We start from the raw sequence: 144,179 nt of genomic DNA, 5'->3' as shown, positions 1-144,179 counted from the left end.
TGAGTTAATGCATTGATTGCATTTGCATGTGCGAAGGTGATACATAGGTTGCATTCTGTAACATGGATGCATTGTTTGCATTCGTTGATGCATTGGCTGCATTTTGTTATGATGATGATGGATCCTGTCAATATGTCTGCATTCTGTTAAGTTAATGCATTGTTGGCATGCTGTAAAATTGAGGAATAGCTTGTGTTCTGTTAAACTGCAAAAGAGTACAGATTAACATAAAACCATATAAAACAAAGGGCACTTTAAAAATGAAAAGTATGTTTTTTACATTTTATGTTAATGAATTTCACAGATTCATATTTGAACTGGAATGTTGAAATTTTATTCTTCATTTTTTTTTTTAGGATTCTCCTTTTATATATAAATATATATTAGATATTATATATTAGAGAGCCCAATGGTTCTTGAGGTCAGAAAAGTAATAAAAATGTGTATTGACTGTTGTCTGTGGTATACTTTTTAATTATAGTAAGTGATTACATATGTGTTTTCACTGGAAGTAGTTTAAAAGAAGAATCCTCTGCTTGAAATTTCGCCAATTCAGGTAGTTTTCCACAAAAAGATGCAGAAAAAATACAGTTTTGAAGAGGGGATTAAAGAGGAGTTATGGAAGTCAAACTTATGAGACAAGATGGCATGATGAAACTGAAAGGGCCAGATTTGCTTACTCTCAGGTAGATGGTGTGGTTCAAGCATCTGTGCCGATCTCGCTGGCCCAGACGCATCTGCAGCGAGCGGTGGTGCTGATGTGAGTCGAGGAACAGAACCCGCTTCACGGCACCTCGCTGCTTTAGTGAGTCTAACTGCAGCTCCATGTTCAGAGCTGAGAGAAATTTGAGGTTTCTTATTAATATTGTATATGTAGTTAGTGTAGAAATAAAGGCAGAATCATCAACAAACTGTGTTTATGATAATCTGTATTCTATTATATTCAATTCTGGAACCAAATATGTTATAATCCACTGTCTCTTATAATATTAATAAGCGTAGATAAACAGTGGGGGAAAGTTTTGAACACATCAACATTTTTTTCATTAAATATATTTCCAATGAGGCTATTCACAATGAAATTTTCACCAGACATCAGTATTAACTCAAGAAATCTGGAAATTTAAAGAATTCACAACATTAAAGTCCATAAATAAAGTTATGTGTAATAAAGTGGAATGACACAGGAAAAAAGTATTGAACACACTAAGAAAAAGCAGTTCTCCAAGGCAAGGTAAGGCAAGGAACCAGATGAAATTCTTTATATTTCCGGATTTCTTTAGTTAATACTGATGTCTGGTGAAAATTAAATAATAATTAATATATCATATATCATTTGCTTTCACTCGCATGTATTCAATGAAAAATGTTTGAAAAAGAACAAACCTAAACAAGGTCTCAAATGTAACGGAAATTATTTTTTTCATAGCATATGTGCCATATTTTCCAGATAACAAACCAATAACCCATTATAGAAACAACCAAATGAACATATTTTGATGTAAAGTGCTTTTAAATTCCTTTTAATTAACTGAATTGTAAGTCACAGCAGCTGCTAGAGACAAAAAATACTCTTTTGTAATCAGAAATATAAGGTATACACCAGTAATGATTTACCAAATTTGACTTACCAACGCTGTCTGGGATTCCAATACCAGAGACTTTAGCACAGACGTCCACTCTCAGACTGAAAGAGAGCATAAGCAGACATGGATAAGACTGCATTTGTGTTAAATGTGAGATCCCTAATTATGACAATTACAATTCCATGGCCTCCATAAGCATGATATAAAATAAAGAACTTGCCGAATAATAGGATGTGCTGGATCAAGCTGCTGAATGATGATGATGGAAGAAATATTGTTCAATATTGATGGGATGCAAATTGGGATTAATTACTTTTATGTAATGTTATGACATTTGACAACAAACAAATAAATAAATGCCATTGGTTTCTCACAGAAAACTCTACACTTTCTATCCCCCAATTTTTTTCAGGGTTAAAGATAAGTGCTTGTATGTGAAGGCAGTAGTCTAAATGTTATTAAAAACCCTGTCTCGGACATTCATACTCAAGAAAAATCTGGCATCCTTGGAGGAGTGAACTAGGTGATTTGCATAATCTTAAAGGGGTGCCCAGAAAATCAACTGCGGCAGTCGTATAAACCAATTCTGAATACATATAACTTTCCCTCTCATAAATATTAATGTGACTTATGGACAAAGTCGCAGACTTTGAATACGACCCTTTGTTAGTTCCTAATAGTCTTTTAATAACTGTCCTCTATGTGAGCTCCATGAGACTAACATCCTATTCCACTTTCATTAATCACTTCCTCTTCCTGCCCTGGGTACATGATGATACTCTTGGTAATCGAGTACTAGTTCAGAAATCCCGAAAGTTTAAAGGTTAAACTAGTTATTGTTGGCCAAAGCCATTTCACTCCACTGCCATGATATATGACTACTGGCAAAACACACATACGTAGGTCAAATACTTGGTTAAATTGTAAAAACCACCCTAATAATGTTTCTTCAACCATTAGTATGGTTTAAGTGTGTGCTCCCAATTCGCTTATGTAATACTAACTCTTACATGGTGAAATTTGCTTGTGAAAAATAATCATCCATCGCATCCACCAATTCAGCCAAATGTACCATTTCAATTTCTAAGAACGTTTTGAAGTGGTTTGTTTTTCATGCCGTAAGATTGTTCTGCAGCCTGTACTGTACCTTCATTCCTTTATTATATTAATTTGCAACAACCACCATGCACATATGTTATCATGTCTGATATCGACACGGGAAGGCTCCATCCTCTGAGCCGCACAATTAATTTGGAGGAATTTAAAAATGGTGGCGCTATGAGAAATTACCTAGGGCCTCATGCAATTCATCCCCTGCCCCCTTCACTCTTTATTTCCTGTTTTTGTTTTCTTTGACTTTTCAAATGACCAGTTTTTCCTGTAGAAAAACATTAACTCAGTGATGCTGCAGACCGAGTGATCAGAGGTAACGAAGGCTATTCTATTAAATGAGTTATCTGAGGTGATGAAGGCTGTGGAATTAATCCTGTGATCTGAGTAAAGAATGCTATGACGCTAACTGAGAAATATGATGTAATAAAGGCTGTGGTGCTAACCAAATATTTTAAGGTAATGAATGCTCTGATGCTAACAAAGTTATGGTGCAAAAGGCTTTTGAGGTAACAAAAGCTATGGTGTTGACTGAGCTGATGAAATGAAAGCTATGCTGCTAACAGAGTGATCTGAGGTGCTAAAGGCTATGCTGCTAACCAAGTTATCGGAGGTAATGAAGGCTATGCTGCTAACTGAGTGATCTGAATTAAAAAGAAAAAAGACTATGCTGCTAAACGAGTGAGGTAATGAAGGTTATACTGCTAACTGAGTGGCCTGAGGTAATAAAAAAAAATAAAATAAAATGAAATAAAATAAAAAAAAACAAAGCCAATGTCACTAAAGGTAATGAAGGCTATACTGCTAACTGGGTGGTCTGAGGTAAAAAAAAAAAAAAAAAAACCTATGCTGATAAACAAGTTATTGAGGTAATGAAGGCTATGCTGCTAACTGAGTGATCTGAAGTAAAAAAGGGAAAAAAGGCTATGCTGCTAACTGATTGATATGAGTTAAAGGATATGGTGCTAAGTGAGATAACAAGGCTAGCAAAATCATTGAGAGATTATCATGATCTACATTTTTGGGCTCATGGCTAGGGAAATCTATACAGATATTGTTGTGCAGTGAATTTTACATGTTTTTTCTAGTTTTCTAGAACTATAGCAAAGAAGTAAATGTTCACATATTTGAGGTCAATTATTAGGGAAAATTGTTTCAAAATCTCCAACCTGTGTGCATTTCCACCTGAACTTTGTGTTTATGTCTGAATCTGTCTGTGTTCCTGCATTGCAAGAATCATAGGGCCGTAATAACTGAACTGTTTAACATAATCAGTAATAGTTTTTCAGCTTGTACAGTGTGTTCTGGGACGTGTGGCAACCACACACACACACACACACACACACACATTCTCACACCTCCCATCTCCACTTACGTGTGAGTGTGCGTATTTCTAAAAAATCTGAATGATATTCAAGTCTGCAATTTCACTTACAAATTCCTAATTCCATCCAAACGGGCCGAATGCGTGCGATTCTGAAATAGCTCACAGTCACGCACATTCAACCCTCGGACCGAGCGTGTAAGTTTTAATTATCCGTAACCACCTGGTGTTGTGCTCCATGTATGAATATGAATATGCATTACCCACAAGACTGCATTTGAGTCTCCGTGGACACCAACAAGACAGTGGTTTCCAAGCACTGACTGAAATCATGGCGACCCTGCCATGACCTCTCTGCTACGGTCACGTGTGTAATGCTATGAGCAAAATCACATGCGTGCATTTGTGTGTGTGTGTGTGTGTGTGTGTGTGTGTGGGTTGGGACAGCATATATTTGTTCAGCAAAGGAAAGAACCCTGCTGAATAACTTCATGATGTTTCTCTGTCAGCCTCGTTAAGAACGCTCCTCATGAGGATGGTAATTACCACACACACACGAACACACACCAGCGCCCGGGGGACGACCCCTGACCTGTGCGTTGACCCTGTAGGAACTCTTCCTTACTTGCAGTCTATCCACCAGCTACAATTACCGCATACAACTCCGACTTAATAGCATCCGGTGTGTGTGTAGGTGTGTGAGTGTGTGTGTGTGTGTGTGTGTGTGTGTGTGAGTGTGTGTGTGTCAGTCCAGTCTGTACAGTACTTTTTCAAATGCCTTAGGCAAAGGCTGGACTATTACTGTGCTATCAGTGCTTAGACATGGCGTCCTGAACTCTTCACACACACACACACACACACACACACACACACATACACACACACACACACACACACACACACACACAGCAGGGTTTGATTCCACAGATGAAGATGAAACAAAACCATAAACATGAAAGGAAACAGGAACACTGGAGCTTTACATTTTACAGGTCTGGTGTCTCAAAAAAAAAGAAGAAAATCTAAATTGGACTGAGATAAAATAAAATTATACATAATAATAAATAATCTGACTTTTCCCCAATTTTGAACTAAAGCCTGTTTTCTTGCTGATGGAAAGATGTGCACAAAACGTGCCCTACATGACGGCCATATGTTTAAATAATGTGTTTAATTTTAAGCCTATACTTAATACATCACTCACAAAACAGGCCACGCCCACCGGCACAAAAAAAAAAACAATCAAAATGGCTGCAATTAATACATATGGTCCTCTCTCTGCACAGTCTGCACATTTGTTTTAATAGGCTACTCTCTTGTTATTACAGTATTCCACACCTTAGTTGTCTGTTTTCCCAAATCTTCTACTGCTTTATACCCAGTGTGAGTGGGTGTGAGTGTGTGTGTGTGGGTGCCAGACCTAACAGACACACACCCCAAGCATCAAAGAAATCCACAGCGATTCACAAAGAGGGAAAACAAAAAGGCTGCATATAAATGTGGGTTTGTGTGTAACGTTCTGTGTTTAAGCAGAACGTTCAGTTTCCTTACACAATCAGTGTCACCACTCAACCAGAACAGCTGCATTCATGTGGACGTAGAAAACCCCCTAACCTCCCTCGGTGTATATCCCAGAAAAAAGCACACACACACACACACACAGTACAGTAATATAGTAAACCTTAGGGGAATCTATCTAGGATCTAGCTGGTCTTGGTGAGACACTTACCAGGGAACCATGGTATTAGAGGTGGGCATGAGGCAGGTCTTGTTCTCCGGGTTGAGGATTTTGGGAGTTAGGATGAGCTGAGCGTCCACTGTAACCACAGGTCTTGCTCTGAAGACATTGACATCCACATGAAAACAGATCCAAAGCAAAGCAAACATTACTGCTTGAAGATGTTTTTTCCCCACATATGAACTCATACATATACATTTTAACATTATAAAATTAGATTGATGGCAAATTGACAAAAATGCATTTGGGAAATCAGGTGTTCCTGGAATTTTAATGGGCACCATGTATATACATTAGGCAAGCAACCGATTATGTCTACATCTGAATGAACAGAAAATGTGTTCTAAATGGAGAAAACATACAGCCTCGGATTCTTCTGAGATGCTTTTCTGCTCAATACGGTTTTAAAGAGTTAGCATAGCCTTCCTGTCAGATCAGACCAGTCTGGCCATTCATCTCTGTCTCTGAGCTCTCTCATCAAAAAGGTGTTTCCCCATGGAGACGCTACCCCCCCCCCCCCTTTTGTAAAGTATACCATCAAGTGTAACACAACAAAAAAAATACATTACATGATTACATTACAAAAATTACATGTATCAGTTTCTGACACGCAGTCTTTTTCTGTACCTGAATCTCTCTTTTTTTAAAGGGCTTATAATGTTTGTCAGTTCTACAACACCATTATGTTGTACCGTGTGTAAGACAGCGTATAAAAAAATGATTCATGTGTGAAGACAAATCGAAGACTCCTGGTTGCCTACGAAATGTAACACCAAGCCAAATCCTAGTGACACATCATATGAATTCATATTACTGTGAGTAAATAAGCAAAAACAAAATAAGCTGAAACTTTTCAGTCCCTCCAGGATTACATGATTTTGAACGCAAAATAAAGCAAACTCTTCAATATCGGAGGAGCTTGCGATTTTTCAAAATTACTGCAGATTTTCCGCAGATTTGGGCCAAGACGTGTCATGTGACGTCATCACATACATACATTCAGCCAAATCCATCTTCGATTCACATGCGTAGAATATGATTATAGATAAAAGCTCTCATTTACCAACAAACCTTACTACGAAAGACCACGCAAAACAATTTCGTCCAATTGCAATTTCGCCAATTCAAGTAGTTTTCTGCAAAAAAGCATAAAATCTCCACAAGTCGCATCGCAAATTTTGAAACAAGCCGCAGCAAAATCAAGCATTTTTGGCCAGAATAATCCCCAAAAAATTCTGCAAAATCCTGAACGGACTGACTTTTTATCTGTTTACAGTTGCGTTTAATGTTGTGGAACGTCCATGAAACCAGTTAGTTCCTGTTGTCGCTTACGTTATGGCAGGTGTAGGCTTTCATTGTCGTTTTAAATCGCTCGCCGTCTACACTGGTGTTTTCAAACGTTTTCCAAATAATTGCTCGTCCACACTGAAAAGTCTGAAAACGCTTACATCCCTATACTGCGCAGGCGTAAAAACGTTTCCGTCAGGTGTTTATTTACTTTCCGTCTCTTTGAATTGATGCGGCTCTGTCGAGGAAAAGCTGAAAAAATGCATTCTGAAGGTTGTACAAAGTGACATTAATCTTTAATAACGCTTTCAAACTGGATAGCAGGCACAACAACCGCAGAACAACTTCATCCCAAAATCGTCCCAAACCATCGTCCCAAAGTCAATGGGATTTTTTAAAATGTTTTTTTTTTTTGTTAAATGCCTGAAATAAGCTCTGTGGTGAACACAACCTCAAGATATATTCACGTTTTATCCTACAACATAAAACACATCAGTAATACCCCACTCGCGATTCTGTTAAGCTTTTACGTTTCTTAAAAAAGACGGTTGCTATCAAGTGCCTAAATGGGACTACAGAGGTTGTCGGGGACATTAAACATCATCACGTCGAACAGGAAAACTCCTCTACTATAGCCTCGGTGTGTTTCTACTCACGCTCTTGCAAAACTTTCAAACTTGTAGATTGGTCAATTTCTAGTATTTTCCAATTGCAGTGTTTTTTCAAATTGTAGTGCTATAAAACGTAGCGGTGGTGACGTTGAAGTTAACTTTTTACTTGTGGCGATTGTACTTAGGCTTGAAAAATCATAAAAGTTGTGTTCATTTGTGAAGATTATCTTGATGAATAAGAATCATAAACTTTTGTGGGTCACAGGGCTTATTTTCTGTAATAATCCAAAAGCCCATGGAAAAATCCTGTTGGTTTTTTGTCAAGGGAACTGGGGTGATGCTAACTTCAGGGTTGGCCTATTAGACAAAAAAAAAAAAGTTATCATGCTAGGGAGAAAACTGAAAGACTTCCATCCTAAAAGTTACAGCTATACCCCTGACTGTTAAAAAGTGCTGGTAAACTCTCCCTTTCTGTATTTCTCTCTGTATGGAGGCTTGCACTCAGCACTGGGTTGGTATGGTCTGCACTTATATAGCACTTTTTTTTAACCTTAGTGGTTCCAAAGTGCACTCACACAAACTCATACACCAATGGTAGCAGAGCTGCCATGCAAGGCGCTAACTGGCCATTTTGAGCAACTTGGGGTTCAGTGTCTTGCCCAAGAACACTTCGGTATGTGGAGTAATGTGGGCTGGGAATCGAACCGCCAACCCTACGATTAGTGGACAACCCGCTCTACCACCTGAACCACAGCCACCCCTTGATAACATTACCTTATGCAAACTAACTGGAATCCAGGCCTGCTCATCGTTTTAACACTTAAAGTGTGACACACCAGACCAGTGTGTGTGCAAAAACGTGTGATTTCGGACATGTTATTGAGTATGTGTGTGGCTTTGTGGCAGGAAGTGAGCAGGGAAACAAAATCAAAGAAAAAGAAGCCACAGGATTCAAAGGCTGTATTCAACTACGACCACTAAAGGTTTTCTCAGTAGAACGTAAACAAACAAACAAACAAACAAACAAACAAAACAAAATTGGTCATCTGGTCACATATGTGGTAGTGCTGCATCATTAAACACACACACCATTACACACACTGACACACACCGAGGTCAACAGCGAAGCCCTGATCTCTAAACTGTTCTTTCCAATGAAAAACACTCTGACTGCTGAGCCACTCACACTGATGAGAAGAACATGTGGAAGTGTTTGTGTAATGATGCTGAGTGTGTATGTGTATGTGTGTATGAGTGTGTGTGTGAGAGAGAGAGAGAGAGAGTGTGTATGTAAGAGAGAGAGAGAGAGAGAGTGAGAGAGAGGGATATGGAATGTGTGTATGGAGTTGAAGGCATGTTACTGCACTACATCAACTCTCCTTGGTCAAATAGGATTACATATGTTGTGTGTGTGTGTGTGTGTGTTTGTGTGTGTGTCTTACCTGTACACCCCGACTTTGTCAGCTCCAAAAGCACCAACAATTAGATCTACAACGACAAAGAGACAAAGTGTAAAAGGTGGAAGTAGAAGATTTTTTTTGTAGAAAGACAGACAAAATGCACGTGTGTGTAAATGTGTGTGTGTGTGTGTGTAAGCGTGTGTGTGTGTGAGAGAGAGAAAGAGAGGGGACAGTGTGTCAGCTTCAAAGCATGCCGCAGCTGGGAGTGATTTGAAGCTCTCCAGCAGTCTCCATCACACACAGACGTCTCACATTTTACTCGTATCAACACACACACACACACACACACACACACACACACACACACACACACATACACACACACAGAGACACACAGAGAGACACACACACACAGACACACGTCCAAAGAACTAAAAATATCCCATGGTTTCCGCTTAAGACACTGACACACATCAAAAACAAAGACAATCAAATAGCTGTCTGACTTCTCTGATCCAAATAACACACACACACACACACACACACACACACACACACACACACACAATACAAAGCTAGATGAATGAATTATATATCATATTTTCCTGGTCAGGATCACGACGGATCCCAAGCCTATCCCGGGAATACTGGGTCTCGAGGCCGGGATACACCCCGAATGGGTCACCAGTCCATTACAGGCCACACATTCATACCCTCATCCACACCTAGATGTAATTTTAGCGATGCCGATCTCCATACCAACATGCTTTTGGGAGGAAGGGAAGAAACCGGAGAACCTGGAGGAAACCTACGCGAATGTTGGGAGTTCATGTGAAACTCCACACAGACTGTAACATGAATTCAGGATCCAGCCTTGAGGTAATGCCGTGCCACTGCCCACACATCTTTACACAATATGAAGAGATCTATCACTTCTAATACTAAATGTTTGTTTTGATACTACTACCCCCGAATAACAAAGGTCACTTCTTAAATTCCCGAAGATTTCAATATTGAGTGAACACAATACAACTTTAGGATTCCAACCACTGAAATCGTGTCTTTTGAGTTCAGCTTACTACAAACACACACACACACACACACACACACACACACACATGAAGTTGTTAACACTTAGTAGTAGCACCTAAAAAAACTAGTCACAAACCTAAAATTCTGATAAACACTCACGTTTTAAAATGTATTTAAAATGCATTCTAATAGATTTACATTACTTTGCATTAGCTCTGTTAGCAGACTAGCAGTGTAAGCTAACTGCACTAGCTATGTACACACTTACAAGAGGCACCATCATATGCCTATATATCTTTATATATCTTCTTCTAGTTAAACACGAATTAAATAATGTACTTATCAGAGTGAAAGCTGGTTGTTTGATTTACATGTTACATGCCAGGCTTTGGATTTGTTTTGTTAACAGATTAGCAGCGCAAGCTAACCGTACCAGTATAAAAAAAAACACTCTAGAGACACCAGTCATCTCTGCTGCTTCCTTCCAAGGTTTAATTTTCTTCGTAATATCTTTATATACATTTAATGAGAGGTTGTATATGACAGAATAAGAAGAAAACATGATTCTAAGTTTTTCTTCCATTTTTTTTCCAAGTCAAGCAGTACATAGAAACTAATTGCAGGTAGGAACTAAAGTTGTGAGAGCGGGGGTGAAAAAATGTTGTACCACATGAGCCATATGTTTGGTTAGAGGAATCATTTGAGCCAATCATTTGGATTTGTCACTTTACCGCTATGAGAATGTCTCAACTCACGTGCCACTTGTCTGAAGCTGAAGTGCTGTTGTAGCTCTGTCTTGTGCACATACATAGAAAATGAACAGTTACCTGCCACATTGTTGTTCACTAGAGTGAACGCAGGGTTACACACACAGAAAAAAACCCACATCCTATGAATATGCAAATTAGAAATGCCTCCTACCCTACACCCTACATTCACCCCACCCTGTTCCCATGGTAAACTATTATAATACCAGAACAGATTTTCATACTGGATGCTGACAGGCGCTTACATGTTATGATGCAATACAACTTGATGTTCAATAACACAGTTGAGGTCATATGTCTACATAAGCCTCTGAAAAATGTTCATACTTAAAAATAAATAAGAGGGATCATAAAAATTGCATTTAGTGTTTTTTTTTTAGTTCTTCCATGAATTTCACATAACATACAGTCGACAAGTCACGATAATACCTGAATTTACACAAATGAACCAGTTCAAAAGTGTACATACCGAATGTTGTTATCTGGATGATCAACGATCATTTAGTGATAGTTGTTCATGGGAGTAATGGAATACATGTAACGTAATCAGGAAACATAAAAACTGCTAACTCTAATCCAAAAAACAAAGGAATCAGATTACAGGTACATTTTGTAAAACCAAAGAAATTTATCTTTTGACATAACACAATATAGACAGCTGCTTGATTATAGTTCTAGTTCTCTCTTAACAGTCACGGCTCACATGAGCAACCTCCTGGTGCATGCGCAAATAACTTTTGCAATAAAGTTAATTTGGTAGAAATGAACACAAATTGTTCTTTGAAATGCTTTTGTTAGGGTGACCATACGTCCTCTTTTTCCCAGACATGTCCTCTTTTTCGGCCCTTAAAAATGTCCGGGATTCGGCTTTAGTTTCATTATGATGTGCTTATGGTCTAATACTGCATCATGTGTGCGCGTATTTGCATTGCTTTAACCCCCCACTGTAATTCCCGCCTTCTCGCACACAAATTGGTCATTTATAAAAGGCTTACAGCAACTATTGGCCAAATTCCTGCCTCTTAACCATTAGCCTACTCTCAGGGAACACGCGTAGGTGAAGTGCTGTTGTGTATGGCGTCGAACAGTTGCTTAACAATAGCAGCAAATGACAGCTGTCCTGAGTCGAAACAATGCCTATGACCATATAAGGTCATTTTTAATTTCATGTTATCACATTGGTTTGTATTACATGGCCATTCAAATGTGTAAATGATGGCAGAAGGTACACTCATGGCATCTGATATTTTATTTTATTTCATGGACATTCAAAAGTATGTAGTAAAAAAATTTAAGTGTGGGCAGAGTGAAACCAATTTTATTTATATATATTTATGTGATGCTAATAGTGTGACTTTTTCAGTGTGTTAAAGTCTGCATTCATAGTAACACAGCTTTGAACGCTTTGGTTTTCCAGCATCTTCTCCATATTTGACTCCTTTCGAACAGTCGCTATTTATGTCGAGATCCATCTTTTCACAATTGAGGGACTCAGAAACTATTGCAGAAGGTGCAAACAATCACTGATGCTCAAGAAGGCAACACGATACATTAAGGGCCAGGGGGATGTAAACTTTTGAACAGGATGATAGGTGTGTAAATTGTAACTAAAAAACATCTTCTGTCCTGTCCTAAAATGCCCCTGTCTAAAACCAGTAACAAATTTATTTTTCTCACACTATGACCTGTTGGTTCACTCGATTCCCCTGAAATCATTATAAACAACACATTTTATAACACTTGTGATTGTAAATGAAACTAACAATAGCATATATTTATCATAGAAATGTCATTAGTTATTATACAGTAGTTTCTGCAGATGCAAATTTAAACAGGCACGTGCACACACACATGCACACACACACACATGTACACACACCTGAGTAGAACAGTCTGCTGTTATTGGCAGCTCTCTTTTCTTCTAGTGACAGCTGTTTTAGCTATAACTGTCAATCATCTCTCCACACATTTTATAAAATTACTATTCAAACAAACTCGACCCATCATTAAACATCATTATATACTGATTTATAATCATCTATAAACCGCATTATGAGGATCCTGGAATGAGAGACTATCAATCACTACTTGCATTTGCAATTAAATCTAATTTAAAACTTCTATGCTACTCAGAGTGGTGTGGAAATACCTACGAACTGATGAAACTAACATTTGTAGAACCAAAATCCAACTCTTAGGCTTTTGTGTGTTCAGTTACTCAGTGATCTGGCGAAAATAATTTAATTCCGAGTGAGAGCTTTGACTGGAATGTTGTTTTTTTCCTGTGTGGGTTAATATGCAGTGATGTACGGATTGCTCCTGGAGGGCCTCTAGTAGTTGTCCAGAATCTGCGGCTTACAGGCAGGAATGTTCTAGCACACTTCCAGAAACCCTAATAAGTGGTGGGAGAGTTTTCTGATTCTCTGCTGATTCCAAAACTCTAAGAGGCTCCGCAACCAGGAATTTACATTTGGGTCATCCTGGAAAAGTGCCCGTCTAAAACCAACCCAAGAGACAAGGTTTGGTGATGTTGTGATAGAAAACACCTCAGAGTTCTGAAACATTTCAGTGCGAGATACATACATACACACACTCAGAAAGGAAGGATCTTTCTTTTGCTTCAGTCTATAGAAGCGCTGGACAACAGAGAGTGAGATGGACTTATTTAACCAAATGCAATCTGACATCTGGCTATATAATTTCAATGTTCAACTTAATCAGATGGGCTCTGAAATGTGCTGTGTTAGTGTACTGAGCGTGTGACTACACTGTGACATACTCTAAATATTAAGGTCAAAACCCTCTGGCTAGACCAAACTAGTATGGCGGATTTGAAAGAATCAATAGAATCAAAAGCAAAAGACCTTGGCTTGGTTTAACCCTTTATTCATGACAAGTTTTTTTTTTTTTTTTACTTGAATAAGTGTACAGTACTGTGAGAAAGTATTTGTCCCATACTGACTTCTTCTGTTTTTGGGTATATCTCATACTAAATTGTTTCAGAAATAAATAAATAAAAATCTAATATAAAACAAAGGCAACCGGAGTAAACACAAATACAGTTATTAAATTATGATGTTATTTATTGAAGCAAAAAAGGTTATCCAATACCAACTGGGCCTGCGTGAAAATGTATTTGCCCCCATAGTTACTAATTCCTCAAATCTATGAAACTGTGTTCATAACGGGGTTCATCTGGACTAGACGCAATCAGGCCTGATTACTGCAAACCCTGTTCAATCAAATCAACACTTAAATATAACTTTTTCAACAGCATGAAGTTGGTTAAAAGGTCTTATCGAGTAACACACTATGGCAAAGTTGAAAGAAATTCCAGAAATGATGATGAAGAAGGTGATTGAAATACATCAGTCTGGGAAGGGTTACAAAGCTATTTCAAAGGCTCTGGGACTCCAAAGAACCACAGTTAGAGCCATTATCTGCAAATGGAAAAACTCGGCACAGTAGTGAACTTTCCCAGAAGAGGCCAACCTTCCAAAATTCCTCCAAGAGCACAGCAACTACTCATCCAGCAAGTCACAAAAGAGCCAAGGACAACATCAAAGGACCTACAAAGGTCACTGTTCATGACTTCACTATCAGAAAGACACTGGGCATAAGTGGCATTCATGGAAGAGTGGCGAGGCGAAAACCACTGCTAACCCAGAAGAACATTAAGGCTCGTCTGAATTTTGCCAAAACACACCTTGATGATCCTCAAACCTCTTGGGAGAATGTTCTGTGGATTGATGAGTCAGAAGTGGAATTGTCTGGAAGACAGGGGTCCCGTTACATCTGGTGTAACCCAAACACAGAATTCCACAAAAAGATCATTATACCTACAGTCAAGCATGGTGGTGGAAGTGTGATGGTGTAGGGATGCTCTGCTGTTTCAGGGCCTGGGCAACTTGCAATAAATGAGGGAAACATGAATCCTGCTTTCTACCAGAAAATACTTTTTCACAGCACTGTAATTAATTCGCTTCCCTGTGAAGTTTTTGCACTGAATTTAATTAGGTATTAATTGTATAGCACTTTTAAAAGTTTACATTGTAGGAAACCAGCTTTCCAGAAATCCTAAGATTCCCAGTGATAAAGCCAAATACAACAGTAGCAAGAAAAAAAACTCCCTGCAACAAAATCAGGAAGATTTTTTTAGTTACAGTAAAAGTGACCAGAGCAAAGCAACGTTAAGCACTGCACCATTCTGTGAAGCCCTAGAGTCTGTTGTGTGTGAAAATCCCAGGAGATCAGCAGTTACAGAAATACTCAAACCAGCCCATCTGAGATGACATTTTTCTTCACTCTGATGAATGCAGTAAATTACATAAATCTGCATGATTTTATGCATAGAACTGCTGCCACATGATTGGCTGATTAGATAATTGCACAAACGTGTAGGTGTGCAGGTGTTCCTAATAAAGTGCTCAGTCAGTGTATGTTCTCTTCCTTTTGCTATGTTTTAATTCTCATTGCAGTACAAATGTTTTAAAAAAAATCTCTATATATCTAATATTTTGAGCATTTGTGTTCAATAAGTGTCAGCTAAAAAGCTGAGCTTGTGCTGATGTCCTATACACTGGTCACTTCATAGCAGTGTAAAATAACCCCAAGCTGCGGTCAAAAGTAAGACTTTATGCTCAAACGGCCACTTTCAGGCCACGCTTAGCCTCGGGTCTCACAGGGTTAACCGAAGCTAACGTCTGTTAAAGCTATCTCAAACACACAGTTTTGTCCTGCCAGAGAAATATCTGAACAAAGCCAACAACTGCAATTCCCACTTACACCTCCAACCTTGCATTCCTCATCTCTCATTTCATCCATCAATCCATCCTTCCATCCATCTGTCCATCCATTTCCTTCAAAGCAATCAGAAACGATCTCCCTGTAGACGTTTTTGAAAGGACTGAGTGATGCTGGGTTTGATTGAAGCTAAATGCAGAGTTGGTTTGGACTGCTTAGGGCCTGTGCTATGTCATGTAACTATCTGTGTCGTTATGTGTTTTTTTTAATACAACTATAGCTAACCAAAGAGATTTATTGTGGCCTCCCAAAGTCCACCTTTTGCCAAGACTCATACAGAAATCCCAGTTGTAGCATCAAGTACATGTGCATACTGAGTTCTCATAGGCAATATGAAGTTTTTGATACAAAGAGTATGAATCAATCAATATGAAGCCAGATTCTATAAGTAGCCTTTAATGGTTTGGACCTTCACCCATCACCTCCTGTGAGAGATCAGAGTAAATATCTGTGTTCATATGCAAAGATTTTCACAAATGAATTCATTCTGACTGTAGATTCCCAACGAAATTTTTTAACCACACTGCTTTTACTTCCAACAGAGAAAAACATCAACGACGTGTGATTTTTAAACAGACAGCATGAAGACGGGTTTGTGAATGCAGAAACGTTGCTGAGCATTTCATACAGTATTTGCAGAACATTCTAGAACAAGGATGCCTTGGTTGTTGAAAATAAAATAAAATAAAATAAAATCCTGACATTATTTATTAGTACATTGCCTTTAGTCATCTTCTAATGTTAGAAATACTACAAGTCATTGTTTGGGAATAACTCCACAGCAAATAATGTTTTTCCACCATTTTCCATGCTAAAGGTCTGGTGAATATTAAACATTCGATATAGATGTAAATGATCACGAAAACGTTATTCGGATTGAGCAGATAATGTGTTCTAAACAGAATTTTTTTATCCCTACAACTAGGCAAAAAATAGGAGTAGGAGGTTTTTACTTTCATGCAAGTGAATGGTCAATGGAAAGCAAGATCACATTCATTAACATGAACATTATATCTACAGCAGTGAACAATCCATCTACAGCACTCATTCATTCATCCTTAGTAACTGCCTGGTCAGTTACAACCTGGTCAGGTTGCAGTGATTTACATTAAGCTACTAGTTTGTTTATATTTTGGAAAATAGAACTAAATATTTATTTATTTGTGACTGGCTATTTGACATGTCATGTCAGGTAACCTTTGCTCTTTGGTTTTAACTCTGAATTTACTCCTAAACTGGTCCAGACAAAACTCACCCTTGAACTTCATCTTGAGTTTATGCGCATTTAACCACAAAAATACAAACGCACATGTGGGCAATGCATGTGAGAATCTGACTGATGTTACACAAGCACAGTGCCCTCAACTACTATTGGCACCCTCGGTAAATATGAACAAAGAAGGCTGTGAAAAAAATTGTCTTTATTGTTTAAACTTTTGATATCTTCTTCAAAAAATACACAAAAATACTCCACTCTCATAGATATCAAACAATTGCAAACACAAGACAGAGTAATCCAAAAAAATATCTTTGATAATATAGGTATGCCACAATTATTGACACCCCTATGAATTCATATGAGAAAAATATATTTGAAGTATATTCCCAGTGATACTGGAACTTCAAATGGGATCGGGTTCTGTAGTCAGAAGAAACCAAAATAGAGTTTTTTGGCAATAAACACCAGAGGTGGTTTTGTTGCACCCAGAGAGGTAGCCATATGGAAAAGTACCTCATGTCAACAGTTAAATATGTTAGTGGCTCTTTAATGTTTTGAGGACCTGGACATTTTGTTAGGATACATGGCATCACGGACTCTATCAAATATCAAGCTCACGTTCAAGTGGCTTTATTATAATTTCAACCATATACAGCTGGTACAGTACACAGTGAAATGAAACAACAGTCTTCCAGGACCATGGTGCTACATAAAACAACACACTAACCACATGAGATGACACAAAACTAAATAATATCTACAACATTTTTTTTTTCTACATAAAGTGCACATGCAAACAGATATTAAATACAAACCTAACTGCCTCTGCCAGAAACCTTAAAATGGGCCTGTGGTTTGGATCTTCCAGCAGGACAGTGATCCAAAACATACCTCAAAATCAACACAAAAATGGTTCACTGACCACAAAATCAAGGTCCTGACATGGCCATCCCAGTCCCCTGACTTGAGCCCCATAGAAAACCTGTGGGGTGAACTGAAGAGGAGAGTCCACCAGCATGGACCTTGAAATTTGAAGGATCTGGAGAGATTCTGTATGGAGGAACGGTCTCAGATCCCTTTCCATCTATTCTCCAACCTCATCAGGCATTATATATATATATATATTTGATAAACCTCTTTGATATCCATGAGAGCAGAGTATTTTTGTGATTTTTTTAAAACAAAAGATCAAAAGGTTAATCAATAAAGACAATTTTTCACAGCCTTCTTTGCTCATATTTACCAAGGGTGCCAGTATTAGTGGAGGACACCGTATATTACACTGACACACATGCAGTCCAGTCAAACACACGCATCATCAATAATAACCATCAAAGGCTAATCAGAGACCTGGTCTTTACCTTAATCAGAGATAAAAGTGTGTATGCTTTCAAGGTTGTGATATCATGACTTCACTTGATAGAGAAATCTGCTTTTCTTCTTAGTCTGTTTTTCAAGGATCTGCTGTGTGTCATATCACCCTGCCAGACTTGTGTGTGTGTGTGTGTGCTCTGAAACCCCAGACATCTGAAAATCCCAAATTAACAAAGGTATTGTTTTATCTGTAAAGTTACCAACATCAAGTTACGAAAATCTTAATGAGAACCACTTTGAAATAAAGCTCACTAACTCCTGAACAAATACTGATTACAAAATCTGCACCGCACATGCACTGGCACCGTCCGCCATGTTGAAGAGAACATATGTCCTTTACCTCAATAGTAAGACTAGCCCAATGGACATGTGTTATAATCATAAAGTTGTTTCACCAGTTCTCAAAAGACTGAGACATTCAAAGTGAATTACTGAAAATCTTCATAGATGCTAAGCTAAAGCTTTGAAGAGGGAAATTTCTTTCTGGTGTCAGAACCTTTTAATAAATTGTATATATGTGGCAGCCTGGGAAACCTTTCACATGGTCAGTTATAAAACTACAGACTTTCCTGAACTGAAATAAGTTTCTGTTTTGTACATACCTCAATCACAATTAAAGTTCTAGCATTTTATCCAGGTTCTCTGGTTTCCTCCCACTGTCCAAAAAACATGCAGGTAGGTGGACTTGCTATGCTAACTTGTCCATAGGTGTGAATGAAGAGGTGGTCTAGCTCCCTTTTTTGTTTAAAAATGCTTTTAATGCTTTAATTTTGCTGCTGGTGTCTGAATATGTTCAAACGCGTGACATAGCCATTGTGTAAAACATTATCCACAACAAACTCTTCACACTGGTAGCAAACTAGCTTTTGCCTGCCCGGTGCTATATACAAATAAGTGCAAATACTGTCCAAACACTGAAATATTATTCGGTCATTTGTAATTTGTAATGTAGACACTCAAAATAAAAATCCGATTTAGGAAAACAATCAACAGGTTTTAAGAACTTATGCTGTAATCTTGCACAAAAATGGTAAAGATATAATAAGTGATTGCTACATAATGTTATTAGAATTCTGCTAACACAAAGTTTTACAATTAATGGCACCCTTTTAGTCAATACATTGTGCTAGCTCCCTTTGCCAAGATAACAGCTCTGGGTGCCAATAATTGTTGCACACCTATATTTAACAAAGGTATATATATTTTTTGATAATTGATGATAATTGATGATTTGTTTGCAATTGTTTGATATCCTTGAGAGCAGAGTATTTTTGTGAATTTTTTTTTAACAAAAGCTCAAAAAGTTCAACAATAAAGACAATTTTTTTTACAGCCTTCTTTGCTCATATTTACCAAGGGTGCCAATATTAGTGGAGGACACTGTACATAAACAAAAGGGTCGTTCAGCTGTAGCTTAGCTATTTTAAATCATCAGTAGCTTGTAGCTTAGCTAGTAGCTTCCCCAACACCAATTATATTCAATGCCTCAGTTATGGAACCTTCTTGAAACCCTGTACTATATATAGAACTGATTTTAGGTGGCCATTCAGTCATCTATACATCCATTTTCCATATCTCTTATCATACACAGGGTTACGGGGAAGCCTGGCGGCTATCCTAGGGAACTGGGACAATTTGGAAATGCATATCAGCCTACAACATGTCTTTGGACTGGGGGAGGAAACTGGAGTACCTGGAGGAAACTCATGAAGCATGGGGAGAACATGCAACACAGGGTGGAGATGGGAATCAAACCCCCAATGCTGGAGGTGCAAGGCAAACATGCTAACCACTAAGCCACCATGCCCTCCACCACTCAGTCATATATATAAAATTTAACTGTAATAATGTTCCTATTCTACTTCAGAAGAGTTAAACAGTGCAATAAATGGTTGACAGAAATGTAAAAAGATAACTGTTCTTGGGAACTGCAGTCATGGACCAAGAATGAGTCCTAGTCTAGTCTCTTGGATGTGGGATTGTTGTAGCTCTGTGTTTATAAAGCATTTGCACTACAGCATGTTATGACTGTAGCCCACTGCGTACATCTATAGAATGACACTATTTACAACCGGGTGAATCTGCCATGGTGAATATGTTTCTCGTTTATTCAGCAGTTTCCTACTTTTTTTTCAAGCATTCCTTATCCATATCCGTGGGCACTTTTTGGAAGAAAGCCACACCCATGATGAAATCATTTACATCCTTTCCGCATATGATGGTCTACAACATGGAAGGCAAATCATTAAGCCCATATACGCTTAGACAACAAGGGTTTCTCAAGGATCCTTTGGATAGTTAAGGGTTCTTTGCTTCGTAAATGCTCTTGTAAAATAACAGAACCCTATTGTAGGGTGCTTTATGGGTTCCCCAAGAAGGACAAACTGAATGGAAGACTGAGACTTACACACCATTTTGGTGCACAAAAAGTATGGATGGAAAGCACTTACAACTCATACTGTACCACAGACATGAGTTCTAAAGCCAGAAGCTAAGACTCGATACGATCCCATCTCATCTAAGATAAACAAAATGGCTTTAAAGTGTGGCTTCCAGCTATGTCAGTATATTGAACTCTAACGAACACTAATCAATACGTTAGGAATAATTTGAGAGGAAAAAGGCTTAAATGGTTGCATCTGGAGTCCCCTTTATGAACCCCCTATTCTATATATAAACATATAAAAGAGCCTGTATAAAATGAGAGTGGCAGTCGAAGTAAACAAACTATTACCCAGTTCAGTTTTTGATTAAATCCACCCAAAGCATTATTGCATCGCTTCCTCTAGTAGATCGGGTGGAAAAAGCTCTAAATGAAACACTCGTACTGAGGGTGGTCTTATTTTAAAAGTACAGCTGAAGTGGATTATGATAGCACAGTTCCAAACCTGGTGTAAATGAACTTCACACACTCCTATGTGACACTGCACTGAGATGTGTGTTACTGGGCAACAGAAGAAATGAAACACTTCCTGCTACAGAGAAAACTATACGGCCGGAACGCTGGCTAATGTTACAGCTCAATCAGCATTTAGGTTCGGGTTTAGCAAGAAACATCTGTCTTAATTGTAGCGTCAAAAGACCACACATACACGCTTTTGCACACACACACACAAACACACACACACGCAATTTCCTTTTCGAATGAAATGCTTGGTCTCGTACACTGTTGACGTAGCGGAGTTCTGGAAAGTTAATCTGCCACCTAACTTATTAACGTCTTTAAGTCACACGTCCAAGTACAAACACAGCACACAGCAGTCTATTCATTCTTAAATCTTTCTACAGTTTATAAAATATCACATCAGTTTGACAAGCACAATGTGACTGTTCCACAATATTAACTTTGATTTATACAGAAGTCAAGCTAATTCAAAGTTATACATCATTATACTGCTTCCTATTTTCCCCCCACAACTAAAGAGTTTTATACGGTGTGTTTCCACTAAGGTTTCTGGAACTTTCCGGGAACTAAAATGTTTCAGTCCTGGATAAGATGTACATAAATTTATTACCCAGCCCACCAGGCAAGTGAAAGCTCTAATGTGTTGCCCAGTCCCGTGTTTTGGTTTTCTGGCAACCCAATTGACTAGGATAAAAAGTGGTAACTAACATAATAATATAGCAATGTTAGCATAATAATGTAGCAAAGTATCATAATAATGTAGCAATGTATGGCAAGCTAGTTAGCTAGTTAATTGCAATAATACAGACTAAAATATGGGTATGTTCATCCAGTCATGTTGTTTCTGCCATTGACAAAAAAAAAATCAGCAAGTTGTAAGCCATCATTCTGGCTGTGAGCTGTGTTGTTCTGTCATCGCATTGTATAATTACACTGATCAGCCATAACATTTAAACCACTGACAGGTGAAGTGAATAACATTGATTATCTTGTTACAGTGGAACCTATCAAAGGGTGGGATATATTAGGCAGCAAGTGAACAGTCAGTTCTCGAAGTTGATGTGTTGGAAGCAGGAAAAATGGGCAAGTGTAAGGATCTGAGCGACTTTGACAAGGACCAGGTTGTGATGGTTAGACAACTGAGTCAGAGCATCTCCAAAATGGCAGGTCTTGTGGGGTGTTCCTGGTATGCAGTGGTTAGTACCTACCAAAACTGGTCCAAGGAAGGACAACTGGTGAACTGGTGACAGGGTTAAGGGTGGCCAAGGCTCACTGATGTGCGTTGGGATTGAAAAGGCTAGCCTATCTGGTCCGATCCCACAGAAGAGATACTATAGCACAAACTGCTGAAAAAAATTAATGCTGCTATGATAGAAAGGTGTCAGAACACACGGTGCATCACAGCTTGCTGCGTGTGGGGCTGCGTAGCTGCAGACCAGACATAGTGCCCATGCTGACCCCTGTCCAGATCAGTCACATGGAAAAAGTACGTACACCCCTAAATTTATCACACCTTCAAATCCATAAAATTAGAATCAGGTGTTCAAGATTGGATGCCAGTGATTAGAACTTGCTTAGGGAGTGCAGGTGTTATTTAAAACTCTCACATCTAGTGTCTGGTGTTCGCTTTTTTATTGAGGTGTGTGGTGTCATCATGCCAAGATCTAAAGAGTTCTGTAAGGCCTTCAGAAAAAAGGTTGTGGATGCCTATGAGTCTGGCAAGAGATTTAAAAAGATTTCTAAATTATTTGAAATACATCATTCCACTGTAAGGAAAATAATCTACAAATGGTGCAGATCTCAAACTGGCTGTCCCAGCAAATTCAGCCCAAGAGCAGACCGTCTGATGCAAAAATAAGTGCAAGAACCCCAAAATTTCATCACAGGATCTGCTAGTAAGTCTTGCAACTGTTGGTGTCATATATACAGTATATATATATATATATATATATATATATATATATATATATATATATATATATATATATATAATTCTTTTAGAAAGCTCCACTACAATACATAGTTTTTGATCCACAGAAAAGTACCTCATCTTAAATGAGTATTTGGTGATTATTAATAGCCCATCTAGATTTTGTCTTTTGGATGACATAGAAACAAATACTACTTTGATCTTATGATTTGATTTAAGATGTAAAACTTAATTACAGCCCAAAACATATACTTAGGGACCAAAAATAAAGTTTTTATGCACCAATTTAATTCAGGCCAGGCTCAGGAATGGATAATCATGGATGTCGGAGCTCACTGCGATTGCCCAGAAATTAAATTTGGTCCTGGGTTACCTGGTGAGCTCCTGATAAGGGTTCTGATTTACAAATTACAGCACTAGAGCTGATTACACAATTCAAGGGGTCATAGTTTCTCTCTCTCTCTCTCTCTCTCTCTCTCTCTCTCTCTCACACACACACACACACACACACACAAACAAACATGCATGCAATGACAAAAAAAGTATGCTATTGTTCTGGATAGATACTCTGAAGGCTAAAACAAGAAGACAACTATAAGAACAACAAAATCAAAACCACATCCGCAATTCAAACTAAAGCACTTGGTGAAAAATTGAGACAGCCTTATTCATCCCTAAAAACACCTACAGATGTTTTTAAATCAAACTGGTTTCCCTCTGCCTTGCTCTCGGTCTTACTGAACTTGCTTTTGTCTCATCTCTGTGGTTTTATGACCACAACATTCGTATGACTGCATTACCAACAACATTTATAAACAGCGCAAACAGACAAAATAGCGTCCCTACTCACCGGGGTACTGGTTGTTGTCCAGGTCTGAGTCCCCACGCAGCGTAAACCCAAAGCCTGCTGGGATTCCAGTTGAAGCCCAGGATCCTTTGAGCACCTGTGAGGCCTTCAGCCTCAAGCCAGAACTCTCGCCGTTATAGATAAACACACAACCGCCACGGTCCTCGCCTGCAAACGGAGCTCCCACTGCCACATCTGTGACAAAAAGAGATGATAAAAGATAATGAATTAAGAGAGGACTCAAAATGTATTATGCAGCATGTTGATTTACTAGTTCAGGGTTTGAAATGCAAACTTCAAATAGATTTCTCCACAAAGCTCAATATTTTTTTTTCATTTTTAATGTCCTATGATAGATAGTGATTTGTTAATGAAGCTACAAGGAGTTTTTAATCAACTGTTAGAAATGGAACTAACATCTATAATTCATTCATTTCTAGGCATTCATAGGCATTTTTTACTGGTCATCATCCATCCTCTACAGCTTACTCCTTTTCAGGGTCACGGGGAACCTGGAGCCTATCCCAGGGAGCATCGGGCACAAGGCGGGGTACACCCTGGACAGGGCACAATCACATACACATTCACACACCCATTCATACACTACAGACACTTTAGACACACCAATCAGCCTACATGGTAGGACTAGGGGAGGAAACCCCCGCAGCACGGGGAGAACATGCAAACTCTGCACACACAGCCCTGGCAGGACTCAAACCCCCAACCCTGGAGGTGTGAGGCGAACGTGCTAACCACTAAGCCACCGTGCACCCCTCCTGGTCGTCAGGTTTCATATATTAGGAATTTGTCACACTGTTGACCATCGGCCTTTTAGAATCATCCGATGATCAGGGCCGATTATATCCAGTCAATCAAAAGAGGGCGATGAAAACACATGGATTTTGTGCCGGGTGTAAAGAAGACGTCTCTTGTGTGGAATGACGACTAAACTGCAGTTTGTAATCTCTGTAATCTCTGCACTGGTAAAATTTTACATCGGACGCTGCAGCAGTGAAGCGGGAGTTTCGGCATCGAGTCTAATTTTTTTTTTTTGCTGCGCTGCTCGCGCTGAATTAAAGCACCAGTACACTGTTGAAAGATTTACATGAAGATGAGTTGACAAAAAAGTATATATTGCACAGAAAAATATATTTGTAGAGTAGTATATTTCATATCCAGTTAATGTTCATATATAAAAAAGTTGATATATATTACCAGTTATATATTACCAGTTATATATTACCAGATGTTCAGTGATGAAGTAGAAATGCTTGTGTTTGTGGTGAGTGAATGTGAGACTAACAGGAGGTTTTTTTTAGAATTCAGTCAATGTTAATATGAATTAATAACATTCAATAAGTTAAGAAATCTTACTTTAATCTTTAGTATTTAGATAATGTGTTAATGTTAATTTGAGTAATGTGTTAATGCTTATGAGACCAGTTACTGTGAAACAACTTGCTGAAATGGAGAGAATAAAGTTTTTATTTGCATTTCCTTCAGAATTGTGGAAGCAATTATTATTCATTTAAAAGAAGGTATAAAAGGCAGAACTATTGGTATCGGTATCGGCTGAGAAATTTAGTATCGGTGCATCTCTAATCATAACCCAAGTTGAGGATCGAAACTGGGGGCCCTGGAGCTGTGAGGAGGCAATGCTACCCCCACCCTCCACGTCCCGCATGCGTAGCTAACGTGACATACTATATATCTCCATTTTTTCGCCTGTTGTGTCCATTATTTCTCACCGAGATGATTGAAACTGGCAAGAGCTCAAGCATGGCTTTCATCAGTGAAAGAGATTAAATGGATACTCACATCTGCATAAAGCTCTATAGGGACAGACAGCGCTTCCCTCTGCTTCCCTGTGAGACTATTACCACACACACACATTCAAACACTGCTACTGCATGTGACCCATATCTCTAAGGTACAGTGATCTCTTTCGAGTGCTCCTCTCGCACCACTGTAAAAACCATTAACCTACATTTAGCTGAAACACATACACGCACACAACCATATTTTGACAGTCGCTTCACTTATACACAATAATAGCCCTTTTTATGGAGTGTATATGTAAATCACCCATCCATCCATTTACCCTACCACATATCCTACACAGGGTTTCAGGGGAGTCTAGAGCCTATCCCAGGGCACAAGGCAGGGGACACCCTGGACAGCGTACCAACCCACTGCAGGGTACAATTTCACACATTCACACACTTAGGAATGCCAGTCAGCCTACAGGACATGTCTTTGGACTAGGGGGAGGAAACCAGAGTCCCCGGAGGGAGCCCCCGAAGCATGGGGAGAAACCCAAAGTTTCAGAATGCAGTGTAGTTGCTCTGAGTTATGGCAGAGCCTCAACTTGAGAGAGAGAGAGAGAGAGAAAGCTGAGAGAGCTGGACAACCTAAATGTGGCTGCAACGCACTCTTTAGTTAGAGATGAAGCGAGGGCTAAAGCCTCGAACAGCATTGTGGGTAATATAGAAAACTGTAACCGAAGTCAACAAAGTCAAAAAAAAAGTCAACAGAGAAATACAAAATAAATCTTGGATGCCACTGAAGAAGTGGAAAGATTAATATGCAAGTCTGTCAGGTGGATTTTAGAATTAGCTTCCTTGGAAGTAACTTTACCTTCCTCAATCTGAATACGAAATGGTAGCCTTGAGGATACTATGTCAATGCCAAGTGTTTGTACCTTCAGAGAGTGGAGGATCAGAAAGACAGAGGAACAGAGAATCAGATAAACAGAGAAGAAGAAAGACAGAGAGAAAGCGAGAGGAACAAAAAGGCTCAGAGAGAGCAAGGCAGAAACAACAACAGAACATCGGAAAGACAAGAACAGAAAGCCAGACACGGCAACAGAAGAACTAAAAGATAAATAGAAGGGCTGAGGAATAACAAGAGAAAAAGAAAAACAGATAGTCAGAAAGAGAGAAGAGTGGAGAAAACAAAGAAAGAGAAAGATGCTGGTACCAGAATTGGTACGTAATTTTGATGCAAATCTGGTTTAGAGCTGGCACCAGAAAGCCTGAAACTAAGGAACCATTGATGTTAGGAGCTGGGGGATGAGGATATATATATATATATATAAACAACCGTTAAGAAGGTTAGGATGATTATTTAAACAAAAAAAAACAAAAAACATCAAAATCATAACAGGATGTAAATCAGGATCCGTTTATTTTTCTTCTTTTTCTTGCAGATTTAAGAAAGTCTCACATTTGGTATAATACACTGATATAATCATTAAGCCCTCAAACTCAGGCTGACTTAAAGTTCTGCTTAAAGTTCCCCGATAGTGTTGGTGGAGAAAGGGGTATGAGGTCCCGAAAGAGCTCGTGATAAAGGCTGTGGGAAGACTGGCTGTGGAAACCTTTTCAACTGAGCAAACTATACAGCAGTAGAGGGTTAAAAAGAAGTTTAATTAGGCCTAACAAAATAACCACCACATCACCACATGAAACCGTTTCATTTCCTTGAACACGGACCACATGGTTAGTGTTTGTGTATACATATGTGTGTGTGTGAGCTACATCCTAAGCTATAAATAGGCTTAGTTTGAACTTGGCACGCTTTGGGGTAAGTGCCCAGGTTATTTCCTCTTCCTGCCTAGTGACTGCTATCCTACTACAGTGCTTTCACTGCAGCTGGCACGGTGCCAAATGTCCAGAGCAACTATCTGGCTGACGGTTGGCACGGAAACCACCACGGCTTCATGGAACTGAGGAAATAGCTTAACGTATGGCTGTGTACGCATTGTGCTGTGTGACGGAGAAAGTACTGTACTGTGCGAGACTGTTACAGTTAATCCAGAGTCAAAACACGACAGGCATTTAATAGACATCAAAATGATAATGCTATAAGTGTTTGAGTCACTGTCGCATTCCCTTTATCTCTTATTTACATTCTCTCGTACCTTTTATCTGGATAGCGCCAAAGGGGGGCTGAATAGGGATGCATTTTTTAGACCGAGTATGAGTACAGGATACTGATACTGAAATGAGTAACCTACTTAGTATTACTCAATAAAGGAAGTCAAAGATCAATTTATTTAGCACCATATACATTTCACCGGTTTACACAGTGACCATGAAAAGCACACACACGTGTTCGGGCTACTAAGCTTGTTCTTGATAACGTTAGCTGGTTCATTTTAAATGAAGCGCATTAGCTAGCTGCATTAGTTACCTTTAATGCAAAACGAAACCGGTAACCAATGAAGTTCAGACAGGATAGGAGTAATGTGGGCTGAGCGCTTGGTATGTGTAAGAATTCTAGCGGCAGACTTTTGAATGTGCTGCAATCTAGCAATAGAATTAGCCTTAAACCAATGAGGAGAGCATTGCAGTAGTCAAGATGTGAGGATATACCACAAACCAGTGTTTTGGTGTCTTTGAGGCTAATGAAGGTATGGAGGCGAGCAACACGACGAAGGTGAAAGGATCCAATTTTAGAGACGGAATTTATAGCTTCAAAGGTGCCTACATTTTTTACAATACTGGATGGTTAAAGGAGAGTACTGTCAATGTCACAAGTAAAGTCATAAGGGATGTTTTAAGTGAATGTAGGTGTTCGATAATAATGGTCTCAGTTTTGTCCATATTCAGTTTTAAAAAGTTGGAGTTAAGCCATCTTTTTATTTCTTTTACACATGCTGATAGTGGACCGGCCTGGAATACATCCCGATCAACGTCATTTCATGTTATTTGTTCATGCATCTGTTTTCTATACTGCTTATCCAACACTGGGTCACAGGGAGCCTGGAGCCTATTCCAGGGAACTCGGGGACCAAGTTGGGGGACACCCTGGATGGGGTGCCAACTCATCGCAGGGTACAATACACACTACGAACAATGTGGAAATGCCAAACAGCCTACAAGGCATGTCTTTGGACTAGGGAGAAAACCGGAGTACCTGGAGGAAACCATAACTAATGCAAGTAACTGATCTGAAGAAGAGATATAGTGGGTATTTAATTTTGTTTTTTGTTTTTAACAATTATATTTCTGAATAAAACCACACATCTAGGTGAATCTATATACAGAATATATGGATTAATTGTGACATTTTGGCACCAGAAACCTGGAAGTTCAAGTTCACTGAACAAAGCAACTGACCTGTGGGAAAAAAGCTCCAAACTGAACAAAATATTAACCTCTCTTCATTAAGACAGTATTTTGTGTATGCAGTGTGCACTAATGTAGAATATATGCTTATAAATACATTGTTTCATAGCCATGAGTGCATGCCATGTTGTTTTCCTGCTTCAGAGAGAGAAAGGCAAAGTTGGCGTGGCCCAGACCTGACTAATCACATCCGGATGCACTTTCACCAACATAATTGCTCCTTTGCTTAGGGCGGTCATACATTGACTTAGAGATGTGCATAGGACGCTCACTAGAGGCATGGGTGGAGGCTCATTTTGTACTGATCTGCATCATTTTTCTGTGATATGGAGATGGAGCAAGCGAAACAGAACACACACACACACATTCAGTAAGACATACTTGATTTTGATAAGTCACCCATAGTTGGAGGCAAATATGGAAAAACAGACATAACAACTACCATTAACATGAGCTGGTTAATTGGCCTCAGTGATTGATATCAACATCAAATTTCAATTTGGAAATGACTCTCTACTTTATCCAAGAGCCTTGATTCATAGGCTTCCATAGCAGCATCCCGAACATGCATGCTGCATACGCTATAATTAATCCCTGATGCACTCTTGATACACAAATCGAAGGGTGTTTGGTTACTTCAGATGTATCTGCACTACGGACAATGCCCCCCCCTCAGATACCCCCAGTATCTGAGATACACATTTTAAATTCATGCCTTCCGGAAATTTTAATCTTCTCTCATTCCAGTAACAGTGTAATGTGTATTCACAGGGGTACAGGCACACACACACACACACACACAATGTGTGTATATATTATATTATGTACAGAAGAGTGCAACCATGTACACATATTATATGCAGCTGTGTGTATGGAATTAAAGTATTAAACATAAGTTTTCAAGAAACAAAATATATACAAAAATATACACTGAGAAAGAAGAAAAACATTCTGACACTGAAAACAATGAACTCAGTGGCAAAAATTTAACATGATCTTCTAAGCTTGGTTTTCGCTAATCATGGTTTATGAAAGCGCTGCCAGAGTTTTCATTACGCTTTTAAACTTCTCCGCAAGTTTACCTTCACCATTCTGGCACAAAAACTCTCCTCTCATTGGCTAGTAATCGACATCTGTAGGGTCCATCTGAGGGGGATTATGATGATGATGACATTGGTGACGATGATAACGCTCCATGCCGTTCCTGAGAGCTCATCTCGAAAAAAATAGTCGTATGAGACTAACCAAATCTCAAAAATGAATTACGAACTAATATACTGACTAAGTAAGTAATTTCCACTACAAAGTACTAACGCTATAACTATGTAGAGAACCGCATCTAGAACGCTCTCCAAAAGTTGCGAAATTGAAGTCTCTACTTCCTGCTCAGGGAGCTGTCGATCCAAATCTCAGTAGCCACTGAGAGTAAATCGGTGTTAAGCCAAGCCCACACGTAAGGTTTGTGACCGAATGGCGAACGTAAACTTGCGGGACATAAACGAAAACTCTGGCAGTGCTTTCATAAACCATGATGAGCGAAAAGGAAGCTTAGAAAACTGTTAACAAAGAATGCTGTTTATTTGAAGGCTATGTAAAATTTCTGCCACCAATCTAGCCAGCTAACCATGATGAGCGATGTATTTACTTTATACAAAACACTCACACGGCTATGACTAGCTGCTGTGGTCTTATTACGTCCAAGCCATGTCCATTTAACGTTTTTTCCTTTTAGGTATGAGCAACATACAATTCGGCTATGACTATGACGTCACCTATTTTGGCATGGAAACTTGCTAACACACTTCCCTGGTGAAAAATCCAGCTTGATCTGACTGGCTACCATTTGCCAATACACTGGGAAACCTGGTAGACAATGTTTATCAGCTGGTAGAAAGGAAACAGCCTCTGTATTAATGCTACTAATGCCAAGTCCTGTTTAAAAAATTAACACAACTATAAGGTCACCTCAAATATTTATTGATCAGTTAAGACAAGGAAATATCTTACCAGATGACAAACATGGTTTACCAGTTTGACCAACTTGGTCTGTGTTTTGGCAGCTGGAAACTCATCAGACTGAGCAGACTAAAAGAGTAGGGGTATACCCCGGTGTCCTGGCGAAATTCCCCCATTGGCCCTTCTCTATCACGGCCCCCTAATAATCCCCATCTCTTAATTGGCTACATCAATCTCTCCTCTCCACTAATAACTGTTGTGTGGTGGGCGTTCTGGTGCACTATGCCTGCCGTCGCATCATCCATGTGGATGCTACACACTAGTGATGGTTGAAGAGATCCCAATCCAATCTTTTTAAAAATATTACAAGTTACTGCAAACTGTCACTCAGCTTCATGAGATTTCATGAAATTTTTGCAATTGTTAATGGTAGCATTATAGACATAGCTATTATAGACAGAATTGTTAGGAGCTGTTAAATTTCTACATTAATACAAAGCGTTCATTTAGTGTTAAGCAGTTTCAGTAAATGAATGTGTTTTAAATTGAGCTGATACAGTAGAATGTTAACAGCTTTAATTGGTACAGCTTATAAAACATAGCAAAACTGTTTACAGTAGTAATAAGCCTGGAACCTCATGCACTTTATCCCAAACTAATTATGTGGTGTGGTTAAGCTTGAAGTACAAATGCACAGAAATTATGTTACTTTTAGAGGGTTGGAAAATTCTTTTTTACAACTAAAATCTAATTTTAATTATACTTTATTATGATACTTAAGCATTATTTTGGCATATTTATACTTTACTTGAGTATTACTGAAATGGAATTCTCGTCTTCTTACTTAAGTAAATTTTCAAGAAAAATCTGCTTTTTTACTCCTTATTTAGACCTTTGTTGTACTTGTTACAAATCTTGAAGGTCTCTTTTTCTCTTGTCCAGCCAATGACTATGCGCTATATATCAATTAAATGGGCTTAGTTAAGCATCCAATCAAATTCACCAAAGTAGAAACGAAAAACAAAATTGTGTTAATACGTCAATTGTGGTGACCTTCTCATGCTACACAATGTAGTTAGCGCTATAGCTATAAACGTGTGTTTGAATATGGATAAGCCACCAGAGCTCAGGAAAATGTTTCATTACACTAGAGCAAAGACTCATGTAATATGTGGTGAACTCCATCTTATTTGAAAACGCATGTTGGGGTAAGTTTTGCAGATTTTAGGAACAACTGTACATTCATGCAATTATCTAATCAGCCAATCATGGGCACAGGTTCATTGAAACTGGACAGTCTTCAAATGCCCATGATAGCCTCAGACTCTTGTTCTTGGCTGACAGGAGTAGAACCTGATGTGGTCTTCTGCTATTGCAGCCCATTCACCACAAGGTTGATGTGTTGTGTATGCTGAGATGCTTTTCTGCTCACCACAGATGTAAAGAGTGATTATATGAGTTACTACTGTATATCCTTCCTGGCAGTTTGAACCAATCTTGCCATTTTCCATCCTGTCGTTCACTCACTGTTTTTTGTTTTCCACTCCATTCTGTGTAAACTCTAGAGACTGTCGTGTATGAAATTCCCAGGAAATCAGCAGTTTTGGAAATACTCAAACTGAAATACTGAAATACTCAAACCCATCTAGTACCAACAACCAACAACCATGCCACGGTTAAAAACACAGAGATCACACTTTTCCCCCCAATCAGATATTTGATTTGAACATTAGCTGAAGCTCTTGACCTGTATCTGCAGGATTTTATGTATCGTGCTGCTGCCACAAGATTGACTGATTGGATAACTGCACAAATGAGCAGGAGTACAGGTGTTCCTATTAAAACTGGACGGTGAGTGTATATTTAACTTTAAGTTAGCCTGTTTTCTTTGCTAATGCCATAGACTAGCACAGATTCCGGTAGTGAACATAAATTGGCTAGACATTCAGTCAAATTCTTTAATATTGATTATTTAGAGGATATTTTACATCTGATTACTTCATTAGCAAACTACACAGTGTTAGTCATACATATGACCAGCAAACGTACAGAGCTTGAATAATGTTTCCAGGCAAAATGCTGTTGTTGCTTTAAAATAATAAAAGTTAAATACGTTTTAGATAAGTAATACAACTTTCCACATCAAACATTTAATTTCATCACTTAATAATTTCAACATTTACTTTCTTTTTTAAATCCTTGAGTAGATTTAAAAGTTTTATTTTTATTTTTACTTGAGTACATTTTAAACTGTATACTTCCACAGTTAATTGAGTAAAACTTTGGCACATCATCTATACTTTCACTTAAATATAATTCTCAATACTTTTTCCAGCCCTGTACTTTCACAAGATATTATTCAGAGTCAAGTTGAAGAAGTAGGAAGAATGATAGCAACTCCTTCCTGACTAAGATCTGGTTCTGAGACTCCACTGAAGAGTTTGTTCTGAAAATTTGTTTCAAGTAAAGTACAGTCAGCATTATTTAAGTAAATATGTCTAAACAATACTTCTTTTGAGTGTTCTAACATTATGTAGCAATACTTTACGCCTTGTCTCAACATTGGATTAATTACTAACATGTTGCACACTGCTTAATTTGAATAAAAGTCTCTTTTGGTATCATTAAGAGCTAAAATGACTTTGATGGAATTTATAATAGCAACTCAGATTAGGACACAGTGTGCACACTGTGAACAGCGAAAACAAATGTGAAAACTGAGGACACTCTGAACTCGGCAACAGAAGGTCTTTATCACACATCTGCACAGTAAAAACAGACTTGTATATACACACTCTCACAAGTACACACACACACACACGTTTATTATTACTACACATAATCTCTATTATCTATTCATAGAAACATACTTTCATTCCCACAGGGTATAAAATGTCTTGTTTATTCTGTCATTTTATGGGACATTTGGTTTCCACACGGGCAGTGAAACTAGTTCTCACACACACACACACACACACACACACACACACACACACACACGTTAGAGCAGGTCATGCAACTCCTAACAGGAAACAAGTGACAGGGTTGCTGGGTCACTAGCTGAACTCCTAAATCCTGATTGAGTTTGGCATTAGAATAGGATTTCCTCCTCGCCCAAGACTAAACATGGCCTGAGATCAGGGAATGTGGAGGAGTAGAAAGAACTATTGCCTTTTGACATGCAAGACCACCGAAAACAGCCAAAAATAGAAACACACCCACACACACGTACGCTTACCCAGGTATCCGTCCTGATTGATGTCTCCAAGAGGAGCGATGGTGCTACCGTAGCGTCCAAACAGGTGTACACCGGTGAGTGTTACGGGAGGTGAGAAGAGGAGTGTGTCCTCCTGTAGGTAGAGGTAAACCCGGCCCACCTCTCGTGGCTTACTCTCAAACTCCCGATCCATATACAGGGGCGCTCCGACCAGAACATCATCCAACCTACAGACACACATTAGAAAAGATAAAGAAGCAATTTAGATTCAAAATGGATTGTGATTATGAGGGATTCCAATGACACAAACTAGGAATGTAAACGAAAATACCAATACATTAATCATTATTTTGAATAAATAAATAATATGTTCTTCACAGATACAAATAGAAGCAGAATTATTTTGTTGAGAAAGCTTTCCAAAAAGGATCGCAGGGCATCTGGTTGAGACTAGTAGGGTGCAACGGGACAGGGAACCCACAGGGGCGGACTTAGCACAAGGTAAAGGTGGGCTCCCCGAAGCCAAGAACCCGTAAAAATGCAAATCATATATATTTTTAATTATTAATACTAAATAAAATATGCTGAACATTTAAATATCGATGTTAAAAAACTAAAATGAAGGCCACAAAATCACTAAATCTTCAAGTCATGTGAGTGGGACATTTGGCTAATTTATACTTGTTGTTAACCACACGTACGTACGCAAGATCGCTGCCGCATGTAAGCTGTGGTCATTTGTGCATTGTGCATTGTGCATTTGTGCATTGCGTCGCTTGTGCAAGTCCTCAGAAATTAATTCAGAGTGTCTGTGTGATGCAATACCAGAGTAAAAAGTGGAAGCAGAATAGGACCATTTGACACTGGGACCGTATCTGAATAAATAAACTAGCATTGTGTCTCAAATTGTATACTTATGTACAATTATAGACCATTTTGAGTACTAACCCTAATGGTTTTCCTAGTACAGTTATGGTTTGAATAAAAAAAAAACCCTCAAACCCACAAACCTACTAAAAAGTCCAACAGCAGAACATTTTGAAGAGAAACGGACTTCAGTGTGTTTAACATCGGTGTTCTTGAAATTGCTAAACATTACACTTCGACGAAGAAAGCAGATGAACTGGCTTTGGCGTGCCATCTATTGGACTCCGCTTTTAACCCTCCAGATTTGCATCAGATACACAACGCATGGTGAAAATGAAGTATAATTACGGATGCACTTTCATGAAAAGGAAAAAAACCCCACATTCATTATAGAATTCAGTCAATTTTAATGAGGTTATCTCATACAGTGTGGCAAGTAATAATCTGGAAAGACCTCTGTGATATAACAGTCTTAAACTGGATTTAAAGAGAAGCAAATCAATAAATGAATCACATGAAAATGAATCACATGTAAATGAATCACATGAAAATGTATCACATGAAAATGTATCATACGTAAATGAATCACATGTAAATGAATCACATGAATATGAATCATATGAAAATGAATAAATAAATTAAAAGATAAAAAACCCACATTCATTTACATGAGCACGAGTTAAAGTGTTCATTCATTTGTCCGTATTAGTAAACAAGTAATTAGTAGGGTTGTAGTCAAGACCATTATTGTCAAGTCCAAGACCAGGACTAGCCAAGATCGAGTCAAGACCCAGTCAAAAAGGGATTGAGATCAAGATTGAGTCCAAATGAAATGAAAGTCAGACCAATTTCACATATGCCTCATCAATTTAGCAAAATCTCTTGAGAATAACCTAGAATCCCACAGAACCACTGTTGGCATATAGTTGGGTTACCACTAGAATACAACATGAACATTATATTTTATATATGACTCAAAAGGCCAAGACCATATTTAGCAAGAGCAATGCCCTGGACCATAACAAGTCCAAGTACAAATCCGATAATAATCAGATACAACAGTATCAGATAAATATCAATACAGACAATTCAATAGAGAAAACGTCTCGAGACGGGACATCAGTCCGACAGCCATACTAATTAATAATTAGGCTACAAGTTTGTTTATAATTTAGGAAATAGTTCCAGTTAAATTCATTAGAATATACTGCAGGCAGGTACAAACAAAAAGTAATAACTTCATGCTTAAAAGAACAAATAATTCATCTCTAGTTGAGACCAATTATGAACTAGAGTGACCTGTCAGAGCCAGAAGTGCTGGCGTTGCTACATAATTTATTTATTTATTTATTTTTATTTTATTTATTTATTTTTTTAACACAGTGTTTCTATTATTTCCAACAAACAAATAAAACCCTTTCTGGTTTTATCCATGCCCACTTTGGGTTAAAATCCGAATACAGATACAGATACAAATATTTAGAGCACTGTACAGATACAGATAGTGGCATTGCTTTACACCAAACATACACATGCAGAGACCAGCCTATCATTCCCTGAACACACACACACACACACACACACACACACGCAAACTTGGTTGAATACATTCCTAGGAGGAAATGACAGTAATAAAACAAAGAGTGCAGTATCAAAAACTCATCATCCTGAATCGAGACATCAGCTATTTAAAATAACCAGTGAAATAAATGATGTTAGCAAATCATGTCTATTTTGGAGATCTGATATTAGAAAAGCTGAAAAACAGCTTTAGGTTATTTATGTTCAAGTGGAGGCATGCCAAACGTTGCTGCACTTTTGAAGAGATTGTGAGAGTAACCAGGACTGATGCCATAAACCAAAGCAATATTTTTTCCACATCTCATGTTCCAAAGCTGAAGTTGAACGAATGAAACTACTGAACCACATCTGACTATTGTTGTGGGTTACGTCCCAACCAAACAGTGTGACATTCCACCCTGATTAAAGTGTGATACCAAAGAAAAAACAAACACGTGCCTTTTCTATTTAGACTAAGATTTTTACAATTTTTTTTTTAGCAAATTGTCCATTTCCTTGGCTGTCATTACAAGACGTCTGAACACTCAGCATACTCTTCATCTTGACTTCCTGTTTAGTGGCTTTTGTGCTTGGCACTGTATGCTCTTGGGTATGTTAGTGTGAGTAAAAACACAGCGTTATGGCATAAACACAGGGATTGGGTTAAAGTTAGGGAAATTGTAAATGCGAACGCTACTACGCTACATTTCAAGCTTCTATCTAAAGAGAGATGAGAGCCGACCGCAGGGTAATCAGCCATGTCTGTCCACAAAGCCCAGTGAGAACGTCAAAGACTCAACACAGGAAGAGAGCACAGGGAGCAAAGTGGCTCTACTCCTCATAATGTAAGAGACAGAAAAGAAGGAAAGAAGGATGATAGGGTAAATGTGGCGTGAAGAGAAGAGATGAGACAACAGGAAGAGGTGGAAATTGAGAATTATACAGACTAGAAGAGAAGAAACTAGAAGAAAAGCAAAGAAACAAGAGAAGAGAAGAGAAGAAAAATGACATGAAGAGATTAGAAGAGAAGAGACTAGACGAAAAGCAAAAAGAGAAGAGAAGAGAAGCAAACAGACAGGAGGAAAGAATAAGAGATGTAAAGAGACAAAGATTACAAGCAACAAGGGAAGAAACAACACAAGACTATGTGAGACAAGATGACCAGGAAAAAAAAAGCAAAGATGACAAGCAACAAATTTGAGAAAAGAAAATAGAAATGAGAAGCAGTAATGGAGAAGCAGGTGAATGAAGATACAATCAGAAAAAGAAAGAGATGAAAAAAGAAAAGCTGACAATAGGCAAGACAAGACTCATATTGAGACAAGAAGACATGAGATGAGATGAGATGAGATGAGAAAATACAAGAGAGGAATAGGCACAAGGTACAAGAAAAGATGAGAGGAAATAAAAATGCTGAGAGACTGCACAAAAGTCAATAGTGAGGAAAAAAGAAAAGAAGAGACAAGAAAAAGAAAATGGGAAGAAAAAAAAACATGAACAGACAAGATGAAGATATAAGAGCTGAGACAAGAAGAGCTTGGTAGTGGGTGGGAATTGGCAAGTGACCAAAGTAGGGGGGAGGTTTTGGTGTTACTCGATAATTTTACCCAGTGTGCATTCTGACTCCTAATGACCCAAACTAAACAAATCCACAGCGTTAACTCCAAACCTAATTATATCTCATAAATTAGATGAATCAGATCTTCAGGCTACAAAGTTAATAAAATATATATGAAATCTGCACATACCCAGTAACACAATACATACATGTTTCTATTCCAAATCCAAATCAAATCATCCAGTAACTGTGTCTAATTTCACTCGGGTCATGCTGATGATCTGTCACACTTTTGTACAGTAGGTCAGCCTGTCTGAATCGACTCTTTATCCTTCTCTAGTTGTGTTGTGTTTTGTTCAGCTTTTGTAGGAAACTTACCCATCTCCATTAATGTCCGTCACTGCCACAGTGTATCCAAAATATGAAGCCATCTATTTAAAAAAAACAAAAAACCTTGTGTTACATAAAATCAAATTTCCTCAGTGGAAGAGCCTAGTTACACAGTTTATATTTAGCAAAAAGGGATATATATTATAGTATGTCACAACACAGGATGCATTTAAGGTATTACTAAAATCATTTTAATAACTTTTAGGGAGCAGAAAAGTAAAAAAATAAATAAAAATAAAAGTTCAAAAGTCTGAATCTAAGACCTGTGAGCAACTTATCATTCATTAATAAATTAAATACTTTAATTGTTGGCAAATCACTGTGGTCTACATGGAATAACACACCTACTGATGACATAACATAAATGTCAGCAAAACAGGCTGCAAGAATATAGCCAATTGGAGCTCAAATTGAATGGGCGTCTCTCTGATTGGCTGTGTGAGTCTACTCCACTGGGTTTGTTACACCTAGCCCACCACGTCTCTTCATATCCTTCTCTGTGCTTTTCTGACAACCACTGGTGGTGTTGTTGCATTCGGTTTCACAAAAGTCCAAAATAATCCTCTTTAAAACGTTTAACCACAAATAAGACAATATGGATACCAACAACAAAAACCCTTATATTGCTTTATTTAATCTTTAAAAGCCCATTTATCACTGTTTATATATTAATGCACTCCTTCTAATACATTATTGTTTCTATAGTAACAGCGAATTCACAGGAACTTGTATTGTCGACGGTCCACATAACCAAAGCCTTATAGGAAACAGAATAAAAAATGTGGTGTATATTCAGAGATCTTGTTTAGCTTTCTGTAAGAGGTATGGTTAACATTTTTTGGAAGGAGTCTCCAGTGTCAGCACTTGTAAATGTTTGTCACCTGTATAGCACTTGTATGTGATATTACTTAATGATTACACAGCCTGAACTACAGATTGTGGTTCGTATAAACTTAAACATAGAGGGGTCATCCTGGAAGAGACCAGGGATGTTTCCCTCTATAGGGACAAATGAAGACAAAGGAAGGCAGCAAAATTAAATGCTTCCTAGAGCATAACTGAGACACAAGTTTTTTCCCTTTAGTTTTTCTTCTCAGACAAAGAATACTCAAACATATTGTGTCATAATCTCAGTCACTTTTCTAAAACAAATCACATAGTTTTGGCATTTTCGATATATGCGTATTGTTCAGTCCCTCCAGGATTTTGCGATCGCAGAAATGAACGCAAAATCAAGCGAACACCGCAATATTTGGAGGAGCTTGCAATTTTTTTGAAAATACCACAGATTCTCCAGAGATTTGGGCCAAAACGCTTTCTTTTTTTGAAGCAAAAAAAAGCACAAAAACTCCGCAGGTTGCATCGCAAATTTAGAAAAAAGCAGCAGCAAAATCGAGCATTTTTGGCCGCAGCAATCGCACAAAGCTCTGCACAGTTCTGTACGGACCGACTGTTCATAACAGTATTAGTTTTTCACAGCTAATTAATACATTTCTGGTAGCAGGCTTTTGGACCATACATATGATAGATGGTATGAACTGACCTGCTCTCCAGTAAAATTCTGAATGAGGGTGAGATCTGTGGAGTTTATCACAGCAACCTAAAAAAAAGAGAATCTGATTAACTTAAACGTAAAACGTCATGGTTATGATCCATACACATCCAGACTTATAGTGATGTAATGTAAACGATGTATACGTAACACTTTGTATGGTATCTTCTTAAATGTTACATCAAAATAAAACAATTACAGGAACAAACGCTATGAACAGACGTTTAATAAAACTGAAGCTAGTTTTCCTGACTGCCTATGATGGAATCTAAATCAGATCTAGTAAAGGGCACCCCTCCCCAAACCCCTGATAGTACAGTCCAGCCTGGGAATTCTTTAATAAAAGCTAAAATAACATCCAGATGAGGTGAAGCAGGGTCTTACCTAGAAACACTTACCTAGAAACACACGCCGACCCTAACACGTTGTATTTTTCCATATGGTGGGCTTGAAATCCTCACACACTGTCCTCATCAACATTCAAACCCAAGTTCATGACACCACACGTAATTAGATGCTATGGTATTTTCTAACCATTGTTGGTGCATCACTGCCTTCCTTGAGCAAATAACTCATATCACACACATCTTCACGCACTTCCTTTTTCATCCCCACACCCTTAGCTGTGTCTGCCCTTTCCTGTCTGGTTGAATTGACCTCTGACTCCTGTGACAGAAGGATAATCAGAGCAAGAGACAGAGCGAGAAACGAAACATGAGAGAAACAAATAGTGTAGTTTGTGCTTACATAACCGAAGTTCTGCGCTCCTCGTGGAACTCCTGCTACCAATTCTGCAGAGAAAACAATCGCTTAGATAAATATATAGAACACAAACACAAACTTGAGAAACTGACACATATGCCATAGCTTTCTACACTTGAGAGTTTTTTTTTTGTGGAAAAAACATAGAATATGTACAACCTACTGGTGTGAATTTCTCGTGGAACAGAACTTTGAGTCTTTTTCTGTATAACACACACACACATACGCACACACAGCTGGCAGATGTTCTCACTGACATCTTCAACATCTCCCTGAGCAGCTCCATCGTTCCAATGTGCTTCAAGGCTACCACCATTGGCCCCATGCCGAAGAAGTCTTTAGTGTCCTGCCTACCTACGTTCGAATGCTGTTCATCGACTTCAGTTCAGCATTCAACACCTGATTGGAAAGCTGAACCTACTGGGTCTGAATACCTCCATTTGCAACTGGATCCTGGACTTCCTGACTGGGAGACCTCAGTCAGTTCGGATCGGGAACAGCATCTCCAGCACCACCACACTAAGCACGGGGCCCCTCAGGGCTGTGTGCTCATTCCACTGCTGTTCACTCTGCTGATGCACAGCTCCAATCACATCATCAAGTTCTCCGATGACACGACCGTAGTGGGTTTCATCAGCAAGAACGACGAGTCAGCATACAGAGAGGCGGTGATGCACCGGCTAACAACCTGTCTCTGAATGTGGACAAAATGAAAGAGATGGTTGTTGACTTCAGGAGAGCACGGAGTGACCACTCTCCGCTGAACATCAACAGCTCCTCCGTGGTGATCGTCAAGAACACCAAATTCCTTGGTGTTCACCTGATGGAGAACCTCACCTGGTTCCTCAACACCAGCTCCATAGCCAAGAAAGCCCAGCAGCATCTCTACTTACTGCAAAGGCTGAAAAAAGCCCATCTCCCAACCCTCATCCTCACCAAATTCTACAGATGAACTATTGAGAGCATCCTGAGCAGCTGCATCACTGCCTGGTTCAGAAATTGCACCTTATCGGTTCTCAAGACTCTGTAGCGGATAGTGAGGACAGCTGAGAAGATTTCTGGGGTCTCTCTTCCCTCCATCATACACTTTTACACCAGAGGCTGCATCTGCAAATCCACCAGCATTGTGGATGACCCCACATACCCCTCACACACACTCTTCACCCTCCTGCCGTCTGGAAAAAGGTACCAAAGCGTTCGGGCCCTCACAACCAGACTGTGTAACAGCTTCTTCCCCCAAGCCATCAGACTCCTCAATACTCAGAGATTGGACTGACACACACACACGCACACACACACACACACACACACACACACACACACACACACACAACAGTGAGGTGTGGATAGTCACTCATTCTCATATAAATATTTCCGAGAGTGAGACAGACACATAGACAGACAAAGTGAGAGACCGGCTAAAAGACTGAGAGACTGATTGCTGATGGATGAATTCAGTGATAGGAAAGGAGTGTGCGTGTGAGTTAGTGTGTGAGTCAGTCTGTGTGTGTCTGTGACAGTAGATGTGACAGTATGTGTTTGATGTCTGGTGAAAGTCTGGCTTTGATTGGCTGAGGAAGTGCTCTATAATTTGGGCTGCAGCATTACAAAAGCGGAACACAAGTCAATGAAGCACTAATTCTACCACCCACAGAGCCTGCCACACACACACACACACACACACACACTATTATGTCTTGGCTAAGGGACTACATTTGGGGAAACAGGAAACAAACATTTGTTCTAAAATGCTCCTTGCAGCTACGTCTAACTCGACTATGAACTTTACTACAATAACAAACGTGTGTGTGTGTGTGTGTGTGTGTGTGTGTGTGTGTGTGTGTGACAGACAAATGGAGAGAATTTTCACCTTGCTGTGAATCACCAGTGAACTCTCCCACAGCTACAGAGTATCCTGATGGACAGAAGGAAAAGAAAGAGAGTGAGTAACACACACACACACACACACACACACACACACACACACACAGGAGGTTCAGTTATAGCTTTCAAAATCTGGACTCAGATCTGTTCCACTGGGTTCAACAATTAGATACATTTTGTATCATAATTAGACCGTTTCACATTTATATTAAAATTGCAGTTACATTCAGGTTAACATTATTTACGCTTGTTTTAGAAACCCATGTAATTAAATAAAAAAAATCCCATGGAATAGAAACCCATGTAATTCAAGCTTACAGGCTTAAAACTGTAATAACTGAGTAACAACGATCAGAACTGGAACTGTTGTCATCACTTCATTAAAAAGATGCAAAATCATTGCTACAGCATATGGCAACCAGTTATAAACCACACACACAGTGACACACACAAAACACATACACAACCACACACACAGAGCCCTCTATTACCCAGGTAGCTGTCGTCATAGATGTCTGAGGCGGCTGATGTCTGTTTCTCTCCCTGCACCTTTCGGAGAATTGCCTTCAAAGAGTAGCCATTCAAGATTTCCGCTACTCCTGCTGTGATCACTTGACCTACACACGCACACGCACACACACACACACACACACACACGCACACACTATGAGTTAATATATTCCGTACAGAAGAGTGCAACCATGTACACATAGTATATGCAGCTGTGTGTGCATGTGACTAAAACTACTTATGTGAACATGATTCACAAATGATTGCTTTGTCTAGTTTACATGTTTGCTCTGGTTCACACCTCCTACATGTGGCTAATGCTGAGTTAAGCTTACCTCAGAAGTGGTCATTTTTCAACCATTGTGCCTTTCGAGCTACAAAGTGTAAAAACAAAAACAAAAACAAAGCAAAACCAAAAAAACTCAAACAAAAACCCACTGGTGCCTCCATGTTCATCTTTTGTTGCTATCTGGCATATTTAGCATACATAGCTATCGGCTATCTATCTAGTAGCAATCTAGCCAGCTAACTGTGATGAGCGATGTAACCTTCTCAAAACAGCCAACTGTATCATCAGTTTTATAATATGTCTGTACATTGATAAAACTAAAGTAAATACTAGTATATACAGCTTAACTTGGTTCAAAGTAAAGAAGTGCTACTTTGTTTACTGTTGATGATGTGAGCAGCCATGTTGATTTTAAGTCACTTGCTGAAGTTGGGGTTGAGAAAACCTTCCCTAGTTTCTGAGTAGGAATTCCAAGTTGAAGCAAGCTATAGTTACGGAGCTCGGAGTTTTAGTTGAACGCAGCATAATGCCGGAGATTCAGGCTTGAAGATGTTGTTGAAGATGCTGTTGTTTAAAATACTTATACAGGCATGTGAAAAAATAAGTACATCCCAAGACTTCTTTTTGCATCAGAAGGTCTGCTCTTGGGCTGAATTTGCTGGAACGGGCCGGTCCTGGACAAAGTGACAAAGTCGTTTGAAATCTGCGCCATTTGTAGATTATTTTCCTTACAGTGATTCCTTATGATGAATTTAAAATAATTTGGAGATCTTTTTAAATCCCTTGCCAGACCCACAGGCATCCACAACCTTTGTTCTGAAGGCCTTATAGATCTCTTTAGATCTTGGCATGATGACACCACACACCTCAGTAACACAGGGAACACCAGACACTAGATATGAGAGGGGTATAAATAAGACCGGTTCCACCTGCACTCCCTAAGCAGGTTCTAATCACTGGCACCCAATCATATACACCTGATTCTAATTTTATGGATTTGAAGGTGTGATAAATGTAGGGGTGTACTTACTTATTCCATGTGACTGTTTTTTTGTTAACTGAAATTGTGAAAATTGCTACAAAAGTGTATCGACTTTATTAATATGCGCTGTTTCAAAGAGGATTGAATGTTTGCTTATCCGAATATGTCAAAAAAGCCAACAATTTCCATGGGGTGTACTTATTTTTTCACATGACTGTATGTACTTCTTACAGATAACAGTGTGTCATACAGTGCTAGAACCATATGAGCAAGCCTATTTAAAACGCTGAACAACTCGATATGGTCTGCAGTTGGTGTGTGACTATTTAGTCATGTACAGCTTTTTTTACTTAATGTAAAACTAAAAAAAAAAAAAAACTAACTCTGGACACCAAAGACATTTCTAATTGGCTACATTTGTGGGGGTAGAAAACATTGTGCAAATTTTATTTTTGGCCAAACCGTTCTTTAAAGTAAAGAAAGAGTCTGTATTTGCGCTGGGAGATAGAGAGAGATTACATTACCCTCCTCCTCTAAAGGTTAGACAAACTCATTATTCTCTTTTATTAGTAAAGCTGCAGGCTGTCCTGGGACCCCGTCATTAATCTCTTTAAGTGTGTGTGTGTGTGTGTGTGTGTGTGTGTGTGTGTGTGTGTGTGTGTGTGCATGTTTTATAGGAACAAATGTCCCCAGAAGAATAGGAATATCTGAAAGTTTTGACCATGTGGGGACATTTGGCCGGTGCCTAAAATATCCTCACAAGGATAGTAAAGCTGAGTGCATTTTACACTAATTTAAAAACTGAGGATCACGTTACAGATTTTAATCACTTGCATTCAGGTGTCTGGTGGAAGTAGGAGTGTGCACACTACACATGAGTTCGCAAATGAAGCGTTCACCTGGAGATAACCTGACAAAATTAATAAGAGAGTCTTTGTGGCATTGTTACTATTTTTGATGAAAACAAGAAAAGAGAAATAAGAGGAAACTGTAGAGGAAATATGGGTTGGGTAGACATGTAGTGGAGAGGATTGATTGCTCTGCAAAGAGAACCAGAGGTACAGTGCAAAAAAGTAGCTATTTTTATACTGTGCATTGCCAGGAATCATGGTTTTTTTTTGGTGTTTTGCAGCCACTTGGGTATGACATGACATGCCAAATCATTTCTTGTCAAAGCAAAATTATTGTTCTTATATATTGTCCTTGCCCTCCCACAAAATATATGATAAACAGGATTCAGGGATCTGCTGCGCATGACAGCAGATGAATTTGATTTCCTCTCGGACTCTAAATGATTCATCACCGAGAAAATCAAACATTCTTGAAAATATCAGAGGGCGGACTGATTGGTGATGATTCCCCCAAAATGATTCGGTGACTTGGAAATCGGGGCTAAAAATGTGTCATGTGCACTAGGCTTAAGGAAAGCGCTCGTATGTGTCCATTATTAGTATAGTCCACACTAGTATAAAAAAAAATACTTTATATACTCAAAGTTTATAACTAGGCTCATAATAGTTCATAACAGACATTATTTATAAGCTTTGTAAATTCCTTAAAGCATTGTAAACATGTTACAGTTCATCATAAGGGACTTTACCTTGTTATATGTAACTCTGGCAATACTTTTAGGTTCACCTTATAATAATTATTACACGTTACTAAAGCACTATATGATAGTGTTCAAGTTTATAAAATATTTACAAGCACTTTAAGCAATTTGTAAAGAATTTCAAACAGTTATGATGATTTATGAGTTCAAGCCTCATAGAAACTATTAGGAAAATACCATTAAAATAAATTACACAGTGTGTTACAGTGCACACACTATCGTGGAGGAGGTAAACACCCTCCATCTTGCAGCTCATATTTCTGTTGTTTCCTTCTCCATGGGGCAAGCACCTCTTTAAAAAGCCAGAGATGCAAAGTTCAGGTCAGGATGGATGGCCGGAGCATGGAGAAGAGGACGGGGGCAGACTTCAAAGTGTCAACAAAATTAAGTGTGTGTGTAAGAACAGTGGTCAAATGATAAAATATTTCAACGGCGAGAATGGGTTTACACAGTGGACACACAGTGGTTATGCTTAACTGTACTGTTTAGGCCAAAAAAATCCCTCATATTATGAGTAATTTTATATAAGATCACTTGATTACTATAATAGTTTACATTATTGCAATAGTTTCAATAGTACATATACTACAACATACAACATTCAATTCCAATTCAATTCGGTTTCATTTGTATAACATGCTTAACAGTAGATATTGTCACAAAACAGCTTTACAGAAATCCAAAATCCCTATAATAACTTAAGGAAGAAAAGAAAACCGCTACAAATGTACACTGTAAAGTCAGACATGAGTAAGTGTGCTGAAAGGATAATCAGTATGAGTATACATCCTGGAATGAGCACAGGACAGTCTTTATGATTATAGCAGCAATTCTTAGGAACAGTATTCAAGTGAAATTGTCCACTGAAGCAAAGATGACAATTCGACATAAACTGTTTTTGGATATATAGATCTAATTGCACTACTGGCTTTGCTGTCTTTACAGTAAAAACCCCATTGTATTACTAGTTAAAAGTTAAAAGTTATTGATCATAAGTTGTTGATTTGACCAGAAGGCAACCTTGTGTATAAATCTCAAGTATGGATGGAATAAACATCGATAATAAACATTTAATTTATTTGGTATATGCTTGATAGTGATTTTAATCCAATAGACTTTTTAAAAATGGCAATAGTTTGTGATTTCTTTAAACCAAATGGACAGCATCTTACCTCAAATCTATCCCCTGAGACACAGAAAGCATAAGAGAAACTAGGGCTTAAGTGGGTTTACGTTCATCGTTGTTTCAGGGAAAATCCAATTTTATAAACACTGTTATAAACAGGATTCAGTAATATATTAAGGTAGACAGGATAGATTACTATATTAATTTACTTACAGCAATATACCTCCAACTATCACAGTGCAGTAATTATTTGTGGACAGTAGTGGCCCAGCCATTAAAGGAAAAATCCACCGTTAACAACTTAGATTGACCTTTATAATTAATATGTGATCCAAGATTTATTTTGTAATTAAATGTGACTTTGATTAGACTTTTCTAGCCTAAACTTCTTTCATCAACATGTTGGTGTATTTTTTTTACTTTGGCTAATAGTTTCTTACATTACCCGCTATGCCATTCCTGAGTGGAATTTAGCCCTTGCTTCAGATCTACCTGAAGAAAGCAATGCAGCGGTGCTTTAGTCCTTTAGGTTGTCTATTGTAGCTATCTCACTTCCTCAGTTCTGTAGACTCTGCTCAAACAGATCTACTTTTAAAGCTTCACCTTTCATGCCAATACCGCTGTCAACACCAGTCTCATAGATCTCACAGATCACTAACTAGCCGATCCAAGTCTCTTCTGTAAGTTAATGCAACTGTGTCATATTGCTGCATTGCATTCTGGGACTTTGTTTCTAACCTTTGCTGATTCCATTGAATTTCTCATTACTATGATATTGAACGTTGCTGGAAAATGGTGAGTAAAGAAGAGCTTGCTCTTTTGGTTTTATGCGATAACAGTGGAACCTGACTGTTACTGTATCACATGTTTGAGATCAGTGAAAGTGTCTCCTATTAAACACCAATTACACTAACAAAGACTCCCTGTGACATCAACAGGACACACAACCACTACATGTTCTATGAATGAGGCAGTTACATTGCTACGTTCTTCTTGCATTACAAGTGGCATGTGAATTTCAATACTTTTTATGCCAAGTGGTTGCACAAATTTGATTAATCTGCAGTCAGATTTATATTTAAGCTGAATTTACAATACTTTTTGGTTATGATCAGCTTTATTATATTGAGAAGAGGTTACGTCTAGCTAGTCATTTCAACTATAATCATGTTTTGTTTACATTGAATTAATTGTACTTGGTTGGTAGGCCAAATAATTCCTGATAATAATTTTCTGGAATTTGTGAAATGAATGCAATGAACTAATGTGTGAGCATTAACCTTTATGAACCCGGATGAGGCAGAAGAAGAAGAGCTGGCATCTTCTCATAATAGTTTAATGATTGGAAACATTAAGAGTTTAAAAATGTATTGTAATCCCATGTTCCAGTTCTTGTTCTCTCTCATACATATAACTGATGATAGCGCGAGAAATGTGGGGGGCCTGTGGATCGGCTTCATTTACATGCATCTGTTCACACACACATGGCTGCAATTATCCAACAATTTGTATTTATCATTGTACAAACAAACATGCATGCACACACTCGCACACATACACGCACAGGCCATATTTTTCTGACTTAGTTAGACGCTGTTACGAAATCCTGACCCTTGTCACATTCTTGTGCTGTCAAAAGCAGACACCTTTCTAATAGCAACCCTCACATTAAAAACTATTACAGGCGAGACAGTTCAAGGTTATAGAAACGCTATACATACTCTATATACACATCTGTCTTCTTATGGTGGATTAAGTGGAACTAAAAGCTTAAGTAATGAAAGAAATACAAGCATTGTCCATCAGCGGCCTGTCATTAAAGCATAAATCCTCAGAGCATATTGACCATAAAGCCAAGCTCTTTTTGCTAGTTTAAGCCCTACAGTTAGCTACTGTATGCCCACAGCCCATTTCTAATCATCATTCATGCATTCACTGTGAAGAAACACAACTCTGTGACTCACAAGTCAGTTTCTGATTGGTCGAGCAGCAGGAGTGATGAAATTGGGAACACAACCAAAATTCACTTGGACTGCTGTGCTAATAAATGTCACAGGATAGTGACACATCGTTCTAAATATCTTTCCAGTTCTGCTATACAGGGCAAGCAGTAGGATTTTTCCATTATTTTGGCAAAGATCTGAATTCTAGGATTCCCTTGAATCAATTTTGAATAGCTTTTTGTCCATAGAGACTGATTATAGATTTGATGGACTCAACAAATGGATGGAGGTATAATTGACAGAAAAAAAATATATTGTCTTACCTTGCCAGTAGAAGCTCCCTGGTCCTCCTAGTACTAATGTCCCGTCCTGAGGACATACAAGGAAAAAAATGAAGAAATGTAAATATCCGAATTAAAAAATCTGAATGAGGTAAGCAATATTCAACCTATATTTTATTAAACGTGTCAAGAAAATATAGATTTTAAATCCATAAATCCATCATGAAAATATATTTCCAGATTTTATAAAACTACACTGGACATTGTTCAAGAAAGTAATTTACAAGCCTTCACATGGCTGAAAAGAAAACTGTTCTCAAAGTGCTTCATACTTCACAACCTGGTGTGTGGAAAATGCATTAATATTGTTAGAGCTCTGCATGGTTAAGTTTAATAAATGCATCACTGATTATAATGGTAGAGAAAGTATCAAAATGAACATTCTATCTACAGTATGTGATTGTGTAACTTTACAATGCTTGTGTATACATGAGTGTACACAATCAGATATTTGGTTATAATTAACCCTTTAAACCCCCTATACTCAGATACTCCTCACACTCTTATAACTACAGACGATAGTGTTGGGTTCAAAACCATATTAGCCAATACTGAGTCAAGACTAAGACCATAGCCAATGGAGTCCGAACCAAGAGTGAGTATGGGATTATCATTTTGTACAAATAAGTACACAGGACATACAGTACATATGACATGTTAAGGATAACCCAATCTTCTAGCAAGTTCTGCAGTGTAATCCTACTTAATATCATTGCTACATAAGGCATACTTTTTTTTTTTTTACATAAAGCATAATCGCTAGGTTTTTGTTTTATTAAAAGGAATGCAACAGGAAGCAGTATAGCACATGTAAAGATTTGCAAATCAAAGCACATTTCCTTTGATCTAAGCACACAGCAGGTAAATAAAATTCATTAAATACAAGATGTCGTTTTGCCTCACTTTCCTGAGACCAAATACAGCTGTGCATTACTAATACTTGTATGATACTATTTTGATAGAGTAAAATTCCACCCGGGTATATGGTAAGACCGAGACCATTGATTTGTGGTCTCAAGACCGGTCTCAAAATCAAGACAGGCTCAAGTACCATAACACTAGTAACTTCACTATTAGTTTCATTGTAGTTATTGAATAAGTCATGTTATATGACAGCGATGTTGAATTCTCACTTCTGATTGGTCAGAAGGTGTGTATATTCAGGTATATACATACACACAGGTATGTTGTATGGAGGATGCTCCACATAAATAGGTTAAAAACCATGTGGAATTGTTGATATTGTGATTTTTTCTGTGAGGAGATGTTTATTTAACGTTTTTAGAAGGAATCTCCAGTAGATGCACTTTAAGTTCTCTTATTTATAATTTCTCTGTAATGTGTAATCTACATTCATTTTCTCTTATTAAATCAAACAGAGGAAAACAGAGAGGTTGGGGAGGAAACAACTGCTTTATAGCTGCTATAACATAAGTGATAACAGGAAGTAACTTGCTTCATGGACGTTCCATAACATTACAAGTAACTAGAAATGGATAAAAAAGTACAATGTGTCATTCTTTAATAAATTAAAAATTGTAAACATTGGCAACTTGCTGTGTTATAAGTAATAAATCACTCCGGGGGGTATTTATAGGAAAATATTTAAAGGAAAATAATCCATTTCAGTGTGGTAATGGAATCACACCACCCTATTATTGTTGATTTTTGTACTCTTTACATAGTTACTGAATAATAAAGTTTTACATGAAAAGAGCCGAAGACCACATCGGGTTCCACTTCCATCAGTGAAGAACAGGAATCTGAATCTACAGTGGGCACAGGCTCAAGAAATGTGGATAGATAAATATTGGAAAAACATCACCTAATCTTGAATTCTGCTGCGACTTTGAGAATTTGGTGCCAAGAGTAAGAATCCATGGACCTGTATAGCCTTGTGTTAAAATTTCAGGATGGTACCGGTGGTGTTATTTGTGAGGAATGTTTTCTTGCATTGCATTGGGCCCCTTAATACCAATCGAGCATGCCACAGTCTATTGTTTAGTGTATGTGTGTCTACAGACTGTGTAGCATCTGAGTACCTGCCCCTGGACAACTCCCTACATCTCCAACGTGTCCATCTCATGTCCTAACTGGTAAATTGATTCACCTCAACAATCTCATTTGAAATGAGTCAAAAAAATGTATGTGTGTTTTATGAGAAAATAGTGTTTTAAGGCTTCGTACAGCCCATCTGGGTGTCCCAGCTGCTAATTTGGGGTGAAGGATAGGGCAAATGCATTGACATTACTTATGTGTGAAGGTTAAAATGATGTGTGTGTGCATCTGGACTATGTTAGCGCTGACACACACTGACGACAGACTAACAGGAGAGTGAATAAATATGTATCACTGAGGACAGGAAGAGAGACGTACAATTTGTCTACATACGCACGAAAGAAAATACAGTTATATTAAGAAAAGGGAGATGGCAAGGGTAAGAGAAAGACATTGAAGGAAAGGAGGCCTCTTCCTGCTTTAGGAAGAGGTCAGAGGTCAGAATGATTTATCCATCTCTCTCTCCTTCTCCTTTTTTTTTTCTTTTGCTCCTTAACCCTTTTCAATACATTTGTTATATTGTTCTCATGATACAGAGAGGACGCAGCGAGGAAGAGATGGGAGGAAAGAAGGGATAAAGCTGACTTTCTCAATAAAGAGCGAAATTGTGAGCTTTTGTAGATGGGGATGGAGTGTAAATAGGTTTGGTAGGCGGACTAGATCTGATACGCTGCTGCTACTTGCTCTGATAGTCATATACAGACATAGAAAGAAGAGAAGCATGCTCCTGCTGCAAAGGATAGTGGCACGTATAGGTTGTAGGTTGGTTGGGATTATAAGGGTTACGTGGGCGGAGAAGCGAGGCTGTTGTGTGGTGTTGAGGTAGCCAATCAGTGCTCAGACAGAGTTTCATGACTGAACTGGGCATTTATATCATTTATAGGTTTATTCAGGTGTACTGTGTGAAGGGGATATGATTATCTGATGATCCTATAGCTTCTTTTGACCAAAAAGGGCTTGAGTAAGTTGTCTGCCATATTGTTTTTTTATTAGCTTGCTACATTTAACAATGGGAATATCCTCTGGCAATCAATAAACATAAAAATAAGGCTTAATTATTTTTTTTAAGCTTGCATACTATTTTGCTACACACTCAAATGTATTTACTTTTTCTTCATAAAAAAGAGTACATACTTTTTGTGCATAGTATAAGTAGGTGTAATGAGATGCAGGAAAAGACTTGGCACTTTCTGGTTTCTCAGTAACATGGAAGGCTACTTTAACTGTCTTCTTAACTTAAAAAAAGAGCGCCTGGTGAGAGAATGACTGTTTATAGTTGTTATAAAGTTCCGTAACATTAAATGTAACTATAAACAGTTAAACTTCTGAAGTGTCATTCATTAATAAATGTAAAATTGTAATCAGTGGAAAACTGCTGTGGTATGAGAGGAATAAATACTTCAGGACATGTTATTATAGGGAAATAATCAACTTCAAGGTGGTAACTCATAGTCGCCTAGAATTATTCTTCCCTACTAGTCTGTGTAATTCCTTCCCATTTGCTCCCAGCTTTATAGCTTCTTCTCTTGTTAGCTTTCTAGTTTTGACCTTGGCCCTTTTTCTTATTCAGCTATGGATTTGCCCTCATGTGTGATGTTTTCTGAAGTGTCCAAAATAATATCATTTGTGTTGAATATTGCAGTATATCATATAAAATCTTATCAGCACATGCCTTACATACACAAAGTGGAGTAATGATGGAGCAGTTACCTTAGTGAATTCCACACTGAAGCCGGCCTGACAGAAGCCCTGTCCTTCAGGGTCCGGATTATCTGCACCAAAAACATCATCATTATTTTTACATAATGCAGTAGCAAGTCGTAGTAATAATTTCACCAGACATCCGAGGAGCTTAATTAGTTCCTCTATTCTTAATCATGTTATAAGCTTATAACATCATTTTAAGTTCCTGAGATGTTGATTAAAGCACAATCAAGGGCCAGCTGGTATAAATGGGCTAGAAGCTTATAGAAGATGTTATAAGGGTCAAAAAAACGTTATGGAACGATATCGTAAAATCTCAGAATTGTCAGATTGAACCATATAATTCTAAGGTCATGATATTTATTCCTTCAGTTTCTGCATTTCAGTGTAATAATGGTGCCATTCAAATAAATGCTTATATGGTAAAAAAAAATCAAGCTGGTAATAAATTTATTGTAAAAAATGTAAATCGCAGTCAATGAGTTTATTCAATAATATCATTCACAGCAGATGATGACATTTGTCTTGAAATAACCCCCATACTTTGTAGGTATTTTACTGCTAAGCGAGCTGCCAAGTGTGTGAATATCATAAACCTAGCAGAGCTGGTGAAGTTAAACACTGAGCTCTTTGCCTTGGCGCTGTTGCTGTAACAACCTGCCAGGCAGCCACTTCACAGTGTTTATCAGAGAGTCAAGAGGACTTAATAGTCATTAGAGGCTTATATATCATCCACTAATTCCCTTTCTGAAGTCATTACAGATGTATACTGCCAAGCAAACACCGCTCTGCTAGGACTGAGTAGCTGCTAAAGGAATTATACTGACAGATCCGTTCTTTATGAAGTGGGTGAGTCTTTAAGTAAGCTCCCAGAGCATCACACACAAATACTGCTTCATGTAGTCGAAGCGTGTGTGGTGTGATGATTCCCGAATCAAAGCATTAAATTTGAACTCAGATTTTTGCTTTTGAAATGGCTTAACAATAAAATTGTTATCAAAGTGGCAACTGAGACGCCTCATTATTAACGGAAACGTGGCTAATACTCCAGCTAGCAAGGATGTACCACTTTATTTAATCAATACAGCCAATGTAATGGAAAACCTAAGACGAAAACAAGACGAAACTATGACGAATATCAATATTTACCTCAGACGTGTTGGGAAATTAGTATGAAAAACTAAATTTGTTTAGCTAAATATAGTGTAACTACACTTAGCGTTGACTTCTAACTACACTTCTGTGATACTGAAAACCGTCAACAACTTGTGAACATATTGCTATCAGGAAGTGAATTCCACAAGAGCATTCAACAGTGCTGTGGTATAAATATTACATTTCAGGACACTGGGCCACAATATTCTTAACATATTGCTTTCATATTTCTATAAAACATTTAGCAACACCAATCATACTGAGAGTATTATATTACAACAACCACTGGTGTTACAGTATTCAGATAAAACTACATAAGTCTTAGCCATTATTTGTAAATTAGCCCATTACATCAATTTTGACCAATTCTTTCTTTCTTTCTTTAATAACGTCTTTCAAAATAATAGTTTTAATGATTTTTGCTCTTTATGTAATAGCATTGCTTTGCTGGTGGGTGTGTCATTATATGTCTTCAAATACCATGACAATATCACCATATCACCCCAATCTTCTCAACCCATCAAAGCACAGGAGCCTGGCAGGAAATTACATCTAAACAAACACTATGCACTGCTTTGATCGCTGTTTAGTCACAGGCACAAAACTGCCTTGGCATCAGGCCTAGTGATGTGGTATGAGAACCAGTACGAATGTGTTGGTTTATTGTGGCTTCTAAGAGTTATACCACAAATGGCGCACACTTGTACATTGGAAATATGTTACATGCGAGTTTAAATGCCTCATGATTCATTTGAAGGATGTTTCATTTATAAGGAATATTCATGGATGCTTTATGAACAGCTTTATTCAGGAAAATAGTCATTTGCCAATTCCCAATCGTTAGAAAGCTCACGTCTATCACACGACAGCTACAAACTGGGGAAGGTAACACATGCTTCCTCCGAGACGCGTGAAGGCACCGCATGTTTTTGAACTGCTGCACGTGCTACCCCACAGGATGACTGAACACACTCAGAGGAAATGCATGAGCTCACAGGCGCCCATGACTGGTTAATGACACTGACAATAAGATGAACGCCTTTCTGTTGAGAAATATTAACTGATTTTTTTGGAATCGCTAAGCCACATGAAACATATACCTGCATTTCAGTAAATACATTCAAATTACATAAATTAATGCATGACATTTTATTACATTTACGTTCATTTAAATAAAACTACTCAAAATACGTCCATGTGTCTAAGCAAATTTAATTAAAAGAACAAGAGAGTGTATGTATACACAATTTTATTATATTATATTTATTTATTTATATAAGTTAGGGTTTTATCTATCTATCTATCTATCTATCTATCTATCTATCTATCTATCTGATTATTTATTTAGTTCGTTATTTAGTTGTTTATTTGTTGATTTATCTGTTTACTATGCATTTTTCAAACTGTCTAGTTTTTCCTACACTTCAATATTATGGACTATTTTGTGTAAATTCATGAAATATAATTGCAACTAAATCCATTTCCTTTCTAGGTTGTAATGCTACAAAATGTGGAAACATTCAAGGGGGGGGGGATACTTATGCAAGACACTGTATACATAGTGTGTGTGTGTGTGTGTGTGTCCGACTCACTTGTTCTGCAAGGTGAATACTCTGCATAGGCACTGAAGTTCTGCACAGCAACATAGCACGTGCCCACTGGATCCATCTCACCGCTGATCTTTACTGTTCGCCAGTGATACAGAGGCGCACAGGCCTGCGGGCGCAGACACACACCCACACACACACACACACACACACACACACACACCAGGGCTATTTTACTATGAAAAGAATGCAAAATAGAAGCATTTTCACTGTTCTGGCAGACATAGAGAGAAAAAGATAAATTTCTGTCTGGGGAATTATATTCACGTTTGCTCTGACTGCATTTTTTAATCTAAGAAAACAGAAATGCTTAGTTTTCAGATGTCTACTGATGCACTACTGTAGCAAAGGGTTAAAAAAAAAGTAAATGCTACAGTGTTGGTACCCCGGAATATTTATTTATTTTTTAAATCTCCTTTTGTCAATTTCTAGAAATAGACACATAATCACCCTAGACAGCTTAATTGACAAAGGGCGGCCATGTTTTTTCGCTCTTATATATATATTGATAAAATGTCCGAAACATACACTATACAATAAAAATATTCCCTTTCTGTACTGTATTTTATAGACCACGCTTCCATCTTTTCTGCTCTCTTTGTAAGGTTTTATTCCACATCCGTCCTACACCATGAACACCTCCTTGTTTCTAATCATGTCTTTGTAATATCACATATGGCATTACAAATATTCTCCCACATAAAACTGTCACTGTAATCTGAACAAGGCTATTTACCCAGCGATGGATTTAATAACTGGTATATCAACCACGTGCTTACATTGCCAAGAAACCCTCAACAGCTTGGAGATAGAGCAGCGTTTCCCCACTCCGTAAATCTTCTTTTCCTCTTCATAACTGTGCAACTATGCATATCTTAGGCACGATTTAACATCCAACCACATGTGCCTTAATCTCACAAACCACCAGCTTTCGAATGCGTATTGATGGAACGGAAAACACAAAGTCTAACCAGTTTCCATCTAAGGAGACCTAAAGTAATTCAGTGCCTATTAGCATGACTGATGGAGCCTCGTTAGGGCCATTCATAGGGCTAGATCTTTCAGGAATACTCACCACTACTTTACCCCTGTGTGTTCGGACAGTAGCGCCAAACCACTGGTGGGATTTGAACTCCAACGGCTCCCGCGTCCCATTCACCTTAACCATCCTGTTATCTGGGAAAGAGAAAGAGATTATGAGTGGGTAAAATGAACAAATAAATAAAGAATTGATATAAAAACTGAAAAAAAAAACCCACAATGCATACATACTGTATATTTATTAGTATATCTTCACTACTAATAAATACACATAACATCTCATGTTAGATTTAGACCGTGATTATAGCTTTTTTTTTTTAAATAGTCCTTTAAGATTATTACTATACTATATAAAATTCTGTAACAAACTCTCCAATAACATGTTCTCCATACCAAATTACAGTATATTATAAAGATCTAACGATAAACCTGCCATTAAAGAAAATAACTATATCCGGAGTTTGGGCAGAAAATGGAGTCGCATAAACAGAAACAATTCCTCTGTATAATAGTAGCAATGTTCTGTGTAGAGATAACATTTTAAAACATGATGAAAAGAAGTGTTGAGTCGTTTGTAACTGAAATGCCCCATTCTTCAAAGTGAGCTTGACGTAATAAGACATTTTTTTCACCCTGTCCATCACCATGCATGGTAGCTTTTCAACTCACTATACAAGGGGTTATAATATATTAGGCTGGTAACATTATATTAATTAATGTGAGTAAGTCAGTATTTAAAATGATTGCTTGATCAAATATTTGTAGCTAGCCCCCCCATCACTGTCGAATCATCCCATGCCATCCTCCTATTGGTGTCTTTTTAGACGAGCATCGTAGCATGCTCTGAGATTTTAATTAAAAGTTTCTGTCACTTCTGGAACTTTGTCACTGGCTGTCTTGTCTTGGTTGCAGTTAATCTTTGAGTCACCTGTGAGCATGTCACATTACGCATTCTAGAGTGCTTATCTCTTCTCACCAAAAGAATACTTTCACAATGTGAGATTTTGTACATCAATAAAGTCATTCTGTGTAACAATTCAGTGTAAAGCTGGCTGTAGTAGCTTGTTGTTGGGAGCTCACAGCCAAATCCTGATGATACCAGGAGTCCAAGAGAGACAAAATTGCTCTTGTGATAGAAAAGAACAAGCTAGAACAAGGTGTCAATTGGCTATGACCAACTTGGAACAAAATGGGGTAAAAAAGTGACAAAACAATTGCCGTCAAGTATACATTGATACCGTGTAACTACAATATGGCTAGAAAAGAGAAACTTTGCTCTTTCACAAGCGATTTACAGCAAGTAAATGAATATCATGAATAGAGATCTACCAAATCTCCTAATTGGTGTATATATAAAGATATATAAATAGCTAGCCTTATTAGTAGATAGATACAACATTAATAAAGTAACAGTATGAATGGTGTTCTAGCTGAGATAGGCTCACAGTACATCATGGTCCGTTGTCCACACCATATGACTACAACACAGAAATAATGACTACCAAGAACTCATGCCTGAACAGATTCTATGCATTCTAGCCTTTGGAACGTTTCTTAATAGTAAGAACACTAAGGACAAAAATTTTTGGACAATTTTGGGCATTTAACAGAAAAGTCCTCATTTCATAACAATTCCTATAAAAATGCAACATTTTTCTATTCGCCAGATTACTGTACATTAATGAAAGATTGTTGTTAACCATAGAGTCTCTGGATAAGTGCGTGTGTGTGTGTGTGTCTGTAGGGGGTTCAGTGTGTTCCACGACAGACCTCGGGTCACACAGATGGCTCTAGTTAAAGTCGAGTATGGCACAGTCCACACTTCATTAAAATGCAAGAACATTAATCTTTCATCTGCCTCCTCTTCCTCCCGCTGTCCTCCTATTACACTGTCCCTTACATTAACTCAAATCTGTCCTGAGAAAAAGTCTGGGTCAGTATAATGCAATATTGCATGATATGATGATATATCTCTTTCTCTGCTTATGGATGGGTAATAAGGGCTAATCAGATGAATTAAATGATGGATGGATGGATGGACGACATATTAAATACTAAACATCCATCTATTACTCATTAGTCACAAAACACAGGATATAGGATTTAGACTACCTCCACTATGACTTTACCCACATCCAGACTTACGTAAGCCGAGGAATAAAACATGACAGGCCATGCACTCAAATAATCAACGATGAGAATCGTAATTACCGTTACCACTCAAAAGTTGATTAGTTAACTAACAGGAATATCTCGAAGTTTTTATTCTTCTTATGAAACCGTGATTTGTCAATCACGGTTACATTTTCATTTTAAATGTATTAATCAATGACGAACCACACTTTTATAGTTTTATCCATTTCTATTTAATGTTATGAAACATCCATGAGACAAGTTTCTGTTAGCTCTTATATTATAGCAGCTATAAACATTTGTTCCCTCACCAGCCTCTCATTTTCTCTTTCTACTGAAGTTATTAATACAAAAACAAAACGGTTATATTACTGAGAAAATGCAAGTGCAATGTCCTCTGAAGACTGTTACAAAGCAGAGACACTGGAGACTCCTTCAGTGAATGTTAAACATCTCCGTATAGAAAGCTACACAGTATCAACGGTTAGACTTTTTACTGTGTTAAATAACAGTGTTTTTTAATCCGTTTAATATCAGACTTATTATGCGAAACATCCACCATACAAGTCCATGTGAATGATAATGAGCGCAACACTATCAACATGTGATTTGAATTACAGCCGGAACTACTTTCAGGGCTGCTATTACAAAATGAATAAACACTTACTGACCAGCCAGTATTGAAAATTTAACAGCACTGTGGTATAAAGTCCACTAACGATATCCTATAGTGCTTACTGCTTCATGATTGGCTCAGTCTATTACTGGAAATGCTCTTCAATTTGACCAATACGTCATGAAAATGTAGGAAACGTTCCTCAATGACCGTAATGTTCATTGCATGTGGAAATGTCTGGCTGAAATTGTGTTAAAAACGACACTAAACTATACTAGTAGAGTCCTGAAACCACCAAACATTCCAAAAAAATAAAAAATAAACAAGGCTGTCATCCAACACAGACAAGAAACATGCATGCCAACCATCCCAATACCTCATGTGTTAATTAAACCCATTCTGCTGGTTTCTCCTCAACAAACTGCATAAACAAACAGCAGGGGCTCATTTAAAAGTTCAGTGCTCAGTGACCTGTTTTACTACACACTCCAAAATACAAGCCAAACAATGTCAGCTGCTTTTAAAAGCTGGAGGACTCCGCTGTTATTATCATCTTGTAGTTCTGGAATAATGGGACCTGACGATTTCATTAATACCTTTAAATAAACCAGAATGAAATGTGTTATGTATCAAACTTATTGGAGTCCATACATATAGATCTTCTTAGTATTAGAGTAATGTCTGGAAGCATTCACAGTGCATCCATTTAACTGTGTTCAACAGGTTATGAGAGACAAGATTAGTGCTCGAAAGGGCTTTTTTCCCCACATGGTCTCTTTTTTTTTTTTTTTTTTTATCCTCGTCCTGTATGAAAAGTCAGAATTTCCACTCAGCATAGGTTTTCTCTTGTGTATTAAACACCTATAACCCTATATCTAGGGGTGCAGTTTAAAAAAAAAAAAAGGTTTTAAATGATGTTTAAAATCAAAATGTGAGCAAGTCGAAAATTAGCTAGCTAGTTATCATATTTATCATACTCACATGCTTGCTAGCTAATGTTGTACTCCCTCACATTTACACTCTTTTCCTTCATTTGGGGCAACTAATTTTGCTAAATTAGCTAGCAAAAAAAACATTCTGGAGTTTTTTGACCGGCATTTTTTTTTTTTATCATGTTTCAGTGTGTGGATCTTCTTGCTAAAACTTTGTGATGCGGACAATAACATTGGCCGGGGTTGTGGGGGGGGGGTGGGGGGTGGGGGGTTTGTGAAACAGAAGGACCCTGGGTGTCAAACATCTATAGTACCTGCAGTGACAGCAACAACTAATATAGCAGAACCATGACTGGATACTGACCTTAAGTATACAAATATCTCCATGCAGGTATTTAACTCAGATTTGGGTGCTTGCTGCTTGTGCAGTATGGAGAATACATCAGTTTTATGAAACTAGGACACAACCTTTCCCATGTATCTGCTGATAGTAATATACATGACACACATGGTATTGTTAGTGTAGACACTTCAAAACACAACCACTACCCCTATGTTAAAGCTGAAAAAGCTAGGACCTGTTTTAATTAGAATTCATATTTCTGATTGCAGTTTGCCCGTCCGAAGCCACTCCCATACTTATATTTACCAAATTAACGCAACAAATGCAACTTGTGCATACATCTAATACACTCTTTTCAATACAAGAGCTAACCATATAAGTCATAGTTGGGTTACTATCTAAACCAAGAAGCTAGCAAGCAATTACATGTAAACAAATCTGTGATTCCACGATTGGGATGCCGTTTGTGTCCCATTGATATTACATTTATAACTGTATAAATGTAAAGTAACTGTTATTTCCAAAGATGATTTTCAAAGATATTGTGATATTAATGGTGAGGTCCCTGAACCTACACTCTTTGAATCATAGATACATCATTTAAATGTTGTTAATATCCTCATACTATTAGAATGGTTTCTATTTAACTACATAATGTGTAATGAATGTTAAAAAAAAAAACCACACACACACAATCCTGTTACTTTTAATCCTGTTAGTCATTTAAGAGCAAAATGTAACTGTAGAATCATCTAAATGTCAAATGCGCTAGAAATGATGACGTACATTGAAAGTATTGTGCCCCAAGAGCTGAGGTTCCTTTATGGTTGGAATGCAACCCATTTAATGGCCTGGCAATTTTTTTTAGAAATACAAAACCTTGATATCATCAACAATGGTGAGTTAGTAGAAATTATCATAAATTTAATATCAGCACATGCCTAAAGACATTACAAATGTGGAAATGATGAAGAGTGAGTTTTCCTCTTAAACTCAAAGCAATGGAATGTGTCTGGTGTAACTCTAGAAGATCCAGATACATCACTTTGTAAGTCTCTCTCTCTCTCTCTCTCTCTCTGTGTGTGTGCACACCAAACAAGTGACTTCATCAGGTATGTGGTAGTTTACAGTGTATCAAATGAATTTAGTTCGCTTTGTCTTTAACGCATTGGTCATTTATCAAAGTTGACCAAAGATGTAAATTTCCCCCGAACGACGTCTGGATGCCATGGTGGGATCAGGGGTCACGACAACGTGACTAATGAATCTGATAATGTGTGTGCATGCACTTTGAGTTGGCTAAGCAGAAAGGCCTGAGGTGGTGGGGGTGTCTAAAGTGTTTCTCGGTGTCTAATAAAAAGCAGACACCTCTCCATGTGAGCCAACCTTCTTGGCTGAGTTCCACTAATTCCCCAAGTGTTTTTTTAAAACACCATGTCCCCTCGCTGTCTTCCTGTCTGTCTCTTTTTCCCACCTCTTCAACTCTATCCCCCATCTAAATAACATACCAGTACTTCTTTCATGTCGGTGTATAGACCTATAACTCCAGCTTATTACCTGTAAACAGATACAGGCTTTTTCTTCCACACACAAAACAGAAATTATGAAATGGGGGTGCACAAAAACTGCATGCATTGAAAATGGCAAAAACCTTGACTGAAAAAGTCATTGTTTGCATTTTTAAGGATAAATGTAATAATGTATTAAATTTTATAATTCATTTTAACCGTATAGAGAATTAGAAATTGGAGTTAAAAGGATGTTCTATCCTCTTCCACATCAGTCAGTGCTTTCAAACAGTGTCAACTTGTTCAATCCAGATTATCACTTGTGAATGGCTGTTACTCACTTTTAGCCAAAAAAACCCCCACATCTGTTTTTAGAACAGTCGTTAACAGTGTTGGATTATCATATTATGTTACTTGCAATGAAAGTAATTGCTAAAATATTGTTATAATTGTACAGTTGTTACAGTGGTGGTCTGCCTGCAAAGATCATGTTTGGTACAGATGATGTAGACAAAGTATAACATGTTTAAATTATCTACAAAAAAAGAAAAAGAAAGATATTAATAACACGAAATTTAGCCAACAGACCCAGCTGAATTAATGAGCAACTATTTCTCCACAGATTTTAGCATGAACAGAGATCAGTTGAGTACAGAGACGACAATGAGTCTCAGGTTTAAATGGCAGAGAGACTTTTACCTCAAGTGATAAGACAGAGACTGATGTGGTGTGGAAAATTACCAGCTTTGTTGATAGATATGTTAACTTTTTAGACCCCTTTAGTGGTTTTACTTAAAACAAGAAAAAAATCTAGCGAGTTTTAAGTGGATAGTGGGGACTGTCCTGCACTTGATACAGCTCTCTAGCTCACATCATAGCTGCTGATTATGCGAGTTGAAAAAGCAGGTTTGGCCAACCTGGCAACAGTGTGCAGAGCCTGACTGAGTTGTACAAGCCATTGTTCCCTATGACCAATCACTGATCACCACTGTTTCACAATGACCTATGATTAATCACCCCTGTTTTACACTAACCAATCACTGATCGCAAGACCAATCGCCGATCACCACTGTGTCGCAATGACCAATCACTGATACCACTGTTTTGCAACAACTAATCACTGATCACCATTATTTCATGATAACGAATCCCTGATCACCGTTGTTCCCCAATGACTAATCAATGATCATCACTTTTTCACAATGACCAATCACTGATCACCATCCTTCCCCAATGACCAACCACTGATCACCCGTTTGCAATGACCAATCACTCATAACCTTTGTTTCTCAAATGACCAGTCACTGATCACCTGTTTTGCAATGACCAATCACTGATCACCCCTGTATCACAATGGCAATTAACAATCACTGATCACCACTGTTTCGCAATTAACAATCACTGATCACCACTGTTTCGCAATGAACAATCACTGATCGCCACTGTTTCGCAATGAACAATCACCGATCACCATTGTTTCAACGACCTATTGTTTTTTCCAACAGCACACTTCTTTGTTCTTTGCTTTAAACTCTATTCTCGACTACATTTACAAGTACTAAAAGTGAGTTATTCCATCCGTAACCTTTTCCTTTATGTCTAACTACCAACTACTCAGTACCACTGCTTCTTTTTGTCTACATTATTCTGGAGCTATGCAGCACTGACACTACCTGCTGTACGATCATGATCATGAGGAGTCAGTAAATATGCAGGTTAGTTTGTGCTGACTTTTTGAACATGCCTTAGCTACTTTACCCTGAAAAGTAGCTAACATTTATGCTGTTTCCCACAGAGCAAAAATCTAGTAGACCCACACTGATATTAAAGTTTTTTTTTGTTGTTTTTTTAATCTCCGCTGATTAAATCGTCTTTAGCAGCTTCCTTCAATTTAGGATGAGGAAACTAGATTTGAGGATGATAAGACATGACAGAGACAATCTTCAGAGTTCTTCAGTGTAGACAGGGCAACACCAACCCTACCTCTACAACAGCTCACATTTACCGGCACAATACGTCTGACAGGTCACATGCATAGAAAGCAACTCAGAAACCGCAAACAGCATTTGGCCTACAGCGATCCTGGCATCTGCTTCCCACATGACAAGCGCAATTTAAACATGACCTCACAGTTCCGTCAGCGCTTAAGCCGTTCTTTCATGGAACCTTGCGTTTCCAAAATGCCATTGCTTTTGAGTCCATTGCGTTTTCACTGCGTAAAACCTACAGTCATAATGCATCGCATAACTCGAGCCGAAGAGTAAAATATAATATGTTCGGGAATATGCGCGCAGGACCCCTTGTGCGTCAGGATGTCAATTGCGCCACATTTAAAGTTACGCGTCTTTCTCGGGCAGCGCGTGGTAATTACTCTGCTCCCCCGGTTTAAACCAAACCATATGCGAGGAAATCAACTCAGTCTTGGATGTGGGGTTTGATCTTTTTATTGTCGGAGCCGGAAAGTGTATAAACTAAGCCTCACACAAAAAAAAAACAAAAAACCAAAAAAAAAACAAAAAAAACCAAAACAAAACAACAACAACAAAAAAAACCAGGAGGATTGAATGAAAACAAACGTTAATTTTATATGTGCGCATTCAATTCTATGGAGAAGTGTCACTTTGGATGCATCCTCCTTGATCCATGAACTAAATACATGCATGCATGCATGCATTAAGTAGTCTACAGGCTGCAATACAAGAAACATGACATCGTGTCCTTCCTTGGTGATAAAAAAAAAAAAAAAATTCATAATTGTGTACCCACTTGCTTTATCGAAAGGGATCTCGCGGCATGAGTCCTGCTCAGATGGAGGCCAGGAGCAGTAATAAACCGCACCGCCCTCCACAATCCCGGGCTGGGTGGTGTTGGCTTTGGGAGCCCCGACCAGCACTGATACACTGCACAGAGAAAGAGAGAGAGAGACAGAGGGAGAGAGAGAGAGGTACCATTAAACTGCACGCACTTAGACCAGCATCCAGCATGCAACACCAACTGCACCTTCACTTAAGACTATAAATGCTGGACAGAAAGCAGGATACACGACTCTCAGGGATAAAGTGTTGCTGCATCTCTGCCTCACAGCGCTTTGTAGTAAACAAATGGTGATGCATCCAGGTCAGGCAGAACTGCCATTCTTGATTTGAATGCAGAATGCTTAATTTCAGTGTTTAACCCTAGGTGCATGATGCATTATGATGCATGCATCTTAACTAAGTCGAGGTGCTATACAATTGTTATCCATCATTTCAATTAATAAAACGAGCCAGTGCATATAAATGACTGGAACATAGCATGCAAAAGTTCTGTGTAACTCACGCGCTCCTGTACTGCGTCGGATGGTAAAAGTCCACGGAGTATCCAAAGTAGCTCCCGGCGGGTCCAGTGTACACAGCGGGATTCTCCAAATCCAAGTTGAAAGCAAGGATTCCGCAAAGAAAATCAGACAAGATTAGACTAACCGAGATTAGACAAGAAAGCTCGCGGAAAGACGCTCGAGCCTGACACGCCAGCATCGCTGCACTCCTGGTGTCAAGCACAAACTTTTATTCGTAACCAATAAGCAATAATGCAGTGTGCAGAATTCCGCAGCTTGTCCCGTTATTTTCACCAGGTTCGACTGTCAAAGTCCCTGCGCGCGCTCCATGCGTTCCGTTTCATTCAGCTGCACGCGCCTTTCCCGCCGCACTGTGTGTGTGTGTGTGTGCTCGCGCTGTCCGCGCGCACACCATTATAACGAGCTGCGCGCCCGGGCTCCGACACCACATCACACAGCACGAGCCCTCAATACGTCATCCGGCCAAGTCCTTATACGGAAACAGGCCACTTGTGAGGAACGCGCGCGAGCGAGGTGAGAATTTGATTAAATAAACATTATTAGTGTGGACCGAGAACTATTGTATATTTTTACTTTTTAAAAATGTAGGAAAAATGCCTCAAGGAAAACAATCTGATTTTTTTCTGCATAATGTTTCTTTTGTTTGTCCACAATCAGTGTGTGTGTGTGTGTATATATATATATATATATATATATATATATATATATATATGTATATATATATATATATATATATATATATATATATATATATTGTTTTGTTAATATTTTCCACAGTGTACACAAATTGTGGGGGGAAATGCCCAAGTGCTGTGTCTTATTTCGACTATATCTCATTATTTTGACTTACTAACTTGTAATTTCAAGACATGTGATTTTGACTTAGTATGTCATTGTCATTGTAGTTATAACTTACTACCCAGTATCATGAGTTCGACTTAATAACTTGTTATTTTGACATATTTTAACTTTTTTTTTTTTCGTAATTTTAACCTTAAATTTAAACGTCCACAAGCGATCAATAAGAAAACATTTTTGGAAGCTCAACATGGCACTTCAACAGCAAGTTGAAGTGCCGTGTCTTCACCTTAAATTAATATCTCATTATTTTGACTTAGTAATTTGTTATTTAAAGATATATATAGGCTGTTATAATTTTTGGATTAATATCACGTCATTTCAACTTAATAACTCATTATATCAAGATCAATCCATCCAATTTCTATACCATTTTATCCTTCAGTGTCATGGGGAACCTGGAGCCTATCCCATGGAGCATTTGGCACAAGGCGGGGTACACCCGGAACAGGGTGCCAATCCATCAAAGGCACAATCACATACACATTCACACACCCATTCATACACTACGGACACTTTGGAAATGCGAATCAGCCTACCATGCATGTGTTTGGACTGGGGGAGGAAACCGGATAACCCGGAGGAAACCCCTGCAGCACGGGGAGAACATGCAAACGGCGCAAACAGAGGACCACGGTGGGAATCGAACCCCCAAGCTGCAGTGGAAATTGAATCCCCAACTCGTTTTTTCTACATATTATCGCTTTGTTTCAAATTAATATTTAACACAGCACACTCTATCAATAAGACTTGTTTATTTAGTATTAACTTATCAACTTTTTTATATTTATTAAGAACACTACATTAATACCGGGTAGGGCTTCCCTTTGCTCTCAAAACAGCTTATATTCTTCATAGCATGAATTCCACAAGATGTTGGAAACATTCCTTTGAGATTCTGGTCCATGAAAACATGACTGCATTACACAATTTCTGCAGATGTTTAAGTTGCACTTTCATGTTGTGAATCTCCTTTTCTACCTCATCCCAAAAGTGTTCTATTGGATTCAGATCTGGTGACTGGGAAGACCACTGAAGAACTCTTTGCCGTGTTCATGAAACCAGTTTGGGACGACTTTTGATTTGTGACATGGTACTATGCTGGAAGTAGACATTAGAAGATGGGTAAATTGTGGCTATGAAGGGATGCATGTGGTCAGCAACAATACTCAAATAGGATGTAGCAGTCAAGCAATGATTAATTTGTATTAACGGGCCAAAACTGTCAACTCAAACCAGTCTGGCCATTCTCAATTGACCTCTCTCATGAACAACATCAACTTTTACAAGGGCCAAATTGTAATCTCCAAAACAACAGGTTTTGTGGGGTGTTCCCAGTATGCAGCGATTAGTACCTACCAAAAGTGTTCCAAGGAAGGACAACTGGTGAACCAGCGACAGGGTTATGAGCGCCCAAGGCTCAGAACACACAGTGAAATGCAACTTGCAGCGTATGAAACTACATAGACACAAACCGGTCAGAGTGTCCATGCTGACCCCTGTCAACCACCTATAGCTCTTACAATGGGCTTGTGAGCATCAGAACTGGACCATGGAGCAATGGAAGAAGGTGGTCTGGTCTGATGAATCACGTTTTCTTTTACACCGTGTGGATGTCCAGGTGAGTTTGCGTTGCTTACCTGGGGAAGTGATGGCACCAAGATGCACTATGGGAAGAAGGCAAGCCTGCGTAAGCAGTGAGATGCTCTGGGCAATGTTCTGCTGGGAAACCTTGGGCATTCATGTGGATGCTACTTTGACACGTACCACCTACTTAAACATTGTTGCAGACCAAGTACACCCCTTCATGGCAACAGTATTCCCTAGTGGCAGTGGCCTCTTTCAGCAATATAATGCGCCCAAAATAGCAAGATAATATCACTGGGGTTTTTTTTTTTCTTTAAATTTTTTTTTAAAACTTGTGCTTCAGGGTTTCCCTAAAATCACGTTTCATGCATGAAGTTTTATTACATTTGTTCATCTGAATGTAGGCTTATTGTTTGAGGTCTATTATCCAAAGCGAATGAGAGCTCCCTGTTTTGTGCTGATTTGTCTTAATTTCAAAGAAAAATACAATATATGATACATTACAAAATATCATTTTTTAAATACAGATCAATGATCACAACAACATACATGTAATTGCAAGATCAAGCAGGTACACAGAGCTATCCAAAACTAAAACAAGACAACAAAGTGAAAAATATGAAAAAATGTCAGAAAAGCTAGATATCATGTATGTGCACAGCAAAATCATGTTCCAGCTACTACTCCTGTGAGCGATTTCAAATCTAATTGTGTTTAATGACTAAGTCGTATGTTTGATTTTGACGGTATACACATATATACTCTACCTCTACAGGATGCTTTCAAACATGTGTGCCAGTTGAAAATAATTACCAGGAATTAGGGAAATGCGTAAGTGGGAATATAACCCTCCCTACCGTATGAACACAAGCACTGTGGGTGTTTTGATGCCAAGCCGAAATCACACAACCTCACTGACTTGTTCCTAAATAAAAACTAAAAATAGATCCTTGCATCCCAGAGCAGAAAACAGCTTACTGACAGACGCGGACCAAGCACACGGAAGTCAGGTTATGTGCAAAACCGTATATTACAGCACCAAATAGCAGGCTGTGTTAAAATAGTCCAACACCCGACATACAGTTTATTATGATAGTATGCGGTTTGAGACACAGCCCGCTCGTTAAATTGGTAAATTTGGCTAACTGATGATAGAAGAATATTATTCACTTTGGTGATTTCATTTAGGCTGCATTTATATTTCCCAACATTGCAAATCAATTCCAATTTCTTTGCTAACTTCCATCATAATTTGGATATTATTGCATATGTATGAAGAGCTTGGATCAGATTTTTTCACCTAATATGGGCCACATTCAAATGAGGTTCTACATTAAATCCGAAAAACACACCTGATATCTGGTAATTTGACTTGCATCTCAATGCTCACATCCAATTTTCCTGTAAAATCTGATATTATTGTCATTGCTATGTTTTGTTAGTCAGTTATCTAGCTTTGTTTTGTGTTTACTTTATTGTTTATTGTTGAGCGATACCTAACCAAATTACCTCCAACAATTCTTTTATTGTATGGCAATAAAAGAATCTTCTATCTTGTATTTTGTTTTGAGACAAAAGCGCCTGAGTATGATAACTGAATCCTGTTGCAAGCAGCACATAGCCATCACAATGCGTTTATGTAGTCAGTTGATGTCAGATATGTCAATTGCTTTCCCTCATTCCTGATATATAGGTTCAACCATTCAACCACATTGCCATGAGACTGAGGTTAACAGTATTATCGAGGTGCTTGACAGAGCAGCAGTAAGGAGTCTTACATGATGTTATAATGACCTTTTAACACATTTCATAGAAATTCTAAGAAAATTATCTCTACTGTAGTATGTTCAACCACAGTGATGGTACTGGTATAAAGTGTTCAGCCTACTGCAAAATCAAATCAGATCTGTGTCAAAATGTATAGTTGCAATCAAAATTATTCAACCCCGTTGCAAATCAGGTTTATTGTCACAATTTACAGACTTTCAGCTGTTTGCAATGACAAATCAAACAAAAGTAATCGAAATAGTTCAACACAACGAATGCTTCAAGTGGCTTCCCCAAATTCAACTGAAAATGCAACTTATAATGATATGCAAAACAGGTGTTGTCTCAAGGGCTTCATTAGTTGCATCAGGTGTGCTTGACTGGAAGATCTGAGATAGAAAATAGAGACTCCAAGACAAGGAAGCTCTTGATCAGGCCTGGGCTTCACCATTCAAAAGCATATGTTAAGCGACTATATATAAAGAGCCGTAATGGTGGCCGCGGACTCACCAAACTTGTAGCTGCATACACAGCGCCATTGTTGGCTTGGCTAGACCAAGACCAGTTCACCAGTCAAAGCAAAGTACTCCCTTATAATAATGGCAAAAAAAAAATCAAGTGCATGTACTTACCAGTACAGCCCGTGGACCTATCTTCAGTGAAGCAAAGATCAAGATCAACAGTGAAGGTGGGAAGATCTAAGTACTCAAAGACAAGCCTCTGCATGGCCAGTTCTACTAGAGCCTTGTTGATAAAAGTGCTAGTGTGGCATGACTGAGCATCTCCGGTTTGAAGAGAGACTGAAAGCCTGATTATAGCAGGACAGGATCAGGCACTCAACATCAGGTATCACCAGCAAAGTATCTTGAAGCAAATGCAGAATGTGCAAAAAAGGAGGAGATGATCAGTCATGTCACTGCTGGTTGCACAATGCTGGCTTCTACTGAGTACATGAACTGGCACAACAAGGTAGCCAGTGATTTGCAGTGGTTGAGCTAAAAGGAGCTTGGCAAACAAGCACCTGAGATATGGTATGAACACTCACCTGAAGCAATGATAATTATTGAAGACATCACCATTATGTGCGACATGGCAGAACAGAATGACGGTACCATCCCAGTAAACCATCCTGATTTGCTGGTCCACTGTAAGAAGGAGAAACAATTGATTGATTGATGATTGATGTAGCGATCCCAGATGGCAACAACATCAGGTTCAAAGAAGTTGACAAGCTGAGCAAATATAAAGATCTGGAAATTGAGATCAGTAGGACGTGGGGAGGAAGACGAGAGTTGTGCCTGTGGTGGGGTTAGGCTCTTCGGACCATCAAGAAAGGATTTGTCAAGAACCTACAGGAGCTACTGGGACAACACACAGCCCAAGAAGTGCAGCCAAGAAGTGCACTAATGGGAACCGCACACATCTGGCACAAGGTGCTGGGCTAAAGCGTAGGTCAGGAAACAGACACCTCAGAGGCTTATTGCAGAGAAAACAAATTTAAAATAATAATAAGAATAATAAGAATAAGCCTCAGGGGATGGGGGTTCGAATTCTGCCTCTGCCCTGTGTGTGTGTGGAGTGTGCATGTTCTCCCAGTGCTTTAGGGGGTTTCCTCCAGGTTCTTTGGTTTCCTCCCCAAGTCCAAAGCTGTAGGCTGATTGGCATCTCCAAATTGTCCATAGTGTGTAAATGTATGTGCGATTCTGCTCTGCGATGGGTTGGCACCCCGAACAGGGTGGCCCCTAACTTCCCTCCAAGTCCTCTAAGTTCCCTGGGATAGGCTCCAGGCTCTGCGCAACCCTGTGTAGGATAAGCGGTATGGAGTATGGCTGGATAATGGACTTCAGATTTCTAGTGTCAGCCAACATTTTTTAATTATCACATAGGGATCAGAACTATCAGGAGGAAATGTGAACTGTAGCAATATTTAGAATTGGAAGGATTTGTCAGTGTATTTCAAACACATGCTTCTCAACCAACTATTAATTAAACTTAAAACTTTTATGACTCAAAGATTGTGTTTAGACATGTCTAATAAATTGATTTAGAACAAGAGTATGCAGATTTTTAGTAATTTCATCACTACAGTTTGCAAGAACGTTATGAATAAAGTGTGATCTAGAGCAGTCACATGTGATCTGAAACCCATTCACTAAAAAGATGTGGCACACGCAGGAAGCCACAGCCACTCATGCACTTTGTAATTCACCCTGGGCGTGACTCACAGATGTTGTGTAGGAGAGTTGACATTGCTGTGTTTTCTGGCCATATTGTGGAAATGTCAGTCCTGACTGGCTTATACAAAAAATATATTGCTCCCAACAAGATTTTACTCTGAAGCACATCTGGAATATTTCCAAGTACATGAAGCCAGCACATGTAGGCTATTGAACTTCCTGTCCACAGATTATAATATTACAGTGAATTAAATATCCTCAACACACTATCATCATGATATACTTCTAACCCTTATTACTTTATACCCTTAACTGTAACCTCAGTAACTACTGATAGTGTGAGAATTGTATACATATACATATATATATATATATATATATATATATATATATATATATATATATATATATATATCACACACACATAGCAATATTTTTGAATACCATTTTTAGTTGATTTACATTTATGAGATTAACTTTTTTATTTATTTAAACTTTTATACCCGTGCTCATTTTTCTCCCCAGTTATTTTCACAGGCTCCCTAGTAGCCATGCACTACATACTCTGCATACCCCCTTGTTATGGTCTTGGCTTTGACCACACACCAGATGGTAAGTATCGGTTCATTTAATGAAACATCACCTGAGCACTTCTGACTCCCTGCATTCAGGAATTCATGTGAATTCCAGAGGTAAAGTTACTATGAGCATCTTGTGTTGGCTACAAGATATTAGAAGGTGCCAGTGGCCCCAGTACATTGCAGGATTGAGGAACTTTAATCACACACTCATTATGGTAGACGTACCAAAACTGTGGCCAAAACACACCATTGGCTAAGGGTCACAGCTCTGCAGAGATTTGTAATTAGCTCATGTGAATCAGATATTTTAAATAAAAATGATAAAATCGTGGTACACTGGGTAGTGTTGCTGTCCTAAAACTCCAGGTTACCTGAGCTCAATCCTGAGCTCAGGTTACTGTATCTGTGGAGTTTCTGTGCATGCTCTCCTTGTGCACACATGGATTTTCTCCAGGTTCTCAGTTTTTCCCTCCATTAATTGACTACTCTAATTTGTACCTAGGTCTGAGGGTTGAGAGTTTGAATGTGTGTGTGTGTGTGTGTGTGTGCTGTGATGGACTGGTGTTCTATCCAGGGTGTATTTCCATCTCATGCACAGGGTTCCAAATACCCCTCACTGCAGAATAAAAATTCCATGGGGTGGACTTGGACTTGAATGAGCTCCTGTTACTTGGACCAGTCCAGCTAAATGTTCAGGAGGTAGTGTGTGTTTCAGGCTTGATAAGTGTTTAACATGATGTTTCATGTTGGGATAGGATTAGGGTTAGGCTTTTTTTTATAAGAGGAGTTGGATCAGATCTAGCCCACTTTTGGTTTTGCAGTGAGGACTCCCTCAGTGTTCCTGGGATAGGCTATGGATCCACTGGACTAAAACATCACAGCAGTGAATGTTTTTTTATCTATCATGCCGACAGGAGTGCCAAGTCAGATATGAAACTTATGAAACGGGTCAAAGAAAGACCACATTTATTAACATGAGGGCATACATATGTATATGGTGCATGTGTGACACATTTTCTTCTTCCAATCATGCATAATAAATAAATATAACTAATTTGTTTATATTGTGATAAATATAAACAACTAAATTAATCAGAAAATATCGCAGGGCGGGTCGGGTTGGTCAGAATTCCTTTGCAGGCAAGAATAAAACTTCGGCATCATATAAGTCATACATTCAAATTTCTTTAAAGGGTCATTCCATCTCAAGTGGTCCAATAATTGCAAAGTTGGTTGCTTGAACGTTTTAAATTTTTGTAATTATTTACCTCTATGTATTGGCATTGCTTTTTTTTAATTATTTTTTTTTAATTTTACTTGGTTTAACTATGACGGCCATCTTTGTCATGGCACACAACAAATGTTGGATATCTAGATATTGGAAACCTCAGTATCTAGGATGGTCTAGTATCTAGCTACTTGGAACAAAAACCAATCTCTAAAGCACATTACAAGGTACATGGACATATATAAACATTTTGCACCTGACTACAGCTCAGAAGTCACTTACTGTTCTTATCACAGGAGAAACAAGACCACAGCTCTGTTTATGACCAGGCTTGGAGAGTAAGGGAATACATGTAATGGCGTTATCTAATTAGGATACAAAAAAACTGGTAATTGTAATCCGTTATAGTTACATCAAAAAACAAAGTAATCAGATTACAGGCACATTTAATAAAAAATGGGACTACTATCAGGATTTTTTGCATTTAAAAGCAAAGAAATTAATCTTTTGACATAACACAATATAGACAGCTGCTTGATTATAGTTTTGGTTTTCTCTTGCCAGTCGTGGCTCACATGAGCAACCTCCTGGTACATGTGCAATTAATTATGTGTTAATTTGGTAGAAATGAACACAAATTGTTCTCTGAAATGCTTTTGTTATGGTGACCATACGTCCTCTTTATCAGACCAAAAAAAAATCATCCGGCTGGGATTTCTAAATTTGAGAAAATGTCCAGGATTCAGCTTTAGTTTCATTATGATGTGCTTATGGTCTAACACTACATCATGTGTGTGCATATGTGCATTCCTTTAACCCACATGACCATAGCAGCAAATGACAGCTGTCCTGAGTCGAAAGAATGCCCATGGCCATATAAGGTCATTTTTAATTTCTTGTTATCACATTGCTTCGTATTACATGGCCATTCAAATGTGTAAATGATGGCAGAAGGGGCAGGAGGTACACTCGTGGCATCCAATATTTTATTTTATTCCATGAAGATTCAAAAGAATTTAGGAATTTATATATATTTATGTGAGGCTAATAGTGTGTCTTTTTCAGTGTATTAAAATCTGCATTTATAGTAACACTGTTTTGAACGCTATTAAGACATGAAAAAAAGGTGTCCTCTTTTTGGAAAACCAGGATATGGTCACCCTAGCTTTTGTGATGTAATGTTATCTGCATCAGGGACAGTTATCTTTTATTTATTTTCTTAAAACAAATCCAAACATTGAACATGTTTAAGGCTTGAGAAAACTCTAAATAAAAGTATTTTCATATTGCTTTTCTCTTGACTTTATTTGCATATGTGACTTGAAGTAATCAAAAAAAAAAAAAAATCAGATTACATTACTTTAATATTGTGATACTTGGATTACGTTACTGATTACATTTTTATGAAGTAATTTGTAACTGTAATAGAATAATTTTTTTAAGTAACCCTCCCAACCCTGTTTATGACACTGTTCATTTGTAAAGCACCTGAACACTGTAATTCCATATTTGCATAAAATCTATTCATGCATAAAAATTGTACATCTGTACCAACTTGATAGATCAGATGGGTTATTCAAATCTGGCCCTCAAGGTCCACTGTCCTGCAGAGTTTACCTCCAACTCACATTTTTTACAGTAGAATGCTACTATAAGAACTTATTTCTGTGAAAAATTCAGGATCATATCTGCTCCCCCAGCAGAAATATTCAACCAGAAATTGAGGAATTTAAAATTAAAAAAAAGCAAAAAGCACTTTCAAGAAGAAGAAGAAGAAGACTGAAACCTGAAATGTTCTCCATGCGCACTATGCTTACCTAGGTATCCCCTAAAAAAATTAAGACTGAGACTCAAACCCTTCCATTATAAATTGACAGTAAATATGGAACTGTGAACAATCTTGAGCATTACATTTGGACTTAAGTTATAAGTGTAAGGAAATGTACGTACCTTGTACACTAAAGATCAGTTTTTGTTCCAAGGAGCTAGGACCATCTTGAGCCGAGATATTCAGGTTTTCTTAAACAGCAGTATAAACAAAATTTGTTATGTGCCATGACACACAGATGGCCATTGAAGTTAAACCAAGTTTAAAAAAAAAAAATAAAAAAAAAAACGACCAAAACAAACCCTGGTTATTTTGCAATGCCAGTACATAGAGATGATCATGCAAAAAAAAAAAAAAAAAAAAAAATTGGAAAAAAGAAAAAAAAAGGGAAAATTAAAAACAGCCGAGCAACCTGCATTGGACCACTTGAGATGGAATGACCCTAAACCTTCATTCTATACAGTTCCAAAGTTCTGAGTGTATTGTACACAGCTGCATATCCTTTATTTTCCAACCTTCATTTCCACTACAGCAAGAATTACAAATGTCAACAGTGTTGTCATCAATTTTATGGCCACTGAAAATGGGCAGATGGACAGATGGATGGGTTTTATTGAATCCAGATGGAGATTTGGGTGCAATAGCAGCAGAACCTAAAATGCAGACATAAAAAAACGTAAAGAGAAATGTTCATACAGATTACACACAGCAGACAATGTATGAGACAATACACACCATCACAACACTGTATTGGTTAAAACAGGATGTTTATAAAAATGTAGAGAATAAATCAAATGAAACAGATGAGGCAGAGGTCGGAGTATATGTTTCCTTAAGAGCAAATTAGTCACATACATTCTACATAAAGTGGGGACTAAAATTCCGAGACCACACTAAAAATCTGTTTGTTTGTTTATTTATTTATTTTCATTTTAATATTCTGCACTATTTTTAGGTTCCTATTTAAATGTAAGCAAATTTATAATATTGAGCATGTTAACTGCTTTGTACAGAAGGTCAGATTTTTGACATGCCTAATCTCTTCTATTGAAGCATGTGTTCAGACGACACGTGAAGGATTTGAGCATAAGATTCTGCACAAACTTTGGAGTCCATACTGTCATTAAAGCAAAAAGTGGACATTCCAAATATAACCCCAATTATGAAATGTTGGGAGAGTATGGAAATGCAAAAAAAAAAACCCCAACAACAAACAAACAAAAAGAGTCATTTGAAATTTCAATTCACCCTGTACAATTAATTTGAAACACATTGATGTTTTACTTTGTGAATTTTATTTATTTTTGGAATTTTCCCCCATTCATCCATTATGCATTTCTTCAGCTGCGCAACTATACAGGGCCTTCGTTGCCTTAATTTACGCTTCATAATGCGCCACACATTCTCAATCAGAGACAGATCAGGACTGCAAGCAGGTCATGCTAGCACCCACATGCTCTGCTTACACAACCATGTGCTTGTAATCCGGGCAGAATGTGGTTTGTTGTTGTCCTTCCTTGGATGGCAGCATATGTTGCTCCAAAATGTGTACATATCTTTCTGCATTAATGCTGCCCTCACAGATGTGCAAGTTACTCATGCCATGGGCACTGATACACCCCCATACCATGACAGACGCTGGATTTTGGACCTGAGGTTTACAACAGCTTGGATGGTCCTTTTCCTCTTTGGCCCGGAGAACACGACGGCTGTTTTGTCCAAAAACTATTTGAAATGTCGACTCGCAGGACCACAAAACACGATTCCACTGTGCTACTGTCCATCTCAGATGAGACCGAGCCCAGAGAAGTTGGCGGCAATTCTGGACAGTGTTGATGTATGGCTTCTGCTTTGTGTAGTAAAGCCTTAACTTGCATCCGTGGATGCAGCGGCAAATGGTGTTGAGTGACAAAGGTTTAGCAAAGTATTCCTGAGCCCATGTCAGGATATCCCTTAAAGACTCATGAAGGGTTTTAAGACAGTGACGTTTGAGGGATCGGAAATCACGCACATTCAGAAGTGATTTTCGGCCTCGCCCTTTACGCACAGAGATGTGACCGGATTCCTCGAATCTTTTAATTATATTGTGCACTGTAGAAGGTGAAATGCCCGAAATCCTACCAATTTGTCTTTGAGGAATGTTGTTCTCAAAGTGTTGGATTATTCTCTGACGCATCTGTTGGCAGATTGCAGAGCCTCGACCCATCCTTGCTCTTGAAAGACTAGGCATTTTTTTTTTGGAGGCTCCTTATATACTATGATTAGATGATTGCCTCACCTGTTTCACATCACCTTCTTATTTCAATTTGTCACATAATTATTAATCCTAAACTGACACAAACTTTTTTGGAACGTGTTGCATGCATCAATTTCAAAATAAACATTTATCTTAAAAAAAAAAAAACTATGCAGTTGATTAGATAAAACATCAAACACCTTGTCTTTATACATTTTTGTTTAAATACAAGTCAAAATACATTTACAAATTACTCCTCTTTGTTTTTATTAGCGTTTTCCATACTGTCCCAACTTTTTCTGAATTGGGGTTGTACTAAGAAACTCTCAAATTCATGTAAATATTTATAAGTTTCTATTTTTCACCAGGTTGTTGTGAGTAATATAACTTCTAATAAAAAAAATAGTTTTTATTAAATTAGAAAAGAATACAAAATAGAAGCATTTACACTAGTGCTGTCAGATTTTGGGCCCCACTATACCTGTATGTGATTGTAGAGCACACGTTTCATGAATGTAAAATGTTCTAAGAAGAGCAGACACACGCCGAACACACACATTCCAGTGCAGATGGAATGCAAGGGACAATGTAAGCCAGGTGTGACATTCTTTAAACCCTGTGGGAATAGAACTGTATTCATATGACTTTCTGCCTCAAGACCCTTCAAAAAAAAAAATAAAGATTGAAAATTAGGGGGTTAAAAGTTTGAACTAAAACTCAGTCTGGTCTGGAAAAGTAGAAAGAAAGGGTGGCAGAGAAACAGCTCGTATGAGAAATAAAGAAGGAAAACCTAGGAAGACAAATAAATGAAGGTGAACTCAGTGAGGAATAGGATAGATGAGGAATGGTGTTCCTCAAATAAACGCAGGTAAATTGAGGTCGAACCACTCACCATCTGAAGAGATGAAAATAAAACACAATGTTGACTACTATATATTAGTTCCACTCGTTTTCTGGCCTTAAAGAAGTGCACCAAAGTTATTGAGAAGAACAGAGTTAGCAAATATATTTCCTTACATAATGTACTACTCCCGAGATCAAATGGAGAACCAAGATCTTGGCTTCAGCACAAACATGTCCAGATGATATATCATAAATTCCAGCATTGGCTCTGCTGCATGAGCTTGTGGCTGCTGTAAGGTTTCATTTTCTGACCTGCTTTTTTCTGACCTACCCTTTTCCAACTACAACTTGTTGGATGCAATGAGAGCTACCTATCAGCATTATTATTATGAAACTATTATAGTTGAGACTTACAGCATAAAGTCACTGAAGGACACAATTTGCCTATACTAACAATTTTTATGGATTATTAACACACCATATTTTCATCAGTTACAGTTATGTCTAACATTGTGTTATGGCCACAAAACAAGTTAGATCTTATTATCACAAGTTAAAAAGAGAAAAAAATCCATCCTGAAGACTTTCCTGTTTTGGAAAATCTTGCAAGCAGGAGGCTTTTACGTTCATGCGAAGAAAGTGTGACGCTCCTGGGACAAAGAACATTAACATAATATGAATAGGACACACATTATTCTTTTTTTTTTTTTTTTTTCATGTATCATCAGAGGTTTGTTTCATTAGCCTGAATGAGATTCAAAATTAAACCATATTGCTGTACAAACTGTCCTGAATTTCACAAAAGAGATGCTTTTATTTATAGTGTCACTGCCCACACAGGCCATGTGCTGTGGACAGGGCAGCCTCTTAATGGGGTCTCCAAAAACAATAATTAAATTATTATTATAATTTTTACAAATATTAGCTTTGACATTGAATGTCTTTTTCTTCATTCTTAAATGAAAATCATACAGGCATTATAAGCAAAGAAACCTATTTTGACTAGCAGCAGCACTTTTCCCAGCTTCATGATCGCATTTCCAGCGAACATTTCGGATCTTTCTAGAGTGCTACAAACCACAAAACTGTAGTAAATCTGATCAAATATTATTACTTCGCGTTTGTCGTCAACTACACAATATGGCCAAAAGTTTGTGGACACCTGACCTTTACACCCATATGTGGTTCTTCCCCAGACTGTTGCCATAAAGTTAGAACAACACAGTGTTACAGTATAGGATGTTTGTGCATATTGTAGCATTATAATTTCCTTTCACTGGAACTAAGAGGCCCAAACCTTTTCCAGCATGACAAATCCCTAGAGCCATGTTCCAAAATCTAGTGGAACGCCTTCCCAGAAGAGGGGAGGTTATTATGATTACAAAAGGGGATTAAATCTGGAGTGGGATGATATGGGTGTGATGGTCGTGTCCACATACAGCGCATAAACAACATTCCTTGATTTGAGAAGGACAAATATTTCCTTGTTTACTCAGTCACATTGGTAAGGTTGAGAGAAAGATCCACAGAATTTTTGATTGAGACTTATAATAAACTTGAGTGCTGTTGGCTCAAATTTAGCCTATTACCCCAATACTCACATCTACCTCTGAGCCCAGTTGGAGATAGAAAAAAATACACCAGCCGTGAGTGAGAAGAAGCAAGGGTCCAGCTTTATTGTTCCATTCCACCACACGAGATCCACACCGATGAGAATTCTCAGAAGTGATCCCAATACCCTGAGCTTAAGCTCCAGTATTTATACTGTATTTACACACTAAATAACCCATATGTTTCAAGACTATGATCTCACTACCAATAGGGTTAAAAAAGAGCTCATTTACCTTACTCTTATGTTCCAGAAAAGGGCTATTTCACTTACACATAGAATTGAAACCAGGGGTTTTAATTTACACATAAAATCAGAACCCAGGCATTTCTAATAACCCAGAAAATAAAAACCCAGAGTTTTTAGTTACTCAGAGAATCAGAAACCAGAGTTTTGAATTACACAGAGAATCAGAAACCAGAGTTTTGAATTACCCAGAGAATCGAAACCAGAGAATTTGAATAACCCGTAAAATAGAAAGTGGACAAGACTAAACAATCTAGAGTGACCTTGGTCTTATTGTTATCTCGCGGGGGGGCAGCTTGACTCAGCCACCCTTATAAATGGCTCCTCATGGTTCTTTCTTAAAATTAAGGCCTTCCTTGCGAGACAAGAACCTTCACCATTTGAGTCATGAGTAAGTTTACATTTTCCTGTATTTCTAGTTTATAATTTATTTTCATATTTGCACTATATTTCTTATTTTATATATATTTATACTACTTGAAAAGCGGTTTACTGTACTTCCAACTTCTTAATATCATTACAGTTCTACTGTCCTGCATATCCTACTATTCTGTTTTTTTATAGAGAGTTTCTCTATTACTATAAGATATTATTAAAGTTATTCATGTGTGTGTATGAGAAAGAGAGAGTGTGTGTGTATGTTGTGTCTACTTGCCCGCCCTTGACTGTACGAGCGTGTGTGTGTGTGTGTGTGTGTGTGTGTGTGTGTGTATTAGCACTCCTCAGCTCAGCTCGTATACCTCTTTTTGATTTTTTTGACTACTACTGCTCTTAAAGATCTTTAAAGTGTAATTCCAATTTGTCAATGTCCGCCTAATCCCGCTTCTATGTGTCTAGGTGCCCGTCTTTTCTTCTTCTCCCCTTTGCTGGATGCTAGGTCTCCCTTATGTTTATTTTATGACATTTTTTATCCACAACATTGCAATAACTGAGGAATTGTAAAAGTTCAGGAGTTGAATAAAGTAACCCCCCCCCCCCCCCCCCCAAAAAAAACAAACAAACAAAACAAAACAATAAAAAAAAAACCAAACAAACAAAAAACAAACAAGAAACCCAAAACGACAACAAAACAAACAAACAAAAAGAACACTACAGTAGAATAAAGTATCCCAGCGATGAGGTTTATGTGGTTAACTCATTTTCATTCAATATGCCAAATCATGAACTGTGATTTGTTTTCCATGAAATGCCAAAACAAGCAACTCAACACCATAAGCGTGGGCACTGTGGAATTGAACATTCTCAAATGGATAGTGATCTGAACATTATCCCATCTGTTAATGGTTTATCTGCTCTGGATGGCACAAAGTGAGTCCAAGATGCTTTGTTGAGTCTTTTTTGGTTTACAGCCATTGGAGGATTCAGATTTCTTTGCACTGCCAAAACACACACACACACACACACACACACACACACTCTTATACACACACTTCTAAAGGCTTTATGGTTTAGGTATGGTGTGTGTATGAAAGGAATCTTGTCAGACCTGACGAAAGAGTGAGTATCAGGAGCTGAACATTCTCCTCACAGATGAAAATCCACAGACAAAAGCATCTGAGCACATCTAAACTCAACACACACGGCTATATTTAATACATAATGTAATAAAGGCAGCTTAGTCTACATTAAGGCAACCATTCATATGTAATTACACTGTAATAAACCCATTTCAAGCTTTGTTATACAGTTATAAACATCCATTGCACCATTCTTATTAAACAAAAATGTGCATTAATAACGATTGTGAGCTTAATGAACACCTTATGATGATTATCACAGTATGTAAACATATAAAGAGACACAAATATTTGCTCTACTTAAAAATAGCCCTTACACCTTCATTGGAACAGATTGTCTCTGTTCCAGATTTAATTTCTCTCCTCATTTATAAAGCTTTAAATGACGGAAAAGCTAAATAGAGTAGGTGACAAGTTTTAAACACCCCACATTCCCTGGAAGATATTATTATTATTGTGGTTGTTCCTAACCTGAGCCCATATGTCAAACATTAATCCCTTTAAATGAGTCATTACAGTGTTTACACTCGTCAGAGACTGGCTGGAACGAAAACCTCTTCAAAGAAAACACAAGGAGCTCACACTGTTTACGATCTGAGCAGTGTGTCAAACAGTGTTGCCAGGTTGGGCGGTTTGATTTTTAATCACATTGGGCGTAGAAACCTGACTTTGACTGGGTAAATACACTTGAGATATAATTTATTTACAGTTTGAGCTGGGAAATTGAAATACTGCGATGTGGGTGAAGGAGGGGAGATTTAAATCATGATCGATCTCGAAACTTTATTCCAAAAAACTGAAAATAAGTGGAAGCTTTCGGTTAGAATGGATAAACAAAAAAACATTGCTCGATTCCTGAAATTACAGGCGTATTTTTAAAGCACTTTAACCTACTCTCGCAAAAATAAAGGAGCCAGACTGTAGTTTACCTTGTAGCTGGGGTGCTACCATTAAGGAAGGGAAGGTGCATGTGGTTCTTTTTATTAGCATTTAGAGTAAAATATTAAGGGCACCTCAGTGGTACTTAAGGTGAAACTGTGCACTTTAAATTATTTGTAGAGAGATTATTTATATGGCCAAACGTATGTGGAAACCTGATCATCACACCCATATGTGGTTCTTCTCCAAACTGTTGCCACAAATTGGAAGCACACAATTGCATATGATGTCCCAGTTTAATTCACTGGATCTAAGAGGTCCAAACCTGTTCCAGCATGACAATGCCCCTGTGCACAAAGTGAGGTTCATGAAGACTTGGTTTGCCAAAGTTGGAGTGGAAGAACAGCCTTGTACAAAGCCCTGACCTCAACCCCAATGAACACTGTTGGGATGAACTGGAACATGGACTGTGCACCAGGCCTTTTCACCTGACCTCAGTAATGCTCTTCTGGCTGAAAATGGCAGAAATTCCCACAGCCATATTTCAAATTCTAGAATCTAGTGGAAAGACTTCTCAGAAGAGTGGAGGCTGAATGGGATGTTCCACAAGCACATATGGGCCTAATGGTCAGATGTTCATATAATTTTGGCCATATAGTGTAAAAAGATACACACTAATGGTACAGAAGATGAGATGTCCCTGTGATGGTACCATCTCAGTGACAAGGAAGGAAAAGTACAGTTTGGTACTTGGGCTGTGGTGGATCTGAAGGCCAATCCGGTGCAGCCAGTCCACCTACCAGTAAGTGGGAGAGAAAACGAAGAACATAGAGGATACATAGAGGAACCCAGGACATATATAACCCAGGATCGATCTATCTATCTATCTATTTTACACATTATATATATATATATATATATATATATATATATATATATATATATATATATATATATATATATATATATATAAATAAATGTTTGTTAAAAAGAATTAGAGCATTTAAGAAGGAGATAAGAATTTGTACACAAGAAGAGATTTATACATCAGCTGCAAGAAATAATAATTTAATTAATTTTAAAAATATTAAGTTTTTCCATTGTTAAATGTACTTTCTTCATTGTAATTAAATCAAAATCTTCCCAGAAAATCATACTATCATGTCCAGCACTCTTTTCAGATCCAGGTATGTAATAACCCCCAAAACAAAAGAATAACTGATAAAATATTATGAAGTGGCTATTATCATCAACTACAAATAAAGTTGTTTTTTTTTTTCTTTAAATTTGGGAAAGTCATTGTTTTGAAACAGTTACCTACAGTAGCTTATTAAGCCGCATTACATAGAAGATAGAAAGCTTGCCAGAAAGTTCCACAGATACACATACATACAGTACAGATGGCATTGTGTTACAGCCCTAGTGTAGATACATTCAGTTTTACTGAGGATGCTGTAGTACCTGTAACTGGCTAATTAATGTGCACACTATTTTCAAATCTCTGTAGATACTGAATTAGATTAAAATTAAACTGAGAACAAAATCCCTGGAGCAAAATTATACTGAAAGCACAAGTGCAGCACAGACCCCAATCCTTTTGTGATCTGGCCTATGAATTTATCTTACAGCTGAGCATGAGTCAAATGTCGTGTTTGATGTGGTGCCAAAACATCCTTTATATGAGAGCTTGATGAAAACTCTGCGTTTTATATCCTAGACATAATTGTTTTTTTTTTCTCTTTTCTTGGGTGGGGGGGGGGGGGGGGCTGCTTTGGCGCATGAGGGATCTGTTCCATATGTCACACATGTAACTCATGGGGGAAAACACAGTAATGATCAGACTGAACGGTATGGAACAGGCTGAAGCTTAAGCAGCTGATATAATGATCTACAGAATCAGAAAGTCTAGCAGTGACGTTCTGTGAGACCATAGGTCTGCAGACAGAAATGGACTAAGAACATTCTCTGGTTCATTATAAATCTGAATGAGGGATTGGCTGCCTTACACTAAACTGTGCTAACTTTTAAAGATAACATTCTGTGAACCTTTTCAGCCTTATACCTTCCGCTAAAAAGCTCACTGTGTTCTAAAGATCTTGAAGGTTGTGGCCAGAAAAGTGTATTAAAAAAAGAAAAAGAAAAAAAGGTATCACATGCTCTGAGTGTCTGACACTAGGACTATATTGGAACAGAGTCTATGTTTTTGTGTGTTCAGTATAAGCCTAGCAGTGGCTTCCTGTGACATCAGACTTCTTCAGAAAGTGTGAAAAGGTCAAAGAACATTGTCTAAACATTCATGACAATTCTGAAAAAGGGATTGGCTTCAAGTGAAAATGTCTATGATCACTAAGTTTTACATGTTATCTTGGAATATTGAGCAATGCTAGTGGAGTATCCAAAATGCTTGATAGAACAGCTAAAAAAAACCAAACAAATAAAACAAAAAAAAAATCTACCAGGTGTTGAGGAAACTTAAACAAGCACATTTTATTTGTCTCATGTTTGTACCACTGAAACTTAATTAGTATCACTAATCAGCAGTTAAACAAACAAACAAAAATGAAGAAATTAAAAATGGTATTTGTGGCCAAACTGCTGTTGTCTAACAGGAATAAAACACTTCAGGATGTATTGTTATTGGAAAGTCAATGATGAAGCATGTCCTGTTGTATTTTATTCCTTAATTAGTCACTACAATAACTGCAGACCGATTACATACCTGTCTTGAACGTAGTCACTGGTGCAGTTCCTGAAATGAACATTCCTGAAATATCAGTGTAGTAGTAATAGTATCACTAGAAACAAAGCAAAAAATATAAAAATAAAAAAATTCACAACAAAGAGACAATACTCCAGGCAAGAAGACATAAAAAGTTTATTTTGGTGAATCATCTGGGTCAGAATAAATAATGTGTGCATATAGTTGTTCGTCCCTTGTGTAGGCAGTGAACAATAAATAAGTGTTACTGCTGTGGTGAAGGAAAAAAACAAACAAACAAAAAAAACACAAAACAAAACAACAACAAAAAAAAACACCTTAGTCATGTCCAAGATCAAATACCAATACTGTCTCGCCGTCCCCCCCTTCTTATCCTCCTCCTCTGTCTTCCTGTGCCCTGTTTGGGTTGTAGTGCATTCCTTTATAAACCGGTCTAAACTTAGCCCGGCTTTCTTTTCTCCAAGTTACTTAAACACTGCAGAATGTGGCCTGTAGCACCAGGAGGCTTTGGTCAGATTAAACCTTGGACACAATTACCACCATCAAATCTACATCTACAGAAATCTAGCCACAGATCCATAAATGACTTATTTGGTCAGCTCAGTAGGCCTGCTTCATCTTCAATCTTATTTACTGTCATCTTTTTGCCTTGTAAACAAATTAACCAGAAAAATCAGTAGAAAACCTACAAACAAATAATAAACACCTTCTGGAAAAAAAAAATGAAAATCATTTCGTTTGATATAGGGGTTTTTTTTTTGTAATATTAAACAAAACCCCCAATTTTTTTTTTAAACATACAAGCTGGATGAAAAGTGATAAAGATTAGAGCAAGCGAGCCGATGCGAATCAGGCAGCATCGTTTCTCTTGGGTATTTAGTTCAGGCGCTGTGCCAGTCTCCCAGAATTCATAGTCTGGAGAGCGTGCAGGGGTCCTGAGAGGTGAGATGTTGGAGTAGGGGGTTAATTGAGGGAAGGAGATCTCTCTGTGGTCCACAGAAGCTCGAGGTATGGCCACTTTGTCTGGAGGCAGCGCTTGATCGGTGTGTCATCTGTACGTACCATGGGATCCTCGAAGCCAAGAACTAAAGCAGTGCCCTCAACATAACTCACCTATAACCGGAGAGACAGAGATTTTTGCAAAATTATAATGTGGTCAAACTGGAAAAAGAAAAGCATTTTCAGTTTAGAAAGCTGAAGTTTATATATTTTTTATTCTTTATAGCACAATGCTCTGATTTTCTACAACAGCAGCTCTGACAGTAGTTCCAGATACAAGACAAAGTGCAGGTTTATATTAATCTGCTCATTCTAATATAGTACGTTATTGTTTCTAAAGTACTTACACAGTGACTTATACGACAGACGTTTCACATACTCAGACCGACAATGGACGGATTAAAAAAAAGGGTGAGGTTATTTATCAAAGAAAACATATAACCAGAGAGATGGAGAAGCTTGGAAGCGTGGAGATGTTTAACATTTATGGAAGGAGGCTTCAGTGTCAGGGTCACAGTCAGTAAGTGTAAGCATCAGTAACAGTAACTTTGTAACAGGCAGTAAGCTTTTCCCCCCCACAGAGGACTTTGTGCTTTCCAGTTTTCAGTTACATGAAAAGCTGTTTCTCTTCTTTTTTTTTTTATTAACTTCAAGAGAGAGGAGTAAAAGAGATGAGGGAATGTCTGCTAACAGGAACAATCTGGTTTCACTGCCATTTGACAACATCTAATTTAACTACAAATGGATAAAAGATAAAACGTGTAATTTGTTGGAAGGAGTCTCCAGTGTCAGTACTTTGTAACAAATAAATTTTCGGACACTGAAAATTTTATAGGATGGCTGGCTTTCCGGTTTCTCTGTAACATGACGAGCCGAATTTTTGTCTTATTAACTTTAAGAGACAAATTTAAAAAAAAAAAAAAAAAAAAAAGAAAAAAAAAAGGAGAGGCTAGTGATGGAATGACTGTTTATAGTGGCTATAATGGAAGGGATAACAGGACCCAACTTGTTTTGCAGTCATTCCACAACATTTAATGTAATTATATATAGCTGTAATGGATTTTTAATTCATTAAAAAATTTAATTGTTGGAAAAATAACAGTTTGTGACATGTAAAAATAATAATGCTTTTGTGTGGTAACAGTAACTATTAGTGATGGGCCATGATTACATGCCTGTAACAGCATGCCCTGTCGTGATTTATTCCTTACATAGCTAACAACTTGTAGCAACGCCAGGTTAATAGCAGATATAATATTTAGGCAGCATATTATGTTATTTCTTTTAAACCACATACGATGGACATGACATACCCTGGAGAAACCTTACTTAATTCCTTAGCTAATACTCACATACCTGTACATAATATAAGCTTTGGCAATAACTTTAGTTGTCAAGCCAGTGAAGCATGGTGAAATTAAAATTTAGAACAATTTAAACAAAGTGGTTGCTCTGATAATACAGAAATGGTCATGCTAGTAAAGCTTACTGAAATAATCTGAGTTGTGTGCCAGTGAGTGAGTAAGAGATCATCAGAGAGTTGAAACATATGCCAGGCACATATCTGTATATATTCACCCAATAAGCACTCGTGTTAGTTTGAAAACATGGTGATGACCAGCAGCTTGCTGTGAGCAGGAAGAGGAAGGCCACGGATGGAAGACAGTGTTTGATTTTTGGGTCAGTGTTTGAGCATCAGTCTGTGTGTCTGCCTCTCATTAGAGACCTGGCCTCCTGCAATGACATCATGAGACCTGAGGTGCTCGATGGCTTCCATATGGAAGGCCTCTCATTGCCAATGTGGAACCCAACCTACACTATACCATGGTGACCATGTGTGTAATGCAGCCTGTGTGTGTAATTAACTTGTCCATGATAACTGAAAACCATTACTACGGTGTGTGTGATTTATAGTGATGGTATTAAAAACAGATGAGGATATTTTGTGTGCATTAGTGAGTGCACGTGCTTAAAATGCCTTACATACATCACATGGACAATATGCATGTGTAACAGCGCTGTGTCATGACGACCGTGTGTGGATTGTTTCATGTCATGGTCAGGGCTGGCTGGAATATTGTCGATGTTGAAATCGGTGAGATGAGAGGTTCAGTGACCCGAGAAGACTTAAATCCGAGGTTCGATCATAGTCTTCAATTGTGCTATTTAAATAATCCCAAAACACACTTGCAGTTCAAGGACTCTGAACCATACTCAACTGGGAACAATTTCAGTTTGGTTGCATGTTGACCTGTGTAATTTCTCAGTAAAGCTAACATGCTCTGCTAAGAATATAATTACGAACATACTAAGGAAAAACACGCCGTGTTTGGTGCTTAGTAGGTAAAAAAGTTCACACTGAATAAGTGTAGTGAAGCACCACTCAGAGCATCTGGGGTTTTTTTTTTTTCCTTCTGTGTAAGTCTGGGCTGAACACAGGTGCAAAAAAAGCATAATACATATACACTTGAAAATATATTTTGGCTCAATACACATTAACACTGCATTAAGAGCAGTGATATTGCTGCTGATATGATACCATGCTGATTTTGATAACGGAATACTGATAAGTGAAAAATGTATGATGATCGCAGCTCAATATGTACAGTTTCAGATTATACATTACAAGATTTCAGACACACTGAAACATCAACGAGTTAGCGCCAAGCCTAGTGTGCATCATTTAATACTATTGTAGTGCAAGTTCAAAGCCCTTGACTGAAGATGGAGATTAAAATAATCTTAGCTTTCAAGTGACATAAGTTTTTTTTGAAATTGAATGTTGTCAATGCTGATATTCTTTCGCCACATGTGCACTACTCTGAAGTCTGTGGTTATTAAACATTTTGCAACGATGGAACATTTAATTGTAAAATAAATGCCATGAACATTATTTAAATAATAATTTGTGCATTTAATTGACCATAGAGCTTTCTATTCCACTACAAAAGACATTAGCTTCAAGTCGGCATTATTTATAGACCTACTCTATTTTGAATAATTCAGCTTTGGATTAAACCCATTCAATTCACGTGACCAAGCAGACTAATAATTATAAAAAGTCAAAGTTAACTATGATATGCAAGTATGTCATTGAGTCAGTATGGAAGTCAATAAGTATTTAAGTAAGTTAATAAGATATGTATATATGCAGTGTATATATGTATATATATGTCAGTAAAAGTCAATCAGCAAATTCAGTGCAAATTAATCAATCAGTATGCAAAGTCTGTTATTCAGTCAGAATGTAGGGTTTCGCTTACCATAGAAAGGCTTAGGTGCATCACCCAAGTGTTTTTGCGGAACACCTTAAGCTGAATGAACGTACAAAGGCATCAAACTTGTTAATTAATGAAATAAATAGACTTTTGACTAAGTAAAATAAGTGTTGCCAGCTTTCTTTCACAAATATAGAAAGGACAAAGGTCAAAAACAATATGAAAAATTTTAATAACTTAAAATTTCCTTCAGATAATTTCAAACCCCCCAACCTACACCATGTCCCCACAACCTAGACGGCATATAAGCCCTCTGAAAACCTATGGAAAACCCTGGTATGCAAGAATGTATACCAGTCAGTCAATATGTCAGTCAGTATACACAAGTATATTTCAGAGTCAGTCAGTCAGAATGAAAGTCAGTCAGTATGTCAGTCAATCAGTATGTACATAAGTACATTTGAAAGTCTCTTTATATGTCCCTTATAACCCCTCCTTGACCCATCCTTCCAGGAATAGAAAGTGGCTGCTTTTGCCATTGATTCCAAATGCCTTTATTAGCCTTAACTTCACAGGGAAAACTACAAGGTGGGGACAGAATCTCTCTTGGACAGAAAGTGTAAACACCTGCTATAAGAATTAAAGAATGTAAGAATCAGGTTGCAGCCGAATGGAAAACAGGGAGGTGTAAGAATGAAATCATAAAATTCTCTTCTTTATTTGGGACAGTGTCTAAAGAGCTCAAGATTATTCTTATAAGCCATAACAAATTATAGCTCATGCTTCCTGAAAGATAAGGCTGGCTTGTTTTCTTATACTTGGGTCCAAAGATTTAGTCAGTTTTGACCTCAGTGTAACTAAATTATATGTAATGTTGTAAAAAGATGTTATACGTAGTTGTTGCTGGAGACAGTACCTTTAGTGCAGCCAACTATTATGATTTCAGAGATATTAGCATAAGCTTCAAGATTCCAGGAAGAAAGAGAGAAAAAAAAAAAAAAAAAGCATTTCCTGTGCCTGTCTGAGCCCGCTCTCTGCACTGGTTTTTTTTGTCCAACCATGTCAATAATTAATTTGTATTTGTAGTAAACTGATTGGTCTGGAAATAGCTGGTGATATGCATGACTGTAGTGTTAAAGAGAGCCATTAAACAATTAGCAATGAAATAATATATTAGGCATGATGAAAACATGAAAAAAAATGGATGAAGACCAAACTATACAGAAAATGAAACATTGGCCTTGGCATAGTTATGACTGCAATACTTATGACTTATTATTGTGTGGATTAGAAAACTATTTCACCGGGAAATTGACTCAAGCACCACTCATGAGTAATAAGATGAACTTGTGACTAATAGTAATGAATCTTTCCTCAATGAGTCTGTACAAATATGTGATTGGAGAATAGAAAACGGCTCACTTGAATTTGACATAAGCATCCAGCTGTTTTTTTTAAATTGCACATAAGAAAGCTGGAATGCAAAGAAATGGGAAAGAAAAGTTTTAATGCTTGGTTAAGTTGGAAAAAGACGCAATGAAGTATAATAGAAACAGATTTTTAAAACTGATATCTTAACATGCTCTCATTTGGGGGTGTTACGGTTTGGAATTTTCTTGGTATGACAATCTCTTCTAAAAAATATCATGGTTTCATTGTATTAACTGATCATTTAAAAAACATTTTGCACATCCTTGTATATAGAAAACAAAAAACAAAAGGAAGCCTCAAGATTGCTTATTGTTCTTCCTTTCTTATTTTTAAAAGTTACTTCTCTATAAAATCTCTTAAATTGTCAGTAAAACTAAACTAGTATTGCAGTTGCTTAGTCAAAAACAGATAGCAGTTTGGTTTAGTTCTGGTCAGCAATGCCATGTTCTGTGCATGTGTTATCTGATAAAACTAAGAAAATTCTAGGTGTGAGAGCAGAGGTAGCAACGTAACGTGTTTACAACAGTTGTGTTCCATGTGCGAAGAACCAGCAGTTGCTTTACATTTATGGGGAATTGCAGCCTGACACAAATTTGGATTAAGTAACTTGAACAGATCATGCTGCATCACAGGGCAGCATAACACACTTGGGGGAAAGCTCAATCTGCCCTCTTCCTTATACAGGAGTTGAAAGATGCCCATGATTGACTATTGTCACTGTGATTGATAGGGGTGAAACAGTATGCTATCCCTCCAACCCAGAGAGTATGGCCAACTCTGTACGCTTGGCTCCCAGCCACGGATGGCTGATTCATCGTCATGATTTGATCTCCCAATGATAGACCGATCGCATTTCTGTTGTGCCACTTGAGTGCCCAGACATGCATTTTAATCAGTATTTCAAAAAATGTCAACAATGAGGTAAACCTTCTAATCACATACAGTGACTAACTGAAGCCTATTCTCATTGCAGTTTCTCCCTGGTTACAAAACTCATAATACTGTGCTAAATACAATATTATTAAGTGCCTAAAAATTTTCTTTGGTAGGTCAATGTTGTCGCTGATCACTGATCTCAGAGCAGCAAAAATTCATATTTGACCCTGTTGTCCCATTGAAGATGGATCTGAAAGCACAGTTTTCATAAATAACTTCACAAAATTCATAAAGTGCTATCTATGTAGGTGAAAAACTATTCTTCCCCTCCTCCAAATTCATATTTAATTATTTGAATACATGTAAGATTACAATCCAAGCAAATATGAAGGCTTATTTTAACATCTATCCCACAAGCCCAAGAAGATAAACACAGGATAAATGGACAGACAATGGACAAAATGTGGCCCCACTCTCTTTGTCCTAAATGGCTTCTCCAGAAAAGTGATCCATGTTCTGGATGTTCGTTTTGGCATGGTCCCCTTAGAAACCAGTAAAACAGCAACTGCCCTTATGAGGAGATCAAAGTCACAGTAAAACCTATGCAGAAAAAAAAAAAGAGACAGACTACTGCTTCTCACTTGCCCAGGAAAGAAGTCCCCTCTATACATGAGTGTGTACAAACATTTCCTCACACACACACTCACACGGCTGACAACCCTTCGTTCCGAATAAGAATCGACAGCCTTCAACCTCTCATAATTCGGGGCGATTTATACTCTGGAAGTCAAAGGTCGCTTGCTCATGCGTGCACGCACACACACACACATGCACAGATAAATTGATATACGAGGCAGGCTGTGTGTGTTTCCCACTCTTGGGATGGTGTGTGTTAATGCCATCAGGCTCTTTATAGGCAAGTGTGTGGAAACTGGGAAATGGCCCTCTGCGCAGGGTCTGGGTGGGGGGCGGGGGCACTTAGCTGCTGGTCACAGTAAAAGAGATGAGGATCCCAGCACACAGGATCTCAATCTCTCCCTCTCTTCTTACACACACACTGTGGCAGGTGGGGTGGGGTGTGGTGTTAGGGGGAAACAACTCCCACATTGGTCTCACTGGCTGTTCATTTGGATTTTAGTTAATATACACATTACAGGCCAAAGTGATTTTACAGTGGTTTGAAGTTGATTGTTAGAACCTTTTAGTACACCTACTCATAATTAAAGGCTTCAATATATTAAAAAGATCTACAAGTGGTGCAAAGGAGTAGCTTGAATTACTAGTTAGTACGCTACTAATTTAGCTACGGCTTGTCATCATTTAACTGAAGTTGAGCAATTAGATTACTCAACACCTTGAACAAACCTACCAAGAGAATTCAAACTTACTCAATTCTATAAATGCTAGAAATAAATAAATAAATAATAATAAAAAAAATAATAATAAAAAATTATATATATATATATATATATATATATACATATACACACACACACACACACACACACACATACACACATATATACATACATACATACATACATACACACACACACACACACACACACAATCTCACAAAAGTAAGTACACCCCTCACATTTTTGTAAATATTTGATTATATTTTTTAATTTGACAACACTGCAGAAATGACACTTTGCTACAATGTAAAGTAGTGAGTGTGCAGCTTGTGTAACAGTGTAAATTTGCTGTCCCCTCAAAATAACTCAATACACAGCCATTAATGTCTAAACCGCTGGCAACAAAAGTGAGTACACCCCTAAGTGAAAATGTCCAAACTGGGGCAAAGTGTCAATATTTTGTGTGGCCACCATTATTTTCCAGCACTGCCTTAACACTCTTGGGCATGGAGTTCACCAGAGCTTCACAGGTTGCCACTGGAGTCCTCTTCCACTCCTCCATGACGACATCACGGAGCTGGTGGATGTTAGAGACCTTGTGCTCCTCCACCTTACGTTTGAGGATGCCCCACAGATGCTCAATAGGGTTTAGGTCTGGAGACATGCTTGGCCAGTCCATCAACTTCACCCTCAGCTCCTTTAGCAAGGCAGTGGTTGTCTTGGAGGTGTGTTTGGGGTCGTTATCATGCTGGAATAGTGCATACTGATCATGCTCTGCTTCAGCATGTCACAGTACTTGTTGGCATTCATGGTTCCCTCAATGAACTGTAGCTCCCCAGTGCCAGCAGTACTCATGCAGCCCCAGACCATGACACTCCCACCACCATGCGTGACTGTAGGCAAGACACACTTGTCTTTGTACTCCTCACCTGGTTGCCGCCACACACGCTCGACACCATCTGAACCAAATAAGTTTATCTTGGTCTCATCAGACCACAGGACATGGTTCCAGTAATCCATGTCCTTAGTCTGCTTGTCTTCAGCAAACTGTTTGCGGGCTTTCTTGTGCATCATCTTTAGAAGAGGCTTCCTTCTGGGTCGACAGCCATGCAGACCAATTTGATGCAGGGTGCTGCGTATGGTCTGAGCACTGACAGGCTGATACCCCACCCCTTCAACCTCTGCAGCAATGTTGGCAGCACTCATACGTCTATTTCCCAAACACAACCTCTGGATATGACGCTGAGCACGTGCACTCAATTTCTTTGGTCGACCATGGCGAGGCCTGTTCTGACAGTAACCTGTCCTGTTAAACCACTGTATGGTCTTGGCTACCATGCTGCAGCTTAGTGTCAGGGTCTTGGCAATCTTCCTATAGCCTAGGCCGTCTTTATTTAGAGCAACACTTATTTTTTTCAGATCCTCAGAGAGTTCTTTGCCATGAGGTGCCATGTTGAACTTCCAGTGAGCAGTATGAGGGAGTGTGAGAGCGATGACTCCAAATTTAACACACCGGCTCCCCATTTACACCTGAGACACTGTAACACTAACAAGTCACATGACACAGGGGAGGGAAAATGGCTAATAGGGACCAATTTGGACATTTTCACTTAGGGGTGTACTCACTTTTGTTGCCAGCGGTTTAGACATTAATGGCTGTGTGTTGAGTTATTTTGAGGGGACAGCAAATTTACACTGTTACACAAGCTGTACACTCACTACTTTACATTGTAGCAAAGTGTCATTTCTTCAGTGTTGTCACATGAAAAGATATAATCAAATATTTACAAATATGTGAGGGGTGTACTCACTTCTGTGAGATACTGTGTGGTGTGTGTATATATATATATATATATATATATATATATATAAATAAAACATACAAATGTATAAATAGCATCTTTAATTCTTAGTGTGAGAATGGCCGACAAAGCATACAGCAAGCATTAAAAAGAGCACAAGATGTTACGAACTGCATGCGCACAAAGGTTTTTGAGAGCACGGAGCAGTGAAGTGAGCATGCTATCACACATGAAAGAAGTTCAGTTCAGTTCAGCAAGCAGTGAGACAAGCATGTGCCATTTCACTTTGTTCACCTGGGTCTACACTTTGCTCACAATGCGAGGTGCTTGCTAATTTTGCTCTGTGCATTCAGACTGCTCCGACCTCACACTAAAGACACTGTTTAAATGCCATAATATCTTAAAAATAAAACTCATTGCTAGCAGCAACCAACATAAACAGAGCTACATGACATGCCCCCAAACACAAAGGGTGTTGATGCATCTCTACTCCTTATACTGTATTTTGCTGGACTTGTACACTGATATGAAGCTTAAATTGCAGATAAAGATGTATTTAATTTAAAGGGCACATTGTTCTCACAATCTTAGCCTTCATCTGTGCAATCTACTGCACACAAAGTAGGGCTTTCTTTATTTTCTGCATCACAAGATGGTGAGCAATGTGACTAAAAGACAAACAGATACAATATCCATATCATGTGACGTGTATTGTCATGTAATACCCCCTTAGCATGCGCTGCGCCTAAGAGCTATTACTACGCAGGAATGCTCTTTTTTTGATTACTGTCCATGTGTGTTTTGTTTTGATTCTAGTCATGTCTCCACCTCTTTGTCTTGACACTGGTTTATTGCCCTAGTCATTGTGACATTATTGCATTCACCCGCTTTCAGCTACCTTCTGATTAGTTTATCTATTTAAACCTGTCCATTTTTTCATCCCATTGCGAATGTGTCTTCAGCGAGTGTCGACCTTTAAAGCCAGAAACAGCTGACTAACCATAAGGAGACTAGTAGTGTAGTGAGTAGGCTGCTGAAATGTGTCAGAGGTAGATGCACAAACACCGTTTCAATAATCACATTTAGATGGGATCAAGCACTCCAACTAGTGCTAATGTGCACTGGTGTGTGTATAGTGTGCATGGGCATGATATGGGTGAGGGTGTGTGTGCGTGTTACCTTCTCATTGTGGTTGGACTGCTTCAGGCCGTTATAATGGTACACAGGAAATGAGTCTGGAATCCCTGAGTCCTGCAATGGCAAGAGGATACATGAGTGAGTGAGTGAGTGAGAGAGTGTGTGTGTGTGTGTCTGTGCGCTCAAGTGCAAGACCACCTTTAAAGATAACCACATGCAGTCGTTCCCTGTCCCAGTCTCACCACAGATTAACAGCTCTTATTGAGTAGGTCTTTCATAATTCATATCAGGTGTATTTGCGTGGGTAAAACAAGTACATGTAACGAAATGTAGACTCCCAATTTTTGGATTGAGAGCCATAAAATAAATGGATCATTCAGACTGACAGACTCAACCTCACTGTACAATGTTGTTGCACAAAACATTAATAATGCTTTTCCATTCCAAAGAAATGCTCAAAGATCTCTGTCCAGCACAAACTAATCAAAGTGAATGAAATCATGCCACTCATGCAACAGTTAGAAATGAAAGCATTTTTCTGGACATAAAGCACAACGATCAAACAGTTCAAACAATCACGGAACCTGCGGTTACCAAATAGCAGCGAATGCTCTAGCAAGCCAAAAAAAGTCCCAGGGCCCAGCTCTATGCCTCACTGAGACCCAAACACACACTTGTATAAGGAGCCAAAGAACTCCGTCTAGCCGTGTACCGCTGGCAATAATGTATATGTGTGTCTGAAATGATGTTTGAATATTTGACTCAACAGTAATTGAAGGCTTTTTGCCAAAACTTATCCCTAAACCCCTAATCTATTTAACACACATCCAGAGAAGCTGCAACAGCATGCCAACTACAAGCGTCACTCTCTCTTTCCCTGTCCTTCGCCCAGATATTCAGCACACAGACTAAAAGAAGAGACGCGCTAAGGGGAAGTCATATTACAGCACCAGAGCTGCCAACATTGAAAACATGAAAAAAGCAGGGAGAGGAAAAACAGAATTTTACCACAAAAACCTTAGTGCATATCGGTGGTCGGGACGGCTCCGGTCTAACAGCATAAATGATAAAACATGAATAGTTTAACTTATATTTAGCTGCAGACAAAGCAAACAGCTGAGTGTTTAAGCTTATTTATATTGTATTATATTATTACTGGATTTTATTACTTAATCCAGTAATAAAAGAATGGAGAGCTGCATCGAGTGCAGGACAGTCGTTACCTTCAGCTCAAAAAAGTCACTCGAGCTGTTGATAAGTTTATAATTTTTATTTTTTTTTAAAAAACCACAGTTGGTGAAGGTAATACAAAATGTAGATGTATTGCTGTTTAATTTTTCTTATTATTCTTCTTTATAATTATTTATACCACTCAGAAGTCCATTTTGTTTTTAAACTACAAATACTCCTTATAAATGCCACATGAGATTGCATGAGATTATACCAGAAGTTATAAACATGAACATGCACAACATAATGCACAAGTCACAGCACCTTCAGGTGGGTACAAACAAACAAAAAGCCTGGAAAATAGGAATCAGCATACAAATGAGGCATAACCTCCAAGTACAGTACCGTAGCTGAGCAGCGCAAACGCCAAACAGTAGCTGTCTGGCGGTATTATGATTTGAACTGAAATTTCACCAACTAACAAGAACAATGTGAGTGATTTGGCACAATACATAATGCTGTGCGTTACCTGATCAGGGAAGAACTCGAGCAGGAATGGACCCAACAGAACAATTCCTAGTCCCTCTGGATCCAGCTTACTCTTCATCAGATTGACACTGTTGTCAAAAAACATGAGACATTGTATGTGTGTGTGTGTGTGTGTGTGTGTGAGAGAGAGAGAGAGAGAGAGAGAGAGAGGAAGGAAAATAAAATATTTATATTCTATTGCACGCAGATACATACAGTGTGCTAATGTTTAAAAAAAAAAAAAAAAAAGAGTTTAAAAAAAATTTGATATAAAGATGCATAGTATCTGTGTGTACAAATGAGAAAAAGTAAGTAAGTGTTGAAATACTGGGCTCTAATGAAGCGTTACGATGTCCAGGAATAGAAGGTTCATAAGTTATAAATAGCCATGAGTAATGTCTGGAATCTGGCCTTTATTTCAACACAACTATGCTGATTTCAGAAATCACCAGACTTTTCCTTTTTAAGGAAGCATGATCTGCAAAACTTGCTCAACCACACACACACACACACACACACACACACACACACACACACACACACACACACACAAATGAGGGAAAATACAGATGTCACACTCACTGAGATTATTTGTGTTGTTTAATTCTTCTGATTGCTCAGAATGTGTTCATTCATCTTCTATTACAGCATATCAAACAGTACTGTAGTTCCAACCGCAAGGTAAATCACAGGTTTATATTAATGCGCTTGTTCCAATACGTTTATTGTTTCTGTATTATTGACTCATTCACTCTGACTTGTATGGCACATAATATAAGGCTACATAATAAAGAGATTCCAAAATGTTTTCCTTAAAGAAAATGCATAAATCTTTGATATGGTGATGCTATGGTAACAGTCAGTAAGTTTTCTGCCACACAAGTCTTCAAGACAGAGAACTCTGAGTTCCGGGTTCTCAGCAGTAAGGGTGGACGATTTGACCAAAAAAATAAATAAATAAAGTTTTTTTTTTTTAAATTACAAAATCATATCACAATTCTCAAAGGCATTTCTATGATATACGATATATGTGTTGTACAATAGTGTTGGATTTTTGGAACAGTGGCAGTTTAACTGCTCAGGACAAACAAGGGACTCGTGAACAACTCTCACAAAACATCAAAATCGTTGATCATCCAGGTAACGACACACATTATTAAGAATCAAGATAATGTAAACTTTTGAACTGGTTCATTTGCGTGAATTCAGTTATTATTGTGTCTTGTGGACTATATGTAAACATCTGCTATGCATTATCACAACACCCAGTCTGATTATTTTCGTACTTATGATGTACTTGGAACAGAGGATGGATTTTTTACGACACTGGATGCAGGAGTACAGATTTATACACACATACAGTATTAGGGATGCACTGACCCGATTTTGACCTGAAAGAGATTGCTACCGAACTAATGTTGACATTATGTCCAATCCAGTTCACTCACATATATTTATGCTATGAATGCCTGCGATGACTGACACGGGACAGCTCTTGCACAATGATGAACAAATGATACACTTTGTCTTACAGCAATCATGTATAACAATCTGTGCAGTTTCACGACGAGATCTCTTGGTTATCAACCACTCCACAGAAACTTTCCTCCTAAAGTTAGGGCTGGAAATGAGCTGTTTATGATGCGAGAGTTACAGAGATCCACCAGTCTGCTCTGGAGTGTGTGTTTATAGCAAAGGTCTGCTCTGGGGAACTGCGTCTGGATGTGCTGACCCTCTGGACCGTCTGTATCACTTTAACAGAACTGAGATGAAAGAGAGGGATTATTTTCCTCTGTTTCTCTGTCTTTCCTTTGTTTCTCATCCTGTAGAGACTGACCCAGGAAAATGTAAAACAAAAGTTTGTGGGTGGACTAAGGAGGGAGTGCAGGTGTTTCTTTTTACGCGCGCGCGCGCACACGTCCACATATATACACTCTTGCACAAAAACATCCGACTACTGTTATCACTGAAAATATTATAGTCATCCATGCACAAACTTACTACTCAGGCTCCGAGACCAGATCCAAAGCCTTCATAACGTCCTCGAGCAGTGTGTCAGGAATGAACCCGTTATCTAAAGAGAAAAGTAGATAAGAGGAAACATATGGTTAGTCCTACTGCTAGGGGAAGAATGAGCAAAAAAAAAAAAAAAAAAGGTATGGTATAACAAAACTTAACCCTGAATCTTTCTTTAAAGCCATGTAACATGAGATGACACAAAACAAAACAAGTCAACCGTAGGACAGGATTTATGCTTAATAGCAGCTCCTCTTATCCATCATCATGTAGCCATCACTCTTTTTTTCCTCTCTCCCACCCATCCTCCATCTGTAGCTTTTCACTTGTATCTCGCTGCATGCTTTTGGGTTGCCATTCTTAACCAATTCTCCATCACTTCCACTCTCTGTACATAATAACTGTGGTTAAACAATGTTCTGTGAGTTTTATTATTTGGAGAAATGATACCGCAAAAGCCTTTGCCTCAGTGAAAGCATTTAATTAAAAAACACTAAACATGGAAAGGGCAAATCTCCATTTACATTGGTCCCAAGATGCCAAAAGAGAAGACAGAAGTCAAAACACAAAAATGGGAAAAAAAGAACTACTATTTCAATAACACACAATTAGGTTCACAAACATTTAATGGCCTGGTTTTTAACTTCTGTGACGTTATTGTGGCTATGAGCTGTGGTGTTATGTCCACTCATCACATGTAAAAGATAACCGTGTCTGTTTAGCATCTTTATTTTCACTAGGAGATATGTATATGACTGCTTGATTTGGCCCCGATTCTGAAAAGATTGTTTGCCATCCCTGCACCTAGCACAAACGCCGCACCGCAGCCAATGTTTACAATGGAGCAGGTGGTGGGACTCTTGTGCTGTACAACAGTGGAACTTGTGCTAGATAGATGCATATATGGAAAAACCAAAAGATGCCACTGTGGCTGAATTCTGGCCATGTCCCCCATGCATTCTGGGTACTGTAGCAAAATGTTGACAGTACGCAATGCAGTCCTGTGCAACAGAATACTACATGCCATAATAAATGATGTATTAAATTCTTGTTTTATGCCAGAATTCTCCTTTAAACCTGGTCCAGAACAGCACAATGCCTCTACCTCACAAACACACTTTAAAGGATTCTATCAGCCTCTAGATCACATTTACACTCGTGTGTTTACCTACACAACAGAAAGGAAAAATGATTGTTCTGTTCTGAAAAGTATTGTTTCGGTCTCAAAGCCAAGCATGTCATTTGGCTTAGAGCGGAAGTTTAAAAACACGCTCAAAATGTACAACTAGGAAAAGCGTGGACATGTTCCACACGTACAGCTACAACAGAGCAAAATGCTGAGAACATGCCCTTCTATTGTATTATCCACACTGGTTTCACAGACAACACAATATTCTGTCCAGAATATCAGTATTTCTAGCCCTGGAGAATGGTATTAAAGTGTGTATTCAGTAATCAATTGCTGTAAATGCTGGGGTTCAAGGCAGTGTCTCCATTTTAAGACCCAAAATTCTCACATTCATTTCTGTGCACTGTAAATATTAAAAACACTCTCTACCATTAGAAGTTTAACTACAGGCTACTGCAGGCAAAACCATTTGCTTAGATCACTTTCAGCTGTTCTGAAAGTTCTCTGTTAATGTGTCTATCCACAAAATAACACAAAAGCGTCAATGTTATTGTAAAGACGCCATTATACAAAGTGTATACTAAGTAAATCAGTCCCTCAGGGATTTCGCGATTTTGTGATAGCAGAAATGAATGCAAAAATCAAGCAAACTTCGCAATATTCAGAAGAGCTTGCAATGTTTCAGAATAACTATAGCTTTCGAACTCAGCGAAATCCTGTACTGACTGGTAAATGTAGTACCCATTTTGAACTACAGGACAGTTTACAGTGCGATGTTAGGACATCTTGCAGCATATGTTGCTTCCAATTTAAAAAAAAAAAAAAAAGCAAAAACAACATCCTTGTTGTTACAAAAACAGTATGCCATCTGTCCTGACTTCTGTGCATTCAAATATTCAGACATCTGAAAGGTCGAATGTCTTTTGTGGCATACTTACCCTTTAAAAAAATTTCTGCTCTCATGTGTGCGATCTTTCATTTTTCAAGTCTTTTGTTTGACATCTACAAACAGTATCATACGAGATGAATCGGAAACAGACACTACATATTGTTCTGATAAAAGACAGACAAACATGTTGTTTATTTTGTAAGAAATAATGCTTGAATTGCATCCAGTCATTGAGAAAAGACTAATGAATTGCCATTCCATTTTTGTGACTAATACAAGTGCACAGAGTTTGGATCAGATTTAAAATGTTTCATTATGTTGCCTTAACATTATGCAATTTTAACATCCTTACAAACTAATAGCTATAAGTCACATGGCTTTCCTGATTAATGTATGTTTAAAAAGCCAGACGCATGGTTTTATAGGTAAGGCTACAGTTTCCTCCTCCTCTATCCCCTAATTTCACTCCTCTGTATACCTGCCGATCCCTCAGGAAGCTTCAGGACTGAGGCTTCCAAACTGTGAGCAATAAACAAAGGAGAACTACAGAAAATACTTCCTGTACTAGAGATATGCTTGCATGAACATGTGAGATGATACACATATAACCAGGGTGGACAAATTATAAATTTATTAGCAAGCCCATCAGGCAAGTGGAAGCTGTAATGTGTTACCCAGTCCCATGTTTTGGTTGCCGGGAAAGCTAAAGTTAAGTAGAATATGACTACTTTCTTTTATTATTAAAAAAGAACTAACAAAACTATCCAACTGTATGTACTATCAGTCCCTCCAGGATTTCGCGATTTTGTGATCACAGAAATTAGCAAACTCTGCAATATTCGGAGGAACTTGTAATTTTTAAAAAATTAACACAGATTTACAGCAGATTTGGACTAAGACGCATCATTTGACTTCATCATAACACACATTCAGCCAAAGTCCTCATCGAATCATGCGCATCACATGCACGTCACATGGAAAATGGATCGATGGATGGAGACTTGACTGCTTTTTTTCCTAACTTGTGTTAGGACTGAATTTATTATATTTATACTTTATTATATTTACAATGCAAGTGATTTTTCTGTGAAAGAGTTTAACATTGCAGTGCTTCAGTATTTTAAAAAATGTAAACACAAAGTTAGTAATCTTTAAAGATAACAATATAGGCTTGGTGTCGGCTCATATTGAAGGTTTCAGCATCAGTTTTGGAAAAGAAAAACTCCTGATAAAATATTGCATTACAGGATCAAATGAAAGAAAACCACTTTTAAACAACAGAGACAACAGTGTTTAAAAAAAAAAAAGAAGTATACAATCTTCTATAAACACACAGGGATTTAGAGGGAAATTCCTAATGATGCACTGAGGAAGGATATAATGAAGGACCAGAACTACTTTGGGGCAGAAAATGGGAATGGTGGTCGGGTATGTTTGTTAATATTATTATGTTTTTTTGTCCCCCCCCCCCCAATCGCTCATTGAGAATTCATTCCATGAATAGTGCCACATGTAAACATACTCCGTATTGGTTAATCATGGTTGGGACACTCAATGACTGAGGTCTTTGCATAATGCATTCTGCCCATAAGGCAGAAACACAAAGACAACTGAAAATCACGAAATCTATCAAAAACATTCAGGCTCTCTTTTGTCCGCTGGCTGTCTATTCTCCCTGGAACAAGAAAATAAACAGTCTGAATGCTGGTTTTCCTTCTTCGCTCTGACAGGCAGCGAGACAAATAAACTCAAGAAGTGCCTTTCCCCCCCTATCTAGAGCCTTTTTCATGCTGTTAGAGCATCTCCATTCCATTCATCCATCTTTAACTCTCTGCCTTTCTAACTGCATTTTTAATTGCCTTTCTAACTTCAATTGATCTCTAGAGACTTTGTGTTGATCTTCCTTCTTGAATAACAAATGAACAGTAAAGTTGTTATGATGTGTGGCTTTCTGTGGGATTGTTTTACCTTCTGGATCGAAGGTCTGAAAGACTCTTCTGGCTTGTTCTGACGGTGACTCAGGGGCCACCAGAGACATCTCCTGCAGAGTGAGAAGGGTGGGGGGAGGAGAAAAAAAAAAAAAAGAGAAGGAGGCTTGTTAATTCTGGAAACTCAATTAAATAAGCACCGTTGGTTGGTGAGTGTATTATTCCACTGAGCCATTTTAGACTTTTTTTTTATTATGATTAATAACAATATATTATACATCAGTGCTGTTAAGTTCTCAATTCTGACTGGTCAGAAGGTGTTTATTAATTTCCTATAACAGTAGCTCAGTCTACAAGGTTTATATTATTGCACTCGCTCTAATACATTATTGTTTCAATACTAACAACTTACACAGGGACTTTTATAATAGACCCTCCAAACAAATGGGTTAAAGAATGTGTGTATTTGTTGATATGGTGAGGTTTTCCATGAGGAGATGTTTATTTAGCATTTTTGGAATAAGTCTCGAAATGTCTCATTCTGGATTATGAACTAACTGACTCCAGGCAGACGGTGAACAGCTGCAGTGCTTTAAATGCAGTGTGAATACAATCTAATCACTGAATTGGAACTGAGCCCTTTTAACATCTTAACTGTGTCAACACTCCGGCTTCAGACAATGAGCAGTGACAAATCACTCCGATTGAAAAAAACATTTCACACAATCTGTGGGTCTTAGACAAGGGCATGGTGTGGTGAGATCTACTGCACATTTTTTGTATATACAAGAATACTGACTAGAATTTGCAAGCTGAGCTGAACAGCACAAGTCTCACAGAACGAGGGCATCTCGAAATTCATTTACCCAGAACTTTTCTTTAGTAGTGATGACAGGCATAGGACACATGATAATAAATATAATTAAAAGTATTCTTCAATCCAGTATCCTGCACAGAACATTACACGAAACTTTAAAGTGACCAAAAGTCACAAATAATCATGACTAGACTTTCATGATGTTGATTGTTCCCTGCTTCTGCACATTTATCATTTTTAAATGGTAATAAGCAATTTAATCATCCAGAACTTATTGTACATGCTAAAATAAAAGACAGCAAACAAGCATTACCACTATTTCACATTTAATAAAAGTACGGGAGGGTGTAATAATATTACCCGCTGTGCAATCGGGAACTGCTTGCTGGCAGTGGAAACTCAGATTGGATGGTGGAGTTTTAGATGATTGTGCAGTAGCACGTACAAAGTGGTTTAAAAAAAAGAAAATAAAAATTACAGCACATTCTCGATATAATCTTTTTACAAATCGATTACAAAAGTGCTGACATTTTTCAGAACCATATGTCGTTTGGCCTGAAAAAAGACTGCTCTTTTGGTGTAATTCTGATTAATAACTACTATACTGTGTGAGGCTGAACTTCCAACCTCAATATCTTCAAAAACAGCTAAAGACCCACCTCTTCCGTGAACACGTAACCAACCCCACAAAAAACAAAAAGAAAACCCCCCAAATAATCCTACTTTGGCACTTACATCTCTACTCTGCGCACTTTGCTTCTTCTAGAACTCAATTAAAAGATCTTGTATGGTAGCACTACTTGTATTGTTCTCCGCTTGATATATCGCTTTGCTTGTATTTCCTCATTTGGATAAAAGCGTCTGCTAAATGAATAAATGTAAAATGTAAATGTACTCCAAACCAAAGCTCTTATACAAAATGCATAAAGCTAGGCAGGTCTGGAACTATAATATAACCAAAGTAAAAAATAACGGGATATCATCTAATACAGTGTAGGGAGTATTAAATCATTATATCGCATAAGCCTAATCATGACAACGCACCTGACACTTTCGGTCATAACATATTACAGAAACTTGAGCCAGAAGGTGTAAGTAGTGTATTAGAAAATTGCAGCATGTTGTATGCATACTGTATCCTTACATCTTTCTTTGCCTTTGTAAGTGCAAAAGGATACAAATCATAATGAAGCAGTATACAATAAAGTAATTTGCATCCTCAGATAATGAAATTAAATAAAATGATTGCTAAGAGGAAAAACAGTTGTTTCTTTTCCAGGATGCACCAATATGACCACCAACATTTGACCTGTCAGGATAAGGATGCCTACTTGCCCTATCTACTTGCCTGTCAATCATGTGGCATGTTAATTCTAAGGTCATGTACAACCATTTAGATGTTAGTTTAGACCAGGGTTACACAACTAAACTTTGTAAAAGTTCAGTTACATAAATTCCTTGCTTAGATTACAAAACTAGAATTGACTGAATGGTGACAAGTTACCTTTTATTTCTTTACTATTAGTTATGATTAGGGAGCAGTTTACGGTTATAAATAGAACAATTTGAAGTGGTTATATTTTGTTCCATCACAGAGCTTCATGTTACCACTAACTCAATGGACGCTGAACAGATGAGACATCAGTTTTGAATTTGATGTGGGGAGAATAGAAGCATACTTCTCTGTTCATTCATTTTTAAACACTCTGTTTCCACTGTTGAGTGTTTTTTAAACAAGTCATGTCTTCACTTCACCAATCAGACCAGAGAAAGTAAATAAAATGAAAAACCTATGAAAGTCGATAAAAACTCGCCACATTCTGAGATAATGTGTCTAGATCTGTAGCTATTCCCTGGTCCGATGAGCTGCCTTCAACTAAATATTCTTCATTCATTCATTCTAAAATAAATCACATTTTAAAAAATAAAAATAAAAAGATTGGCTCTGCTACAGTATTTTTCTGAGTTCTCAGTTTGGTGTGCTTCAATACTCTGGGTCCACATCCGGACAGCGATCTGCCAGTTGACGACCCCTGGCCTAGACAGCATGCATGTGTTTCGCTATTAGTGTATAAACACAAAGACAGCCACGCCACTGTGTGATTTTATTTGGTCATCAGCAGCTTATCTACGATAAACCAAAGATAAAACAGACAAGATGTTTTTCCTCCAAACAAAATCTCACCCAAGAAATCAAGTATCCAAACATACACGCTAATCCAAACACTCTTCTCCATCACTGCTTCTTTCTACAGATGAAAAGATCCCTGTTTAATCGTTTAGGAAGCACGCCAGTGTTCATGCTTACGTAGTGTGGAAAGGAAAATGAATGACATGAGATGAGTGCACTGAACTAACTCCCAAATTTCAAATCTGGCCTACTACCTGACAGTTCTTCAGTCTTGTTAGTGCACACATCTGACTGGATTGAAAACACTGTTCTCGTGAAAATCCATGAGTTCCTCTGATGTAGTGAGCTGTTTCTTCAATTGTTAAAATTGTTTGTTTTCATAAAAAAAAGAAAAAAAGTTCAGTTAATATGTTATCAATCAGTGTGATCTGACCTTGTACAGAATAGATTTATAATATAGTATAACAGTATAAACAAATGCATTCTTCAAAGTGAGCTTGAATTAAAGATATAAGCAAGATTTGTTAAGCAGTGTTTACACAGATTGGAAAAGAAAACAAACCCTTCTCTTTTCTTGCTATGGTGTGTTATGTAAGAACTCGTTATGATGTGAGGCACTTGTTTGCATTTTTCTAATATCCAGCTGTCCAGTTTAGGTCAGCCTGTGCCCACTGTAGCATCAGAGTCCTGTTTTTGGCTGACATGAGTGGACCCCGATGTAGTCTTCTGCTGTTGTAACCCATCCTCCCCATGTGTTGTGCATGCTGAGATGCTTTTCTGCTCACCATAGTTGTAAAGAGTGGTAATTTGAGTTACCACAAACCATCAAAAACCATGCTATGCTCAAATACCAAGAGATGTAATTTTTTTAACCCACATTCTGATGTTTGAAGTGAAGGTTAACTGAAGCTTTTGACCTGTGTAATGCATGATTTTATGCATTTTGCTGCTGCCACATAGTCAGCTGAGCAGGTGTCCATGTGTTCCTAATAAAGTAGTTGGTGAGTGTACGTGACCGCTTGTGCATGACGCCCTCACGTGTACGCAGATACACAGACGAAGATATATAAACCAGGCCTAAGAGCTCAGCACGAGCCTGTATGTTTATCTGTGTGCGAGTCCACTGTAAACATAATTTCACCACATTTTCATGTGACAGATGACATTCTCACATGCGATGAGCGGATGTACTGCTCATACAGTTCCAGTAAAATGGGCTCTGAAATACCCGCTCTCAGAGCACTCACACAGAAAAACACAGCAAAAACAAACATTTCCTGTGTACTCTCACAGAATGGGTCCTGTACAACATTCGCAAACAGACACTAACGGTTCATAAAGAAAATACACATCCGACTTTCAGGAGATCGGAGGGACAAGAGGAAATGAAGAGGGCGCAGAACAGAAAATAGATAAGAGGAGGAGGTGAGAGAGCAAAAGAATGGACAAAACAGAAGAATGGACCAGCTGGAAGATGTTCCCCAACTACACACACACACACACTTGGAAAATGAAATAACTGAACGCCTGAGGCCAGCTGGAAAAATGAACTCTTAGCCTTCAAGTAATGAAAAGATTTGCTATTTTTAATTTCCATCTAAATGAAGTAATGTGCGTACAAAGACGGGAGATGGAGAATGGGAATATGAGACGATTAATGTCCATCTCATTAAATAATTGTCAAATGACCATCGGGGAAACTATTCTACCATGTCAAGATATGTTTACTTAATAAGGGGAAAACAAAAATAAGTAGGAATTTAATCAGAACAATTTTGCAGCAACCCCTAAGGAATAAAACCCTAAAAAAAAAAAAAACAAAAAAAAAAAACCCCCACAATTATGTAAGTGTGGAGTTTTTGCAATCCAACAGAACTGCATTTGTTAAAAAAACAAAACAAAAACAAAACACCCCCAAAGCAACGCAAAGCATGCATCACATGACTGTTGTCTCATTGGGGAAGAAGTGCTTGTATGTTATTGCTGTACAGTGCCGCTGCAAAACAACACGACCGGGTCTGTAATCAAACCTGCAGTCAGCATTAATAACACCCACACAGGAGCCTAAATTATAGACTGCACTGGTGATTATTAACAACCTCAGGCAGGATGTCAGAGTAGTGTAGTAATGTATAAGGAAACGCAAGACTGTGGACATTTACCTCTAACCGTCATGTAATAATTATATATTAATATGGCCCATGTACATTGCGTTCATTCGTTTCAAAAATGAAAAACAAAATACAAAATAGTATTATTATTTTTTCATTTATTGACAATGAAATGTTGAAAACCCATTTTTGCTCAAAAATACTAAACATTTCAAATACGCCGCATTTATAGTTTCTTGCCGTCTAAGTTTTAACATACGAAAATCATTAAAAAAAAAACCCACACATTTTTACACTCTAAAGGCTGTAGCAGGCTCACAATGAGACGCACCTCACTTAAATTTTTGGAGATATAATTCACCTAAATGTTTTTTTTTCACATTCCAGAAGTTGTAGTAGTCCTAGTGGCCAGACTGATGTACTACAGGTGAGATTTTACATACATCCTGTTATACAAATACAATACTCAATTATTTCAATAACTCAGGCATCTCACTGTAAGCCTGCTACAGCCTTTAAAAAACTTTTGTATGTTAATAGTTATAAGTGATTTTAATGTGTGGACAACGTTGACGTTTTTGGCCGGATCTAGGCATGGGCGGTCTGAGCTCACCAAAACGTCGGTCTTGCCCACTCAATCAGAACATGGGCAAAGACAACATTAATCTTTAATCTTTTTTTTTACGGTTCGTGTATTGATTAAAAGCAATCTGTGTGTTGAAGGGCTGTAGACTGCCACAAACAATCAAAAAATAATGGCAGAAAATTTCAGTATTATTCTTTTTTTATTGGCTGAAAGCAATGGCACATTCTACACTCACGAGGCAGCTTCAGTCTGCCCACCATCTTTAGCTAGCAGGAACCGGGCCTGTCGACAATTTAACTCAGTGGGTGGAATTGCCTGATGGCCCCTTAGGCAACTTGCGCTGTGATATGGGTCAGAACATTCTCAGGTCTAAATATGCATCTCGAATATGCGCAGGCATTTTTGAGTAAAAAAGTTTTATGTCCGTATATAATACTTGAATATTATTAAATCTAAAGGTGGTATTGATATCTATGCAAGACTGTCACCCCTATAGAACAATGGCAGGGGAAAGTGAATATCCAGCGAATATCGACCCTCAAACTAACTATTATGGTGAAAAACCTGGCCAATTTTCCGGTGGACATGTCATCCTCCCTTACTGTAACCCTCTTACTGCCTTTGAAAAGCACATAACGAACTTCTTGGAGTGATGTTTGATGTTCTTGGATGTCAACATGTTTGACAACGCCACTGATGGATTCTGCACGATTCTCAGTTAGTTAAATTACACTCGGGTTAAATGTGAACATGCCACAAAACAAAATAACTCCAACTCAAAAAGTAAGACGGGAAGAAAGTATAAATAAGGCATATTTTAAATTTTTAGCATTTTTGAGCAAAAATGGGTTTTAAACATAGTTAATTAGTCATTTAACTGTCAATATTAAAACAAAAAAAAGAATGAATGCGTCTTTATTTGGATTTAGTTTTTTTCAATTTTGAAACCAAAGACGAATGAACACAATATACATTATATTTATATTAACTATTTAAGGGGGACACAGTGGCTTAGTAGTTAGCAGATCTGCCTTGCACCTCTGTGGTTGGGGGTTCGAATCCTGCCTCCGCCCTGTGTGTACGGAGTTTGCATGTTCTCTCCGTATCCTCCAGGTATTCCAGTTTCCTCCCCCAGTCCAAAGACATGCCTTGTAGGCTGATACAACATGGATCCCCGGTGCATGCTACTTCCTCTGAATCTCTCCACCTGCTGCACTACATAGATTGGCCGAGGAACAATCTGACTAATGGTACAATGATTTTTACTAGGTGGATTAATTAGGAACAGACTGGTAAGAGGAAACACTGATGAAAACATGAAAAATAAAGTCATGCAAACTTTCCTATGTATAAAGCAAGGACCGAATACTTCAACTTGCTGATTTTTTTTGTTTATGGCACAAACACAGTGTGCTACATGATCATATCCACATTCATTTGCCTTCACCTGTATTACAGTACTTAATTCATCAAAGCTACCACTTTATAAAAAAAAAAAAAAAAAAAAAAAAAAAAAAAAAAAATTGATAAAAAGGAAGTTTCTAGGCAGCTTTTATTTGTCTGGTGGGTTAACTAGTAAATTTAAGTTTTGTCTAACCCCTGACCTCTTCCTTGTACATTCAACTTTCTGACTCAACAATTGTGCCGGTCACATTATAAACAAACTAAAAAAAAGAATAAAATTAAGCCAGATGGACAGACAGACAAGCTATCCACTTTGGTGCATGCATTGCTACAGTCAATAGCTGTGTCTCAAATGACATACTATACACCATGCTCTTACACTATGCACTATATACTCTACTATCTAGTGTATGACCTTGAGAGGGCTAATACTGTCTCAAATGGAACGCTAACGGTTTTTTACAAACCCGGAAGTACAAGCTGTTTCCCAGTCGATGACATCAAATGCAAGTAATGTGGCACCACTAGCTTTAGCAGAATACCCAGAGTCAATAAAAATACATTTCTTCAGCTTACTGTTTAGTTCAATGTTACCGTTTATGCCCAACATGACCTTTCCCAATTCTGAGCAAATTTATGCCAGCGTCAGCGCCTGGTAGCCACTCCCCTCTTCTGCTACGCAAGTAAAGCTGCGACCGTTGAGTGCATGAAGTGTCAACACTCCACACTTTTTTTTTTTCTACTTCTACTCTTCGTGTTTTACTTGAAGTGCACTTCCTCTTGTTGGAATTTTCACTGTGAACACACTACTTGCACTATTTATACTACAAAATGGAATACAATAGTGCATAAGTATGTGATTTGGGATGTACTTATTGTCTTGTAGTTAGCGGAAGATGACTACATATAGCTGCTTTCTGCACACTGTAGCTATCGCTGTTTTTCAAGTACTAATAAGACACCACTGTAGCCACAGAGGAAGCAATTTGATTTTTCAGAAGAGGGAGTGAAGGCTTGATTACGTTAACATTTTTTATTATGTCTCATCCATGGCCAGGAGACAAGGGAGCAAAATTGACCATGCTCTCTGGGTGGGAGGGATGACATACGCTCTCTCCCCTGTCAATCACAATGATTTATGAAATCCAATCAGTAAAGTGGAACATGGAGACGCATTCATAATGCCAGGTGCCACTGGCTATGTATCCCGGCTGTCCACTTATGATCCATTCACCTGGCATGTTACTGCCAGGTGTGAATGGGGCTTTAGTGTGTGTTACACTGCCATGCGATGCAGTATGAGCAGCAGTTTAAACAGATGTGGTCGGTTGGAATGATGTGCCTTGGAGGAAGCGTGTGTTAACCTTCACCTTCCATGGTTGGTGATGTGGGGAACTTGGCTGGTGGGATCTGGCATAGGGAATCACAGAAAAGAAGACAAAAATATAGCTATTGTTCGATGCCTAGATGTATTGAATAGGCCTTGTCTCAAACAATACAATACACCATATTATTACATCGCTACTCATTTACTCTAATTTACTATAAACAGCCTAAAACAAAGCCTGAAACAAGCTTGTTTTAATGTCAGACAAGCAAAGCCTTTTTGACACTCCATCTCCATTACTATATTTTGTTAAAAGCTTTTCACTGTAAAAGCAACTCACACAGACAATAGATAAAAGCAAGCTCCATTGTGAAATCTGATTTATATTAGGGAACAATAAAGATGAGGTTAATGCCCTCAGTCAGACTCAGATTACACATAATAGCCAGATGATGAAGTCATATAAAGTGCTTAATGCTTTTTGGTTACAGAGTCATGAACATTCTGGCCTGGCTTTGCTATCGTCTGCAGCAGAGGGGTAATGGAATAGATGTGTGTTTGTGAACATGTTGCTGTCTGTGCTCGCTGAGGGTTTTTTTTAGTATTGCATTGAAAAGGAGTCAGAAGTTCAGGAATAAAGTGTCTGGATTTTATTACTTTACCGAGCCGTACACTTTGGAGACTGCAGAAGGAACCCAAGAGGCCATAGAAGGAGATCTGAGATGCAGGCTTAGTTTTGTGCAGGAGCGTGCACGGCCAACACAAGCTGCTGACCGAGCCTCAGAAATATTCTACAGGACCAGACACACACACACACACACACACACACACACGCACAGTTTCCCTGCACTCTCCTTGGAGGACAGGACAGTGGTGCAGTCTGTTTGGGTTTCCTCTGGGTACTCTCCCTTCCTCCTGGTATCATTTTCTACAAGTACAAGTCTACATTTCATGGATTGCTCAAGGTAATATGATCAACTGAATTTTATGTATATGATTTGGTAAGGCACATTTCTGTCTGTATAAAGCCCCACATCAGGCCATGCAGGTCCACTGGAACCAAGAGTGAACTCTAATGCCAAGTGTTTCATCTGCAGAAAACCAGCCACTTCATATCATTTCATACATGCATTAAAACATGGTGGTGGCGGCATAACACTAAAATGTAATCTTAAAAAATAATAAGTGTGTGTGTGTATAAATGCATGGTGCCCTGTGATAGACTGGTGCCCCATCCACAGATTTCACATCTTGCTTCAGGAGACTCAGGTCAGTGGAAAAACATTGATAAAGCCAAACTGATTTGGCTTTTATCTAGTGTTCTTTACTCAAAACCTTAATCCTGGCCTCCCAACAACAAATGCTAGAAAACCCAAAATGGAAATGAAAGAAAACTCTCAGATATATTTCTTAATACACTCTTTGAATGTAAAGCTCTAGGGACCTGAAGTGAGAAAAGCTTGGCAAGGCTTTTGACAGAATGAGGAGTAACTGCAGGAGCTCCAATTGAACAAAAAGCAGCATCTTGGTGGAGGAGTTTAGCCTTAAAAGGTAACATAAAATATTACACAAGCGTGGCTGTGTCTGACAGAATCTACATTCGACACGCTTCTGTCATCTGCACAAACTCCACATCAACATGACATAACCCAGAACTAGAGAACTCTTCTTATGTTTTTATTTCCATGTAAATAGATTGCCTGAAATCCTTAGAATGTAGACAGAACAAATTATAAGCATATGGTCAAGGTTTTTGACACAAATAAAAAGGGATAAACACCTCCATTTCATTCTGGTAATAACAGAGCTATGATCTTATTTGCAGTAGCCTTTCATTAGTCTTGTCAGCCAGACTTCTAACTGTCGCCACTGACTCTGGTAGTTTTCGTCACTTAATGTGGCCAATATGCAAATGACCAATTACATCCTGACTGCATTATGTATGGGGAGTGCTGATGTGAAAATGATGCTATGACGAAAAACATCAAGGATACTGATTTATCCACCAATTATAGGAGGGCCATTGAGACTAGTCTTTCCTGGTCAAAGTATTTACTGACCAAGTGCAAGAAAGGGGATACACACATCTCTTGAGTCCATGTAAAACAGGTCTGTGATACTACAGAACCATAGATCTGTCATAGTATCAGACAGCTCCATCATCCCCACAACCCCATCTCGAATATTATATATTTTTTTTATGCAAGGGATACGCAAACAAAATTAAGCATTATTTACTTTAATTTACTTCGTCTTATATTTTTGCTCAGCTAAAAATTGAGTGGTCTGATACAAAAGGTTCCAAGTTTTATGTTGTTTAACACATCTATATGTAAATATCAGGAAATAAAAGCTGAATTCCTGAACTCTCGTCTCATAGCCATGTTTGATCTCAAACCCAAATGTCTTTGGTGTCTAGCACAAACGGGGACTGTATCTTCAATAGATTCAAATTGAATGGATTCCATTTCTGAATGGAAATATTGGTATTTTTTTTTATTAATATCTCAATCACAAGTAACGTTCCAGCAAGGCTGATTACCCCCAAAAGTGAAAAGGAAGAAATTTGAAGATTCCACTCTGGCAGTGCAGGAGTATCACAGATATTTTGACAGCTGAGACCTGATTACAAACAGACCTGATTAGGCTAATGTCGGTTTTGTTATGGAACGCATCTTAACCGACAATTTTGATCAAAGCCTGAAATGCAACATGATCTTTACAGGAAGATTAAACATTTATTTTCAGGATTAAAAACAATTTCTGTTTGTTTGCCAGAATTCAGCCACATCTGCTGGGTTTTCCCAGGCTGCCATACAAGTCAACTCATGGTTAAACAAAAAGCAACCACTTTTACCGTGTCCACATCAAAGCAGTGGCACTGTTTTCTTTGTCATATAGCTAATCAGTGACATCTTACTATTCGGTTACCAAACTAAGCTCTCAAAAGAGCTCTTAGAAAGCCACCTTTCTAACAGGAAACTTAAGCAGAGTTAGCAAGTAAACGTTTAAAAACCTGATACAACACGAAGTGACATGGTTGACAACATTTAAAAGTTCTGCCCTTTCTTACTTACTCCATCTACCTCTCCCAGAAGGCTTACTTGTCAACATTATCTCTGTCTCTCTCTCATATCACACTCTGTATTCAACATGTCTGGCTTCTTTTCCCCCTGTCTTTTGTCAGCGAAGTATCCTCCTATCGTACACAAAGCTGCTTTTGAGAAGCCGCTGTAGAGGCTATTATTTGTTCTTAAGAGGTGATATTGGGCTTTTGTGTGTTGACCCTTGGGTATGGGTATGGAAATATGCATGTGGTTTCTGTCGATAAATATCGAGTTGTTAATAAGAGACTCTACTCCACACATAAGAAAAAATGAGGAGATGCTTGCTTGTGTGTAACTGATCAGCTACAAGCAGAGATATGATTAATGACATGTCAGCCAGCATAATGCCTCCAGGAGCCATGTTGTCTGTGTGATGAAGAACCTAAAACATCCCATGCACGCTGGGAACGAAGTGATAATTTTACGGTTCCTGACCTACCCTTTCAGGTTGGGGTGCATGTTTTAGATCCCAGGATCTTTTCTCTGTGGATTTCTAAGCAGGTGCTAAATGATGCGCTCGATGGTGACAGAAAAGGGAGCTGGGATAATTCGCAGTGCAACATTCTCTCACAATACACAAGGTTGCTGAGATGTGCTCTGAAGAACCAAGTTCAAGGCCAGCAGTGCGCCACAGAAACTCTCAAGGCCAAATCAACAGGCAAAAGACCCATCATACATCACACCATTTCACCACTAGTCTGTCCCTTTTGCGGTGTTTCCTGTTTAATACACTACAAACACTGCAGCTGATGGTGAGAAATGTAATTCTATGCCTGTAAAAAAAAAAATAAAAAGAAAATAACTGGCCAAGACATGATAGGGTCAGTAGTATGGCTGGGCAATATGACAAGATAATATTGATATTGTAATAAATTATGTTACAGTGCACTTTTCTGAGATGTCTGTATTCAATAGAAGAAAAGAAAAATATCTAAAATCTCAGAAACCTGCTCTAAACATGTCAAAACAAAATTCCACTATTATACCAGTATCAATACCTATAGTAGAATATTATTTTGCCATATGTTTTCGTTCAAGAGAATGTGGTTTGGGCAAACTCACCTAGCTACCATCACAAAGTGAAATTGATCATGCTGTATCCTGCTTTCCCAAATCTTTGCATAAAAAAGCAACAGATGAGCAGAAGTTGAGAAAAAAAAGATACTGTAAGAGTGACTGCTCAACCTAGTAAATCAGAAAAATAGAGACCAATCATAACCATTTCAGAATCACAGACATTGTTTCAAATTGCTTAATCTGTATTTATGACAGTACACCCCAAAGACTCATGTGCATAATGCTCAACAGTGTCCAACTGCTGCCAGCAAACTGAGTGTGTACTGCATTCTGCCCACATACAGTTGCAATCAAAATTATTCAGCTATTTCAGTTGAAATAGCAATTGAAACACAAAGAATGCTTCAAGTTGTTTCCCCAAATTCAACTTATAATGATTTCTCCAGTTTCAAAATTATTCAACGCCCCCAATAGAATCCCACACAACAGCACAAATATGCAAAACAGGTGTTGTCTCAAGCACACCTGATGCAACTAATCAAGGGCTTCATTAGTTGCACCAGGTGTGCTTGAGCTGGAACGCATGAAATACCTGAATTGGCTCAGACATGAAATACCTGGACGGGGCAGAAAAAGGAAGCAGATTTCTGAGAAGGCAGGTTGTGAAAAACCCTCGAGTGACTGCAAAAGACCTGCAGTAAGACTTGGTGGCAACAGGCACTAAGGTTTCAGTGAGCATAGTAAGGTGTGTACTAAATGCAGAAGGAACTCCAAGACGTACACCCCTACTGACTCAAAAGCACAAGAAAAGTCGGTTCAAAATCATATAAATAAGCTCCAGAACTTTTGGGATTCTGTTCTGTGGAGCGATGAAACAAAACTGGAACTTTTCAGCACGATGGATCAACGGTAGGTCTGGAAAAAGAAGAATGAAGAAAGAACACCATGTCCACAGTCAAGCATGGTGGTGGCTCAGTGATGCTCTGGGGCTGCTTTGCATCCTCTGGCACTGGAAACCTGCAGCAAGTGGAAGACAAGATGGATTCATTGAAGCATCAGGAAATCGTAGGAGAAAATCTCATGCCGTCTGTGAGGAAGCTGAAGCTTGGGCGTCACTGGACCTTCCAACAGGACAATGATCCCAAGCCTACCTCAAATTCAACCCAGGCTTGGTTGCAGAAGAAGTCCTGGAAGATTCTACAGGGCCATCACAGTCACCTGACTTGAACCCCATAGAAAATCTCTGGTGGGATTTGAAGAAGGCGTTTGCAGCACACAAACCCAAAAATATTACTGAACTGGAGACCATTGCTCATGAGGAATGGGCTAAGATTCCTCAGGAACGCTACCAGAAGCTATGCATCTTATTTGCAGCAGGTCATAACAGCAAAAGGGTGCTCTACTAAGTACTACCAATACTTACTATAAAGGGGTTGAATAATTGTTAAACTGGAGAAATCATTATAAGTTACATTTTCAGTTGAGTTTGGGGAAACCACTTGAAGCATTCGCTGTGTTGAACTATTTAAATTGCTTTTGTTTGATTTGTTCATCACAAACAGCTGAAAGTCTGTAAATTTTGACAATAAACCTGATTTGCAATGGGGGTTGAAAATAATTTTGATTGCAACTGTATATTGGCTTGAGGTTTTTTTTCTTCAGCGCACAGTAAAAATGGAGATGCCTTTGCTATCTGGGCCAAAATATTTAACTTGTGTCATTCAGTTCACTCTACGTTGGTTGCTAGTGGGCATTTACATCATTAATTCACCTGTAGCCATGATTTCACCGATTGAGCTAATTTAGTATGATTGACCTTCATATTCATCAGCCAAGTAACAGATACACCTGTACACCTCTGTTTTGTATGTATGAAATCTATAGGCCAGGGAGTGATCAGAAAAAAAAAATGGAGAGGATGTGAAAGGTAAAGAAAGAACAGTAAGCAGTTCTAAGACCAAGTTAAAATCCTGAAAAAAACACCATGTGTGGTAGAAGAGAAGGAAATGAAGGATATGAACCACATCGTAACTACTCTCCCGAGACGAGATAGTATAAAACATCACGAGAGGAGAAACGGATGCCAACAGTGGCAGAACAAACATGAGAGAGCAACCTGGTCTACATCCTTGCGTCCATTTCACTTTGTGTGTGAGAGAGTTCAGATCTGGAGTTTGGTATAAACAGGAGGCCTCTGCTTGAAGACACACGGATTACATTACTCTTCATTATACACCGCTATATTTGCCTTGCTGGTGTGTTAAAAAAGACCTATTCTATTACACACTGCCATCTGTGTGTGTGTCAGAGAATGCCCACTGGGAACAGTTTCATCTTTTTTTCAGGAAGATCATTCCTCTAGTGTCCAATGTTTGTGTGCGAGTGTGTGTACAGGTCTCCCGGTGCCCCTCATGGGACCTCTCCGAGAGGTCGGTTGTGTATTGTCCTTTGCTTTTGTGTACGTAAATCAGATAAGAGTGGAACACAAACCCTATTAGAAGCTAAAAGCAGAGGCATAAAAACAGCAACATGAGCTCCTGTCCACAGGGAGACAGGCATAAAACCTGCATGGCCACTAAAGGCACCTCTCTCGCCCGCTCTCACACACCTTTTACACGACACACATCACCGGTGAAACCAAGTATCCATCAGCATTAATGCATAAAGACCATTAGGAGACAGCTCTCTAAACCTGGCAAGGCACTCAACACAACAAAAGCCATTAAGAGCAATCTAAGACCTACACATTAAACCAGAATATCAGGAAACGGGCATGAAAATCGAATCCAACAATTTAAACAATTACTGAAATCCCATTTAATCTTCAAGTATGAGGACTACACATTTAACACACACAACATAATTTCACAGCAAGTGCCGCTGATGCTATCTGTATGTATGTCTCCCTTACTTTATGTTCAATAGCCACTTTTCCACTGCAGAGTACGACTCAACTCGACCTGGCTTGCTTTATTTTCTGAGCATGCTTTTCCACTGCAGTTTAGAGCGCCTCAATGTGGGTGCCATCTTCCACTCGCCTTCAAGCAGGAATAATGTTGTATTACCGAAGCCCTGTAGAAATACAGGCCATATTCCAAATGTATTTCCTGTCCATTGAACATGAACCCTATTAAGGATGTAAAATAACTGCGTTCTAGAACCTACACAGTGCTCTATATGACCAAGTTATATTCAGCAGCGACTAGAGTAATGAGATGAAATGATACATAATTTTCAATTAATAGAATATTACCATATGCAAGTTATGTATTAAAACAACACACATTTATTCAGGCACAATACAGAACCACTCGTTAAGGAGAATTCCCTTCTCCCTCAGTGCATGGCTCACATTTAGTATCGGCTCGGCTCGCCTGGAACCTGGATCGCAGTGGTAAAAAAAAAAAAAAAGTACCAGGTACTACCCACAGTGGAAAGCCCCCAAAAAGCGAGTAGAGTTGAGTCGAGCCATACCATGCAGTGGAAAAGTGCCAAATATGTCCAGCAAGTGGGGACACAGTGGCTCAGAAGTTAGCATGTTTCACATCTCCAGGGTCAGGGGCTTGAATTCTGCCTTTGCCGTGTGTGTGGAGTTTACATGTTCTCCATGTTCTTTAGGGGTTTCCTACCGGTAATCTGGTTTCTTCCGCAGTCCAACAGACATGCGTTGTAAGCTGATTTGCATTTCCAAATTGTTCGTAGTGTGTGAATGGGTGTGAATGGATGTGCGATGCAACAGGTTGGCACCACATCTAGGGTGTCCCCCGACTTGTTCCCAGAGTTCCCTGGGATAGGCTCCAGGCTCCCCTGCAACCCAGTGTAGGATAAGCAGTATGGAAAATGGAAGGATGTCCAGCAAGCAATTTCCTCTTTGGATCAGGAAACGTTTTAAATTATATATTTCCTATGAATACATGGTTCATAGGAAAAAACCACTTTGAAAAGCATTAACAGCACAGCTCAAAGCCAGTATATTATTGAACATATGATGCCTAAACTAAATCTGTTCCAAAACTCCTTAAATTCCTAGTCTTAAAAAACATTTCTAATCTTAAAATTTTGGCAAGTCTGTGCCCACTGTAGCCTTGGAGTCCTTTTTTTGGCTGACAGGGGTGTAACCTGATGTGGTCTTCTGCTGTTGTAGCCCATCTGCCTCAAGACTCTGCCTCATTCTGAGATGCTTTTCTGCTCACCACTGATGTACTGTAAAGAGTGATCGAGTTACTTTAGCAATTAAGTCAGCTTGAACCAATCTGATCATTTTTTTGATCCAAACTGATGGTTTTTGTTTTATGCACTATTCTGTACATTCTCTAGAGACTGCTGCGCATGAAAATCCCAGATGATCAGCAGTTTTTGAAATACTCAAGCACGTCTAGCACCAACAACCATTCCACGGTCGAAGTCTCGGAGATCACATCCTTTCCCCATTCTGGTTCCATGTGAACGTTGCTTAGTTAGTTATTATGCATGCAATTAAGCAGTGTTACTGTGACTAAAGCATTATTTAATGCTAAATTAAAAAGATGGATATTAATTCTAGAATTAGTACCAAGCCAAAAAGTCAGAAGAGAGCTGTAAGCAGCGTTCAAGCAGAGTCCAAACTAATTAGTCTACCAGCCTTTTTGGGGGGCAGTGACGGCTAACGGCTCTGTTAAATGCAAGACTAAGAGCATTTCCGTGTCTCACAAAGATCAGCCAAGTGACCCTGGAGGTGTCTCTGGGGATAAAATAAGCCAGATGGCCATGGAGTTATATGGCTCTGGGGGAAACAGTTCAGCCTTCCTAATGCAGAACCCCTAACATGGCTCACACAAGGCTAGGCTTAACTTAGCTAGAACCTTTGGGCCTAATTTCAGATGTTATGCATTTGTGTGCAAGGATTATACCAGGTGTCTACGTCAACTCATATCATCATAAGATTCATGCCAAAGGACTTAAGGAAATTTAAAAGAAGTCTATTAAACAGGGATGACAGAAAAAAAACTACTGCCATAAATTTGGATTTCAGTAGTTCTCAAGTACAGTGTGTAAGGCAGAGATGGATTAAAAAAAACATTTTTTTACTTTCAAGAGCTGATGCAATTACCTTGAACATAAAGAATGCTAAAATACATTTTTGGACACACAATGATTCATAATGATTTGGCTTATTTAAAACAAAAAAACCATACATGAGAACAGCATAAACAAATTGATACTTTACCCAAATGTTTGTCAGAACGTGAATATAAGCACACAGATGATACAGGTGTTTTAACCATGGTGTGTGTGTTTAATCTTTTAAACAGACCATCATCTAAAAAGGGTTTCTGCTGATCAGGATGCCAACTGTCACTCCATACACAGACCGGATGAAGTTAATGTACTGACAGTAAAAGGCTCTGAGTGCTAGGCAGTGATTAATGTTAGCTGTCAATCTCACTTTCAACTAGGCGCAAACTGAGAATGGTGTGAGAAGCAAAAAACAAAAACAAAACAAAAACCCCTACCAGTTATCCCGTGGATGAAAACGTATGACTTAAAATAACTATCCTGTCCTCATTTATAATCCCACTAAGGGCTATAATCCCACTAATCCCACGGTTAAGGCTCTGGGTTACTGATCAGAAGGTCGGGGGTTCAAGCCCCATCACTGCCAAGCTGCCACTGTTGTGTCCTTGAGCAAGGCCCTTAACCCTCTCGGTCAAATTTAATTATCATTAAAACCGTGTACGATTATCATGATTTGTAAAACTCGTGGTAAATGCTGTCCACATACAAACAGCGAGTCTGACACAGGCACAGCAGGCAACATTGTTTTTTGAGCGTGAAAACGGACGTTACAATTAAAAACTGAACGCGTCTTCTCAATTCAGCATGAGTCGAATGAGTCAGAGTCGCAGCACAGATCAGCAGATCAGCTCTGCAGACAGGGGTACCATCTTCTATTAGGTTTCCCTCAGCATTTTTATAAGATCCAAAATATGACCACACTTCGGATTTGGTCCTCTTGGAAGGTTGGAAAATCTCCCGAGCGCAGTCACTGCCTTCCGCCATGTTCTCTAACTGAACTAGATGATCGCAGCAAGCCTAGTGACAACCATCCATCACATTATAGTCAAATATAAAACCGGTTTAAACAATTTCAGTGTGTGTATCAGTACGTTTTGTACATTTTCAGCACATTTTAACAATACCGTGCTAATATTGATAACTGTGATAGTTTTGGTCACGATAGTCATGACATGAAATTTTCATACCGTTACATCTGACCCCAGCTTCCTCACAAGCTAGGATATGCAAATAAAAGAATTTCATTGTGCTGTAATGTATGTGACAAATCAAGGCTTATCATATCTGGTGTCACAGAGAAAGGATGCATTCCCTTTTGAGCCTGGTTGCACTCAAGTTTTCTTCCATATGTTGTCTAAGGGAGTTTTTCCTTGCCTCTGTCTTGCTCATTCCGGAATCTAAATCTACATCCTAATTTCTGTAAAGCTTCTTTGTGACGATATCTATTCTTAAAAGCCACATATAAATAATACTGGATCGAAATTGAAAACAAAACAGACAGCACACATTCAGGCACAATAAATACCAAAAAAAAAAAAAAAAAATGTACCACAGAGGGAAAAAAAAGGGGGGGTGCTGCCTGGTCTTTTAACCAATGTTCCTTTGGCATGCAGCTCATAGCTGGACCACAATTTGATTTTGTAAGGAAACTTTGCTTTCCCTAGACCATCTACACTGGATTTCACATTAAAAGGACATCGAACGTTGCTGGAACATTTAAGAAAGTTTAAAAATATGCTCTCGACATTAGACCAACACAAAACCGCTAACTTCTCATGGAAATAAAGAAAATACAGCACCAACCACCATGTTGGCACCTGAATCGATAAACACATCACAAATATTTAAATATAAACATATTTACTGTGTTTTGGGATGGCATTTTCCATTAAGGTTTTACCGAAGAATGTGTGAAGAGATATAATGGCTGACTATGATCTCATTATCCTTTCATACCTCCAGTTTACCTGTATGATAATGCTCACAGCACATCTCTGTATGGTTGTGACCTGGACAGGCCTTAGAGCTGAACTCCATCAAGAATATTGGGAATGAGGTAGAACGAGCTAATTTGCAGCAAGTGTGCATCAGTTCTTTTACAACAACTACAACTCTTGTAAAACCCATATCCAGGTTACTTCACATTGTGTTTAATTAAACACAAACGTACACGCAATTTAACCAAAGAAATTTCAGAATGGATGTTAGAGTGATAAAGATAAGTGAGGCGTAGTGTTAACAAAGAAGGAAGACAACACTATCCATGAGGCCAGTTGTCACATCCATCAACAGGTCCTTCACCTAACAAACTGACATTCACACACTCTGGTTTCCTTCATTACACACACTTCATAAATCTGTTCGCTCTGTGCTGGGTGTGCCAAAACCTACGGCACGCTATGAGGCCGGCAGCCAGAACATACCACACTAGATGCCTTATAAGTCCAAAAGCTTACTCGATCTCATTTGGTCCACAATCCCTCCCTTATCTTTTTCCCCCCATTTTCTCTTAAAAAAAAATGTCTACAGCATTAAATCTATTAGAGAGCACATTCTTGTGTTTTTGAGGTTTCACTGTGTAAGAAGAGAGACAGACAATTACTGTCTGCCAGACTAGACTCAGAAAGAGGTACCATTATAAAAAAAAAAAAGTACGTTAAAGAAAAAGAAACACAGAATGGCTGACATGTGACTCTGTGATGAAATAACTTGTGTCAGTTTGTCATCTTTTATTATATTTCATGTGTGTGGCTACGCCAGAAAGTGAGTGATCATGAGTTCTAATTTCATAATTTTTAAAGGACATTTAAAAACAAATTTAAGAACATGAGAGTGCAAGTGGAAGTTTTCCAGCAACTCACCTTGGTGAAAAACACAGAGAGATGGGTCTCACTGCCAAGGATCCAAATAGGGAATTTAGGAGATTTGAGAAATGATCCAACCTGAGAAAAAGAGGCGGGGGGGGGGGGGGGGGAAGGAATGGTATGACCTCCACAATAGCTGTTTTTCGAAAGCAAGATGCCTGCTTCACAGTTAGATGTAACCTTACAAGAATACGTTATTCTGACTAAAACAGAAAATGTAAACACACATACAGATATTTGCCAATGCAAATAGCAACTTTGCATTACACCCCTAATATGTACGATGACAACTTTAGTTTGACAATTGTCTAGTTTGCACATTTATAATTATCCATTTAGCAGACGTTTTTATCCAAATGGTGTATACATACAAACATTTTATGCTGTTAACACACTCTGTTGATCAACGCACAACTTGTCTTTAACCATGCCAACATTTCATGCCTCTAATGTTTTGCACCAAGAGCATGCAAAGAATTCTCAACTTATTGAGCATCTGAAGATCCTAACTATTTAAAAAAACTAATTTAAAATACAAAATATATATTGCCAAACATACTACTAAATCAACTTTGCAGGGTCCCCCCCCCCCCCCAGTGGAGTGTTCATAATTCAGCAGTCACTCATACTAAACCAGACTAAGCTGCATTTCACAACAAGCCCTAAAAAGAAGGAAAGGACTGCATTAATGGTCTTACAGGGCATCAACAGGAAACATACCCAGCATCTGGTGATATCTGTGAGTCACAACAACTGGTGTGTGTTTATAATGCACAGATTTTCTTCACTCTGAATGAATTAAATCTGATTGCAGAAGCACTGTTTGTGTGGACCCTAAACTAGGCACGCTAAATATCTCCTGTGACATGGAATCCAAACTAAATGTATTTACGGTTAACGTCAGTGCAAAAAAGTTGACATATTGACAATTTGTTTGCGTTTATTTAAAGTATTCTTTAGCGGTATAAATAATTTTTGCCACACATGTTTGAAAGAAAATATTATTATTAAAAATATTTTTTTTTTTTGACTGCTTTTCATTCCTGTTGATTATTAGGCAGTGTATAAATATTGACAGCAAAAGAAGTGTAAAAAACAATAGAGTATTTCCAAGTGGAATATGATTTTAATTTTGTCCAGTTATGCAAAATATTATCATTTTTTAATATGTAAATAAACTGCATAAAAATATAATTTTAGCAAATGTAAGGTTAATTAGTTGTAGCATTGTCTATGCAACCTCTAAATGTTCACTGTATAATCTCACACACAAACAGTTCCGGGCTACACAAACCTAACTCTAGCATTTTTTCAGTGAAGTCAGCAGTTTGAGACCAACAGAGAGGTGATATATGAGACATGCATGTTCTACTGAATAATCATGTTTATGGTGGGTTTTCCAAACTTCTCAGGCCGGAATCCAACAGTGTATTCAAACATTATGGTGCTGATGGACCTCCTTCATCACTCCTCAGGTAGGCAGTTTCCCCAGTTTAGGTTATGTGTATGCTTCGGAAACACCATATTAAGAGCTAAATGAATATTGTAACGGGGGCTCAGATGCTCCTAAATATGAGCTGACACATTCCTGCTGACTTCCACTCCAAACAGAGTGAGAGTGTATCCTGAAGCACCGCTCAGTTAGGTGCCATTCCAAATAAACCAACTCCTTAATTACCGCTCTGCTTTCAGCTTTGTACTTCTCCTCTCTGGTTAAAACAATACATTGCACTGACTTCCCAAATGTTTTCTATTTGGGGTATGAAACATGTTTTAGTAGGACATGCTTAATAAAACAGATGGCTGCTCTGAAAGGTGCTGCACATATATGCAGATATATCTGTGTATATCTACTGCAGATTATTTTAAAACTTGACACTCTCAAGACTACCAAACTGTACTTTTCCTTTTCCAGTGACAAGGAAAGCTGCAGTTTGGTAGCTTTATTTCTGAGAGTGTACTGGGATTAAAATGGGTAGATCTTCCAGAATGCAGAAATGTATTACTCATGTAGGGAATTAGACGGAATTAGTAATGTTCAAGAAGTAAAAATATCTTTACAGTGTTATTGTACTAGAGCTCCAATTTTGACTAAAGCATCCTTACACAGTTGAGGGTTAGGGGCCTTGCTCAAGGAACCAACAGTGGCAGTTTGGTGGTGTTGGGATTTGAACTTCCTGATCAGTAGCACAAATCCACTGAGCAAACACATAAAAAAAAAAAATAATAAAAAAATATATATCCAACCATCCATCTTCTACCGCTTACTCCTTCTTCAGGGTCGCGGGGGAACCTGGATCCAATCCCAGGGAGCATCGGGCACAAGGCGGGGTACACCCTGGACAGGGTGCCAGTCCATCGCAGGGCACAATCACATACACACTCACACACCCATTCATACACTACGGACACTTTAGACACACCAATCAGCCTACCATGCATGTCTTTGGACTGGGGGAGGAAACCGGAGTACCCGGAGGAAACCCCCACAGCACGGGGAGAACATGCAAACTCCGCAATATATATATAGGCCTTAATTTGTCAGTGATTCTAATAGCCATTTCTTTTAATGAAGCAACTTTAACTGACAGATGGACATGGAGAATGCTTATTATACTTTTTGCCAATCCCTTCCATCAGTGAAATACAATATATTTGTTGACTTTTATCCCTCTAACTACAATTTGATCACCTTACTAACCATTCTTGTTCTCAAGAATCATTTATGTCTCTAAACGAACACTATAAAAAGGGTTTTATAGCACAGTCTACTGTTAACAATAAAATAAACAATTCAGACGTTTTTAATTGACATTTACATTCCTGCATCTGGTATTCTCGTTATTTTCCATTATTTTGTCTAACCCCAGTAATTTGAATACTGTGTGAAAGAATTTGATGAATTCAGATAATTTTTGCTGTCCACAGAAAACAATCTTATTGTTTTGACCAAAATCTTGACGCACATGCATATTTGTGTGTATGTCTGTTAGAGTGCGGACAGATTGATGTGTGTGGGTCATTAAAATCCAGTGTGACCATTAAGGAGTATTATTTTGCTGTGGTTAGAAGTCACTGCAGTTGGCTGAGGTTTGAATATTTGAGGGCTAGACTACAGAGCTCAGGAATCAGGGCAACAGTGCAACCACCAGAAACAAACGGTAAGTTATTTAAATTTTCATGTTGTTTTCGACCATTATCCTTACCATATTTGTGAAAGAAAGCTGGTGACACTTAATGTACTTATGGTCAAAAGTCCCTTCATTTTACCAGATAACATGTTTGAGTTTTAATGAAAAAGATATTGCCTTTTTACGTTCAATTCGGCTTGAACTGAATTACATTCAGTCCAAAGGTGCTCCGCAAAAACACTTAGATACTGTGCCTAAGCCTTTCTATGGTAAGGAAAACCCTGAACACTGGTGAAATTTAGCGATTTGTTTTAAATGTGCATTTATGATCAACACGAATTAATACCTGCCCAAATAACTGGTTTCCAACAGACTAAAGTGTTTAATTAGTTTATTCATCCTTAGTAATTGCTATATCCTGCGCAGGGATGCATTGGATCAAAAAGACTAACCTGGGTACACTAGGCATGAAGCAGGACTACATCCTGAATGAGACGCCAATTCAATGCAGGACACCATGCACACACATTCATTTCCATTAACACCAGCATGTTTTGGGGAGGTGGGAGGAAACCCACATGGACACGGGGAGAATATGTGAAACTCCACACAAACAATACCCAAACTCAGGATCAAACTGGACATCCTTGAACCCAGAAGTCCTTAGCAACTACAGACCCATTTCTAACTTTCCACTTTTATCTAAGCTCCTGGAAAAAGTTGTATCACAACTTCAATCTCATCTATCCAGCAACAGTCTATATGAACCTTTCCAATCGGGCTTCACTCTCAACACAGTACGTAAACTGCCCTCCTCAAGGTTGGTTAATGACCTTCATCGTTCAGCTGACTATGGTTCCATTAGCATTCTAGTACTTCTGGACCTTACTGCCGCTTGTGATACTGTTACCATACCGCTCTCCCATCTTCGGTCTCAATTCGGCATTTGTGATACAGTTTTGGCCTGGTTTACCTCATCTCTCACAAATAGATCACATTTAATCTCTATTGGCAATTCAAATCACGCACTGTTACTGTCTCTCAGGGAGTTCCCCAAAGTTCCATTCTAGGCCCACTCATTTATTATCTATATAGTTCCACTCGGCTTTATTAGTCGTCACCATGGCCTACAATTTCATTTTTATGCAGATGACCCCAGATCTGTCGTAGCTCCAAACCTTCTACTTCACTTCCTCCCTCTTCGCTAATAAACTACCTTGGCAATATTAAACACTGGACGTCAGCTAAATTTTTAAAAACTAAACTGCAAAGCCCAAAATCCTTATCACTGGAACAAAGGCTGCTCTAAGTAAGATTAATGACCTCTGTCTGACCACTGATGGCAGTAACCTATTTCCATTTGACACTGTTTGCAACCATGGCATTATCTTGGACTCATCACTGAACTTAAAGCTCATATTTTACCAGTCACAAAAAATGCCTTTTTTCAGGTCCGTAATATTGCTCACCTCCATTCTTCCCTTAGCTTTTGTGCTTGTATTTAGATTACTGCCATTCTCTGTTCATTGGTCTTTCATCACATTCCCTAAATAAGCTGCATTATGTGTGTGTGCGCATACCTTGCAGTATCGCAGCGATTCCATTAGTGTGAGAAAGCCAACAGTAGCCTGTTCATGGATCCCATGAAGCTCTGTAAGCAAAGAAAGGAATCACCTGATCTAATCAAGTCTAAAAAGTACTATTATTATATTACTTTAAACTGTTCTAGGACATCTTAGTGACATTTTAAGTAATGTGGCTGTCTATTAACAACAACAGAGAGAAATTCACTGATGGTAAACTCAGAAGCCTAAATCCTTAATGCCTTAATGTAACTGCAAAGTAATACTGCCACCTAGTGGAAAAGTGTTAGAACATAATCCAATGATGAAAACCAAGATTTCTAAACGCAGAAGACAGACATTCTTACTCATTCCAGAGCATTCCCTGTCCCCATCCCATACGTTTGACACTGCATGTCCCGTGACCAGCAGGTTGATGAGGCTTTGACTACAGAGATGGAGAGAGAGAGAAAAGAGGACCGCTGCTTTAGTCATTATAGTATACAATTTTTTTTTTTAACATTAGTTACTCTCTCATCAGTAGCAGAGAAGAAATACATTTTTTTCATTGTCATTGATATGAATGAACAATGAGGAAGCAAATAACGTTAAATATGAGAACACAGATTTAAAAATAATAATAATAATAAATCTTCAGATACATGTCCTGGGCTGACAGAAGTGGAACCCAATGCGGTATTGTACTAGCCCATCCGCCTCCAGGTTCAACTTTTGTGCTTTGTGAGATGCTTTCTGTTCACCACATTTGTAAAGAGTGGCTATTTGAGTTGCTGTAGCTTTCCAGCTCAAACCAATGTGGCTATTCTCCTTCTGACCTCTCTCATTGAGGCTTTTTCTGCCCTAGTCTTTGACTCAACTTTTTCTGTGGACAAATCTGAAAATTCCCTGAAAACTGTTATCCAACTGGTCACCTTTAGCACCTAATAGGACTGTTTTAGTGATTTAGAAGCCAGAAGTAAGTAGTAAACCATTGCCTCTTCTGAATTGGTTTCTACAGTGAAGTGTAAGATTTCTATTTATTTATTTTTCCCCCTGCCCTCTAGTGGACATACCACTCACTGCATATTATTAATTTTTTTGCTCATTTTTGTGAAAACTACAAATAATTCGGGAGATAACTATAAAAGATCTCGCATTACGCATAATCATACCTGCCATGACCATACACTGGGTCAATAAGTGGCTCTGAAGTGTCCTCTATCTCATTCTTTATGTTCTCAATACCCTGTAGTTAAAAGAAAGTAATCCAATATTAGTACGTACACACAGAGACACACAAACAGTAAACATGAATAGAGATTACAAAGTGAGTGAGTACAGTTCTACCTTTGTAAGTATTACAGAATACAGGAAGAGCAAGACACCAAATTTATTCCGCCAAGTGTCGTACAGTGATAGCATTATCTCCTTTAGCTCAGCAACAGTCTTTAGTGTCCTTTTACTATGAACAAAAACAAAATACCCAAGATTAATAAAATACCGTAACAGTGAAAACACCAAGCGGTTATGATTTTTCTTTTGTTTGGCAATCCACCATAGATCCAGGAGATATAAGCAGACAAAACCTCTGGAAATGTAAGATAGCATTCCTCAATGTTTGAACTACTGCTTTCATTTTTAGGTTGTTCTTATTATTAAGGAATAAAAGACAACTAGGTATGCTTTTAAAGGAAAATATTCAGCAGAGTTAACCATTTTTGCATCATTTTTATCAGCATGTCACAAAGGGTTTTATTCCTCATATATCACAGCAATTTACAACACTATTATTTTATTTACAAAAACATAGTACTTTTTTTTCATTCATTTGTAGTTACATTTAATATTATCGGATGTCTCCAAAACAAGCTGGACACCAGTGAAGATCACATGTTAATTATATTAGATTAAGATGCAAATTGTTCAGAGTGGATTTTTCTTGGAAGTATGCAGCTTTTGCATTGTGTGTTTTTAGTAGAGTTAACAGTGTGCACTTACTGTACCATGCTGTGAAACCGCTCAAAGCCAAGCTCCTCAGCAGCCAAAGCAGCTACATACACAAACACAGCAAAAATACAAACACATTCAACAAAATATAAAGAATTATACTAGAGAGCCCGATAACCATTATAACTAGGTGCAAAGAACACAAGCATTTACAGTTTAGAATTTCAGACCAGGTTGCTTCCTTGTTCTTGGTTTTAAAGATGATATATTTCTTATTCATGTATGAAACACACAATTAGTTTTACTCTGAAAATTATGCAGTTTTACTAAATTGTGCTGTTGTCTGCCTCTACAACTCATAGTCCCTTTTCCATCACATCCATAAGCAGACCCTGGCATTCATGGCTGGTCTGAGTTATGCACAATATAAGGAAGAGCAAAATTTCTACTGTGAGGGGTGGCAAGAGGCTTCACACGTCAAAATCACAATCAACAAATTACCAGGCTGTAACCCTATGTAGCTGAAAACAATCTCTGTAAACTCTCAGCTGTTGGCGTGTGTCAAATCACAGCCCTCAGGACATGTTAGGCGTCTCCTTTTTTGTCTCCCATGTTGTACAAAATGTTCAGTAATGATTTTGATGATAATGATAATAATCAATAATGATTTTATAGTGACACTGTACACAAATGAACAATGCGACAGGTTCCTGATATTTTTATACATATTGTGAACAATTAAGACCAAATAATTTGGATACAGAATCCAATATTAAAATCAAAGTATTAAAAGTCAAAAGACTCAGACTCTCACTGGACTGCTGCTGTTGGGTATGCGAGTTCTGACTGGATTCTGGTTCTGTGTGGTCTTCAGTGATGTCCCTGTTCTCGTCTGTGGATTTGGAGGGAGCCCACGTGGCCAGGCAGAAGTTGTGGGATTTGCCAGTGCAGGCTGACACCAGAATCTCAGTGAGAGTAGAGCACAGGGCCAAGCGCTGCTCCTCCTCTAAACACAGAAATCATTTTGATTCACATACTGATTTCAGCAGTGCAGATTCAACTCTACACAATTTCATTATAATTGTACAATTAAATTGTATTTGTAAAGTGCTTATAACAATAGACATGGTCACAAAGCAGCTTTAAAGAAATCCAGGTTTAGGTCTAGATTAGGGCTTAGCAATATGACGATATTATAGCAATATGATACTTAAAATACTCGTATGCCTCAATCCATGTTCTAAGACATTATGTTTTTGTAACATTTTTTTCAATTTTAAGTAATTTGTTTTCTAGACATTAAAACAGTTTTTTTTTTGTTAATGCTACTGTTTTTCTGGTCTTCAAATATCACTGATATTTTTGGCATATCTGCTTGATCAAACCTTATAATACTCTATAAAACACACCGACAAAGGAGTTCTAATATGAAATATATTTTATAACGTGTCAAGCTATATTTCAAAACTCTAAGTAGATTAATAAATACACTAGCATATTTTATCTGTTTTTTAAGAACATCCTGCCAGGTTTATAAACCTGTACATTACATAACTTCAGAAAAGATGGCCATCTGAAAATGATGCAGGAAATGGCTAAAATTCATTCTGCAGCACATACCAGAGATATTTCTCCAGTTTGAGCTCTCCATGTTGAATAGGATGTTTTTTAGCAGGAATGCCTGAAAGTAAAAGACATATCGACGTTGAAGAATTGCTATGATGAAAGACGACACAACTGCTCTCCAAAAAATCCGTATTTATCAACAAACTCTTATAGTGAGCAAGGGAACATCACTGAGGAAAATATGTCTGGCTTTCTACTCTGGCCTTTTACACCCACTGGCATATACTGGTGTGATCAAGAACAGGCTGCAACATCACATGGAGATTATTAGACAAAAATGCTGTTGTCTATAGCACAGAAATGCTTTCCTTAACACTTGAGGGCTCGAACACAGCAATGCTTTATCTAGAAATTCAGGTAATATAACCGTGGATGAAATGTTCTTATTTAGAATGAATTATTCTTATTATAGAAGCTGGGACTGTAGAAAGCTGAACTTCAGGCATACTTTAATTTATTTCCGTCTTAGTATTGAAATACATTATTGTAATGTTTAGCAACTGTTCTCCTTTTAGCCTAGAAGAACTGAGACTATGCTCTTAAGTATCACTAAATGTTTATTTATGGGTTCAGTCTAATCAGAAAATCACTGGCGATCACTATTCAGTTATGAAAGCTGCCGTCATCAGCAGCAATAACTAACCCAGCTGGAGAGGAGAAGGCATTTATTGTTTGATGTAAAACATTACTCATGGGTGATATTTGCAGTTTGCCAATGCTGCACAAATGCAGGTTTCATGTGACCAAAATAGAATACGTGTAAACTTTGATCTCCAGCAGTACTGCGTTATATAACATGTGAGGTGACACCACTGATATAGTCCAGCAATCGACATGTTACCTTTTTAAAGCTTGTTGTCATTAAATACATCAAGCACAGGGGCTGCTAGTTTTAGCAGGCTCAGATGTATTTTTCATGCTAAAATGCTTTATGAATTACTCTTGAACAGAAACATTAAGCAATATCATAAGTATGGGCCACGGTGTCTACATGGATAATCTTTGACAAGAATAAACGACAATCATTTTCCTGAGCCTCATACACCTTACCAATAAAACCCATTTATTTGGCGGCCTGGGAAAACCCTTCACACTGTGATATTTTTAAATGTTCTATTACACAACACCTGTACGGCTGCTCATTTGGGCAATTATCCAATCAGTCAATCATGTGGCAGCAGCGCAATGCATAAAGTCATGCAGATACAGGTCAAGAGTTTCATCTGATCTTCACATCAAACATCAGAATGAGGAAAAATGTGATCTCAGTGGCTTTGACCACGGCATGTTTGTTGGTGCCAGATGGCTGGTTTGAGTATTACAGAAATGGCTGATGATCTGGGATTTTCACACATGACAGTCTCTAGACTTCACACACACCCACAAAAAAAAAAAAAAACATCCAGTGAGCAACAGATCTACAGGCAGAAATACCTTATTGATGGAAGAGGTCAGAGGAGAATGGCCAGACTAGTTTAAGCTGAAAGGAATTCTATATTAACTCAAATAACCCCTTCTACAAACATGGTTAGCTAAAAAGCAATTGAGAAAACATGCTGAACCCTGAGGAGGGTTAAACAGCAGAAGACTACAATGGCGAAACTGGCCAGTTGAAGATTGGAAAAAGACCAGTTTGATGTGAACATTAACCAAAGCTCTAGACCTGTATCTTCAGGATTTTATGCATTGATCTACTGCTGCATGACTGGCTGATTGGATAGTTACATGAATGAGCAGGTATACCCAAGACATGTGTCAGTGAGTATAGAACTACATGCTTTCATGAACTGGAATGTGTTTCTCTTTTGTATTATATATCCCTATAAAACCATATTTTGAGCAAAACCTGATTTTTTGTTGTTGTCTTTTTTGGTCGTTTGTCAGAATTCAGCCACAGTGACGTCCACTACACATTTATTATTCTATTTAGGTAATAATCTACCAATTTTCTTCAAGGTACCAAATTCACCCAAAGGTTCCAAATGATTAAGATATAGCATGAAAATTTCGTGCATCACTTACACCAAGCTCTAGCTGTACTTCCATATTCTAATGATGACCAAATTCATACTGTAACACTCCACAATGTGTGACATGATGAGTTATCTTATTTTACAAATCTATTCAAATGCTTACCCCTTTTACAGATTGAGAAAACATTCCCATGACACTATTAAATATCTGTAAACTACAATATAACCTGCACAGGTGCGATCACAGCACATGGTCCACCTTCAAACTGCTCCAGTGCACTGTGCTCAGTCTCACTGAAGACAAAACCTGCAGAAATGATGGAAAGAATTTGTTACAAATCCATTTAAACCCCAACAGATATCTCACACTTCAATCCAATACTCAAACATAATCAGCATTTATTTACACTTATATGCACAGCATTTCTAGCAAGTGACCAGATTATCACAGAATCTTATACCAGTGTTGCATGCAATATTTACAATGAACCATCATTGTACAATTTTCTTGAATTTATGAATGCCGTGGCATGGAGGAAGACACCGTTGACATGATTTGGGTGTTTTATAATCATCACACTTGCATTACACTTTACTGTTTTGAAGTTCACTCACTGGCCGCTTTATTAGGAACACTAACATTGGTTAGAAACCCCTTTGCTCTCACAACAGCAGCAAATCTGCATGGCATTGATTCAACAAGGTGTTGGAAACATCCCTTTGAGATCCTGGTCCATGTTCACATGATTGCACCACAACATTGCTGCGAATCTTACATTGCAACATATCCCAAATGTGCTATTGTCTATTGGATTCAGATATGGTGACTGGGGAGGCCACTGATTTTCACTGAGCTCATAGTCATGCAGGGCTGCACGATACTGAAGAAAAATGTGATATGATAATGCCCTAAATCTTTGAATTTTCTGACCTTTTGAAGTATATTCCATTATCGCAAGTCCTTGTGATATGTACATTTGTGATATTTTGATATATTGTGCAGTCCTATTGTTCATGGATCCAATTTGAGACAAGTGGTGATTTTGTGACATGGTGCATTTTCATGCTGGAAGGCACCATTAGAAGATGGGTCAGTTGTGGCCATAAAGGGTTGCACATAGACAGCAGCGATTGGTGTTACAGGGCCCAGTGTACACCAAAAAAAAGACAAAACAACAAAAAAAAAAAACACAAAAAAAACAAAAACAAAAAACCATTCCCCACAGCGTTACTCCATCACTACCAAAAGCCTGAACTGTTGACTCAATGAAGGTCAGTCCCAGGGGCGTAACTATACCACTGAACGTCAGTCAAAAAATACGGCGGTGTTGTAATTTTGTATCTTCAGTGAATGAAGGCGAGACCAATCAGACAGTGTTTACATGAAAATATGTGGAAATACTCATGTCTTATTGACTGACAGCTCTCAATCCTGCCAAAAGCTAGCTCACACAGTCAGTGTGAGGAAAAAAGGATACACGCCGATTTAAAAGGAAAATGACCAGTAAACGGGTTAAAATTGAAACACTAACATCCTCTGAGGCTGAGCAGAAAAACAAGGTGTGTAAAAGTCTATATGAGTTCCAAGTTACGTGAACATGATATGAGCAGAGAATAAGGTCAGATAACGTACTTTGCATGGCACTGTAGCGGCTAAACCGCAATGACCGCAATACAATGAGCTTAATTGTGCCTCCCCTTGGCTAGCGACACCAAACTAGCCTAGTCTATGATTAACAGTCCAGCTAACGCCCCTGTTCAGGTCCATGTATTCAAGCTGTGGATGCCAAATTCTGACCATGCATTTTGCAGCAGAAGTCAACATTCATCAGGTGACATTTTCCCAAACTCATTATCCCATTTTAGTGAGGTTGTGCCCATTGTACCCTCCTGTATTCACCGAAAAGACCAGAACCTGATGCAGTCTTCAGCTTCAACACCTCAAAGTTCAACTGTCATGCTTTCTGAGATTCTTTTCAGCTCACCACAGTTGTAAAGAGTGCTTATTTGACTTCCCGTAATGTTATAGACTGTAGTATAGAATGTTGTGCGTGAAAATCTCAGGAGATCATCAGTTTCTCAAACCAGCCCAAATGGCACCAACAGACAAGCCACAGTCAGTCACCGAGATCACATTTCCCTTATTCTGATGCTTGGCGTTAAGTGAAGATCTTGACCTGCATCTGAATGAGCCACGTGACTGGTTGACTGTATAAATGCATGACTCAGTAGGTGTACAGGTATTCCTAATAAAGTGGCCGGTGGGTGTATATCTCCAGTGCGGCACGTGATTCCACCCCCACGGCGCGTGTACTGTGGACAGGATGAAAACACAGTTGTTACACAGTGAAAGTAATGTGAATCCGGTTACCTTGGGTCCACCTGCGGAACAGAGACGCAGACACTCCGCTGCTGCTCGTATGTTTCCCCCACACCAATTCCACAACTTCTCGGTTTAAATCCGACATTTTAATTATCCTTTACTTATCTTCTCCCCCTGTTGCAGCTTTAAAAAAAAAACCCGCTCGCGCTTTGAGCTATCTCAGTTAGCTTGCAGTCTCCTCAAGACATTCATTCATTAAGGGTTAGCTCTTAACTAACAACGAGTTTTGGGACGATAGGTGTAGAAATTTGGCTGATAATTTGATGTTGTGCGAGTCTTTTCACCATAAATATCACAAAAGAGAGACTGTTACCTAACAAGCTAGCTTGCTAAATATGATAGCTACAGCTGTTTAATTACCGTTCCTGTGTGCCCAGTGTTATGTTGGAAAGTACACTAACATTCGTGGAGACTCGGTTTAAGTTCAGAACAGCACCTAACTGTGTATATATTGGCTTCGTAGTAATGTATGAAGTATTCCCTGCACTGGCGTGTTTAATGAACGTATGAAACATCAAGCAGGAAGCTAGCTTCATGCTAAACTAGTCATTCAAAGTTAAACTGAAAAAAAACAACCAGTAGTAGCGAATATACACGAATATAATGTTACTGGAGACAAATAAACCGGTTTAGAAACGGCCTTGTCCGAACCAAAAGCGATACAGTCCAAGGTTTTGGTCAGAAATACTCCAAGTTGTTGTGTCAGTCATTTTTAGCTTGTCCGTCCTTTCGGTTTATTTACTACGCGACACTGATTACGTCACTATATGAATGATTGGTTCAAATCCAGAAGGTTCCAAGGACGTGGCGTGCACGCGAGCTCATTGGTACATTCAAACGTTTTGCTCGCGCTTTCAGGTTTGGGGGGCTAAGAGTTGCCATGTTGAGGAAAATGCAGTCTAAACTGTTATGATGGTAAAAAAAAATACACTATCAGAAAACAATAGTACTAACCTGTACCTTTCCTTGTCGTTGGGGTGATGCCATCAAGGGTGAATCTTGTGGGGGCAGTGGTGGCTCCAGCATACTGATCAGAAGGTTGTGAGTTCAAACCCCAGCACCAACAAGATGTAGCCACGCATATATACTACTGGTCAAATGTTTAGACACACTCATTCTTTGTTTTTTATTGTTTTCCACATTTTTAGAATAATAATAAAGTCATCCAAACTCTGGAATAACACAAATGGAACTATGGGAATTATGTTGTGATAAAAAAATCCCAAATAAATCAAAATAATTTAGTATTTTAGTATCTTCAAAGTAGACACCCTTTTTGCCTCGAATTTTCAGAAATGTATTCTTGGCATTTTCAAAACCAACGAGGAATCCCCCTGAGATGCTTTTTAAACAGTATTAAAGGAGTTCCCACCTATGCTGGACAATTATTGGCTGCTTTTCGGAATATTTCGCTCCAAGTCGTCCGTTTAAAAAAATATATTTTTGTAAATAAAATGTTAGTTTTCTAATGAAAGAAATGAATATGTTGACACAATTATATTTCTGTCTACAACACTGATTTTAAACATTTAATCACACCTTCAGATCAAAAGGATTTTAAGATCATGAGAAACATTTCAGTCAAGCGTCTCCAAACCTTTGGTGTATGTGTGATGAAAGGAATTTCACTGTAGTACATATGTACGCTATGGGCAAAGGTTTGTATGTGACCATATGTGACCATTCCAAAACCACGGGCATTAACATCAAGTTGGTCCCTTTTTGCTGTTATAACAGCTTCCACTCTTCTGGGAAGGCTAGATTTTGAGATGTTAATAAGATCTTATCTTATTAAATGGTAAATGGAGCACTTATATAGCGCTTTTATCCAAAGCGCTTTACACTGTGTCTCATTCACCCATTCACACACACACTCACACACCAATGGTAGCAGAGCTGCCATGCAAGGTGCTAACTTGCCACTGGGAGAAACTTGGGGTTCAGTGTCTTGCCCAAGGACACTTCGGTATGTGGAGTCATGCAATCTGCGAATCGAACCGCCAACCCTACAATTAGTGGACAACCGGCTCTACCACCAAAGCCACAGCCGCCCCTTTATTTCCACTAGATTTTGGAGTGCGGTTGTGGGTATTTTTGCTCATTCAGAGTATTAGTGAGGTCAGGGACTAGTACCTGGTGCGTAGTTGGTGTTCCAATTCATCCCAAAGGTGTTCAGTGAGGTTGAGGTCAGGGCTCAGGCCACATCAACCTGATCAGCCTTAGCAAACTATGTCTTTATGGATCTTGCAGCTCACTGTCATGATGAAACAGTTTTGGGCTCTTTAGTTCCAGTGAAGGGGAATGTCTTACCCTGCATCCCATCCGACCCCTGCAACTGAACCAGAACACAGCTACATGCCTTGTTTTCAATCTCCCATATCACCATATTGCTGTGTTCCCTCCACTAGATTCCTGTAGCTCCCCATATCAGATTTTAAACACTGATACTTACATAAAAAAACAGACCAGCACCCACCTACCTGAAGGCACTTATCAAACCTTGCTCTGCGCCCAGTTCCCTCAAGTCTCTAGCACAACTTGTCTACCATCCCTCAAGATACAGTACAAGGAAGGCATGCGTCAAGACCTAGCTCTTCAACGTGCATTTATATGGGCACTAATTAAAAAACCTTGACTTGTTTCAACAGGGTTTTAACTTGATAGTATTCACAGACCATGACCTATTTGTACCAGTATTTGCTTTTGAGCATCTGTAAGCTGTTCTGGATAAGGACATCTTCCAAATTATATAAATGTAGAATGTAGATATAAATGTAGAGATGCGTCCATGTCTTGCTGCAGACTTTATTTTGGAGACCTCACCAGCTCCCTGAAGACCTATTTTGAAGCATCAACCCAGGGGCACACTTTAAAAAACCCTCTGTGATGCCAATAAATAGACAAAATACAATATTTTGCAGATGTATAAATAGCTGGATTATATTTATAAAACAGGTTTGGACTGAGGGGTTGGTGGGATTTATTTTACAATTTAAGGGGTATAAAACCCTGGTATAAAGTACACTGCCATGTATATTGAACAATGCTACAGAAACACCAAGAGATGGCAACATCCTCTAAGAAAACAATGGAAGCATCACTGCACTGGTGTATTCATGTCTGAAACAATATGAAGTGTTAAAGATACGTTTAAAGCAATCAATGAGTCAACTGTAAGATTTAATTTAAAGCTGTTTAAATGTGATAGAATGTACCAAATGCTGAGATATCAGGTAATTCAGTATGAGGCAGTTTAACTTTAATTCTACTGTGTTTATAGTATTAAAATTCATAAATCAACACAATACATTTATGAGCCAGAGGTAAGAGAGAGCTGGAGAGAGGGGTTAAGAGAGATGTGGAGAGAGGGAGGGGTGGGGGTAGAAAATGGAAAGAAAGCGAAACGGGTAGCAAGAGAGGGATAGAAAGAGAAGGGTAGATAGAGAGAGTTGTGGAGGGATGACGAGAAAGGGATGGGCAGAGGGGTAGAGAGAGAGAGAGTTGTGGATGGGTAGAGAGAAAGGGATGGACAGAGAGAGGTAGAGAGATAGGACAGAGAGAGAGAGTTGTGGCAAGATGACGAGAAAGGGATGGGCAGAGAGGGATAGAAGGGGGTGGAGAGAGAGGGGTAGAGAAAGAGGAATGGAGAGACAGGGTAGAGAAAGAGAGGGATGAGAAGGTGTAGAGAGAGAGGGATGGATGGAAAGTTGTGGAGGGGTGGACAGAAAGAGGTAGCAAGAGAGGTTTGGAAAGAGAGAGGTACAGTAGAAAATGCTGGAGAGAGAGATATGGAGGGATGAAGAGAAAGGGATGGACATGGGGTAGAAAGAGAGGGATGGAGAGAGAGGGATGGATAGAGGGAGTAGAGAGAGGGATGGAGAAAGAGGGATTGGTGCTTTTCACAGGACATTAGGTAACAGCATAGCACTGCAGCACCGGTGGCCTTGAGCAGTCCTTCAGTAACCTACACTCTATCAATCATCCTCACTGCCCCAACAACTTCCACTCTCTGGTCAGGTGTAGGAAAGTGAGGAGGCACAGTGCAAAAATGTAACTTATTGTAGCCGCAAAATCTGTCCGAAATCTGGCTGAAATAAAAGTTTACTGTAACTCATCACCATGGACCCTGGCCAATAGGTGGCCCTCAGTGAGCACAGCTCTCACACACAGTCCCTATCATCATCAACAGGTTAACAGAACACAAGCCAATGAACATTTGTCACAGAATCCAAAGTCAATTTTAGAAATGTTTTTGGTGTGTGGGTCTTAATTTATAATCAATGAGGATAAAAAAAATACTGGAGTAATTGCACTATGCTTACGTATTATTTTGGAGCATTTATAATACTTGAGTTTTTTAAAATTGAATTTACTTACTTAAATGTCCAAGTGAAAAATGTACTTTTTACTCGTTATATTTTTATTTAGACCTTTAAAGGACTCGTTACAAATCTAGGTCTGTTCTTCATTTGTCTAGCAAGTTAAATTACACATCAATCGAATAGGCTTTTTTTTTAAGAGAAAAAAAAGCATCCAATAATTTCAGTTTAGCATCCAGTGCAATATTAAAAAGTAAAAATTACATGTTTCAACTGATTAAATTAAGTTAATGTTTTCATGTCAATGAAATATTAATTTTCCCTGTCCCACCACCCTTCCCCCTCATACCTACAGTAACTGCGGCAGCAAAGCCCTGTACAGCTGTGGTCTACCTACTGCTCAACATTCCACCTATGCTTAACTCCCCACCACACTGCAGCTGTGGCCCAGCCACCTTCTGCAACCTCTACACCATCTGGAGTTCATCTTGTATGTACACCATTTGTACACCTATCATGCAGGTGCATTTTGAAAGTACACATCTGTTCAACGAAAACCATGGGAACCCATTTCATGAAGCTCCTGATGCGCTGTGCTGATGGTGCTTCCTGAGGCAGTTTGGAACTCTGTAGTGAGTGATACAACAGTGGAAAGGCAATTTGTACGCTCCACATGCTTCAGCACTTGGTAGCCCTGCTCTGTGCATTTGGGGGTTCTACTGCTTCATGGCTGAGCTGTTGTTGCTCTCAAATGCTTCCATTTCACAAGAATTGTTCTTACAGCTGACCAGGGCAGATCTAGCAGGGCAGAAATTTTCTCAAACTGACTTGTGACAAAGGTGGTTTCTGATGAGTGCCATGTTTAAAGTCACTGAGCTTTTTAGTACAAGCCATTCTACTACCAATATTTGTTTATGAAGCTTGCATGGCTATGTGCCATAGCCTATTGATCACACACCTACCTCCCCATGCGAGAGACAATGAGAGCAACCCTCCGAGATCCTTAATTGGTCGACTGTTTCCAGGCTGGTCACATGACAAATGTACAGGTTTAGACCAGAGAACCCTCTTAGTCTTTAATCATTATGGACAGCAAACAAGGAAGATGATAGCAATGAAGCGATGTACTGCGTAATACACACTACTCAATTAATGACTGCTGTGACATCATCCCAGTGCAAATAATATAAATGCAAATTATGTACAGGGAAAAAGGTCACAGTATGCTACTGCTTTAAATAAGGAGAAGCTTATAGCTTGAAAAGCTACAATTTCTAGCCCATCTTTCCTTCACCTTCCAGCTACTTTCAGTCAGAGGTGGGTAGAGTAGACAAAAATTTTACTCAGGTAAAACTACTTATAAAAATAATTGCTCAAGTAACAGTAAAAGTAATAATGTTAATAATTACTTGACTAAGAATAATAAAGTATCCAATGAGAAGACTACTCAAGTAGCAAGTTACTTTCGATCTGATTAAAATGAAGGAAAAATCCTGAATCTCAGCCTACATGGAGAACTGTAAGTCACACCTCTCTTTGAAAGCCTGTTCTGTTCTGTTTATATGATATAAAACCTGGGTTCAAGATGAAGCAGCATGTCCCAGTCCTGTGATGGGTACAATAACACACAACTTGCCATTTTCAACACAAACTCTCACACACGCCCCAAAAAACAAACATTTTTCCAACAGTTGACTGTCTTTATTTTCACATGTTAACAACACAAACTTGTCAACATCTGCATTTAAACATGACGACAGAGAACAAAAGAACAGACTATGGAACAGAACAGGAGAAAGTGTGTGTGGAGACAGTGTGTGTGAGTGTGTATGTGTGTGTGTGTGTGTGTGTGTGTGTGTGTGTGTGTGTGTGTGTGTGTGTGTGCGCGCGCTTGTGCTCCAGGACCTCATTATACGTGATATAAACTAATTATTAAAACTACATACATTCATTAACATTTAACAGTAATGGAATACATTTCTGTGATTAAAAATGAACTTGAGTAAGACTATAAGTATGGCCAGTTAAACCTCTTAAAAGTACTTAAAAAAAGTTACTCAATTAAATGTAATGAAGTAAATGTAGCACGTTTCTACCCACCTCTGCTTTCAGTTTAGTGTTTAGTAATTTTAGCGTCAAGGAATTTTCAAAGCATTGCTTGGATATTTATGACCGACTGATTTGTTAGTGTCAAAATTGTTAGAGGATATACTTA

The 144,179-nt window shown here is 38.4% G+C and overlaps 2 protein-coding genes across 5 annotated transcripts in view; both read right to left on the bottom strand.

The window, feature by feature from the left end:
* Nucleotides 1-66,444, bottom strand: part of itga8 (integrin, alpha 8) — a 109,384-nt gene extending 42,940 nt beyond the window's left edge. The window contains exons 1-17 of the mRNA XM_053611348.1: nt 66,030-66,444; nt 65,478-65,611; nt 57,214-57,314; nt 56,124-56,247; nt 53,383-53,444; nt 49,597-49,642; nt 43,303-43,428; nt 42,798-42,842; nt 40,913-40,956; nt 40,157-40,213; nt 38,602-38,654; nt 34,260-34,465; nt 23,937-24,128; nt 9,099-9,144; nt 5,750-5,857; nt 1,632-1,687; nt 681-835 (exon numbers count right to left, since the gene is read on the bottom strand). Of these exons, the coding sequence (XP_053467323.1) occupies nt 681-835; nt 1,632-1,687; nt 5,750-5,857; nt 9,099-9,144; nt 23,937-24,128; nt 34,260-34,465; nt 38,602-38,654; nt 40,157-40,213; nt 40,913-40,956; nt 42,798-42,842; nt 43,303-43,428; nt 49,597-49,642; nt 53,383-53,444; nt 56,124-56,247; nt 57,214-57,314; nt 65,478-65,611; nt 66,030-66,226 (1,752 nt within the window). The 5' untranslated portion in view covers nt 66,227-66,444. The remainder of the gene's footprint in view (nt 1-680; nt 836-1,631; nt 1,688-5,749; nt 5,858-9,098; nt 9,145-23,936; nt 24,129-34,259; nt 34,466-38,601; nt 38,655-40,156; nt 40,214-40,912; nt 40,957-42,797; nt 42,843-43,302; nt 43,429-49,596; nt 49,643-53,382; nt 53,445-56,123; nt 56,248-57,213; nt 57,315-65,477; nt 65,612-66,029) is intronic.
* Nucleotides 66,445-86,255: 19,811 nt separating this feature from the next.
* mindy3 (MINDY lysine 48 deubiquitinase 3) lies at nt 86,256-138,996 on the bottom strand. Of its 4 annotated transcripts, XM_053611357.1 has the most exons (15): nt 137,634-138,990; nt 135,490-135,569; nt 133,284-133,344; nt 132,478-132,669; nt 131,715-131,766; nt 131,064-131,178; nt 130,889-130,962; nt 130,085-130,164; nt 129,735-129,805; nt 125,021-125,101; nt 104,645-104,717; nt 100,644-100,716; nt 98,644-98,731; nt 96,987-97,058; nt 86,256-87,236 (listed from the first exon to the last, which is right to left on the bottom strand). In XM_053611357.1, the coding sequence occupies exons 1-15, from the start codon at nt 137,728-137,730 to the stop codon at nt 87,087-87,089; spliced, it is 1,359 nt and encodes a 452-aa protein (XP_053467332.1). In that variant the 5' UTR covers nt 137,731-138,990; the 3' UTR covers nt 86,256-87,086. The 4 variants fall into 4 exon arrangements, with proteins under 4 accessions (XP_053467332.1, XP_053467333.1, XP_053467335.1 ...); XM_053611358.1 differs by lacking the exon at nt 125,021-125,101 and having other exon boundaries at nt 137,634-138,991; XM_053611359.1 differs by lacking the exons at nt 86,256-87,236; nt 96,987-97,058; nt 98,644-98,731 and adding an exon at nt 98,878-100,405 and having other exon boundaries at nt 137,634-138,996.
* Between the last annotated feature and the right edge of the window lie 5,183 nt (nt 138,997-144,179).

This window comes from Ictalurus furcatus, chromosome 23 (assembly GCF_023375685.1).
Source record: "Ictalurus furcatus strain D&B chromosome 23, Billie_1.0, whole genome shotgun sequence".
Classification (NCBI taxonomy): domain Eukaryota; kingdom Metazoa; phylum Chordata; class Actinopteri; order Siluriformes; family Ictaluridae; genus Ictalurus; species Ictalurus furcatus.
The sequence above is the reverse complement of the archived record's forward strand: the minus strand, read 5'-3'. Positions and strand labels throughout refer to the sequence as shown.

Excerpts from the sequence above, each read along its gene's own strand:
- mindy3 (XM_053611357.1), bottom strand. The coding sequence starts at position 137,730 with ATGTCGGATTTAAACCGAGAAGTTGTGGAATTGGTGTGGGGGAAACAT. Across the intron at positions 131,767-132,477 it reads TACCCAACAGCAGCAGTCCA|CTGCTTTGGCTGCTGAGGAG; the intron begins GTGAGAGTCTGA and ends TTGTGTATGTAG. Across the intron at positions 87,237-96,986 it reads AGTCCAACCACAATGAGAAG|GTGAGTTATGTTGAGGGCAC; the intron begins GTAACACGCACA and ends CTCCGGTTATAG.